At 53.5% G+C, this 142,566-nt stretch overlaps 1 protein-coding gene across 1 annotated transcript; it reads right to left on the reverse strand.

The window, feature by feature from the left end:
- Positions 1–4,580: 4,580 nt before the first annotated feature.
- CADM3 (cell adhesion molecule 3) lies at positions 4,581–117,456 on the reverse strand. The gene is made up of 11 exons (XM_065420443.1): positions 117,381–117,456; positions 68,252–68,476; positions 37,272–37,412; positions 36,507–36,659; positions 33,541–33,678; positions 32,247–32,417; positions 21,002–21,092; positions 20,503–20,672; positions 10,579–10,701; positions 7,631–7,756; positions 4,581–4,699 (listed from the first exon to the last, which is right to left on the reverse strand). Exons 1-11 carry the CDS (start codon positions 117,454–117,456, stop codon positions 4,581–4,583), a joined length of 1,533 nt encoding a protein of 510 aa, XP_065276515.1.
- Between the last annotated feature and the right edge of the window lie 25,110 nt (positions 117,457–142,566).

Below are 142,566 nucleotides of genomic sequence, written 5' to 3' on the forward strand. Positions count from 1 at the left end.
ATGGTGCTTGTTACATGGAATCACAAGCCCCAACTTGATGCAAAACCTCAAACCACAAATGACCGTTTAATGTCATGACAGCATGCTAGATTTTTAAAAACCTTAACCTGGCTGAACCCAGAACTCCCACCACTAATACACAGAACAGCTGTATCCAGTCACTCCCTCATATGCAAAACACGGTGTAGCCTGCCACTGCCACACACTGGACACATGGTATATGCTGTCACTATTACACTCTTGAGACATAGTATATCTCATCTCTGGTACACACTCGAGACACTGTAGCCCATCAGCCCTACATACTCAAAACACAGTGTATCCCATCACTCCTACACACTTGAAACATGGTGTATCCCACCATTCCTGCACGCTCAAGACACGGTGTATCCAGTCACTCCTACACACTCGAGACCCAGTGTATCCCACCACTCCTATACACTCGAGACACAAAACCAACAAGGAGTCTGGTGGCACCTTAAAGACTAACAGATTTATTTGGGCATAAGCTTTTGTGGGTAAAAAAACCACTTCTTCAGAGGCATGGAGTGACAATTACAGATGCAGGCATTTCATTCCATGCCTCTGAAGAAGTAGTTTTTTACCCACAAAAGCTTATGCCCAAATAAATCTGTTAGTCTTTAAGGTGCCACCGGACTCCTTGTTGGTTTTGTGGATACAGACTAATACGGCTACCCCTCTGATACTCGAGACACAGTGTATCCCACCACTCCTACACACACAAGACACGGTGTATCCCATCTGTCCTACACACTTGAGACATGGTGTATCCCATCAGTCCTACACACTCGAGACACAGTGTATCTCATCAGTCCTACACACTCAAGACATGGTGTATCCCATCAGCCCTACACACTCCGGACATGGTGTATCCCATCACTCCTACACACTCGAGACACGATGTATTCCATCAGTCCTACACCTTTATCCCATCACTCCCACATGCTAGAGATTGGATGTATCCTGGCACTCCCATACATACAAGACATGCTGAATCCTGTCACTTGCACTCCCTTGGGACATGGTTAACTCCCCCTGCAATGGTGATGTATCCTGGAGCTCCCACATACTCAAGAACTTGTGTGTCTCATCAGTCTCACAGCCACTAGAAGGCTGTATCTCCTGCCTCTCACACACCCAGCATGAGGGGAAGTTTAGATTTTCCCACTAGACATGTGGGCCCTCCCATTTCCTTGCCACACCCACAGCTGGGTCTCTACTTGGTCCCATGCCTCAGAGGCCTGGAAAATGCTAGTCCCATATTTACAAGGCATGGAATGTCCTATAACAGCCATGCACTGGAGGGGTGGGACCTGTATAAACCCTCTGGGCAGGAGAGGGGGATCATGCCTTATATCTGGGGATGCCTCATTTCACACACACCTCCTGGGAAGGACACTGCTTACACAGAGCCATGGCTGCCTGCTGCCAAGTGCCCTTTGTTACTTTCCCGAGGCCCATCTTAACCACATGGGAGCCCAGGGAGCCCAGGCCTGTTAGGGTCTCAGTGGAGCCCAGGCCCGTCAGGGCCCCAGGGGAGAACAGGGAACCCCACACATGGAGACTCAGTCACATTCCAAGCGCCTAGGGAGGCATTTAGCAAAGACCCTACCTGGCTACCGCAAGAGGGCCTAGAGATTCTTCAAGGCAGCTGGAGTGCTCGGCCTGTGCCATGCAGACTGGGTGGATGCATGCATGATGAGGCCTCGTGGGCCTGCGCCCCATGCAGAGGACAGATGCTGTTGGGGCCCACGGCAGAGGCCCATGGTTTGGGACCTGAGGGGCCAGGAGCCAAGGCCTAGCTCTGTAGGGTGGGGTGAGTTACACCATAATTGTGCCTGTTCCCAGCAGTGCATGGAGCTATCACAGCCTGAGGCCTGGCTCTGGGACTCAGCCCGGCTTGCGAGGCTGGCGTTGAGTCATGCCAAGGGGAGCAGCACACGGGGCACTGGCTCTGTGTGCGGCCTGGCTAGTGTCTGTCACAGGGAAGAGAAGCCTTTCGCTCATTTGTTGAAGCCTGTATGTTGGGTCCTGGGGTTGGGGTCCAGGTCTTAGTTCCCTGCTCCCCAGGGGTGAGACGGCTTCAGTCAGCACTTGTGTCCAGTCTCTGCTGACCAAACAGCCTCGCCCCTGGCCAGGCCCCTCTGCTAGCACTTGCTGTTGTGCCTCTGTTGGAAGGAGCAGCAGCCACCACCAGTCCCTGCAGGGTCCTTTCCCCCAGCCTCTCACCAGTGAGAATTACAGCAGCCCCCACAAACAGACAGATATAATGTCCCGGGTGGCTCTCTGATGGCCTGATCACCATCTCATGCACTCAGCTGGCAGATGCCATGCTGCTCCTGCCTATCGCAGGGGCCAAGACCCAGCCTCGCATGCTCAAAAGCAGTGAGTCAGGCTCCTCAACATCCTGAGACTGGCTGAAGAATTGTGAGATTTTCAAAAATTCTAAATTTGGTGGTGGGGGCAGGGGATTTGCCTACTCATATTGCAGCCTTTAGGCCACATTCCTGTCATGTTTTCCAGCTTTTCTCTCCAACCAGCAGGGCTAGAAATGTACTTTTTAAAAACGAAGGCTGAGAGGCTCAGATATTCACATGACTCCAGGAGCTGGGGCTTTGAGAAAAACACCAGATCTCAGGAGACTCTTGATAAAATCCTGGGCGTTGATAACAGTGAACACCCCAGAGGAGAATCAGAGGAACCCCCAGCATGGCTGTAATAGCTAAGCCCCCCCCAGTCTGGCGGCTCTAGCTGAGCCCCTCACCCACTTCCCAGGCTGTCTGGCTGAGCCCATCTCAAGGGCTAGGCTTGGGGCTCTTCAGAGGGGAATGATGTGTGCTCTTCGAAGGGGGCGACAGCAGGTGAGGGCCATGCGGGCTCCGGAGGGAGCAGGGCTATGGCTCTGGAGAGTGGGCGACAGGTAACAGCCCTGTGGCTTGAGACGCTGCTCTCAGGCTCTTGCCTGGGGAGGGGGCTCCCTGACTGAATTTACGGTTCCCAAAGCGGAGAGGTCTGATGAGCAAACTTCGCTCTGTCCCCGACCACGTGCAGCTCAGCCCCTGAGCACACTTCCCGGGCCGCTGAGCTGGATCCAGGGCAGTCTGCCACGAAGCTCATTCCCTCCCCTGGCCCTAGCTGAGGTTGCCAGCACCCTGTCTGGTGCAGCCGCTCAGGTTATGAGCTGTAATGGTTCAGATTCTGGGTGGTTGGTTTGTGGGAATGAGGTTGCTCAGCTATTTGTGGCCTAGAAGAAAGATGCCCCTTGGCCAAGTCACCTGTGATCATAGCAAGGTTTCTATCTCCAAATGCTCCCCAGGCCTTGGCGCTGGGGCAGGTCGACCGGTCAGAGAGCAGGAAAGGCATGACAGCAGCATGGAGGCCCAGGACACTCTCACCCCTGTCACCTAGCTTGCCAGGGCCTCGCTCTGCTCATCACTCCCTGGCACAGGGAAGATAAACAAGGATGGTTTCCTTGCACTGAGCATCTCACCAGATGGGTTATTGTCAAGGCTCCAATCTGACACTTTACAGCCTTTCTTGGAACCATGCACGAGCACTGCCAGTCACCTTGCAGCATTTGAATCTCTCTCCTTGGGTGTCAGTGGGGACTGGAGCCTATGAGCGGCTCCCACCCTGGCAGCTGGCTCCCCTTTGTACATGTATCACACAGGACAGTTCTCCTCCCAAATGAACATTGTCAGACACAACCTCCAAGGATAAAATCAGTGCAGGGCCCCAGCAGGCTGGGTGTGCCAGGCTCTCTGAGGCAGTGACACTGCCTCCCTCCCCATCTTGCTGTGGGGAGGGCACATCCCTCTGGAGAGGAGCCGGGCTGGGTGGCTCCCCCGTCTCCTCGCTCTCACTGGACATTCCCCTGGGCTCTCATGGCTTGTTTGCTGCTGTGGGGCAGAGAAAGATCCCACATCACCGCCTCCCATCCTCAGCCCAGGGTCATTCCCATGGGTCTGGCTCAGAGCACCATGCAGGAGCCAAGGACGGGGGAACACAATGGAATCGTGGCCCCGGTTCTTGGATGGGAAACATAAGCAACAGAAAGAGCATCCCAGGCTGCCCAGGCCCATGGCAGCAGGCAGCCACCACGAGGGCTGATTTTATCCTTGGACGTAAAAGGAACCAAAAATGGAGAGAAGCAACGGAAAGAGCGACATTGACCCCACCCCGACACTCCAACCCAAGGAACCAAAGCAAAGAGCATCCACAAAACCAAAGCAAAGGGGCCAAAGGAAAGAAGGAAAGTGTCACTCACTCACTGGCTTGTCTGTGTGTTTAGTGCGAGTGTCGGTCGCGGGTATGAAGGTACAAGCAAGCGAACGGGGGTGGGGCTTTCAATGTTTTTAGTAATAACGTTTTATACAAGTTCGAGAAGAAGCATCATGAGTCAAGCCGGTCACTCTCTGGTCTCTGTCCCGCCATCCCTCTGTTCGTCCATCCATCCAGGGCACGAGAGAAAATCTGTTGGGTTGAGTGGGGTTTGTGGTCCGGTTTCCATTTCCATCTGGGTTTGTTGGCTCCATTTCTCTTTTCTCCACTCTGCACCCCTAGATGAAATATTCCTTTTTGTCATCGCCGCTGGCCTGGCCTCCCTCCGCATTGATGATGGCAGTGTCAGCATCCGGGGCATCGTCTGATCCCTTGGCCTCATGAGTCAGGTAGGTACCTGGGCAGGGAGAGGGCTCTCATTCATCATGTGCCTAGTGGTTTAGGTGGCTCTTGGGCTCTCTCTGCACCACCCGGGAGAGGGACCGTGTGGCAGGCAGGGCTCAAAGGGGATTCCGGGCTGGAGCTCACAGCTGGAGCTGGCCGGAAAATGGAATTTCCATCCTGCTGAAAATGTTGAGGTTTCAGAAAATATTTCCCCTGGGTGTGAGCTGGGAAGCAGAAACCTTGACATTTTGCTTGGGCAGAAATGGAAACAATTCTGCTGTGGGAGAACCAAACCGGAGGTTTGCAGCTGGCCGGGAACTGCCTGGAACTGGCTCTTGTCAATCTCACCTGTCCTGCAGGTGGGTGGCCAGGTTGCTGGCATTTCAATTTTCCCACCCAAAACCTCAATTTTGCAAAGAGGGCATTGGAAAATCATTCCCGGCCAGCTGTACTCACGGTGCCTGTGCTGAGAGCACCGCGGCCAGGTGCAGCCTGGAGCCCCGGGGGCTAGGTCAAGAGGCAAGTCTGAGCCCGTGTAATGTCCACCAACTCCCAGCCCCTCAGTGGGCACCTTACTCCTGCCAGCACCCTCCAGGCTGAAGCAATCTTACTCATCAGCCACGAGTTGAGCAGGGTGTGGGACCTTCAGGGCAGGGACCATGGCTGCCTCTGGGTCTGTGCAGCACCCAGCCCATCACCGCCCCAGCTGCTTGGGGCTCTGGGAGCTACAGCCACACAAATAATGACAGCCAAGGGTGAGGTGACAGCCGGAGGGGCCAGGAGAGCACCTACCCAGAGGGTGTAGGACAGCGGAAAGCAAAGAAGCCTCCACCCCACATGAACTTCAAACACCTGGTTCCTCAGTATGTAAGTCGTACCAACTCCGACTCCCTTACATTAGCTGGGGGTGCACCTAGCTCCAAAGGAGCTGAGGGGGTGGCTGTTTCCAACTTACACATCATCTCTGAAGCTGGCCTGGTGTCATAAGCACATAACAGCCATACTGGGTCAGACCAGTCCAGCTAGCCCAGTATCCTGTCTTCCAACAGTGGCTGGTGCCAGAAGCTTCAGAGGGAATGAATAGATCAGGATAATTATTGAGTGACCCATCCCTGGTCATCCAGTCCTGGCTTCTGTCAGAGGCTCAGGGACACCCAGAGCAGGGGGTTGCATCCCTGTCCATCTTGGCTAAGAGCCAGCGATGGACCTATCCTCCATGAATGTATCTAGCTCTTTTTTGAACCCAGTTATACTTTTGGCCTTCACAACATCCCCTGGCAATGAGTTCCACAGGTTGACTGTGCATTGTGTGAAGAGGTACTTTCTTCTGTTTGTTTTAAACCTGCTGCCTATTAATTTCATTGGGTGACCCTAGTTCTTGTGTTATGTGAAGGGGTAAATAATACTTCCCTATTCACTTTCTCCACACCAGTCATTATTTATAGACCTCTATCATATCTCTCCTAAGATGAACAGTCCCAGTCTTTTTAATCTCTCCTAATACCCCTAAATCATTTTTGTTGATCTTTGTAATTTTTCCAATTCTCATTTTTTTTTGAGATAGGGTGACCAGAACTGCATGCAGTATTCAAGGTGTGGATTTAACAAGGATTTATATAGTGACATGCTATTTTATGTTTTATTAACTATCTCTTTCCTAATGGTTCCTAACAATATGTGAGCTTTTTTGGCTGCCGCTGCACATTGAGTGGATGTTTTCAGAAAACTATCCATAATGACGCCAAGATCTCTTTCTTGAGTGGTAACAGCTAATGTAGACCCCATCATTTTGTATGAATAATTTGAATTATGTTTTCCAATGTGCATTACTTCACACTTATCAACACTGAATGTCATCTGCCATTTTGTTGCCCAGTCACCCAGTTTAGTAAGTTCGCTTTGTAACTCTTTGATGTCAGCTTTGGACTTAACTATCTTGAGTAATTTTGTATCATCTGCAAATTTTGCCACCTCCCTGTTCACCTTCTTTTCCAGCTCATTTATGAATATGATGAACATCACAGGTTCCAGCACGACTGACCATCCCTCTGTGTTTTATACAGATATCTGCTGGACAGATGAAAAGTCAAGGGACGGGTGAATAGCCTGGTTGGGGCGGGGTGGATGGTAGATGGATGGTGTAGAGGTGGACAGATGGATGGATGGATGGAAAATATATGGCCAATGAAAAATCTCTGCAGATGGTCAGAGAGGGGAGGACGAGTGTCTAGGTGTCCAGGAATAGACTGAATGTGATGCAGGATATTTAGGTGGATGAGTGCTCGAGAAATGAACAGAAAACGATGACATGCTGATACTAGACAGACAGGGCGTGAGAGAGAGGTGATGGGAGAGTGACGAAGAAGGGAGGGATGCGATTTGGGAGCCTTCCCTATCCCGGGCTCAGGCAGGCTGAAGCTGATTGGTTACAAGAGTCTTGTGGGACTTGCTCCTGCTCTTGGGGGTCAGTGGGAGAAACGCTCAAGCTGCCAGCCCCAAGGGAGGGAGAATGACCCACCAGGGATCCCCATGCGGTGCTGTGCAGATTTAATTTGATCTGCTTTTAGCTGCTGAGGTTTCTCAGCACATCAGTCAGGTCTCCGCTCCCTGTGCCAGGTAATGCGCTACTCCTCTGAGTTCGGCAGGCAGGGGGTGCTGTGGGGCAATAGGAGATTCCTTCCCCCAGGGCTGGAACTCTAGCTCCGCATGCTCCATGCCCAGCATGCCCCTGCAGCACCCAGGCCATGAAAGCAAAACGCTTGTGCCTCGCATGGCCGTGCTAAGCCCCAGGAGGCTCTGGAAGAGCAGGGGACGGAGAGCAGTAAACAGGGAGCAATCAGGAATAGACCAAGGGCCATTGGCGAGAGAGACTTGGCTGCCTTCTCCCTCCTATCTCTGAGAGGCCAGCCTGTGAGCTGAGCTGTAGGCAGTGGCCAGGCCTTACCTTTGTGCCTGATTAGGTAGTGTGCCAGGACGATGAGCAGGCTGAGCAGCAGAAAGACGATGACTGCGACCACTCCACCAACCACAGCATGGTATGTGCCAGAGGAGGAAGACATCGGGCTAGCGTCTGTCCATGTGGCAGTGCGGGGGAGAGAGAGAGAGAGACAGAGGTGATTACAGGCCCTGCTGAAGTCCTGCGTGGTACAGAGACTCTCTCAGTGCCAGAACTGGGGGGTCGCAATGTGTGAGCCTGGCCTGGCTCCAGGTGCCCCTACGTGGAACCTCGAGGTGCTAAGGGCACATTCCAGCACAGCACAGCTTTCCCCATGGCCGTGTTCTTCCCACCAGCTACCAGGTCCTAAAAGCTGGGAGTGAAATATTACCAGTGGGAGAGAGAAGTGCAGAGGCAGAGAGAGGAGAAGTGCTGCCAGCAGAGATGGGAAATATGATGGAGGCAGAGAAGGGCTGCAGTGGAGATGGGAAATGCAATGGAGGCAGAGAAGGGCTGCGGTGGAGATGGGAAATGTGATGGAGGCAGAGAAGAGCTGCAGTGGAAATGGGAAATGTGATGGATGCAGAGAGGAGCTGCCAGGGGAGAAGGGAAATGCGATGGAGGCAGAGAGGGGCTACGGTGGAGATGGGAAATGCGATGGACACAGAGACGAGCTGCCAGCAGAGATGGGAAATGCGATGGATGCACAGTGGAGCTGCAATTGAGAAAGCTCTTGCCCCAGTGTGGTGGGGCTGGATGCAGACAGAAGAGGAGGAAACTGGGAGGGGAGGAGAGTGGAGAGAGAGAGGCCAGAGCGGGTCAAAGGGCCTGGAGAGCTGGGACTGGGCAAGAGGTGAAAGCCCACCCCAGTCCCTGTCCATTCCCTCCCTCCCCACCCCATCCTTGCCCTCTCCTCTCCTCTGCCCACCCATCCCCTCCTATCTCCATCCTGCCTCACCCCACCCCATCCCTACCCACCCTGTCCCCTCTCCTCTCCTTCCCCTGCCAACCCATGCCCTGGTCTCGAGTACAATGAGCACTCCTGAAAGCGAGTAACAACTAGCACTGGCCACAGAGTGAGCGACTCTCCCCCACATGCTCATGCCCCTCCCTCCTACCCTGCAGAGCCCCAGCTATTCCAGTCTTGGGCTCCTGCCCAGCTCTGTGATGCCCCCTCAATCCCAACCCGCAGCCCTGGCTCTGCCCGTGGCATGCACAGGGGCTCTATCCCCATTGCTACCACAGACCCTGCTCTGCCAGTCTCCTCTGCCTCTGAAACAGCACAGCCTGTGCAATTGGCTCCTCTGGCTGTCAGGAGTGCTTCGCCTTGGAAGCTGCCATGGCAGGTGGGTGACTACACTCGGAGCAGTTGACATTGGCCTAGTTCATTCTGGCCCCTCTGTTCAAACCATCCTGTCTCTTGTCAGCAAAGGCAGAACAGGGCTGAAGGGGACAGCAGCTTGGAGTGCAGGGTGCTCACGACTTAGAGGGAAACCTCAGGCATTGATTGGGGGGCAGTGCCCCTAGAGCACCTCCTGCCAGGCCCCACCTTGACCATTTGGCATAACAGAGCACCCTCCAGGCCCCTTGTCACAGTGCCCCAACCCCACACCAAGGTTACACATCCGCCTCACAAGGGCGGGGGAGGATGGTGTCTCATGTCCGTGCAAATGGGGTCTTGTGTCCATGCTGGGGATGATGGTGTCTCATGTACATGCTGGGGGGATGGTGTCTCGTATCTGTGCTTGGGGGGAGGAAGTGTCTCATGGCTGTGCTGGGGGTGATGGTGTCTTGTGTCCATGCTGGGGGGATGGGGACAATGCCTTGTGCCTGTGGATGACAGTGTTTCATGTGTCTGTGCTTGGGGTGGGGGGAGAACAGGGTCTCATGTCTGTGCCGGGGGTGATGGTGTTTCTCGTGTCTGCATCTGGAGAGGAGGAGGATGTCTGGTGTTCACATCTGGGAGCAGAGGCAGTGTCAGGAGTCTGTGCCTGTCAGGGGAACAGTGTCTGCAAGCTGCGCTGGGCGTGCAGGGGCAAATTTTCATTCAGTTTTAGTTGCTTTATCCCAAAAGTGTTGGCTCAGGAATTGGAAGGTCCAGGGAAGGGTCACAGAAATGCTTAGAGACGGAGGGGGCATCTGAAGGGGGAGAGTTTGGAATGGAGAAGAATAAAAGAGAGGACGGCAGAGGGATATAAATAGAGGAACGGGGCAGGGAGCCAGTAGAGCTCTGAGCCATCCAGCCCCTTAACACAAGAACAAGAGGCATTCAAAATGAAAAGGCATCACTTCAGACAGACAAAAGGCACTTTCTGCAATGTGTGATTAACCTATAGAACTTCCTGCCACAAGACCGCATTATAGCAAATAGCTTAGTACTGTTAGTACATTGATTACACGTCACTGCCTGAAAGCAATGGCACTCGCTACCATACACATGTTAAGGGCTCATGTGTTAGGGGAGAGATAGGTAGTTCCCCATCTGGGACCAGAAGGTGCATATGGGGGTTTTCCACAATCTCCGAAGCCTCTGGCAATGGTTCCAGCAGAGACAGTACCCAGAGCGAGAGACCAGTGGTGTGTGTTACCATGGGCAGGAGCAGTATTGGGCTAGAAGGGCCAACAGGGAGGTGGGCTGTCACACTAGATGGGCCACTGGCCTCTTCTGCTACCACAATCCTACTTGCCACAGTATGGGACCTTTTACTCCTATGGGTTCTGGCTTTGCAGTGTGAACTGGCAAGGCGGCTGCAGCACCTGGACATTCCAACGAAGAAGCCAGGTGCTAGGAACAATCCCGACTGTACTAGCCAGGGGCTGGCAGTAATTCCTCCACTGGAGCCACAGCCCTTGTCCCTCTGGGCTTGGCAGCCATTCTCTTCCTATGTCCTGCAGCGCTCCCCACTGGGCACGGGAGCAGGGAATCCATAAAGAAATAGAAAAGGAGCTTACAGTACCTTGGACAGCGACTGGAGTGAAGGATGAAGCAGTAGCCATGGTAACATGAGTGGTGAACTGGGAAGGGCCTGACGAAGGGGCTGGAGTGGAGTGAACATGTGGGGTGGGGAGCTGGGAAAAATCTGGGGAGGACAACAACAAAAAAAATGGAAACAAATCAACCCAGAGAGATGACAGCAATGGTGTGAGAGACTCCAAGATGGAAATGATGTCTGGAGGTCTCTGTCAACTCCCTCCTAATGCCCAGACCTCTGTACTCAGCTCTGCCAGTGCCCCCCAGTCCTGACCTGCAGCTCCCTGCTATCCCAGCCATGGGCCCTCCGCACACAGCTCTGCCAATGCCCCTCAATACTGGCCTGCAGCCCTCGGCTATCCCAGCCCTGAGTTCCCCCTTTCACAGCTCTGCCGGTGCCCCTCACTCCCAATCCACAGCCACAGCCCGATAGCCCAGCCCTGGGCTCCCATTCCCCCCAGCTCGGCTGGTGCCTCTCAATCCTGACCTGCAGCCCCCTGCTATCCCAGCCCCGGGCTCTCCCCACACAGCTCTGCTGATGCCTCTCAATCCCGACCTGCAGCCCCCGGCTATCCCAGGCCTGGGCTCCCATCCCCCACAGCCCTCTGCTATCCCAGCTCTGGCTCCCGCACTGCTCTGCCAGTGCCCCTCAATCCCAACCCACAGCCCCTGCTGTCACAGGTTCAGATTCAGATTGCGAGCTTTTCCCAACAGAGGGCCCTGATGCTGGGAGCTATACAATGTATAGCAGAGACCCAATATGGGGGTGTGTGTCAGTGACGCTTGGCCTTTGCTTAGCTCCACCCCTCCTTCCTTACAGGCTCCTCCCAGCCTCTTCTTATTTGACATCTTCTCCCTCTTGCCTTCCCAGGGGAGCCGAGGCAGCCCCTGCCATCTGCCGCTCTGTGGCTGTCACATTCACTGCCAATTCCACATCAAGACTCCTTACCCACCCTTGATCTCCTTTGCCATCCACATGGACTGGCCTTTTCCTCTTCACTGTGCCCCTCTACTTCCCCTCGCCACCAGGGGCCTTTTCCTCCTCCCCGTGCCTCTCCGCTTCCCCTTGCCGCCTGGGGCCTTTTCCTCTTCCCTTCACCACCGGGGCCTTTTCCTCTTCCCTGTGCCCCTCTGCTTCCTCTCACCGTCCGGGGCCTTTTCCTCTTCCCTGTGCCCCTCCACTTCCTCTCACTGCCCCAGCCGGCTCTGGCTATGACCATTGGAAAGTCGAGCTCCACGTCTGGATCCATGGCCTCCACCTGCCCCTCTAGTGCCCTTAATCAGCCTCAGATGACCTCCACATGCCCCTGCCCATAAGCCCCTCCTTGCCTCCCTCCATCCTGGCTCTGTGCCCTTCAGGCAGTATAGTCCGGTTAGCTCCTGCTTAGGAGCCCTGGGTGTTATGAGTTCTGGTAGCTCTCAGCATGTGTCTGTGATGAGTTCCTGCCTAGCAGCCCAATGCAGCATTTTCCAGGCATCTCTTTGGCATTTCACTGCAGCTTTCCACGCATGCCCTTGTCCGTCTCTCAGTGTAACGCAGGAGTGTCCCCTCAGGCAGGAGCTCAGGAAGTGGATGTGGGGTTGCCTCTGGATCGCTATGTGGCGTGGTGTTGTAACAACTGGGCCTACATATTGACCCAAATTGTGAGCTCAACTGTGAAATGGCTGTAGAAGTTCATAAGTTGTTACAATACCCTATAATGACTCATGCTGATGGGGAAAGATACAAGGGGAGACAGAATAGCTGAATTAGTCCAGACAAAAAGGCCAAGCTGATATAAGTCAAGGACTGTGTTGAAATTACACGGTTAAAAACAGGAGATGTGGAGCAGGAAGTGAATGAGCCAAAATTGGTATGTCAGAAATGACACCTAATTGGGGGACAAAATAATGAGGGGAGGAGCTATTCCACCCATCGCTCCCTTTTTCGGTCCTTATAAGAACGAGATTTTGTCGGGAAGAAAAGAACAAAAATAAGAACAGACAGGAAGGACAGAGGCTCCTGGAGTGAGCTTCACCATCATGGCTGTCATGCCCAGGGCTTCCTGGGACTCCAGGGCAGATCCTGATCCCAAGAGGTGTCCTGACCACACCGGGCTAGCACAAGGGACCCAGATGACATGGCCACCCCACCGGCTCCAGCTGAATCCCAGTCACCACCTGGGATGACCGTTACCGCCATCTTTGATACCACCTAAGTCAGTGGTTCTGAACTCTTTTGGGCTCCGGATCCGTTTGCAAATGTTTATGGCCTGCTGCAACCCCGTAAATAGTCTGGGGGCAGAGGCTTTGGTAGGGTTACCATATGTCTGGGTTTTCACGGACATGACCTCTGTTCTGGTCCGCCGACCTCCGTCTGGGCGGACTTTTGCAACACGAACAAATGTCTGTGATTTTTCCTTGCTCGTCCTTCTTCCTTGCCTTCTGGAGAGCAGCGGCTGCTGGCAGGGCAGAAGTAAGGGTGGGATGGGATGGTACTGCCATAGAAACTATACCTGCTCTTCAACTCCCCCTCCCCCTGGCAGTGTCCTCTATTTCGGAACTTGAAATATGGTAACCCTCGGCCATGGGGTGGTTTCAGTTGGATCCTGCCTCCCCTCCCAAGAGGGTTGGGTCCTGCCCGGCACTCACCCCACAGTGGTGGCTCCTGCAGCTCCTGTGCTGTGGGGCTGGCTGGGCTTGGCTCTCTGCTCTGGGCATTGCAACCTCTGGGGTTGCAGCGTCACTCAGGTTCGGCCCCGCCCCCCTGTCTAGACCAAATTTGCGTGAGTGAAGTTGTGACCTGGCTCTTGGGGTTGCAGTGCCTCTCACTCAAATTTGGCCTCCCCGGACTCCTGTCACTATGATGGCTGGGCCAAACCTGAGTGATGCTGAGACCCAGAGGTTGCAGTGCCTGGAGCAGGGAGGTGAGCCCAGCCAGCCCCAAGGGACACAAACGAGCTGCCACTCAACCCTTTGAAACATTCTGGCGACCCAGTTTTGGGTCCTGACCCACGGGCTGAGAAACCCTGGTCTAAGAGACTGTCAAACAACATGGGGGTGGGGGGTTGTTCATTCTAAAAACTGTCCAGCTGAAGGGAAAGAGATCTAGGGATGCTGTTACAATGCCAGCTTGACTTCACATTTTACATGGCAAAGGTTTCAACTGTTTCCCTTCTTTTCAGTATGTTAATAGAAGGCTAAAGGGATGTTTAATGGTGTATTTGCCCAGGGACAAAGCAGGCTGAGGTCTGTGGATACTAACCCCCAGGACCTTGTTTAGCAGTGTTGGTGTCAGACAGTGACTCAGTGATGTTAACATCTTTGGCTCATTCATTCTATCTAAATTAAATTAATGGAGATATCCTATCTCCTAGAACGGGAAGGAACCTTGGGTCATTGAGTCCAACCCCCTGCCTTCACTAGCAGGACCAAGTACTGATTTTGCACCAGATCCCTAAGTGGCCCCCTCAAGGATTGAACTCACAACCCTGGGTTTAGGGGGCCAAATACTCAAACCACTGAGCTATCCCTCCCCACAGTGAAGACACTAGGCAGTGCAAGGCCCTGGCAAATGTGTGTTTGGGATCTGAGTGCGGGGGCCAAAAAGGGAGATTGGAAGGGGCAAAACCAGAGCCTGTGAGTGCCCATTGTGAGTGGGACTCGCTGTGGTGTAAAGGAGGTACAGGGTGCTGGCAGCTGGGCCTGAACCAGGTCTGAAGTCCCTGTGATCTGCATTTCGATAACAACGAGGGAGGGGATTGCTCTGCTGAGCTGATGAGACTCAAACAGGGACAAGCTCCAGCACCCGGGGAACTCAAAACCATTGGGAGCTCTGCTCATGGGAGGCTACCTCTCCTGGTCTCTTCTGGGAGTGGATTCAGCCAGCCCAGCACCAGTCCACATTCCTAGGACTTGAATGACCTGGATATTGGAGAATCCATTGAAGGAATTGACTGAGACAGAATAAAAGGGAGGCCTGGGACCTGTAACCCTGGCCTGCCGGAACCCAGCATAAGGGGCTCACCACACGCCGCAAGGCAGGGGCATTCAGTGTGGAAATGCACATTTGGGGAATCCAGAAATCTAGCAAGCACAGTCCAGTGGAAGAGCACATCAGAGTGCACACAGAGTGGTGGTTACTGAGGAGCTCTCCGAGACTCCGATTCTTTGGAGAAGGAACAAGACATGGCCAGTAGGCTTCAGAGGGGGGAAGTCACTTGCTTTGGAAATGGAGGGAGTGGAAAGCAAGCAACCATCAAAAGCCACCAGAATCCAATAAGGCTCCTAGGGAGAAAAGAAGGGCGAGGGAGGAGCTAACTCTGCCAAGGGCGAAGGAGGGGCTTTTGCCACAAATGTCAGGGGAGAAAACAAAGAGAGCGGGTGCAGCAGGGACATGAGTCAGTACGAAAGGGAATGAAATCTGACCGAGACACTGAGCACTTGTCAGAAAGCTCTCTGCACCAAGCAACACACGGACGAGGAATGGGGACAAATGAGGTGAGGAAGCTTCTGATAGAAAACTAGCAAGAGAGTCCATGAAAAACGTGAAGACAGGCAAATGGGCGATGTATTAATATCAGGACAATGTGAGTCCCGGGGAGGCACAGGGATGAGCTAATGGACTTACATGCTGGCGCAGTAAAGAAAAGTTCTGGGGATTTAGGAAGGTTCCGGGGGGCTGGTGCCAGTTTTTTTAGAAAAGTTCAAGAGCAATCCTGGTGTTACTGTCAGTTCACTCTGACCTCTGCCCCTTGCAAAATGCTGGACTATTAAAGCGAAAGCTCCCTCAACCTGTGCATGGAGGATACCGAGGTGATGAGCAATAAGCAGCACTGGGAGCTGACTGAGAATGAAGGAGAAGAGACAAACTTGATTTTGGTTTTTTGGCTAGACTTCCACAGTCGGCAGCAGAAGAGATGGTACTGGAGCTGCCGTGTATCTGGAGTTTGGTTTCCTGTCACACGGAACCTCTGCTTACCTCAGTCACTCAGATTGACTCGGGAGTTGCTGAAAACTGGAGGAAGAACTGCCAAAATAATCCAGCCAATTCACAATAATGGACCATGAGATAGAACTGTGCTGGGAACTACAGGGATGGATGGATGGAAGTCACAGAAAGAAGCAGATTTCCAGAAGTAGTCAGCATACAGAATCGGGGCCACATTTCTAAAGAGCTAAGCGTGCTGAACGCATGTTGGGTGCTCAGCTCCTGAGAATCCAGCCCTGGCTGTCACAGTGGGATTGGCTTTGTACCAAGCACTTTCAAAGATGTGTCCCTGAGAGCTCTTGAAAGCCAGGCCCTGCTGGTCTGGGAGCAGGCTGCACAGCCATGAAATTCACCAACAACCCCCACTAGGAGGAGCTGCAAATACCAGTGGAGACACAGAAAGGCTCCCAAGGCAGCAGGAGATTAGAGTGATCAGAATCAGAACCCTGAACGGTACACGGCTCTGTTCCACGTGCAGAGCACACTGACTCATTAAACAGCGGCAGGGAATAGCAGCAGCGATGGCTTGGAAATGCAGCACGTGCAGCAGGTGAAAAAACCACAGCAGCCCGAATACCCACAGGAAGAGAATCCGGGGCAGCTGGCAGGACGTGGACAGCAGGTTAGACATGAGCTGCTAATGCCCTGGGGCAGGAACAGAGGGATCATACCCTAGAGCAGGGATCAGCAACCTTTCAGAAGTGGGGTGCCGAGTCTTCATTTATTCACTCTAATTTAAGGTTTCACGTGCCAGTAATACATTTTAACATTTTTAGAAGGTCTCTTTCTATAAGTCTATAATATATAACTAAACTATTGTTGTATGTAAAGTAAATAAGGTTTTTAAAACGTTTAAGAAGCTTCATTTAAAATTAAATTAAAATGCAGAGCCCCCCGGACCGGTGGCCAGGATCCGGGCAGTGTGAGTGCCACTGAAAATCAGCTCGTGTGCCGAAGGCGGCACACGTGCCATAGGTTGCCTACCCCTGCCCTAGAGGCTGTGCCAGGGCCACCGTTCAGCTCTGGACAGCTCAGAGAAATGTTCTGGGGCTGGGAAGGCTCAGTTAGGGGAAGAGAGGAAGAGCTGAAGTTCCCAAGTGCTCAGCAGCTCATTATTCTCCATGGGGCTGGGGGCTGAGCCTCCTTTGTTCTCAGTGGGAGCTGGGAGGAGTCAGGCTTTTTTGAACATCTGGCCCTAAACTGGCTTACAACAAGCAATGAAAAGGCAGTGGAAGACACACCTAAACCCCTCTGGACAAGGGTGACAGGATTAAGGCAACTCCCCTCGCCTCATTTGCATCAAGGATGGGACAGGGAGGCATCCCCATTAGCATACAGAATGGAGAACAGAGATTCCAAGGCAAGAACCGCACTGAACTCTGGGGGATCTCTGCTCCAGATGTTAACGAACCCACGCCTGTACACACCCAGCTCAGCAGTTATCAGACCAATTCTAGTAATAAATCCTTTATTGGTATCCAAAATACTGAAGCTGCCTAATTGCATTGTGAGCTCCTTCGAAGGAACACCGCCCATAGCCAGGAATGAGCAGTTCCTATTGTCTAGCCTGAACAAAACAACTTTGGTATACTCCCCTGAGCCATCAGTTTACCCACAAAAAATTCTAGTGTGCTCCCTTGAACCATTGTTGTTTCCCTACAAAAACTTCTACCCATGCTCAAGTAAGTGTTCTGATGCCTGGATCCAACATCTGCATCAGTTCCACTGGGACTTCATCTTCTCCTGACTGATTGTGCTGGGGGCTCTGCCTGTCTCCAGCACTCTGGACTCTCTGCTACCACCACCACGTGGTAACCCCGATCGATTCAAGCTTCACGGAGTGGTGAGAACTCATCTCTCTCTCTCTAGGTAAAGCCTTCTGACCCTGACTTTGTGATCACTTATAGTTTTCTAAACCTGACTTTTGTAATCAAATTTAAGTTAGATTTAATATTATAACTGTTTTGTTTGTTTGGCTCCCCTTGTATGGTTATTACCTGGCAATAAATAACTTTAATGGTTAAGCTGGTTGCTTCCCTCTCTCTCTCTCTCTCTCTGCAGCAACGCTCCTCATACCTAAGCTAAAGATCCCTGCAGCACCCAAAAATCCTGTGGGGTTTGCTCATCAAGTGGGTTACGACCAGAACAATTGTAACGTGAAAGTGGGGATAGGGACGTGCTGAACCTGGGACATATGAGTGTGGCAGCTTGGAAGTGCTGCTCGACCCAGTCTGCTGAGTCCAGGGGCATACAAGGGTGGCAGATTGAAAGTGCTGCTCGACCCAGCCTGCTCAGGCATGCTCTATTCCAGTGCAGTGTGCATGGCATATGAGAGTGACAGCTTGGAGGTGCTGTTCAACCCAGCCTGCTGAATCCAAGGGCCTATGAGGGTGACAACTTGGAAGTGCTGCTCGACCCAGCCTGCTGAGTCCAGGGACATATAAGGGGTCAGCTTGGGAGTGCTGATTGACCTGGTCCTCTCAGATGTGCTCTGTTAATGTGTGTGTGTGTGTGTTCGTCTGATTCTAGGGCTGGAAGAACCCGGCCCTGGAGAACCTAGGGCCTGCAGGAGAGCTCCTCTGGGAGGGAACTTGCAGAAGGGAGGAGTAGAGCTCCGTATGAGAACACAAGTGACACAAGCAGTACATGGATAGAAATACAGAACCCCACCCCCAGAAGAGTAACCCTAATAAATGAGCGTACCCCAAAGTAATGGGCAAAGCTGGCCCATCTGTTCTGGGAGGAGAGGGCGGGACACCGGGGAGTTCAGCCTGTCAACATGTGCAGGGTGTTAACAGATAATAAGGGAGAGGGCAGACTCAGTTCAGTATCCTGCACAGGGTGCAGCTCGGAGCAGTGGGCTGCCATCCCGGAAGGGGGATCTGAATGTCCAGGAAGCCCTTCTGAAAGTGTGCAGCTGGATCTGGCTGGAGGACGGGTGGGAGCCCTGTCCCATGGGACTGGACAAACACCTCCAAACTTCCTGCAGGGCCAGTCCTGCTCTGCCCTGGGGATGCTCTAGAAGGGACCAGCAGGGTGTTTCCAGCTATTGCAGTCCCTGATGTTCAGGGCCAGCATTTCCTCCCCATTGCTGGCAGGCCCTGGTGCCACACCTGGGCTCCAGCTCACCCCTGGTCCACAGGCACCCACGTGGCTGGCTGCTCTCTTCCCATATCACTATCCACAGGCGGGTAGCTGAGCAGCCCACCCCCCTCCCTGCCCCAGTTCAGCCTCATCTCTTGTCCTTACAGCAGCAGATAATGGCTGAACCGAGCCCAGGCTGCATGGCTCCCCTTCCAGCTCCCCACAAGCAGCGCTCTCCTCCTCCTGCGCATGGGCTCCCCGGCCAAGCAACACCCATCAGCTCCTGCAGGGCTCTGGAGAGACAATCTGCTCCCCTTCTGCTCTGCCATGGGGGGCCTGAGGAGCCAGTGGGGAGGGAGGGGAGCAAATGAACAGGAGAGAAGGAGGGAGGAGTGAGCATAGGAGCGCAGTGAGGAGTGACCCAGGGGGAGAGTGGGAGTAGGGAGGGCAGAGCAGCAGAGAAATACCAGAGAAGGAAGAAAAGAGGAACAGGTTGGAGGAGGCAGCAGCAGCTTCACGGAGCCCATGCCAAAGAAGCAGCTGCAGGAGCTCAGAGACAATCTCCCTGAGGCTCAGCATCTGCAGTTGGCTGGGTCCATGCTGGGGCAGGGCCCGTTCTGTGGGACACTCCAGTGTGCCTCCAAAGAGCATCACCCCTGGCAGGGGGCGTACCCAACATACGTTCCCAACACACACAGAGCTCCCCGGCAACGGGTGTTCCCAACACATCTGGGGCTCCCCGGCAGGGGGTGTTCCCAACATATCGGGGCTCCCTGGCAGGGGGTGTTCCCAACACATCTGGGGCTCCCCAGCAATGGGTGTTCCCAACACACTGGGGCTCCCCGGCAGGGGGCATTCCCAACACATCGGGGCTCCCCGGCAATGGGTGTTCCCAACACACTGGGGCTCCCCGGCATGGGGTGTTCCCAACGTGCCCGGTGCTCCTGGCAGGGGGTGTTCCCAACAAACTCTGGGCTCCCCAGTAGGGGCCGTTCCCAACACACCAGGAGCTCCCCGGCAGAGGGCGTTCCCAACACACCCAGGGCTCCCCAGCAACGGGTGTTCACAACACACACAGAGCTCCTCGGCACAGGGTGTTCCCAAGACACCTGGGGCTCCCCAGCAGGGGGTGTTCCCAAGACACCTGGGGCTCCCCAGCAGGGAGTGTTCCCAACACACCTGGGGCTCCCCGGCAGGGGGTGTTTCCAACACGACTGGAGCTCCCCGCAGAGGGTGTTTCTAACACACCTGGGGCTCCCTGGCAGGGGGTGTTCCCAACACAACTGGAGCTCCGCGGTAGGGGGTGTTCCCAACACACCCAGGGCTGCCCAGCAACGGGTGTTCCCAACACACACAGAACTCCCTGGCAAGGGGTGTTCCCAACACACCCGGGGTTCCTCGGCACGGGGTGTTCCCAACACACCTGGGGCTCCCCAGCAGGGGGTGTTCCCAAGACACCTGGGGCTCCCCGGCAGGGGGTGTTCCCAACACGACCGGAGCTCCCCGCAGAGGGTGTTTCTAACACACCTGGGGCTCCCTGGCAGGGGGTGTTCCCAACACAACTGGAGCTCCCTGGGAGGGGGTGTTCCCATCACAGCTGGAACTCCCCGGCAGGGGGTGATCCCAACACACCCAGAGCTCCCTGCAAGGGGTGTGCTGCACAAACCCAGGGGCACACATCAGATGGCTCCAGCAGTGGGGGGTGAGCCCCACAGAGGGACAACTCCACTGTATTTGGCAGTGTATCGCAGAGGCTCCGGGGAGCCAAGTGCAAGGAGAGGTTCTGGTGCGTGTCCCCAGAGAGGGGAGGAGACAGCAGGCAGGCGCTCCACGCCCTCTCTGGTGCCCAGTGCTTACCATTGATGTCCAGGTTGTACCTCACTACGACGCTGCCCATGGTGCTGGTGGCCATGCAGATGTAGGTGCCGCTGTCGCTCTTGTTGAGGAAGGGGAGGGTGAGGACTCGGTTGGTGTTTAGATTCAGGGGGACATCGCTGCCCTCCTTCGTCCACAGGAACTCCTGGGGGCTAAGAGGAGGGGGGTTAGTGAGAGGCAAGGGGCACTTCCCCGAGGGGCACACACTGGGCCGGCACCGCCCATGCAGCAGCAAGTGCTGGCTTCAGGGGTCAGCCCAGCTGGGAATTCATTACAGCAGCTTCAATTTCCCAGGGGCCCTTGCAGACTGTGACACAGGCCTGACTGCATCCCACTGAACTGGTAGGAGCTGCAGCGCCCCTGGGGCAGGCCCAAGCAGCAAGGCTGCAGCCCGGTGAAGAGAGCATTGAGGGGTGCAGGCAGCCCTGCAGGAGAGGACGGAAGCCAGAGGGGCTGGGGAGGGGTAGGCGCTGGCGCTTACATCGGATTGCCCTGGGCTTCACACTGCAGCCGCAGCTCCTCGCCCTCCCGGGGGTAGAGGGGGTCCGGCTCGATCGTTGCCGTTGGCTTAACTGGAGAGAGGGAAAAAAGAGAAAGGGAAAAATCAAAATCCTGGGGCAAATTCTGTGCTGCCCTCCTCCACACGGTGCCCCTCCCACCACAACTGCGGCATGTCCCTCACTACACCCTGAGCGTGCCCCTCCCTCCTTTCAGCCGCAGTGTGCCTCTGCCCCCAGACACTCACAGCGTGCCCTTCCCTCCATAAACCCGCAGCGTCCCCCTCCCTCCCTACACCCGCAGCGTGCCCTTCCCTCCATAAACCCACAACATCCCCTCCCTCCCTACACCCACAGCGTTCGTCTCCCTCCCCTAAACCTGTAGTGTGCCCCTCCCTCCCCTACACCCATAGCATTCGGCTCCCTCCCTACACCCACAGCGTTCAGCTCCCTCCCTACACCCACAGCGTTCGGCTCCCTCCCCTAAACCCGCAGTGTGCCCCTCCCTCCCCTACACCCATAGCATTCAGCTCCCTCCCTACACCCACAGCGTTCAGCTCCCTCCCTACACCCACAGCGTTCAGCTCCCTCCCCTAAACCCGCAGTGTGCCCCTCCCTCCCCTACACCCGTAGCATTCAGCTCCCTCCCTAGACCCACAGCATGCCCCTCCTTCCAAACATCAGCAGCGTGCCCTTCCCTCTAAACACCAACACTTGTCGCTCCCTCCACACAATCATATTATGTCCCTCCCTCCATTCACCTACAGCGTGTCCCTGCCTCCCTCCTTCCCTACACCTGCAGTGTGCCCCTCCCTTCCTACACCCGCAGCATGCCTCTGTCCACACAGAGGGAGTGTGGGGCACGCTGCAGGTGTGTGGAGAGAGGGGCACACTGCGGGTGTAGGGAAGGAGGGAGGCAGGGACACATTGTAGGTGAATGGAGGGAGGGACACAGTATTGGTATGCGGTGGGAGGGACAAGTGTTGGTGTTTAGAGGGAGGGGCCCGCTGCTGATGTTTGGAAGGAGGGGCACGCTGCGGGTGTAGGGAGGGAGCCGCACACTGTGGGTTTATGGAGGGAAGGGCACGCTGTGGGTGTGTGGAGAGAGGGTCACGCTGCGTGTGTGTGGACAGAGACGCATGCTGCGGGTGTACGGAGGGAAGGTCACACTGCGGGTGTAGGGAAGGAGGGAGGCAGAGACACACTGTGGGTGTACGGAGGGAAGGGCACGCTGCAGGTGAATGGCGGGAAGGGCACACTGCGGGTGTAGGGAAGGAGGGAGGCAGGGACATGCTGTAGGTGAATGGAGGGAGGGACATAATATGATTGTGTGGAGGGAGCGACAAGTGTTGGTGTTTAGAGGGAAGGGCACGCTGCTGATGTTTGGAAGGAGGGGCATGCTGTGGGTCTAGGGAGGGAGCTGAATGCTACGGGTGTAGGGGAGGGAGGGGCACACTGCGGGTTTAGGGGAGGGAGCCGAACGCTGTGGGTGTAGGGAGGGAGCTGAACCCTGTGGGTGTAGGGAGGGAGCCGAATGCTACGGGTGTTGGGGAGGGAGGGGCACACTGCGGGTTTAGGGGAGGGAGCCGAACGCTTATTACACCCGCAGCATGCGTCTCTGTCCACACACACGCAGCGTGACCCTCTCTCCACACACCCACAGCGTGCCCTTCCCTCCATAAACCCACAGTGTGCGGCTCCCTCCCTACACCCGCAGCGTGCCCCTCCTTCCAAACATCAGCAGCGGGCCCCTCCCTCTAAACACCAACACTTGTCCCTCCCACCGCACACCAATACTGTGTCCCTCCCTCCATTCACCTACAATGTGTCCCTGCCTCCCTCCTTCCCTACACCCGCAGTGTGCCCCTCACTCCACACACCTGCAGCGTGCCCCACCCTCCATACACATGCAGAGTGCCACTCCCCAAAGTACCCCAAGTTTACCCCTCCCCTCTCAACGTGCCCTTCCCTACACTCCTCTGAACCACACCTCCCTCACACCTGAACTGCCCCTCCCCCTCCCACACCTGACCCCTCCCTCCCCCATCACCTCAGGGTGCTGGCTGCCCTGGCACTGGGTGGATGTTCCCCATCCCCCTGGGAGTATTCCAGGAGCTGCCGAAGGGGAGAAATAAGGCAGGGCTTGCTCCCTGTGCAGCACACCTCAGCCATGCTCTGCTCTTAACTGCACAGGGGTCAGGCTGGGGAGGTTCTTCAAAGCTCCCTCCTTGCCAAATTCCTGCCAAGTTCCTGTCTCTGCCCCACCTCCTCAGGGGTTGGGGGTTGGGGACCCCTTTGGCCTACGCTCAGCTTTTCTGAAGGCAGGGGAACAGTACTGATCCCCCACACCTGTGGCAGCCCTTTGATCCCCACACAGCACGTCAAGATGAGCAGCAGCTCTGCACCCACCAGGCTCAGGTTCATTTGCATTTTCACAGACCAGAAGGCGGTCCCAGACTGGGGGGAGAATTTCCCCCTCCTTCCTGGCTCTAGGTACCTCCACCATCTCCAGGGCAGCTGCCATATGCGTAACTTGGGCGCTTCCCACCCTTGGGTGGGAGTCATAGTTTTGGCAGTGCCCGCAGCTGCCTCGGTGTCCCCATTTTTGGAGACATCACCATCCTCATGTTGAGTGCTGCCCTGGGTACCAGAGAGAGTATTTCCCTGGCCTGGCCTTCAGGACTCAGAGAACTTCCCTTCAGGCCAGTAGCAGAGTGCTCAGTCCAGGCATTGGAATGCACAGGAGGGAGGTCACTTGATCTCAGCAGTGTGCTGGGACACTGGCAGGGGGATACATTTGCATTTTGGCTAACACACCCCTGACGCAGCTCTGAGGTGAACTGAGGGGTCTGATTCACCCATAATATCTTTCCTCAATAACACCGCGACTGGAATATCTGCGAGGGCACCTATACCAGCTCCCCTGAGCCTGCCTGCGCCTGGATTCACATCTCTGCTATAGGTAGAGCGAAGGCTTTTACACCAGGGACTTTCCCCAGACGCCACACTCCAGGCACATCTGATGGGGTTTCACCACTTGGGCTTTAACTTTAGTTCCAGTATCTCACCATTTGACAAATGTCTCCCCATTAACTATCACCTTCCAGCATAGGCGGCGACTCCGCAGGTGGTCCGGGACTGGAGCACCCACAGGGAAAAATTAGTGGGTGCTCTGCACCCACCGGCAGCCAAGCTCCCCCCTCCTCGCCTCCTTCTCCCCCTCCCAGCACGCTGCATCCCCGCTCCTCCCACTCCTTCCCAGCGCTTCCAACTCCCCTGCCGCCTAACAGCTGTTTGGCGATGCTTAGGAATTTCCGGGAGAGAGGGGGAGGAGCCGGGGATGTGGAACGCTCAGGGGAGGAGGCAGAGAAGAGGCAGGGACTTGGGGGAAGGGGGTGGAATGGGGGCGGGAAGGGGGCAGGGCTGTGGTGGGAAAAGGTGGGGTGGGGACTTTGGTGAAGGGGTGGAGTGGGGGCGGGGCGAGGGCGGTGCAGGGGCAGGCCAGGGGCAGGTTGAGCACCCACCGGGCAGAGGGGAAGTTGGTGCCTATGCAGCTTCCAGGACCACTGGGGATCCGATGGCTCTGCACCCAGGAGGGTGCAGCACGAGGGCAGTGGTTTGGGATGTGACTGGCTCAGCATGAATGTGAGATGCCATCGGGGGCCTGGCTCCGTGACTCCCTCCTTCCAGAGATTCAGTCCCACAGTCTGTGAGGCTGGGGTGCAGCTGGTCTTCCCAGAACTGCACTGTGAGGAGCAGGCAAGTGAACCAGCTGGCAATAGACGGGCACTGCTTTTCCCCACCCGTCCCGGGGCTTGGGCACGATGGCTCATCCAGCTCAATGGCAGAGAGTCCAACAGGTGGGGAAATCTCAGGGACAGCTTCCTAGAGGGAAGCAAGGAAGAGGCTGACAGAAGTGACAACTGTGCTCCACCCAGACTTCAGCAGAGATCATGGGCAGATCTACAGGTAGACTTAGAAGCTGCAACTCGAGAGGGACAGATTGAGTCTAGAAGCTCAGCTGCTTGCAGACTGGGAGAAGCAGTGTCAGTGCGACGAGAGAGAGAAGGACAAAGATCAACATCAGTCTGAGATGGAGAGACTGTGTCAGCAAAACCCTCATAATTATTGTGGGCCCGGATGATCAGAGGACTATTCTGAACGATGTGCCAAGAATGGTCTTTTGGGACAATCCATGTGAAGTGGAATTCCTGGGAACATCTAGGAGGAGGTGAGGGGAAATGCCTTCCACCAGGTATGCAAAATCCCAGCCATTTAAAGCTACACCCTGAGGAAGGGGCCATCGTCCACTGCCAGACACCGACGGTCTGAAGATCAAAGGCCCAAGCTGCATAAAGAAAGAGGCGGATCTGCCCAGCCGGGTGCTTGTTCTGAGCTGAGGCTGTTATGAACTCGTAACCACAGAAAACCCCTGGGTGGGGGTTGGAGGACTGACTCCTCCCACAGCCCTTGTTGGAGCTGGGGTGACCTCTCTGGAGCTTATTAGCATGTAAGTAGTTTCTCTGATTGTTTTTAAGATGTTTTCTCTGTAGTGCTTTCACCTTAAGAATAATTGCGACGTATCACATTGGGCAATTACGCTGCTTATAGCCTCTGGAGAGACAGTGAAGTGCAGATGCTTTTAGGCAATCTGGCTTGCTGGGAATGACACTGTGTAAGTGGGAAGCTGCGCAGCCTGGAAAAACTCCGTTCAGGAGGGAGAGAGGTGCGGATCTCCGCTCAAGAGATGTGACCACGGCTGGGAAGCCGGGAGCCTGTGAGTGGGTGCCCTTGCTGGACCGCTGAGGGGAAATACCGGGGCAGGTTCCCAGGCCTGTGACTAGGATTATAAGGCTTACAGGCAACGTAAACACACTTTGTTCCAACGACTGACATTGCCCCCTGAAGCGTATAGGAGAAAGTTTGGGGGAATTCAGAAAAAAAGGGATATAACCCAAATTAGGGAATAGGTGTCAATACAGACGCCAGAGAAGGTGCTGGGATTCTGACTGTGGAATGTGGGAAGTGGTTTTTCTTGATGTGTTATTTTCTGTACTGATATAACAGGCTTGAGTCCAGAGGGCTCAGGTATAAACCCACCAGGGCCAAACTCAGTGGTCAAGGGGGCGAGCGCGCTGTCTGCCCTCACCCTGGGAGCAGGGAGACACTGGCACAGCTAGAAAGTGCTGAGGGTCAGAACTGTGCTCGGAGCCAGGAAGACTGTGGCACAGCTAGAAAGTGCTGTGATTCAAAACTGCATAGGGGAAGGGAAACTGAGGCACAGCCCGGAGATGATGTGACAGAGCTCCTGTGGAATGAGGGAGACTGAGGGTAGTAAAGAGTGCTGCCCGCCAGAGGGTGGGTAAAGCTCAAGTGGGGGTGTGACTCCCCCACTGGGGGGAGTGTAGAGGTTACAGAGGCGGGAAGGTGCCCCTTAATCTGTCACTTGAGGTGTAATTAAACCCCAGGGGAATGGGGGAAGGAAACACACCTCACTTCTCCCCACGGAGGTGTGAACATGGGAAGGACCTATAATGTGGTCACAAAATTGCATTTCAGTGTGACCATTGGAAGTGCTACTGACTGTATGAACTTCGGATTAAGCAGCAGCAACAGCAGATGCTCTGTCTAGCAGTGTGGGGCCAGAACACCTCTGGGGTACATGCAGGGTACTCCGGCTCGGTTCTTTTGGAAAGGGGAGCAATGTGGCGAATAGGGAGTCTTGTCTGTACCATTTGCGAAGGGTGGATGATTTTATGAAACTATACCAGGGAATGTCGGTGTCATGGAAAGCCGGGCTGTGCCATGCCTCTGCCAGGCCAGAGACACCGGTGAGTGATCTGAGCTCAAAGATCCTTTAGTCAAAGTTCAATGCCTTGGGACAATGGGTTTGCTCCTCCTCTGGTGAAGGGTGGCAGGGGGTTGGGGGGGGGGGGTAATGGCAACTGGCCAAAAGGTAGAACAAAGGAAGCAGGTGACCCCAGCAGGAGTCTCTAAATTGACTCAAGGGGAGAAGGGGAACTGGGGAGAGAGCCACCTTGCACCAGACTAGGGTGAGGGAGGCTGCTGCAGGGGCAGGCTAGGCAGTGGACTGGAGGATCCTGCCTGCCTGGCAGACAGAACCCAGCTGATCCTCCAAGGGAAGGGATATTGTGGTTACGGGGTTTTGTTGACCGGGGCTCTCCTGTGCTTTACATGATTAAATATAAAGAGCATAAAGTTGTTAGACTGAATAAAATGCATGTGTGTTGGGGGGGTGCTGACTGCTTCACAACGGCTGCCTGTCCCCGAGGTAGTTAAACTGCACCCCTGTCTACACTACAAACGTACGTCGATATCACTATGTCACTCGGGGTGTGGATTGAGCGACGCAGTTATACCAACCTAGCCCCTGCTGTAGACAGCCCTATGTTGCTGGGAGGGCTTCTCCCGTGACACGGCTACTGCCTCTCAGGGAGGTGGAGTGCCTACCCCGACGGGATACGCTCAGCAGCGCAGCAAGTGCAGACAAGCCCTGCAACCCGAAGCTTCCCACCTGTGGGGTGGAGATCTGGCAGAGGGTGGGTTTAACTGTGGGGGAGTTTGAAGGGTCAGTGCTGCACCCCAAGGGGCAGGGCAGCTGGACAGCGAGTTCCAGCACTCAGAGGGGGGTGCCAGAGAGATGGCACGCCTAGGGACCCTGAGATTGGGGCTGTGCCTGGACTCCGTTCAGATTCAGGGAGCTTGAAACACCCCTGGGAATGCAGAATGGAAGAGGCTTGGGTTCCCCACACAGCAGCCCCAGTGGGTGGCCAGGAAGGGGTGCTCCCTAGGAACTGTGCCACCCTCCCTGCACCCAACCACGAGGTGCCGCTTCTCTGACACTCACCTGAACCGTGCGCTCCCCCAGACACCCACAGCCTAACTCCTCCAGTGTTTGCCTCCCCACACACGCTCACAGCATGCACCTCAGACACCCACACAGTGTACAGCTCCCCCCTCAGGCACTGTGCCCCTCACCCAACACAAACACTGTACTTTCCACAGCTTCGCAAAGCTGCATTGCCCACCCCCGCCCGTGTGCATGGGAGGGTACATAGTGGTGGGTTGTATGTATGTGTAGGGGGATGGTTAGCTGGGGGCTGGGTGTGCGTGGGGGGGGGGTTAACAGTGGGCTGTGTCTGTGTAGGGGGGTAGCGGTGGGTTGGGTGTGCATGGGGGGGGGTAGAGGTGGGCTCCGTATGTGCGTATTCATGATTAGCGGTGGGCTATGTGCACATAGGTTGTGGTTAGTGGTGTGCTGTGTGTGTGCATAGGGGTGGTTAGCGGTGGGTTGTGTGCGTGTATGGGTGGATAGTGGTGGGATGTGTGTGCATAGGAAGTGGTTAGCGGTGGGCTGTGTGCATGGATGTTTAACAGTGGGCTGTGTGTGTGTGAGCATAGGGGTAGATAGCGGTGGGATGTGTGGGTGTGCATAGGGGTGGTTAGCGGTGGGCTGTATGTGTGCGTAGGAGTGGTTAGCGGTGGGTTGTGTGTGTGCATAAGGGTAGACAGTGGTGGGCTGTGTGTGTGCATAGGAAGTGGTTAGCAGCGGGCTGTGTGCATGGGGGGTAGCAGTGGAATGTGTGTGCATCGGGGGGGGGGGTGTTTAACAGTGGGCTGTGTGGGTGAGCATAGGAAGTGGTTAGCCGTGGGCTGTGTTTACGTAGGAGCTAGTTGGCGGTGGACTATGTGTGTGTCATGGGCTAGCCATGGGCTTTGTGTGCATGGGGATGTTATTGATGGGCTGTGTCTAGGTTGGGGGGTTAAACTGTGGGTTGCATCTATCTAGAGCGGTTAAGCTCTGGGTTGTGTGTGCATAGGGAGTGGTTAGTGGTGAGCTGTGTGCATGTAGCGGTGGTTAGCGGTGGGATGTGTGTGCATGTTGGTGGTTAACGGTGGGCTGTGTGTTTGTGCATGGGGAGTAGCGGTGGGCTGTAATTGTGATTAGTGATTAACAGTGGGCTGTGTGTGCGTAGGAGTGGAGAGCAGTCGGATGTGTGTGTGGGTAGGGGTGGATAGCGGTGGGCTGTGTGTGTGCATGTGCATAGGAAGTGGTTAGTGGTTAGCTGTGTATGTGTGAGGGGGTTGCGGTGGGCTGTGTGTGTACATAGGGGGTGGTTAGCAGTGGGCTCTGTGTGTGCATGGGGTAGTTAGCTGTGGGCTGTGTGCATGTGGGGCAGGGGGGTTAAGCTGTGGCTGCGTCTATGTAGAGGGGTTAAGCTCTGGACTGTGTGTGCATAGGGAGTGGTTAGTGGTGAGCTGTGTGTGTGTAGGGGTGGTTGGGGTGGGCTATGTGTGAATGTTGGTGGTTAATGGAGGGCTATCTGTGTGCACAGAGGGGGTTAGCGGCGAGCTGTGTGTGAGTATAGGGGGTGGTTAGCAGTGGGCTGTGTGTATGTGGGGGGGTTAGTGGTGGGCTGTGTGTACACAGGGGTGATTAGCAGTGGGCACTTTGTGCAGCAAGTTGGTAAGCAGTGGGCTATGTGTGCATGTGGAGGGTGGTTTGCAGTGGGATGTTTGTGCATAGGGGTGGCTAGCCATGGGATGTGTGTGCATCAGGGTGCTTAGTGGTGGGATTTGTGTGTGCATAGGGGTAGTTAGTGGTGGGCTGTGTGTGTGGACAGGGGTGCTTAGTGGTGGGATACGTGCATGTGAAGGGGTGTTTAGTGGTGGGCTGTGTGTGTGCGTATTAGTGATTAGCGGTAGACTCTTTGTGCATGGGGGTGGTTAGCAGTGGACTGTGTGCACATGCAGGCGGTGGTAGGCGGTCGGCTGTTTGTGCATCAAGTTGGTTAGCAGTGGGCTGTGTGTGCATCTAAAGGGTGGTTAGTGGTGGGCTGTGTGTGCATGTGGAGGGTGGTTTGCGGTGGGATGTTTGTGCATGGGGGGTTATGGTGGACCTTGTTTGTGTGCAGGGAACGGTTAGTGGTGGACTGCGTGTATGTGGGATGGTTAGCGGTGGGCTATGTGTGTGCATATTAGTGATTAGAGGTGGGTTGTGTGTACGTATGTAGCAGGGTGCTGGTGCAAAGGCACCTAATTAGCCCCTGCTCAGCCAGCCCCAATCAGGGGAAATAGATTGGGGCTGGGGAGAAGCCTGGTGCCTGGCCTTTAGAATTGGCTGCACCTGCGGGCCTGATGATTCAAGGGCTATAAAGGCTGGCTGGCAGCCAGAAGAAGGGGGAATGGCCAGGGGAAGGTCAGCCTCCAGGCTGAGGGCAGACTCTGTTTAAGAGAGGAGATTATCAGGCCTGCAAGCTCTGTATATAGCATAACACTGGTGGTGGGAGAACGTTGTGTAAATAAAGCCACGGGTGCTGCATAAGTAGAAGCCTCTCTGAGCTTTATTGGGGCAGCCAGTGGGCCCCAGGAAGAGGGGCGGGCAGAGGACTTGTCACAACGTAGTATTGGTTAGCAGTGGGTGCTTTGTGCGTGGGGATGGTTAGCAGTGGGCTGTGTGTGCATGCCGGGGGTGGTTGGCGGTGGGCTGTTTGTGCATGTAGAGGTTGCTTAGTGGTGGAAGGTTTGTGCATAGGGGTGGTTAGCGGTGGGCTGTGTGTGTGTGGATGGGTTAGCTGTAGGCTGTGTGAGTGTAGGGCATGGTTTGCGGTGGGCTCTGTTTGAGCGCAGGGTCTGGTTAGCGGTGGACTTGTGTATGGACAGGGGTGGTTAGCATTGGGCTGTGTGTGTGTGTGTGTAGGGGTGGTTAGAGGTGGGATGTGTGCACATAGGGGACGGTGAGTGGTGGACTGTGTGTGTGTGTGTGTAGGAGGGTTGTTAGTGGTGTGCTGTCTACATAGTAGTGGTTAGCGGCGGGCTGTGTGTGCGTGGGTGGGGTTAGCGGTGACCTGTGTCTATGTAGTGGGGCTTAGCGGTAGTCTGTGTGCATAGGGGATGGTTAGACATGGGCTGTGTGTACGTGGGGGCTTGCTAGCAGTGGGCTGTGTGTACGTGGGGGCTCGCTAGCGGTGGACTGTCTGGGTGCAGGGATGGTTAGCTGTGGGCTGTGTGGTGCATGGCGGGGGAGTTAGGAGTGAGCTGTGTGTGCATCAGGGACAGTAGCAGTGGGATGTGTGCACATAGGCATGATTAGCAGTGGGATGTGTGTGTGTGTGTGCATCAGGGTGGTTAGTGGTAGGATGTATATGTGCATTGAGTGGTTAGCTGTGGGCTGTGTGTTTGCATGGGAGGGTTAGCTGTGGACTGTGTGAGTGTAAGGCATGCCTAGCGGTGGGCTCTGTGTGTGCGTAGGGGGTGGTTAGTGGTGGGCTGTGTGTATGGACGGGGTGGTGAGCGGTGGGATGCATGCGTGTGAAGGGGTGTCTAGTGGTGGGCAGTGTGTGTGCATATTAGTGATTAGCGGTGGGCTCTTTGTGCATGGGGATGGTTAGCAGTGGACTGTGTGCACATGCCGGGGGTGGTTGGCGGTGGGCTGTTTGTGCATGTAGAGGTTGCTTAGTGGTGGAAGGTTTGTGCATAGGGGTGGTTAGCGGTGGGCTGTGTGTGGGGACAGGGGTGGTTAGCAGTGGGCTGTGTGCGTAGGGGTTGGTAGCGGTGGGTTGTGTGTGCACATAGGGTAAGGGCACCAGAATAATTGTACAAGTGGGGGGGGGGCACCAGAGCCAGACCTGGCCTCCCCACTTTTTAACATGGGTGTTGTTCGGTGGTGAGGGAGTGGCATTGGTTAGTGGCGGGCTGTGGTAGGCCATGGACTGTGTATGGGGGCTGGCAGCAGAGGGCTGTGTGGGGGCTGGCAGCAGAGGGCTGTGGTGGGGGGGTGTCAGGCTGTGGGAGTGTAGGCAATGGGCTCTGTGGGGGGGTGGCAGGAGGTGGGCTGTGTGGGGGGTGGTGGCAGGTGGCGGGCTGTGTGGAGGATGGTAGGCAGAGGGCTGTGTTGGAGGTAGTAAGCTGTGGGCCGTGTGTCGAGGGTGTCAGGCAGTGGGCTGTGTGGGGTGTGGTAGGCCGTGGGCTGTGTCTGTTGTGTGTGGAGTTTGTGGGCTGTGGGGGGTTGGGGTGGGCTGTGAGTGGGTGTGGGTGACATGTAGCTATAGGTGGGGTGTTCATGTGAGGCACGGGGTGTCTGCGGAGGGCGGGTCACTGGCTCATGCCTCTTTTCAGTCTCATCTGCACCTCGTCATGCTCCCGCAACACTCGGAGCATAGTCCCTGGATGCCTCCCCCTCCCTCGCTGTGGCTGGCCTGTACGTACAGTGGACCTGCAGTTTCTGGCTGGTGGATCTCTCTGAGTTCTGCAGGGACTCATGATCCACTGTGCAGGTCACCTCCACGTCGTTGTCTTCTTTGGTGACGGTGAACTCAACGTGGCTGGTGACAGTGAAGGTTTTCCCGTTGGAATCTTCCATCACCTCGGGGGCCCCACCTTTGGGGGGCAAAGGAACAGGTGCTATCAGCATGGGGCCTGCACAGTGTATGGGAGTGAGTCATCTCACCCACAGGCCCCATCTGTACCTCACCTGCTGCTTCAGAGCAAGGGACAGGTGCTGCTAGTGAGGGGAGAACCTCAGCTAGTGGTTAGCTGGTGCCCTGCAGGAGGGTGCACGGCACTTCCACCAGTTATCCTGGCCTGTCTGACTGGTCCTGAATCCTGGCTCTGGGGCCCGGGGCCCCTTAGGGCAGAGGATGGCACAGGCAGTGTACTGGGCATAGCGGTTACCAGTCTTCCTTTGCAGTGTCACTGAGCATCCCCTTGGTCGTGGTATGAGGAGGCATGGCTGGAGCCTGACCTGGTGTCTCAGGGCAGCTCGTTGTGTTGCCTCCCACCCTTGTCCTCAGATTCAAACAGCCCCACTGTACTGGCCCTGCTCTCCCTGGTGGGCCCCAACATTCCCCCATGTGGGGTCTGAGCAATGGCCAGGTCACCCGAGAGCTGCCTCCACATCTCCAATGTACTGAGTGCTGGCCCCTGACTTAGGGCCCAGCTCAGATCATTTCCCCCCCGGGCACAACACGTTGCCTTGGGCACCGAGTCCCTGCTGGCCCACAGGGGCAGGTCCCTCTAGGGTTCCTCACTCTTTCCCAGCCCTCATTATTACCAAACCGGGCTCTGTGCCACCTCCCTGCTCCCCCTTAGCAGACTCACAATGCACCCCAATGCTGCAGGACCCTCTGCCACCCACTGCTGCCCATGGCCATGCTGCAAAGGGACCGTGAGTTTTACTCTTTGTTTTCTGTCTCTGAGACGGGTGATGCTTACCCCTTTGCCCACCTCAGGCCCTGGGGGGCGGCTCCCTCTCTGCAGGCTCAGCCCCAGGGAAAGATCTTCGCTAAGGTGCCACCCGCCTGGAGTGGCTGATTATGCCCCGGGGACAGCAGTGCCCCAGCCTAAGGCTCTGGGCTGGGGCAGCCTCAGCTTTTTACTGAGCAGGGCCAGGTTCTCCCCTTCCGTTGCGGGCCAAGCTGCCAGGTTCAGGCCTTACCCTGCTTCACCAGAGCTGGGCTCTCAGTATGCCCTGGTGCCCTGCAGCCTAGCAGCCAGCACCTACCCTGCAGCTCCTTGTTGCCTTTCTTCCAGCGGAGCTGGGCAGCTGGCTTGCTGCCAGAGGATCTACACGTCAGCTGGGCCGTCTCTGTCTCTCGGATGGGCAGCTCGTAGCCAAAGATTTGAGGGTTCTGGGGGATTCCTGGGGGAGGGGGCAAGAAACAGAGAACGTCTCGTCCCTCCCTCTGAACTGCCCTCCTGATGGCTCCTGAGCACGCACAGGACAAGGGCAGGCACAGACACACAAGAAGACACACGGATACACAGGCACATGTATACACAACACTGGGGCACATACAGACACGTGCACAAACGGGCAGGGACAGACACACGGACACATACAGACACGCCCAGACACATGGATATCCTACAATCATAGAATATCAGGGTTGGAAGGGACCTCAGGAGGTCATCTAGTCCAACCCCCTGCTCAAAGCAGGACCAATCCCCAACTAAATCATCCCAGCCAGGGCTTTGTCAAGCCTGATCTTAAAGACTCCTAAGGAAGGAGATTCCACCACCTCCCTAGGTAACCCATTCCAGTGCTTCACCACCCTCCTAGTGAAATAGTTTTTCCTAATATCCAACCTAAACCTCCCCCATTGCAACTTGAGACCATTACTCCTTGTTCTGTCATCTAGTACCACTGAGAACAGTCTAGATCCATCCTCTTTGGAACCCCCTTTCAGGTAGTTGAAAGCAGCTATCAAATCCCCCCTCATTCTTCTCTTCTGCAGATTAAACAATCCCAGTTCCTGCAGCCTCTCCTCATAAATCATGTGCTCCAGCCCCCTAATCATTTTTGTTGCCCTCCGCTGGACTCTCTCCAATTTTTCCACATCCTCCTTGTAGTGTGGGGCCCAAAACTAAACACAGTACTCCAGATGATCTCACCAATGTCGAATAGAGGGGAACGATCACATCCCTCGATCTGCTGGCAATGCCCCTACTTATACAGCCCAAAATGCCGTTAGCCTTCTTGGCAACAAGGGCACACTGTTGACTCGTATCCAGCTTTTTGTCCACTGTAACCCCTAGGTCCTTTTCTGCAGAACTGCTGCCTAGCCACTTGGTCCCTAGTCTGTAACAGTGAATGGGATTCTTCCGTCCTAAGTGCAGGACTCTGCACTTGTCCTTGTTGAACCTCATCAGGTTTCTTTTGGCCCAATCCTCTAATTTGTCTAGGTCCCTCTGTATCCTATTCCTACCTTCCAGCGTATCTACCACTCTTCCCAGTTTAGTGTCATCTGCAAACTTGCTGAGAGTGCAGTCCACGCCATCCTCCAGATCATTAATGAAGATATTGAACAAAACCGGCCCCAGAACCGACCCTTGGGGCACTCCACTTGAAACCGGCTGCCAACTAGACATGGAGCCATTGATCACTACCCACTGAGCCCGACGATCTAGCCAGCTTTCTATCCACCTTATAGTCCATTCATCCAGCCCATACTTCTTTAACTTGCTGGCAAGAATACTGTGGGAGACCGTATCAAAAGCTTTGCTAAAGTCAAGGAATAACACATCCACTGCTTTCCCCTCATCCACAGACCCAGTTATCTCCTCATAGAAGGCAATTAGGTTAGTCAGGCATGACTTGCCCTTAGTGAATCCATGCTGACTGTTCCTGATCACTTTCCTCTCCTCTAAGTGCTTCGGAATAGATTCCTTGAGGACCTGGCTCCATGATTTTTCCAGGGACTGAGGTGAGGCTGACTGGCCTGTAGTTCCCCGGATCCTCCTCCTTCCTTTTTTGAAAGATGGGCACTACATTAGCCTTTTTCCAGTCATCCGGGACCTCTCCCGATCGCCATGAGTCTTCAAAGATAATGGCCAATGGCTCTACAATCACATCCGCCAACTCCTTTAGCACCCTCGGATGCAGCGCATCCGGCCCTGTGGACTTGTGCTTGTCCAGTTTTTCTAAATAGTCCCAAACCACTTCTTTCTCCAAAGAGGGCTGGTCACTTCCTCCACATACTGTGCTGCCCAGTGCAGCAGTCTGGGAGCTGACCTTGTTTGTGAAGACAGAGGCAAAAAAAGCATTGAGTACATTAGCTTTTTCCACATCCTGTCACTAGGTTGTCTCCCTCATTCAGTAAGGGGCCCACACTTTCCTTGACTTTCTTCTTGTTGCTAACATACCTGAAGAAACCCTTCTTGTTACTCTTAACATCTCTTTCTAGCTGCAACTCCAAGTGTGATTTGGCCTTCCTGATTTCACTCCTGCATGCCTGAGCAATATTTTTATACTCCTCCCTGGTCATTTGTCTAATCTTCCCCTTCTTGTAAGCTTCTTTTTTGCGTTTAAGATCAGCAAGGATTACACTGTTAAGTTAAGCTGGTTGTCTGCCATATTTACTATTGTTTCTACACAGCGGGATGGTTTGTTCCTGCAACCTCAATAAGGATTCTTTAAAATACAGCCAGCTCTCCTGGACTCCTTTGCCCCTCATGTTATTCTCCCATCTGCAGACACACATTCAGACACATGGATACACGCAGACACACATACACACGGGCACATGCAGACACACGGATATACCCAGACACATGGATATGCAGAGACATACCCAGCCACACGGACACACGCAGACACGCATACACATGGGCACATGCAGACACATGGACATGCCCAGACACGGAGCCCTGGCTGGGGGCTCTGCCACTGGCTGCGGAGTGGGAGTGGCTAGATGTGCTCAGATTGGGGCTGTGAGAAGAATCCAGGCCCTGTAGCTTGGAGGGGAGCCCAGGAGCATCCCCAAGGGCTGTGGCCAGGCATCTGGGGGCCGGGAACCCACCCCTCAGCGACAGCAGGGAGCCCAGTTCAGTAGCTGGCAGGGTGGGGGAGGGGATCGTGCGGGCTGCTGCCAGGCCAGGATCACACTCACTGGGCCCCGTGCGCGAGCAGGCTCTGTCACCCAGGGCGCTGAGCGGGTTCCCCAGGGGAAGGGAGTCACAAGCCCTCACCCAGCACGGTGACGAGGGCCTTGGCCGTCCGCACAGGCATGGTGAAGATAGAGCAGGTGTACTCGCCCTCGTCTGCCAGCACCACGTTGCTGATGCTGATGGCCAGCTCGTTGGGTGTGGACTTCACCAGCTGGATCCTGTTATCCCGGAGCGCTGGGGCCAGAGCGAGAGGGGTTAGCGATGCTGGCCGGCCAGCTGACCAGCAGGGGTGGGTACGACTGCCGGGGCCGAGAGCCAGCAGGAGCCGCCAGGTCACACTTCAACCCAGCAGCACATCCTCCTGCCTGAAGGGTACTGCTTCCCCTGCCCCCATGGGGCACTGCTTCCATTCATCCCGTCCCCATGGGGCACTGCTTCCCCTCCCCCCCATCCCCATGGGGGAATGTTTCCACTCCCGACATGGGACACTGCTTTCCCTCCCCCTGTGGGGCACTGCTTTCCCTTCCCCCCCAGGGCACTGCTTCCCTTCGTCTCATCCCCATGGGGCACTGCTTCCCCTCATCCTCGCAGGGTACTACTGCACCTCATCCATGCCCCCCTCCACTGCTTCCCCTCCGCCCCCTTTCCTTCCTTGAAGTACTGCTTTCCCTTTCCGCTGCCCCCCCCCTCCCTTGGGGCACCATTCCCTCTCACCCCACCCCTCATGCAGGGGGAAAGGCTGAGGAATGCTCTCTGCAGCCTGTTCCCCTCACAGCCAGTCTAGCCCGAGGCCCAAGGAGCGGCGAGCGGGGCCTTTCCAGGCCCAGCTAGGGCTGCTGACAGTACCTCGTTTCTCCCCAAAGTACAGCGTCTGCTGGGCTGGGTTGGACCACTGCAGTGAGGAGTCGTCGGGATCCTCCACCTTGCACTTCAGCACCACGGTGCCACCTGCCACCACCGTCTCATCGGATGTTGTGGGCTGGCTCTCTGGGGGCAAACGGGGAGACGTCAGCTTGGGCTGAGCCCCCTGCTCCAGGGCCCGCCCTGCGCTGGGCACCATCCCTCTCCCAGCAACCCGGGCTCCTGCCCTGTGTGCGCTGGGATGAAGGTGAAAGACCGTCTTTGGCCAGACGGAAGCATGACCCCTGCCGCTGGCTGACCTTGCTGCATGTCTGTGCCTGGGCCTTGGGAGGCACATTCCAGCCACCCCACTCCCTGGGGTCATGGCCCCGAGTTCTCATCCCGCCTCTGCTCCTTTGCCTGTCCGGAGCCAAAAGCCCTTGGCCAGTAGACCCAGCACACAGCACTGGCTGTAGGCGGCTCCACTCCCACTGGCTGTACAAAGAGGCCTTTCTCCTGTTGTGCCCAACTCACCCCTCCCCACCCCACCCCTAGATAGCAGCTGCTGGGTCTCTGCAAGGGCCCATGCCCACAGCAGGACAACACACTGGCCATGTGAGCTGGGGGCAGAGTCAGCACTAGGCCGGTCATTCACCCTGGGCTCACTGACATCACCCACATGGAGCAGATCCTGATTCCAGGCAGCACCTGGCACTGCTCTTTCCATAGGGACTGGTGTGGCCTTCTGCCTATGATGCATCCTGACCAGGATCTGCGCCTGAGCCCCCTGCACCCACCATGTATGTCAGAACCGCCAAGGGCAGTTGGGACTGTAACCCACTAGCCCACCAGGGACAGCCTGATGCAGTGCGAATAACTCGCCCAACAGGGACAGCCTGGCGCAGCGCAAATACCCTGCCCATCAGGGACAGCCTGGCACAGTGCGAATACCCTGCCCATCAGGGACAGCCTGGCGCAGCGCAAATCCCCTGCCCATCAGGGACAGCCTAGCACAGTGCGAATACCTTGCCCACCAGGGACAGCCTGGCACAGTGCAAATTCCATGCACATCAGGGACAACCCGGTGGTGTGAATACCTCGCCCATCGGGGACAGCCTGGTGCAGTGGGAATCCCCTGGCAATCAAGGACAGGCCGGCACAGTGCAAATACCCCACCCACTGGGACAGCCGGGCGCAGTGCGAATTCCCCACCCTTCAGGGACAGCCAGGCGCAGTGCGAATCCCCTGCCCATCAGGAACAGCCTGGCGCAGTGCGAATCCCCTGCTCATCAGGAACAGCCTGGCGCAGTGCGAATCCCCCGCCCATCGGGCAGAGGCTGGACCAGCAGGACTTGTCCCCCACTCCAAGAGGGACAGATGGATGCAATGAACAGAATAATGATAAATAATAATCAACTCAAGAGGTGGGCATGGCATGGCATGGAGGAAGTTGGGGAGGGGTGCCTCACAGAGTGGGGGAGGGCTGGCTTATGGGGGTTGGGGAGGCTGAGTCCTGGGGACGTTTTTGGCTACCCTGGAGCATCAGGGTGGATGGCCCCTTCTGTGGGGTGGGGAAGGGCAGGTCAGCCCAAAGTAAAGGGAAGGGAATGGGGGACCCCAGAGGCTCTCCCTCCCATGTTCTCTCTCCCCTTCAGTCCCAGATGGGGGACAGGATGCAGGTGTTGGGCTGAATATCTAGGGAATATCTTCCTGCTCCAGGCCTATGGCTCCCCTGCCCTCTCAGGGTGCCTGGGTCGCCTGGCTCCCCTGCCCGCCCCTGCCCAGAGCCCAGCTGGCTCCAGCATGCCCAGAGATTCTGGAGGCTGCTGCAGGGAGCAGAGCCAGCGGCCAGCTCAGCAGCAGGCTGGAGCAGACTCCAGGCTTGTGACAGTGCTGACCACGCAGCGGGTCCCCACGCGGCACGTGCAGCAGGAGAGGCCAGACCAGTCCCTCAGAGGTAATCTATGCTGGGCAGGGGGTCGGGCACAAAGCGCCCTGCTACCCTGAGTGCGGGCTGCAAGACTCACGGGGAGTGCCAGCTGTCCCCTCCGTCACGTGGAGCTGTTAGAGGGGTGGGTCTATGTCAGGAGTAGGCAAACTTTTGGGTCTGAGGGCCACATCATATGGAAATTGTATGGCGAGCCATGAATGCTCACAAAATTGGGGGTTGGGGTGCGGGAGGAAGTGAGGGCTCCGGCTAGGGGTGCGGGCTCTGGGGTGGGGCCAGAAATGAGGAGTTCAGTGTGCGGGAGAGGGCTCCGGTCTGTGGCAGGGAGTTGGGATGCGGGAGGGGATGAGGATTCTGGCTGGAGGTGCAGGATCTGGGGTTGGGCCAGGGATGAGGGCTTTGGGATGCACAAGGGGGCTGAGGGCTGGAGGTGGAACAGAGGGGTTCAGAGTATGGGAGGGGGCTCTGGGCAAGGTTGGGGTGTGGGAGGGGGTATGGGCTCTGGGCTGGGGTTGTGGGTTCCACAGTGGGGCCAGAAACAAGGGGTTCAGGGTGTGGGAGGGAGCTCTGGGTTGGGGCAAGGGGTTGGGGAGTGTGGGAAGGAGCTCTAGGCTGGGGCAGGGGGTTGGGGTGCTGGAGGGTGAGTACTCTGGCCAATGGGAGCTGCAGAACCGGCGCTTGGGACGGGGCAGCGTGCAAAGCCCCCTGGCTGCCCCTACGAGTAGGAGCTGGAGGGGGCCATGCCGCTGCTTCCAGGAGCCATGCGGAGCCACAGCACACATGGAGTGGGGCAAGCCCCCGACCCCACTCCCCGGCTGGAGCTCGGGGGCTGGATTAAAAGGTCTGATCAGCCGGACTCAGCCCGCGGGCTGTAGTTTGCCCCACCCCTGGTCTATGTGGAAGCATTTAACATGTGTGAGTGTAAGGGGTGTGTGTGTGTGCGCGCATGTGTGTGTACATGTAACGTGTGTATGTCTGCACATCTGTAAGTAAGTGTTTATGCACGTATCAGTGTTTTGCAGTTTGTGTGTGAATCCGAGTGTGTGTGTGCGTGTGTTTGTGTGTTTGTATCAGAGTGTCTGTTATGGGCTGGGTGAAAACTTGTTATGGATTGAGTTAAACCCCTTTGAGACGGGTGTGAATGAACCCTTCAATTAACTAACTGTCAGGATGAGTTAGTCAGAATCCCCAGCCCTAAAATAAAAGGGGACAGACAGGAGTTTGGACTGAGTGGGCAGAGGCCAGGGGTTTTGCTGAGTAGTGAGAGTGTATGTGTGTTTGTGTGTGCGTGTGTTGTGTGAAGGCAGAACACACAGAAACTGAGAATAGACAGAGAGGGGCTGAGGCAAAAAGCAAGGAAGCCAAGCAGTAGCCAGTGAACACAGTGGGTATCTCTCCACTGCAATTAAAACCTGCGGCTGGCCTGTGCCAGCTGACTTGGGCTCACAGCGCTTGGGCTAAGGGGCTGTTTAATTGCAGTGTAGACTTCCAGGCTCTGGCTGGAGCCTGGGCTCTAAGACCCTGCAAGGTGGGAGGGGCCCAGAGCTCAGGCTGCAGCCCAAGCCAGATCCTCCAGGCCACAGTTAAACAGGCCCTTAGCCTGAGCCTCACAAGCCCCAGTCAGCTGGCAGGGGCCAGCCAAGGGTGTCTAACTGTGGTGCAGACATACCCAGTGTGACCCTGGAAGAAGCTAGAGGGAGAACTTTGGGGTCTGTTGGCTAAAGAGGCTTGAAGCTCCTCCCTGCATTTCAATTCTTTGTGTTCAGAGTACAGGATTTTTTACATTCTTTGAAATAAACAAAACGGCATTACAGAAATAGCTATCACCAATTTCTACTCCCACCATCCCCACGACCCCAAACTTTGACTAGCCGCTCAGGTCAAAAAGGGGCAACAGCCGGTGTTGGAGCAAGTGTGTGTCAGTGCGTGTGTGTATCAGTGCATGTGGATGTGCACGTGCAAGCTAGGGAGTGTCTCAAAATGGTTTGACCCGGCCGGCCACTCTGGGATGACCCTGGCGAGGGGATGGGGCTGATTGGGCAGGGTGGGCTGGGGGTGATGTGTGTGGCCAGGGGACAAGAAGGGCCATGTGGAAAGCCCAGGCTAGGGATGTGTTGTGCAGCCCCAGGGTCTTTGGGTCCCTGTTTTACAGCTGGTGAAGAGGAAGAGTTTGAGGACATCTTCCAGGGAATAAGGAAGCTCTCAACAGAGTACAGGATAGAGGGGAAAGAGCCCAACCACCCACAATTCACATCATGAGGAAGGTCCCCTCAGCCAGGTGTAGTACAAGGGGGACAGACCTTGGACAGGGCAGTGCTGGGGAAGGGCAGGAGGAGCTGGGGAGCTCTGGCCAAGGAAAACCCCAGGCTGCAGGCCTTGTTACAAAGGGCCAAGCAGGTGCACAGGGCCGAAGGGGAAGCGGCCCAGGGACAATAGTCTGACAAGGGGAGAGAAGGAGGGCAGGGAGGCTGCTGCTAGAGGGTCCCTGGGTTGGGACCCAGAGTAGCGGGTGGGCCTGGGTCTCCCCCCTTCCCCCTTGTACTACACCTGGCTGAGGAGGAGCGTGGCCGGATACAGGCTGTGGCTGGCCCCTGTGACAAAGGGGCTAGACTTTGAGGCTGCAGCCGGCCACTAGAACAGGTGCAGACGGAGGACTGCTGATAACACCAGACCCCCGGAAGGGGCTGAGACCGGAGCAGCGGGCACTGCCAGCGGGCAGTGTCCTGAAGAGGACGCTGCCGAGCAAGGAGCAACCCGGGTCCCCAACGCAGCGGAGCAGATGAAGGGCAAGACACCACACGCAGAAGGTGCTCCATGACTGGACTGAGCTAATTCCCAGAGCATCCAGCGGGAAGTGCCAGCAGTGGTGAGTCGAACCCCATCACAGGGGGGATACCAAAAAATGCATCACAGTAGCATTTAACTTCAAAAAGGGGAAATACACAATCATGAAGAAGCTAGTTAAACAAAAATTAAAAGGAACAGTCCCAAGAGTGAAATGCCTGGGAGCTGCATGGAAACTTTTTAAAAACACCATAGTAGAGGTTCAAACCAAATATGATTTAAAAATAAAGTAAAGGGGACACAAAAAATGCCACCAAGGCTAAACAGAGGAGTAAAAGAGGCAGTTAGAGGCAAAAAGGCATCATTTAAAAACTGGAAGTCATATCCTAGAGAGGAAAATAGAAAGGAGAGTAAACTCTGGCAAGGCAAGTGGAAAAGTATAATTACAGGCCAAGAAAGAAATTGAAGTACAACTAGGAAAAGACACAAAAACTAACAGCAAAAAATGTTTTCAGTCCATCAGAAGCAGGAAGCCTGCTAAACAGCCAGTGGGGACACTGGATGATCGAGATGCTAAAGGAGCACTCAAGGAAGACCAGGCCATTGCACAGAAGCTAAATGAATCCTTGGCATCAGTCTTCAGTTCAGAGGATGTGGAGGAGATCACCACCCCAAGGCATTCTTTTTAGGTGCCAAATCTGAGGAACTGTCCCAGATTGAGGTGTCAATAGAGGAGGTTTTGGAACAAATTGACCCATTAAACAGTAATCAGTCACTAGGCCCAAATGATATCACCCAAGAGTTCTGAAGGAACTCAAATATGACACTGCAGAATTACTAACTGTGGTATGTAACCTATAATTGAAATCTGCTTCTGTACCAGATGACTGGAGGATAGCTAATGTGGCACCAATTTTTTAGAAAGGCTCCAGGTGTGATCCTGGCAATTATTGGCCACTAAGCCTAACTTCAGTACCACACAAATTGGTTGAAACTATAATAAAGAACAGAATTATCTGACACATAGATGAATATGATGTGTTGGGGAAGAGTCAACATGGCTTTTGTAATGGGAAATCATGCCTCACCAATCTATTAGAATTCTTTGAGAGGACCAACAAGCATGTGGCTAAGGGTGATCCAGTTGATATATTGCAGTGTTTTTCAACTTTTTTGATACCAAGGACTGACTTGCTGCCTTCCTAAACTGTGTCAGGGAGATCTCAGGGACCGGCACTGGGCCACGGACCGGTCATTGAGAAACACTGATATTGTGTACTTGGACTTCCAGAAAGCATCTGAGAAGGTCCCACAACAAAGTAAGCCATCAAGGGATAAGAGGGAAGGTCCTTTCATGGATCAGTAACTGATTAAAAGACAGTAAAGAAAAGTGTAGGAGTAAATGGTCAGTTTTCACAGGGGAAAGAGGTAAATAGTAGGATCTCACAAGGATCAGTACTGCAGTTTGTGCTATTCACAAATTATCTGGAAAAGGGGGTAAACAGTGAGGTGGCAAAATCTGCAGATGGTACAAAATTACTGAAGCTAGTTAAGTCTAAAGCTGACTGTGAGAAGTTACAAAGGGATATCACAAAACTGGGTGACTGGGCAACAAAATGGTAGATGAAATTCAGTGTTGATAACTGTATAGTAATGCCCATTGGCAAAAATAATCCCAGCTATACATACAAAATATGGGATCTAAATTAGCTGTTGCCACTCAAGAAAGAGATCTTAGAGTCATTGTGGATAATTCTCTGAAAACATCCACTCAATTTACAGCAGCAGCCAAAAAAACTAATAGAATGTTAGGAACCATTAGGAAAGGGATAGATGATAAGGCAGTAAAAATTATAATGCCACTATATAAATCCATGGTACGCCTACACCTGGAATACTGCATGCAGTTCTGGTCACCCCATCTCAAAAAAGATAGTAGAAATGGAAAAAGTACAGAGAAGGGCAACAAAAATGATTAGGGGGATGGAACAGCTTCCATATGAGGAGAGATTTAAAAGACTGGGACTGTTCATCTTAGAAAAGTGATGACTAAGGGGGGATATGATAGAGGTCTATAAAATCATGAATGGTGTGGAAGAAGTGCATAAGGAAGTGTTATTTACCCCTTCACATAACACACGAACCGGAGGTCACCCAATGAAATTAATAGGCATCAGAAAACAAACAAAAGGAAGTACTTCTTCACACAACATGCAGTCAACCTTTGGAACTTGTTACCAGGGGTTGCTGTGAAGGCCAAAAGCATAACCGGTCTATCTATGGCTATTAGCCAAGATGGTCAGGGATGTTACCTCTTGTCCCAGGTATCCCTAAACCTCGGATTGCCAGAAACTGGGACTGGATGACAGGGGATGGATCACTTAATAATTACCCTGTTCTGTTCATTCCCTCTAAAGCATCTGGCACCAGCCACTGTCAGATGACAGGATGATACTGGACTAGATGGACCATTGGCCTGAACCAGTATGGCCATTCTTATGTTCTTATGACATGGTCTCCTTGCAAATCAAGCACCACCCAGAGTGATCTCGGGTGATGTACTTAAGGTGGTGTGGTTGTATAGTCAGTTTATGTCCATCGCTGGCCGTCTTGTCACGTCACCAAAGCTTTTGATGCCCCATGATCATGGGCCACACAGCGGCATTCCTTGGTACGCACACTTTGTAATTCGTTGGTCTTCCATTCTAATAACATATCCTCACAACAGCATGGGCAAAACTGGAGTGGCCTATGTGTCACGGGCGCTAACCAAACCTGAGTGTCAAATCCACTCAAACAGAGGAGGCAGCTTTGCCCTTAGTCCATGGGTATAAAAGTTTTCATGACTTTATTTAGGAGAGGCCAGTGTTAGCTGAAACTGACCATAAACCACTAATTGCCATTTCCAGAAGGGGCCTGGTCACTCCAAGAATACAGAGGTGAATTTGTAAGTTACAAATGTATCATTTGCAAATTGGATAAAACCTGGGAGAGATTGGGTGGCTGCAGACATACTCTCTAGAGCAGTTGACAAAAGAGCAGTGGAGCAAAGTTCAGAGGTAGATTTTGTATGTCATTCTGATAAACAAAACCTGGACGAAATGTGGACTGTGATTGCCAGAGCAACTGCTCAGGATTACACGTTACAGAAAGTAATCAAGGCTATTAGCACCAGGTGGCTGGGACAGCATATTCCAGCCCCTATTAGCAATTCCAGGGGAGCTCTCAATACTAGAAGGGATTTTGCTTAAAGGCAGCATGATAGTGATTCCTAAGGTGTTACAGAAAAAATATACTACAAAGGATACATGAAAGTCAGGGCCAGCTCCAGGCACCAGCACAGCAAGCAGGTGCTTGGGGCGGCCAAGGGGAAGGGGCGGCACGTCCGGCTCTTCGGCGGCGGGTCCCTCGGTCCCTCTCGGAGTGAAGGACCTGCCGCCGAAGAAGAAAGCGGCGTGGTGGAGCTGCCGCCGAAGTGCCGCTGATCGCGATCGCGGCTTTTTTTTTTTTTTTTCCCCCCGCCGCTTGGAGCGGCAAAAACCCTGGAGCCGGCCCTGATGAAGGTCATTTAGAGCAGTGGTTCTCAACCTGTCCAGACTACTGTGACTCTTTCAGGAGTCTGATTTGTCTTGCATGCCCCAAGTTTCACCTCACTTAACAATTACTTGCTTACAAAATCAGATATAAAAACACAAAAGGGTCACAGCCCGCTGTTACTGAACAATTACTGACTTTCTCATTTTTACCATAGAATTATAAAATACATTGATTGGAATATGAATATTGTACTTATATTTCAGTGTGATACATGAGCCTGTTTTTCACTTGAGAGCCTTGGCTGAAGCCCAAACCCAGGCAGCGCGGCTGAAGCATGTAACTTAATTTTGCGGAGCCCCCTGTGGCGGAAAACCCTGAGCAATTGTTCTGCTTGCTACCCCCTAATGCCGGCCCTGCACTTCCAACCCCCCCCCCAAACCCATCCCTTGACACCCGCCCCCGGGGGCAGCAATCCCCATGTTGAGATCCACTATCTAGATCAGTTGAGTACCCCCGGGGAGACCTTTGAGTACCCCCAAGGGTACATGTACCCCTGGTTCAGAACCACTAATTTAGAGATTGAAAAATCTAAGAGAAAGGCCAGAGACATTTTAAACTGGCCTCAAATGAACAGCGACATCAAGAACATTGTTAAGGCTTGTTGTATATATCGAAAATAAAGGACAAGTCAGGAGAAAGAGCCCATGCTGGTGGGCTCCCCTGGAACAACATAGGCAGAGATTTGTTGACAGGAAACATTATGAGACAGCCGTACTAGAAGATGCTACCACTAATCAGGTGGCTGTGCACATCGCATCTGGTTTTACTCGTCATGGCATATCTTACACAGTAACCTATGTCAATGGGCTGCAGTTTAGTGGGCATAAGTTTAAGCAGTTTGCTTTTGGGTTTGGACATGTAACAGCTAGTCCCCATGATCCCCAATCCAACGAGCTAGTGGAAAATGGTGTCAAAATAATAAAGCACCTACTGAAAGAAGCGACGGAGTCAGACTTTGATCCACATTTAGCACTGTTAAATTACAGAATGGCACCAATGAAGCCTGGAGTTATCACCTGCTGACATTCTGTTCCACAGCAAATTGAAACCAGAATGCCTGCACTGTTAGAAACTGAGGTCAGAGTCGCTGGGGACTTGCAGACATATATAGAGACAGAGAAGGCCAAACAAAACCTCAGTATGATTTGGCGTCCCAGGAGCTGCCCCCCACTTCATGGAAATGAGGCTGTGTCTCTATGATGAGGAACAATGGCTGCAAACAGCAGTGGGGTCACAAAAGGGCATGCTGCGATTTTATGAGGCTGTCACCCCAGATGGACATGTACTGCAGAGGAGCAGGTAACACCTTCTCCAAATCCCAGGAGGGAGGGAGACAAAGGGTGCACAGTCGGCCATTTGCCTAAGAGGGTCTTAGACAGGAACAATCACAGCAGGGTCAGACAATGGAGACCCAGTATGTGACACAGCGAGAGCAAGGGGCCTTGCTGTCTCCTAGGGTGACCAGATGTCCCAATTTTATATTTCCTATTACCCCCCACCCCCTGTCCTGATTTTTCACACTTGCTGTCTGGTCACCCTACCGTCTCCTGACAGCAGTAGTGTGGATGTTCCAGGGGAGCCCCCAGGTCTAGGCAGCAGCACAGGGCACCTCTCAGACTCACTGAACATTGTTAGTTAGTTTAGTTCTCAGGCGGGTTATTGGTATTTGTAATTGTGTGTTGTATCTGTGACACTGGCAGGCCAGGTGCCAGCTCATGCCAAGTTCCCCAGGCCTCAAGAGAACCCTGAGGAATGCAGAGCTGGAACCCTTCCGTCTCTGCAAATGGACACTGAAGCTGGAGCCCCAGCCCACCCAGGCAGGTGCTGAGCTGGGATCAGTGTGGCAGATAGGCTAATAACTGAACACGCAGCGAGTCTGTGTTAACACAGCCTCCCCGCCTGCACCTCCTGTCCCAGCACCTAGTATGCTTGCAGTTTCGATGGTAAGCTCCATGAGGTGAGACTGTCATGTGCGCTATGTTTATGCAGTGCTCAGCTCAAAGGGGCCCCAGCCTGCCTGAGGCCTCTAGGGGCTACTGCAATGTAATGTTATAATTACACACAACAAATCTATGTTACAAGAATGTCACTTCAGCTGCAAGTCAGACACTCAGGAGTTAAGAAATGCCAGATCCACAGCTGCCGCTGTGCTGATCCTGTGCACTGAGGAGGCAGGGGCCTGTGGGAAAGAGTGCGTAATCTGGCTGGGTCATGATCCTACATACAATGGGCAGCAATAATGGGCACACGCAACCCTAAATCGGGTAGTTTTCTAACATCTGAGTGCTTGGATTGGTGACCTACTTTATACCAGTTAATGGCCTTTATTGCAAAATGGAATTTCCTAAGTTTATTTAAAAGGAAAGAAGGGAGAAAAACTCTATCATGTGCAACTGCAACAGCCCCCCAAGTCCTGCAACAACCTCCCCCATCATGCTATACCCCTCCCACAACAACCTTCCTGCAACAACCCCACCATCGTGTATCAGCGGCGGGGCTTAAACCAACTGCTGCCGTGTGGGGTATGCCTACACAGCATTTGGGAGTGAGCCTCAAGAGACTTGTGGAGGGTCAACAGACTTGGAGTAGTGGGGTGCATGCTAGTGCTCTAAAGACAGCACTTTGAAGTTGTAGCTCAGACTCTGAAGCCCACCCCTCTCCCTAGGCCATGTGCAGGTCTAGAGAGAGGTTGGAGCAGGCCCAGCCTGGTTCTCCCCCATTCTGTAGTCACTCCAACAGCAAACAGGCATTCCCAGCATAGTGTGTGTTGCAGCTGCTGCTTTGAATGCTCCTTAGAATGCTCATGTTCCATGCTTAGTTTGGCAATTGCCAGCATGTCCTTGAGGGATGCAAGAAACAGAAGAAACAACGAGGGGTCCTTGTGGCACCTTAGAGACTAACAAATGTATTTGGGCATACAGACTAACACAGCTACCACTTTAAAAGAAACAGAAGGTAAATGGTATTTTTAAACAGTAAAACCGGAATAGAATTGCATCTCAGAAAGAAAAGGCACTTCCCTAGTCTGAGGACTATGATATGTCCAATTTTATGGAACAATGGCTCCATAATGGGTTTCTGGAAAACAGATAACTTGATAACTATTTTTGATGAGATTACAAGTTTGGTTGATAAAGGTAATAGTGTTGATGTAATAGACTTAAACTTCTTTAAGGTGTTTGCCTTGGTACCACACAACACTTTGATTAAAAAAATGAGAACAATAGAAAGTTAACACTGCTCACATGAAATGGATTAAAAGCTGGCTAAATGATACGTCTCCAAATGTAATTTTAAACAGTGACCCATCATTGCGTGGGTGAGCTTCTCGCGAGGTCCCGCAGGGATCAGTTCTTGGCCCTGTGCTATTTTAACATTTCTTCCAGGTCATTGATAGCAAACATAAAATCATCACTGATAAAGCTTGCAGATGACAAAAAAATTGGGGAGTGGTAAATAATGAAAAGGACAGGTCACTGACCCAGCAATCCGGATCACTTGTTAAGCTGTGCACAAGCAAACAATATGCACTTTTTTTGTTGTTCCTAGATGTAAAAGTATACATCTAGGAACAACGAATGAAGGCCATACTTACATGGTGGGGGGCTCTATCCTAGGAAGCAGTGACTCTAAAAAAGATTTGGGGGTCACAGTGGATAATCAGCTGAACATGAGCTCCCACTGTGATGCTGTGGCCAAATGAAATTAATGAGATCCTGGGATGCATAAACAGGTAGACTCTCGAGTAGGAGTAGAGAGGTTATTTTACCTCTGTATTTGGCGCTTGTGTGACTGCTGCTGGAATCCTGTGTCCAGTTCTGGTGCCCACAATTCAATTAGGATGTTGATAAATTGGAGACGGTTCAGAAAAGAGCCACAAGAACAATTTAAGGATAAGAAGAGATACCTTATAGTGACAGACTCCAGGAGCTCAGTCTATTTAGCTTAACAAAGAGAAGGTGAAGGGGTGACTTGATCACAGTCTGTAAGTACCTACATGAGGAACAAACATTTGATAATGGGCTCTTCAGTCTAGCAGAGAAAGGTAAAACACAATCCAATGGCTGGATGTTGAAACTAGACAAATTGAGACTCGAAATAAGGTGTAAATTTTCTAGAATGAGAGTAATTAACAGCTCAGTTGGAACAACATACGAAGGATTGTGGTGGATTCTCTCTCCTGGGTAAGTTTTAAATCAAGAAGGGATGTTTCTCTAACAGATTTGCTCCAGGAATTATTTGGGGGCAGGTCTCTGGCCTGTGTTATGCAGGGGTCAGACTAGATGATCACAATGGTCCTTTCTGACCTGGAAATCAAGGAATTTCAAAGGCCCACTGCAAACAATGGAGGTTAGAAGCTAATCAAACAAGAGGTCCCAAGAAAGTGTTAGGCCACCTACATCTATCCAGGGGTCATGACCAGCTCCCTCACCCAGCTGGAGCAAGGCAGAGAGGGAGCTGCTCAACCCACAGCCAAGCAGTGACCACATGTCAAACAAAGGATCCCACACAAGTCCTCCTAGAATACTGTGGTCTGCAACCCCTGGGACAGGACCTGGGTTGCTCCCAAGTCTCCCAGGATGGGCATTAAGCCTGGCAGAGGACAGCCCGAGGTTTGACGAGAGCATCAAAACAACTGGGACTGGGAGGGTGCTACCTCCAGCCCTCCCAGGCACCCCCCTGGCTGGGCCTCATGCACAAGGGGAGCACGCACCATGGAGGCAGAGGGGCAGCTTGTGCATCGGAAGCCGGAGGCAGAGGCAGACTCTCAGCCCTGTCTGGAACACTGATCAAGCCAGGGCCCAGCCAGGGAGGCAGAGCTGGGCCTTGGCCAGGATCCAACTACAGATGAGGGAATTTATCAGCCACGGATCTAGTATGAGAGAACAAGAATGGCGGGCTGGGTCGACGCGCCTCAGACTGGGGGGCAATCACAATGTCGGCTTCTGGGCCAGAGCCCTGGGGGCACATCCCCAGGGCTCCCCCAGAGACCTGCCAAAGGATAGTCCCCGCCCCCCCAGACCTCTCCAAGCCTCCCACTGGTGCTAGGCAGGGGAGACCTCCTTGAGCTGTATCATTGGCAGTGATAGCCCCCAGCCCCTCCTGTTGCTGTGGGAGCCTGGCCTGCTGCATCATTCACACCCTGCAGTCCTGGCTGGGGGAGGGGAGCAGGGCCAGAGGGCTGGAAAACTCAGAACTTTTTCAGTCCAATAAATCCCAGCCCATCGGGACCCTCCAGGGTGCCAGGCCCCCAGGCTCAGCCCCAGGTCCCAAGTCACCATCCACACACAGCGCTGTGATCTGGTGCTGTGAGAGCCCCTGTTGACTGCAGTTAACCAGAGCTCTCATGGGCATCTGGCTGAGTAGGCAGCAAGTGCTCCGTGTTGAGTGTGTCTGGGGCGATGTCTCCCTTGCCGTCCACTCCTGACAGCTTTCAATAGTTCTCCTAATTAAGACAATAAACAGCTGGGCCCAGGAAGCCTCACGCTGGAGACTTGGGCATTGGTTGCAAAAAATACTGCTCAGGAAAGCAAGTGGTGGATCATGGCAGGCACTGTGGGCAGATAGCACGCTGCCCCCCCAGCTCAGCCGATAGCCCTCACGCCCAACACACAGCCCCCTACTATGCCAGCCCTGCCCCCCCAATCTGCCAATACCCCTTACGCCCAACACACAGCCCCCTACTATGCCAGCCCTGCCCCCCCCCAATCTGCCAATACCTCTCAGGCCCAACACACAGCTCCCTACTATCCCAGCCCTGGGCTCCCTCCGCCCCCAGCTCTGCCGATACCCCTCAGGCCCAACATACAGCTCCCTATTATCCCAGCCCTGGGCTCCTTCCGCCCCCAGCTCTGCCGATACCCCTCAGGCCCAACACACAGCCCCCTATTATCCCAGCCCTGGGCTCCCCCCAACCCCCAGCTCTGCTGATACCCTCAATTCTGACCCACAGCCCCCTGCTATCCCAGCCCTAAGCCCTCCCCACAGCTCTGCCAGTGCCCCTCACTCTCAGAATGCATCTCCCCTTGTTATCCCACCCCGTGCTCCTCCCCCCCACAGCTCTGCTCTTGCCCCTTAATCCTGACCTGCCGCGCCCCCTTGCTATACACACTCACTTCCAGCCCATGCCAGACTCCCAGCAGCACTTCCTTTTCCTGCCCTTTCACTTTTCTCTCATGCCTTAGAAACCCCCTGAAAGGATTCCTCCCCCTCTTCCTCCTGGTCCTTCCCACTCCTCATTTTGAACCTATCCCCAGGCTCCTGCCCTGATGCAGACCCTGACTGCCTGCTTGGAACCTCAACCCCCCTCCCCCATGGGCACCCCATGTGCCTGAGCTCACACTTGGGCTCTAGCTGGCAGGGATTGGACAGAGAGAAATGAGATGGTTCCCACTAAACCCCAAAGAACAGGATCCACACTCAGCCCAACCCCCAAGTGGAGCTGACAGCCTTGCCCAGCATCAAATGTTCTCTCTGCCCTGCAAGGGGAATCACAGAGATGCTGGGAGTTATGGATTGATTGACAGCACCCAGACTGCACCCCGCTCCGCACACGCTCAGGCTGAGAGCCTCAACTGAGCTACACATCCCCATGCATGCCCAGGCTGAGAGCGCCCACTGGGCTGCAGTCCCGTCCCCTCCCCCCTCCTGGCACATTGAGAGCACTCACTGGGCTGCACGCCCCCCAGGCTCACTCAGGCTGACAGCATCCACTGCGCTTCCCCCCGCCCCCCGGGCACACTGAGAGCACTCACTGAGCTGCACCCCCCAGGCTCGCTCAGGCTGAGAGCACCCACTGGGCTGCCTCCCCACCCCTTCAGGCACATCCAAGCCATGGGTTCCATGCTGGCCTGCATCTGTGCAGGGCTGGCTTCTAATGCCAGCCTGTACCACTCTGCCTGGCGCTGCTCAGGTAGCCAGAGCATTTAGTGCCTTCCTCATCACTGGGTGTCATAGAGACCATAGGCCAGTGGTCTCCAAACTTTTTTGATTGCGCACCCCATCAGTAAAAATTTTTTGAGCACGCACCCCCAATATATGTATATTTATTTATGTATAAATTATATTCATATACTGTACTAATATATTATGTACATTATAAAACATACACAAAAAATAGAAATTAAAAAAGGATGAGATAAAGATGAAAAACAATATTTTTAAAATAATTTTTTATTTTATTTTATTTAACGGTACAAAAAACCTTTTTGCTCTCACAAAAAAAATATTATTATTAATAATAATATTTTTAGTGAGAGTAATGTGATTGAATATGCTTCATTATTTCTGAAAATCTTGGTTTAACACTTTGTGATACAGCTATTCGAAGGTCTGGATTAGGGTTAGGGTGCGGGAGGGCGTTCGGGGGGGGTGCGGGGTCTGGGAGGGAGTTAGGGTGCGGGAGGGCGCTCAGGATGGGGTGCGGGGTCTGGGAGGGAGTTAGGGTGCGGGAGGGGGCTCAGGATGGGGGTGTGGGAGGAGGCTCAGGGCTTGGGCAGGCAGGAGGTGCAGAACACTGATCTGGGGCAGTTCCTGTTTGGTGAAGGGGGTGTGCAGGTGGCTCTGCGCAGCGCAGCGCAGCGCAGCGTAGCGCAGCACCGCCCCCATGGCTGTGATTCTGGGAGCCACGATTCTGGGAGCAGCCTCCCCCCCGCCCCCGGCAGGGGGGTTAGGGGCTGCTGGGCCCTGGGCTAAGGGGGCTCCAGGGCTGGCCTGCAGCTCTAAAGCCCCTTTCGGAATGCGGCCCTGAGTCCTCCGGCCCGTGGAGAAGCATGGACAGCCGCACAGCCAGTGGCCGAAAAGAAGCGGCGCTTTCCCCTTCAAAGCGCCGCTTCTCTCCAGCCAGCTTTGAAGGGGAAAGCGCCGCTTCTTTCTGGGGCGCCCTTAGCCCAGGGCCCTGCAGCCCCTAAAGCCCCTGCGTTCCGGGTGGCCTGCCTGCCCGGTGGGGGGGCAGCTTCCCCGCTCGCTCGCTCCCTCCTCAGGCTGCCCCCTTTTTTTTTTCTCCGGCAGCGCTCCTCCTGCCGCACCCCCCCAATGGATCATCTTACACACCCCACTTTGGAGAACATTGCCATAGGCAACTGTGCGAACCTGGCTCCTGCAGCATGTCACGCCCTGGAGATGCAGCTGGAGTCAGACTCTGCCCTGGCCTTGAACTCACCACCTACATGGAGCCCCTCCCCGTGCCGTGCCATCACCCCTGGAGAGGAGTCAGGGCCCAGGAGTGGAGGCTGACCTCTGCAAGGGCCAGGCAGCGGGCAAGGCCCATCCCAACTCATATGCTGCTCCCGCAACTCTTGGGCCTGGGCATGTGCAAGGCTGGAGAGTAGGGGAGGTGGGGCTGACCTTTTAGTGCCCTGCTGTGGGTAGCCAGGGCCCTGACTCTGGGCCCTCTGTGCCCACAGTGCTCCCCCCCCAGACCTCACAGGGGCAGAGGTGACTCACTCCCTGGGGCCTGCTGTGCCCTTTCTCCAGGGGCAAGTGCAACTCCTCTCCCTCCCCCAGTTGTGTGGTGGGGGAGCCATTTGTGATCCCATACCCAGGTTTTAAGGGAGGCATCTCTGGGTCAGGACCTCAACCTGGACTGGGCAGAGCCTTGCCCAGGCTCCCCAATACCAGGCCCTCAGGCTAGGTCTACACTGCAGCGGGGGTCCGACCTAAGATACGCAACTTCAGCTACGTGAATACCGTAGCTGAAGTTGCGTATTTTAGGTCGGCTTACCTGGCGGTGAGGATGCGGGAAAGTCGACCGCTGCCGCGCTGCCGCCGACTCCGCTGCCGCCTCTTGCCGAGGTGGATTTCCGGAGTCGACGGCAGAGCGATCAGGGATCGATTTTACCGCGTCTTCACTAGACGCGGTAAGTCGATCCCCAATAGACCGATTGCTACCCGCCGGATCGGCGGGTAGTGAAGACAAAGCCTCAGGGATGTCTCCCTCCCAGCATCTGAGAAACCCACCCCCACCACAGCCCTTTCCTGACCTTCCCCAGTCACTGCCCAGCCCTTCCCCAAGGATCCTGCCTTCTGGCTCCTAAACACATATTTCCCCAGCTCCCCACCCCAACAAGTACCCCAGCCAGCCATACCCCCCCACCCCAGCCACCATCTGCATGTAATGGATGTACGTTACTCCTGCCCCAGCTGCTCTGCAGGGGCAGTGGGAGGTTGGAGTGTGGAGGCCGTGCCAGGGTTAAGAGTATGCCGAGGCCATGGGGGCTGAGGAGTGGGTGGACACTCTCGCTGGGTGAGAGCATGAGGGATGGCGGGGGAGCAGGGAAATACCATTGTGAAGATTGAAGGTCTAGTCTATCTGGGGATGCAGAGAGACACCCTGGCATCCCTTCAGCCTGTGGAGACAGGCTGCGAGTGGCTTGATCTTACGGAAGAGGGATCTCAGCTATCCAGCTGGGGCCAGGCCTTGGGATAAGCTACCCTGCAGCAGAGAGGGGAATGCCTTGTGAGGTAAGCTAAGACTCTAGAAAGCATGCCATAAGTTTGCTTTGTCTGTAACCATCTGTTTCCAATATCTCCCTATTATCTAGATCTCTGTTCCTTGTTCTCTTTGTGTTCACTACGAACATAGGTCAGAGCTGTGTGCTACGTGGACCGGTGATCCTGACCTGAGCCTGGGGAGCTGTTGCGTGCTGGTCCTTTGGGAGCGGAGGAGCTGAGAGCTCTGTGAGTGCCCAGTGGAACCATGGCTGGGCGCTCCAAAGGGAGGCTCCGAGGACTTGCGGGCTGATGTGCACCTATCACTACCTGCACAGAGGTCTATTGCCCATTGTCAGGCCCCCCCACTCATGAGGCAGCACCAGGCCCCATGCGGAGAGGGAGCTGAGATGCACTGAGCGGAGTCATGCAGCTCACACTCAGCACATGGAGCAGTGGCTCAGCCCAGCTAGGGAGGAGAGATTCCGAGACTGGTGCTGGAGGGAAGGGTGGGCAAAAGGGGACAGCAACCGAGGGCAGCAGAGGAGAGGAATCGGTGGGGAATCAATTACCGAAAGGCGCAGCAAGGCTAACGGGGAAGAGCAAGTAAAAGAACGGCCCAGAGTCTGGGATTTCACATCACACCTCTGCTGCAAAACTCCAGCAAGTGGGACACTGGCAGATTCTCACAGGGCTCGCCTGGGGGTTGGTTCCCTTTTTTGATAGAAGATGTCTTTGTTCATCATTCTCCGCCCAGCTGGCAGCAGGGGCTGTGGTGTGGGCCATGCATGCAGTTGTTCCAAAGGGTTCCTCCCTTTGGAGACACCCCACTCCACACACTTTCTGCTCTGAAACCGCCCTAGGTGGCACTCGGTCACTCACACTCAGTGCTGTGAACATACTCACGCCACTATGCCAGCCCACGCATGGCGATTTAAACAGCTGTGGACCTCAGCCCTTGGTGAGGAGGAGTTTCCCCAGCTGTGGGCAGAATAGGGTTGCCACCTTTCTAATTGCCAGGCCCTGTATCCTGCCTGCTTCTACCCCAAGGCCTAAACCTTGCTCCTCCTCTTCACCCGAGGCCACGCCCCCTGCCCCATCTCATCTCTAAGGCCCTGCCCCTGCTTCACCTCTTCCCCCCAAGGCCCCACCTTGCTCCACTTCTTCCCTCAAGGCCCTGCCCCTTCTCTGCCTCTCCCCCAGGCCCCCCCCTTCTCCACTGCTTCCCTCCCCAAGGCCCCGTCCCACCTCTTCCCCCAAGGCCACGCCCCCGTCGCTGGCTCCTCTCTCCCTGACCCCTGCTGGATCTCTCAAGGAGCCTGCCAGCAGGTAGGAGGTAGCCCTGGCTGAGCAGGGACTGGCATGGGTTAATGACCCGGCGCCTCCCCCCTGCCCTGCAGTAACCAGAGTTTTGGTTTGGATGCCATTTAGGGTTGCCAGGTCCCCTTTTCAAAACCAGACATCTGGCAAGCCTAAATGGCACCTGGACACAGAAGCCAAAAACCGGACTGTCCAGGTAAAACCCAGATGGGTGGCAACACTAGGGTAGGATGCCACACACATTACCAGGCAGCAGCTAGAGCAATCTTGGGCCAGGTCTACACTAACCCCCCAATTCGAACTAAGGTACGCAACTTCAGCTACGTGAATAACGTAGCTGAAGTTCGAAGTACCTTAGTTCGAACTTACCTCGGTCCACACGCGGCAGGCAGGCTGCCCCGTCGACTCTGCGGTACTCCTCTCGCCAAGCAGGAGTACCGCAGGCACTTCCGGGTTCGACTTATCGCGTCCAGACAAGACGCGATAAGTCGAACCCAGAAGTTCGATCGCCAGCCGCCGAACTACCGGGTAAGTGTAGACCTACCCTTGGACACGTTAGTGCCCACGGGAGAGGCGCAGTCTCAGCTCAGGAGGCTCTGGGGTCCCCCTCACTGATGTCCAGAGCATTGTCAGAGCCACAGCCCCGGGGTAAAGGGATGGTGTCAGCCCCTCCCCTGCCTGTCAGATTACCCAAGATTTCTCTTGATGTGTGTCTGTAACCCACACACCTCCTGGGTGTGATGCTCTGTCCCATTTAGTGGCACCGAGCAGTGGTTCTCAAACTTTTGTACTGGTGATACCTTTCACACAGCAAGCCTCTGAGTGCGACCCCCCCTTACAAATTAAAAATACTTTTTTATATATTTAACACCATTATAAATGCAGGAGGCAAAGCGGGGTTTGGGGGTGGAGGCTGACAGCTCGTGACCTGCCATGTAATATCCTCACGACCCGCTGAGGAGGCCTGACCCCCAGTTTGAGAACCCCTGACTTAAAGAGAGAGAAAGAGATTAATGAGTTTGCTCTATAGCCTTAGCTAAGAGCCAGCTGGCTTTTAGCTCATGCGGTAGAGGCTCATTCACTAAGCTCCAGAGATCCCAGGTTTGATCCCGCCCACCGACGACGGGGGTCTGTCAGTGTTACATGTCTTCCCACAGATACTCGTGCACGACACGGGGGCAGGTGTGCATGTGACTGCTGTTGCTGACACAGTGTGCAACCATGGACACACATAGGCCATACTCTGGCCACTGCCCCACAAGTCCATGGCCAGGGGAAGCCTCCCACCTTTGCCCTCAGCTGGCTCTCCAGCTTTGGACAGGCCCCAGCCTTCAGGTTGTGCAGCCCCTGCCTCCCAGCAGTAACCCAGGTGCACAGCAGGAGAGATGCTGGTCCAGGCAGAGCAGACAGGGCTGTGCCTGAGAACACCGAAATCTCTGCTGGGGTGTGTCACATGGATCCCCAGAATGGGTGCTACACCCCCAGTTTTGGAACAGTCTCTTGGAGGAATTCCTTCAGCGTGCCAGGCCTCTACAGAGTCACACTCTCCCTTCAGGGTCGGCCATGCGAACGCAACACCTCCTGAGACTGAACCTCTGGGCTCCAGCACTCCTGCTTCAAGCCATCAGCTCTGCTCAGCAAGTCCAACTGAGCTGCATTCCTAGGAGAGACTTGTCCACTTTGCAAGGATTGGTGCACCCCAGCCAGTATTTGCAGTGATCCTCACACAGCATTTCCAAAACAGGACATGTGAGTGTCACCCTTGTTTGGGGGCTGGGATAGCTCAGTGGTTTGAACATTGGCCTGCTAAACCCAGGGTTGTGAGTTCAAAAATCTGTCTGGGGATTGGTCCTGCTTTGAGCAGGGGTTGGACTAGATGACCTCCTGAGGTCCCTTCCAACCCTGATATTCTAAACCCAGTTTCTATGAAACAGCCAGGTTTATCGGTCAGCTGGAACACAGCAGCGGGAGGCCGTAGGTTAGCACAGAGGCAGGAAGACATTCTGGTCAGCCCAGAGCCCAGACACACTGTAGTGAAGCCCATATTCAGGCTCTGCCTGACCTCCTCAGTCAGTTCCCAGGTGAGAGCTCTGACTTCTTCCAGCAGCCAATTCTTACCCCCACCCCACCTCACGCTTTCCCCATTCTTTCTTCTCCAGCTGGGGTCTTTGCTCTGCCTCCCTGCTGAGTAGGGTGACCAGATGAGAGGAACAAAATATCGGGACAGCGGGGGCGGCGCCGGTTGGGGGGGGGGGAAAAAGCCGAGTGCTGCCGGCGGAGCGAAATATCGGGACAAATTGCATCCCGACCAGAGATCGGTCGGGATACAGGACAAACACCGAAAAATTGGGACGGTCCTGATTTTATCGGGACGTCTGGTAACCCTACTGCTGAGAGTGGGGAAATCCTCCTGCCTGTGGATCCTTGGTTGCTAGGTGTCAATATCCTGGTGACTGAGTTTGCCATTGTCTTCTCAGATTCTCCACTGACATGGAGTCAGCCTCACCAGCCCTTTTTAATGGGTTATTCAGGCTCAGACAGGCAGGTGATATTGATACCTATGTCTCCCAGCCTGCCCTGAGAGCAAACAGTGCTTTCCCCCCACACTGGGTAGCCTTGAAAAACACAGTCAAAACTGAGGGGGGTCAGGTCATAACAATACTACAGAAAATTCCATTTGATCACAGGCTCCTTCCAGAGAACAGAGCACCTCAAGCACCCCTTTCCCCCCCATTCTCTGAGCTGCTCCAGCCAGGGAAACCCGCCTGGAAAGGGCGTGAGATGACACTGTGAGGTGCTTGGGGATTTTCTTGTTACTGACTCAGGGAGGGGCAGAGCCTGGACCTCACAGATGAGCAGATTTTCAAAAGAGCTCAGCAGCCTGAGCAGCACCATTGATCTCTGTGGGAGAGGGGAGGGGGCATTCTCCATTGTTCTCCATGGCGGGGAGGGGGATTCTCCCTTGTTGTCTGTGGGGGGGGGGGGGGGAATCTCCCTTGTTGGGGGGGGCAGAGGAGAGGGGAACTCTCCTTTGTTCTCTGTGAGGGGAGGGGGAATCTCCATTGCTCTCTATAGGGGGAGGGGAGGGAAATTCTCCATTGTTTTGTGCGAGGGGAAGAGAGGGGGACTCTCCCTTGTTCTCTGTGGGAGGGGGGGAGAGGAGAGGGGGACTCTCCCTTGTTCTCTGTGGGAGGGGAGGCAGTATGACGGGATGTGCCAGGCCCTTTGAGGCCCCCTGCTGGAAGCCTCACGCTCCTACCACACCTTGACCCAGACAAGGAGCCATAAAGGTGGGTCCTCCAGGCCTGCCTAGAGAGGCTGCAGCGAAGCACCCAATCAGGAGCTTCAGGGGAGGCATGAGCAGTTCAGTTGCTGGCTGGCACCAGTGGAGCCCCTGCTCCTTGCTGGCTGCTGGAGCTCCAGTGAGAGCTTCAGCCCTGAGGGACAGGTGAAGCAGAAGGGGCTGTGTGGGAAGTGGCCCAGGGAAAAGCAGCAGCAACTGTTACAGGAAGTAGCATGTGGCTGCTATTTATAGGGTCCCTGGGTTGGGATCTGGAGCAGTGGGTGGGCCTGGGTTCTGGGTCCCCCACCCCCGCAGAGTGGCCAGAGCCCCAAGAAGGCCCAAGGGAAGCACAGGATGCAGAGTCTCCAGGGAGAAGGCCCTTGGGGCACTGCTCTATACCAGACCAGGGACAGACTGAAACTAGCCCAGAAGGGGCTGAGAACTGAGCCTGGAGACAGGGCTAAAGACATTATCCAGGGCACTGTGACAGGCCCTGTTGGACCTTTTGCCCTGCAAGGGGTTTGTTTGTTTGTGGGCTCAGACGTATAGACTATGTGTGGCTTAGCCGAGGGCTGAGCCCCTGAAGACCCGACGGGGCACTGCAAGCAGAGAGAAAGCAGGTTTGCATGCACTTGCTGGAGGCGCTCACGAGAGGTGAGTCGGCCCCGGCACGGGGATTCTCCATTGTTCTGGGGTGGGGGGGTGAGCAGAGTGGGATTCTCCATGACAGTGGGAGCTGCTGGGTGCTGCGCTCATTTGAAAATCTGGCCCATAAGAAGCAGAGTGTTTGTAGAACACGTTGAGAAAGGTGCCTGCTCACAACACCACTCTGCACACACACAGACATCCCTCTGCCCCCCCAAACACAGACACACACACTGGCCCCTCACAATAAACTGCCCATCTCTCCTGGGACACCCACAGCCGCCCACTTCCAAATTGCTCCTGCCTCCACACAGGTGCAAGGCAGGCTGAGCAGCGGGTCGCCCGAGCCAGCCGTGCCCTTGCTCGGGGCATGGAGCTGGCACTACATACCCGCAGCAGCCATGCAACAAGAGCAACAGGCAGAAGGAGCCTCCCAGGCCCCAAGCAAAGCCATGTCCCAGGGGGCATCTGGGACCTGAGTTCACTGCACAGCAGCTGCCTTTGAAAGGAAACTTAGTGTGAACGCAACATGCCACGCATTGGGAGAGGGCCTGGAGCCGTGCCAAACGCAGCCCCTGAGGCTGCTCAGGATCCTGGTGCCTGCAGGTGATTGGAGAGGGAGCAGATGTGAGGATGAGTTGACCAAGGGGCATCCAGCTAGACAGCTGAGAATGGTGGGGGCGGCTGCAGGGCACCTGGGAGAAGGTATCCTGCTCCATTCTGCAGTACCCCCGGGCAGTGCCATCTGGAGAGGTGGTGGCAGGTTTAAATGGTGCTGAGCAGAGAGACAAGCCCATTGACAATGTCGAGGCCGCCCCGTGCGCATTGCCATCCGAATGCTGGCAGAACCAGCTCTGTGGGTTACAGATCCCGTGCTGATGGGACTGAGTCTCTCTGACACCACGGGCCCATCTACCCAGGGGCCCCACTCGGACCACAGTCTACCCAGGGGCCCAGGACCACACAAGTGGGCTCTTAGTTCCCCACCACAGCTCCATGACCCGGGGAAGAGCAGCACAGGGGAACCCCAGCCCCAGGCATTGCCATCACCTGGCTGTTTTACTCAGCACCGGAGGGGGAAGAGCTAGAGAGAGACCCGGGGCACAGACAAACTCTGGGGAAGGGCCAGGGAGGCAGGGTGGAAGAGTGGAGACAGCAGGAGAGACCTGGCCAGGGAGGCCCTAAGGGCAGGCCTGGGCGCATATCTCCCCAGTGCTGATGCCATTTGACATTGGCCTCCTCTTCCATTCCCGCGTCTCACAGACCAAGCCCCTGGCTACAGGACACTTTGTAAGCCCTGCTCACTGCACAGCAACCCTAAGCTCCCAAGGCCCCATCACTAGCACCTGCCTTCAGCTTCCTCCGCAGGCCGGGGCCCAGTGCCCTATGGCCTGGTTCCCCCAGCACACCCCTGGCTGAGTGTCCAGTCCGCCAACTCCTTGGGCCATGCTGACAGCGTCTGGGCAGCCTTCATGTTTCAGTGGATCCCAGGGGAGCTCCTGGTGCAGGGCCTATGGGCAAACGTCCCTCAAGAAGCATCTGCAGCACCTTGCCCTGCCTGGGAGTGGGGGCAGCCGGCTCCTCTCAGAGCCAAGCCAACCACCTCTCCCGGCCCCCGACTGATTTCTCCACTGCCCATGTGTCTGGCCGTCACCCAGTGCTGCAGGCCGGGAGCCCAGCTCAGGCTGGGATCAATGGCCCAAAAGCGGAGCCAGGAGGGAACAGGTCCCCGGTAGGGAAGCAGCTAAATTCAACAAGGAGGCAGGCGCAGCGCAGTGGCTCTAGCAAGGTCTGGCCAGGGGGAAGTCAATAGCCTGGGGTCAGACCCTGACCTCCAGTGAGTGGGTAACCCAGCCACCCAGGACAGCTGGGAGATTGTGCCAGCCCGTGGGAGCTGCTGCAGCTGGGAGGAGGTGAGGCAGGCATGTGGACCCCATTGCTGGGGCTGACAGAGAAGCACGGAGGCAGAAGAAATTGGAGCTAGCTGAGTGGAAGAGGCAGGGATCAGGAAGGGGGAGTGATGGTGGGCTGGGATCAAGGAGTGGGTCTGTGGGATGGGATGGAAAGGGGGAGTGATGGGGTCTGTGGATTGGGATCAGGGAGGGAGAGTGATAGGGTCCATGGGGTGGGACAGGGATGGGAGAGCAATTGGTTCTGTGGGGTTCAATCAGGGAGGGGGAATGATGGGGTCCCTGGGGTGGGGAGGGCAGTCTGGGACATGCTGTGATGCTGCCAGTCACTTTCATGGGAAGCATCTCCCTGGCCTGGGAGGGTCTCACCTGCTTTGACCTAGGGGCTCTTTAGAGCTGAGCTAAGCTAGGGATGGTCCTTCGGGGACGCACTGCCCAGGAGGGTCCCTGATCCTGCAAGACGCCTAGAGAAATATTTCTCATCAGCAGGAGCAGAAAGACAGGAAGCTGGCACAGCATCCTGGCCCCCGGCTGGGGAGGGACGGAGGCCTAGCGCAGATGGGCCCTGGCTAGCTCTGTGAGAGGCACTAGGGAACTGAACACTGGTCATGCAGGGCCCTGTTGTGGGGAAAGTCAGTACCATGGCCAGGGCCCAGGGATGGGGAGCCATGGATGGTGGTTATGATGTGAGAATTTTCTGAAATATTTTTATGAATCCTTTGTGTGCCTCAGTTTCCCCTATATTTTGCATGGCTGCCCTGAGCGGGGGAGTGGGGGTAGGACTAAGCCCTGGTCTATAATAGAAAATTAGGTTGACTTAACTATGGGCAAGTCTACACTACAAAATTAAGTCTACCTAAGTTACGTCAATCGGTTTTACATGCCCACACTACGCTCCTTGTGTCAGTGGTGCGCGTTCTCACCAGAAGCGCTTGTAACTGCCAGTGTGGGACATTGTGGGATAGCTTCTGAAGACAGCAACAGTCGAAGTAAGTAACGCAGTGTCTACACTGACTCTGCCTCACCCTAACTACATCGACATAAACGCTACGCCTCTCGTGGAGGTGCAGTTATTAAATAGGTGTAGTGTGCAATTACATCAGTGGGAGCTACATTTTAGTGCAGGCGCTTACAGAGTGAGGTCGACATAAGCTGCCTATGTGAAAAACCTAAAACTCTGAGTGGCACAGTTAAGCCAACCTAACCAGCCATGTAGACAGCACTAGGTTGATGGAAGAATTCTTCAGTCAACCTAGGCACAGCCTCTAGGTTTGCTCTCCAAGCAGACTGACACATGGGGGGTGGGGTGGGGGGATGTTGTGGCATCGCCTAGCTGTCTGAGCATTATTAAATGCTCATCAAAAATGATTAGCTGAGGCCAACCCCCTATCAAAGGAGAATCCCAGAGAATCCAGTCACCAGGATGTTGACATTTAGCAACCATACCCCAGAGGGAGAGGGATTTCTCCACCTCTCAGCAGGGAAGCTGAGCAAAAAGCCCAGCTGGAGAACAAAGGACGGGGAGGTGGGGGAGAAGTGCTTGCTCCTGGAGGAAGCTGGGAGCTCTCTCACCCGGGAACTAAGGAGGTCAGACAGAGACCAACAGAGCCTGGACCTGGGCTCACTACAGATCATCTGGGCTCTGGGCTGACCAGAACGGTCTATGCTTTAACTTTCCTGTCTCTGTGCTAACCTACGGACTGTCAATGCTGTGTTCCAGCTGACTGATCAGTCAGACTGTTTTGGAAACGCTCTGTGAGTGTCCCTGTAAACACTGGCTGGGTGCATCAAACCCTGCAAAGTGGACAAGTCTCTCCCAGGAGTCTGGCTTAATTGGACTCGCTGAGAAGAGCTCACCGTGTGAGGCAGAAGCAGGGCCGGCTCCAGGCACCAGCGCAGCAAACTGGTGCTTGGGGCGGCCCATGGAAGGGGGTGGCACGTCCGGGTCTTTGGCGGCAATTTGGCGGCAGGTCCCTCAGTCCCTCTCGGAGGGAAGGATCCGCCGCCGAATTGCCGCCGAAGAATGAAGCAGCGCGGTAGAGCTGCCGCCGAAGTGCCGCCAATCGCAGCTTTTTTTTTTTTTCCGCCACTTGAGGCAGCAAAAAAGCTGGCGCCGGCCCTGGGCAGAAGTGCTAGAGCCCAGAGGTTCAATCCCAGGAGACAGCAAGGCCATGTGGCCAACCCTGAAGGAAGAGGTTCCTGCCAGACACTGTTCCAAAGCTGGGGGTGCAGCACGGATCTGTGACAACGGTACACCCCCAGAAGCAGTGGGGAGCAGTGGATGGTGTACACCCACTAGCAGTACCAGACCACAGGGGACAGAAAGCAGTAGACAGTACTCAGCCAGCAGCAGTACCAGGGTGCTGGGGATGGGGAGAAGTAGACAGTACCCACCCAGCAGCAGTGCCAGGGCCAAAGCACAGGTTTGGGGAGCTGTGGATGGTAAACACCCAGCAGCACTAGCAGAGTGTCCCGGATCCACAGGACTAGTGCTGTGCCCCCTCCCTCTTCCTTCAGAGTCAGCCATGCGGCCTCGCCACCTCCTGAACCTTTGGGCTCCAGTACTCCTGCTCCACACCGTGAGCTCTGCTCAGTGAGTCCAACTGAGACAGACTCCTGGGAGAGACTTGTCCACTCTGCAGGGACTAATGTTCCCCTGCCAGTATTTAGAGTGATCCTCAGAGAGCGCTGTCGGGTTTATTAGTCAGCCAAAACGGAGCACTGGCAGTCCGAAGGTTAGAACAGAGTCAGGAAGGTTAAAGCATGGACCGTTCTGGTCAGCCCAGAGCCCTGTAGTGAATCCCATGTTCAGTCTCTGTCTGACCTCCTTAGTTAGTTCCCAGGTGAGAGTCCCCGATTCCTTCCAGCAGCCAACTCTTACCCCCCACCTCCCACCTTCCCCATCCTTTGTTGTCAAGCTGGGCTTTTTGCTCAGTTTCCCTGCTGACAGGTGGGGAAATCTCTCTCCCTGTAGGTCCTTAGTTACTAAGTGTCCATGTCCTGATGATTGGCTTCACCATTGTCTTCTCCAATTCTCCTTTACTTTGGGGGTGGCCTCACCCAGTCCTTTTTAATGGCCCATCCCAGCTCAGACAGCTAGGCAACGTTCAAACTGATGTTTCTTAGCCTGCCCTGAGAACACTGCTGCACCAGCATCAACTTCCTAGACATCACAATCAGCTTCAACAATAGAACCCAACAGAAAACCACATACAAGAAACACAGATCCAGTAACCACCCCAAACACACCAAGAAATCCTTTATCTACAGCCAGGCCCTCGGATACTGAGGAATATGCTCGAAGGAGGAAGCCTAGGACACACACCTTAACTCATGTAAAACTGCCTTCACCAAACAAGGACACTCCACCAGAGAAGTAGATCACAGCCTGGAATGGGCCACCAAAATACCACAAGAGAACCTGCCTCAATATAGGGAACAAAACCTTCAGAGCGCACATCCCTAGTTGTCACCTATCATCACACACTGGAACCCAGACGAGGTATTATTAAACAATTACAACCCATACTCAATGGCAAAGTTCCCACTAAGTTTTTTTTACATCCATGTGCAGAATGAATTTTGTTATGTGCACCAATATGGAGGTGATGTGTGGTGGGGGTGGGGCCGAGGGATTCGGAGTATGGGAGGGGGCTCAGGGCTAGGGCAGAGAGTTGGGATGTGGGGGGTGAGGGCTCTGGGGTGGGGCCAGGGATGAGGGGTTTGGGGTGCAGGAGGGGGCTCAGGGCTAGGGCAGAGGGTTGGGACGTGGGGGGGTATGGGCTCTGGAGTGGGGCAGGGGATGAGGGGTTCAAAGTGTGGGAGGGGGCTCAGGGCTGGGGCAGAGGGTTGAGGTGCAGGGGGGTGAGGGTTCTGGCTGGGGATGCGGGCTCTGGGGGGGCAGGGATGAGGGGTTTGGGGTGCAGGCTGTCCCAGGGCTGCGGTGGGGAGAGAGGACTCCCCCCACCCCTCTCTTGCTGCAGCAGCCCAGGACTGGGGGAGAGCGCCTCTGCCCGCTGTGCAGCCCTTAATAGCCTGCTGCATGGCCGCGCAGCTTAGAGGGAACTTAGCTCAATGGGGATGTTACGGGTCATGGCTCCTCTCCTACCTTCTTCCCTGCAGAAACTGCACAGACTCTAGTTCTTGTTCCTTCACCAGACCCTTTTATTTTAAGTTCCCTCCACCATTTCTACAGCAATCCCTGTGCAACAGTCTATTTACAGTACCAACAGCCCCTTTGGCCCTCTCCCCAGGACCTGTGGGGTACAAATGTCTCCCTCCCTTGAGAACCTCGGTGTAACTGGTTTCAACTAGCCCTGGTCCCCTCTCTTTTCCCCGCCCCTGTGGGACTTCCTTCCTGCCTCCTTGTCAGCCCAGCCGGAAGATCTAATTATCTCCCTCAGCTTTCTCAAGGGGAACTAATGAACATCAGAGTGATCAAAGGACAGGCTCACCTGTGTGCACCCTGCACTCTGTCACGCACCTCCACCCTTGCCTACCGCTGACATTCCTTCTGCCTCTGGCCCGCCCTTCTCTAGAGGAGGTGCCAGGTACCTCTTTCCTGTGCTCACCCCCAGGGTGATTATCCCCCCTCCACCTACAGAAGCCACATTTTGTGGGTGGGGGACACCCCCATGATTTTGTTTTGACCCACTGGTCTTCACACCAAGGGCAACTTGAGGGTTTAACTCCTCCCTGTCACTCTCTTTGCTTTGGAGTGGGGTCTGTCCTGTCCCCTCCCCATGTTGTTCCTCTGTGCGCTCTTGCTCTCCTAGTCCTACCCACTTATCTCGGGGCTCCTCTTCTCGAGGCCCTGGTAGCGAACCTTCCGAGAACAGCCCATCCCACTCTGGTATGTCCTGCCTTCCCTTTTCTCCTAATGCCCACTCGGCTAATTCCTCCTTTTTTCCGCTTTCCGCTTGGGAACGTTTGTTTCCCTTTGCCATCCTCGGCTTATATCACGTTGTCTAGGGTTCTCCTGCTCCTCTACTTCACACCCTTTCTCCATCTTTGACCAGTTCCTTTCTGCCATGGACCCCAACTAGCTGCTTTCCTCTTAAAGGGGAAGGGGCTCCAGTCCATCCCTACCACCACCGGATGTGGCAACCTATCCACAACCCCAACCCATTTCCACCTGAACTCTCCCCAGACCTTCAGGGGAATCTCGGCCAATGGGCAGAGCTTTCTCTCCCCATGATGCACTCCAAACTCAGCCTGTCTCTGAGAAGGATCCAGTGTGGCTTTACCACATCTTTCCTAGCCAGCGAACATCCTGATATAGTGTCCACTAGGCCCTTCTCCCATCCCCTCCCCACCTTCATCGAGACGGTTGGCATTTTCCTCTGTTGCAGGTCCCAGTCCAACCACAACATTATGCCAGTTCCCAGTCCATAGATGGTCAGTCTCTTTTTATAGGCCCTGTCTCCCACATTGGTAACAGGTAATTTCCAGCCTCCCTGGAGTGGGTTCTCTGTAGGCTTCATCCCTACCACTTCTCCAACCCTCTTTCCTAGCTCGAGCCTGTTAAACAAATGCGCACCCTTGTGGGGAAAATCTGCTTCCTCAAACTCTTCCGTGAGTTTGACCGCTGTCTCCAGGATTGTGGGTTGGTGCCTCCTCACCAAGACACGGGTGTTCTCTGGAATGCTTTGTAGAAATTGCTCCAGGATATGGAGTCCATGATTTCACCCACAGTCTGCGTGCCTGGCTTCAACCAGAAGGTAGCCCAATCAGTTAACCTTTGGGCACATTTCCTGGCCCGTACATCTCCAGACTATCTAACAGCCCGAAACATCTGCCAATATTTCTCTGTAGACAATCCCACTCGGACGAGCATGGCTGCCTTAATGACATCAAAGTCCTTAGTCTGTTTGTCACCCGAGACCATGCAGGCCACTTGAGCTCCCCCGCCAAATTGGGTGCTAACGGGGGGGCACATTCCTCTGTCCCAGCCAGCTCCCATTGCTACCCTCTCAAATGTCATTAAAAAAGCATTGGGGTCAGCGGCAGGTCCCATTTTACACAGGCCGACCCCCAGGCTCCGGTTACCGTTCCCCGTACCAGGACTCACCAGTGTCTGAAGCAACTGCTGCTGCACTTGTGCTTGCTCCCTGATAAATTTCTGCAAGCTCGTCTGTTGCTTTGCTTGCCAGGCCAGCAGGGATTGTCTCTCCAGCTGGTGTGCCTGTTGGAAAGATTGCATGCTCTGTTGCAGCTTCTTCTGCTGGTCCACCAACCACTGCAGAGTCTGCTCCATTGTACGGGTGCCAGATATTTGCAGCAGCCTCCCCCGTGTCTCTCAATCGCCACAACGGGGGGAGTCAAGATCCCGGACAAGCCCCCATGTGTCACGGGGCATGGCTCCTCTCCCACCTTCTTCCCCGCAGAAACTGCATGGACTCCAGTGGCCACCAAACCCTTTTATTTTAAGTTTGCTCCACCGTTTCTACAGCAATCCCTGTGCAACAGTCCATTTACAGCACCAACAGCACTTCTGGTCCTGAAGGGAACAAGGTCTCCCGCCCCTGTGGTCTCAGTGTAACTGGGCTCAACTAGCTCTTGTCTGGTCTGGTCCCGTCCCATCCTGTCTCCCTCTCCTCCCCCCATGGGACTTCCTTCTTGGCTTCCCATCCCATCCATCCAGCCAGTCCGATTCTCTAATTACCTCCCTAAGCTTTCTCAAGGAGAACTAATTTACATCGGGTGATCCGAGTGCAGGCTCACCTGTTCTCACCCTGCACTGTCACAGGGGACCACAGCCTGAAGAAATCTTTCCTAAACCCCCTCTTCTGGCCTTCAAACAACCCACCTGCCTCACCAACTCATCATCAGAAGCAAGCTCCCCACAGACCAGGACCCACCAGCGGCATCAGACCCTGCCAGAACAACAGATACAAAATTTGCAGACATATCATCACTGCTATGATGATCAATAGCTCCCGCAACATACCTTTCAAGATCCACAGATCCTAGAAGAGCTATCCCAACACGTGTTGTACCTCATCTAGTGCACTAAATGCTCCAATAACAATTCTGAGGGTGAAATGAGACAATCACTGTGCTCTCAAATGAACTCACACTGAAAAACGCTAAAAGACAAAAACACCATAGCACCTGTGGGCAAATGCTTCGAAAAGCGATCACTCTAACCTGGCCTCTCAGTTCTCATCCTCAAAGGAAACCTGCACAACACCTTCAAAAGATGAGCCTAGGAGCTTAAATTCATAAGCTTGCTAGACACTAAAAATCATGGACTTAATAAAGACACTGGATTTATGGCTTATTACAACAATCTTTAACCCACACACACCCTTTTTTGTCCTATGACTGCAGTGGTGTTAATGAGCCACTTTACCTTGAATGGTCGCTTAGAATAGGTGTTAAATCCTTATGCTAAATAATCGGTTCCAATTTGTACTTAGCTGTGCCACTCTGAGAAGTTTTCCCAGATCTGAAGAAGAGCTCTGTGTTAGCTCAAAAGCTGGTCTCTCTCACCAACTGAAGGTGGTCCAATAAAAGATGTTACCTCACCCACCTTGTCTCTCTGAGAGCAAACAGTCCTTTCTCCCCGCACTCGGTAATCGTGTGAAAGACGGGGAAACTGATGCACACATAGGAGTTATACAACTACAGACAATTCCCACTTTGTCACGCAGAGCCAGGGCACTGGGGACAGGGAGCAGTAGACAGACAGGACCCCATACAGCAGAAGTATCTGGGCCAGGGTGCTGTGCATGGGGAGCAGTGGACAGTACACACCCAGCAGCTGTACCAGGTGAGGGGGCAGGGAGCTGCTGATGGTTTCTTCCCCCTCTCAATAGCCCAGAGACATGGGAATCACCGTCCCAGACTGGATGAGACCCCACCCATCCAACCCTGGCTCCCAATGTGAGATGAGCCATGGCTGCTTTGGAGGAATGTGCAAGTCACAGGTGCCAATCTATGGGTGCTCCGAGGCTGGAGCACCCATGGGAAAAAAATGGTGGATGCTTAGCACCCACCGGCAGCCCCCATCAATGCCTCTCCCTCCCCCCAGTGCCTCCTGCCCGCTGGTGGGCCCCACCAATCAGCACCTACCCCTCCCTCCCTGCGCCCACCGCCTGCTGCGGATCAGCTGGGGTGGAGGGGGCGGAACTGAGCAGAGAAAAGGCGGGACGCAAAGAGGCGGGGCAGAGTGGGGGTGGGAAGAAGCAGGGTGGGGGTGGGGCATTGGGGGAAGGGGTAGAGTGGGGTCGGGGCCCGAGCAGAGCCGGGGGGGAGCACCCCCCAGCAGATTAGAAATTCGGCACCTATGATGCAAGTTCCACACAGTGAGCAGCACTGGGCTTGCATGCCCCAGGTAGAATGGTCATGGCAAACCCACAGAGTAGTTAACTACATACATTAAATACTCCTGCTGGAAAGTTGCAATATAACACTGCTTTAGTACTTACAGTTAATTTAGATCCCAGGGAGGTGTATGAGCAATTCAAACATTGCCCTCTGACGTCCATTACTTTGCATTTATCAATACTGAACTTCCCCTGCCACCAGGTGGCCTGTTCACATGGCTTGGTTAGGTCCTTGTGAAGTTCCTCACACTCTGCTCTGGACAGTGAATGGGCAGCACAATGGCAGATGGGAGCAATAAGGGAATCGGGTAACCAGCTTACTGCACCAATGGCAGTAATTTCAGGAAAGTCACAGAGACCAGGGCAAATATCGTGGACAACCGGAGGGAAGCAAATGCATTGTAGTACTGATCTTCACAGAAGGAAGCAAGAGTCTATCCTGGAAATTAACACCTGAAAGTCTCACTCTTCCATCACCCCATATAAAATAATGGACGGAACACTGACAAGCATCACTAAACATCTAGAGGAGAATGGAATCATGAGCAGTAAGTTACTTTGGGGAATAAATCTTGACACACACATAGCTGATTGTTTTTGTTGACATGCATTTTACAAAGGGAAAGGATGAAGACAAAGCAGAAGACATCAGCTATGGATTTTAGCAAAGAATTTGACACGGTGTCTCCTAAACCCTGTGCTTATAATTAATTCAAATTGGCTGGGGAATGAAAACTGCAGCCAAGACAGAAAACTAGCTGCAGGGCCATAAACAAAGAGCAGTGCTAACCTCCCCAGTATCGCTGGGCACTGCCACGACCATTGCTAGACCTGGTCTCTTCCTAGGGTTGCCAATTTGGTGGTTTGGATGTATTCCTGGAGCTTACACCATGTGACATGATCTTTAATTAAAGATTAATCTTTAATTCCTGGAGACTCCAAGTCAGTCCTGGAGGGTTGGCAACCCTATCTCTTCCTGGATCTTCACCAAGGCTCTGGGTGGATAATATGCAACACAGTTGATACTAAACTGGGAGGAACTGCTGGCACCTGAAGGACAGAGACATAATCCTAGAGATCTGCAGAAGCTGGACATATGGGAAGGACAAACTGGGATTCTGCTTGGGAAATACCAGGTCTGACGTCTGGGAAATATCCCAGACCCAGATAGTCAGTGGGAGGAAGACAACTGGGCAGCAGGAAAGGGTAGAAGAGCCTGAGTAGGGAGGGTGAATAGCAGCTCCCAGCATCACAGGGCTGCAAAGAGGGTACTGTGAGTTTGGTCTGTATCCCCAGAGCAGGGAGGGGATGGGCCCTCTCTAGAGCGCTCCAGGATATTGTGTCCATCCTGGACACCTCATTGCAAAGATATTGACCAGCAGGATGGAGTTCAGAGAAGAGTAGCAAAGATGCTAGAAGGATTCCTTTATAAGAAAATACTAAGGAGCTAAACCTGATTATTTGGTGAAATGGTAATTAAGGATGTGTGTGTGCATGCACACTAGTAAGGATGTGTGTGCTCATCTGTACATGTGCTAGTGTTTGGGCATGTATGTTACAGTGTGTGCATGAGTACGCATGTGTGTGAGATTACAGCTGACAGGCCTGTAGTGCACAAAAGGGAGCATGATTTAGGGGGTGTAAGTAGGAGCAATGGGATGAAATGAACAAAAGGAACGGTGAGCTTCATCTCCAGGAAAGCTCTGTGGTAGAGAGATGGATTAGGGCTGGGGAACTGTCTCCCAGGGAAGAGGGGAGTGAGCAAAGCCCTGGAAACATCCTGCATGGAAGGCTGCTGCCCTGGTCCCTGAGCTAATCTCTGGCTCTGATTCACTGGGGCTCTATACCTTCCAGATGGGACGGCAGAGAGCCCAAGCACAGAAGGAAATATCCCTCATCCATCAGAATCATGCCCCCAGGGAATACCAGAGCTTTATGTTCTGTTCTCCCTGCAGAGGAGAGAGAGTCCAACCCCCAGGAAGCTGTCGCTGGAGGACGGAGTGTGATTGCTGGCTGGTATGCCCATAGCTCAAGGCACTCTAGGGACAAGGGGTTGGCATGCAGGATGGAGGGTAGGGTGACCAGATGTCCCGATTTTATAGGGACAGTCCCGATTTTGGGGGCTTTTTCTTATATAGGCTCCTATTACCCCCCACCCCCGTCCCGATTTTTCACACTTGCTATCTGGTCACCCTAATGGAGGGGCAGGCAGGCACTTAACTCCTTTGCAGCTGGGGGCAGCAATTCAGGAGAATGACTGCACGCTCAAACCTTATGGGATAAAACCCTTGATCATCTGGCCAGTGCAAACGAAAAGTGTGGAACCAGAAATCAGTGAACCAGAATTGCTTTGTCAGAAATTAGGCCTAAATGGTGACTAAAATAACAAAGAGCTGGGCTATTCCACCGGTAAGGTCTGAGGCCTTCCTTCTGCAGCCACATTAGGGCAGCAGCCATGAGTTAAAAAGCAGAAAGTCACATCCTCACATTCCATCTAAATTACATTAAACCAATGAAATATCAAGCTGTTAAGGAGGCACTCCTATATTAATAGCACCCACCATAACCAGATAAAGAAACAGATCTTAAGATGGTTAAAGAAAACTTTGTTTGACAGCATTCTGTCTGGCAAGGAATCACTTATCAACAGTTGTAACTGTGAAATCTATACTTCTTCATTGTTTTTGCCTTTATGGTCCTCACTTCTCTACTGTTTATCTGTATGTCTCTGTCTGGTTCTTTGATTGTTTCTGTCTGTTGCATAACTAATTTTGCAAGATTTAAATCAGCTAAGGTGGTGGGGTATGATTGGGTAAAGAATTGTTTTGCAATATGTTAGGATTGGTCAAAGAATTATTTTGTAGCACTTTGTTTAAAATGATTGGTTAAGGTACAGCTAAGTAGGACTCAAGTTTAACTATATAAACTGGGGTACATACAAAAGGGAGTTCTTTGGAACCTAACTCCAGGACACAGGCCAAGATCAGAGCTGCCAGACCTCAACACCCTGCCGACCCTACTGTGCAGAAGCTAGAGGAGCTGCGCTGGCCAGCAGGAAAAGTTCGTCTGCCTTATTGGGAGTGGTGAGCATTCTATGCTTAGTGTGAGTATTCTGTTTTGGTAACTGTTAATAAATAGAGGGTAATAATATTACTATATTACTGTGTAAGGCTCTTTCACTGGTAAGAGGCCCCACAAACCCGCAGAAGATTATGCCCTGAGCCCTAGGAACTGGGTATGGGTAGATGCCTTTCACCCGGAGCCCTAGGAACTAGTTACAACCTGAGCCCTAGGAAATGGATATGGGTGGCCCTGAGCCCTAGGAACTGGGTAAGGGTGGGGGTGCCTAAATTAACGAGGTTATGCCTTGAGCCCATGGAAAGGTAAAGGCGGGGTGCCCTAGAATGTGCAGGTAACACCACCCATCACTCCCTTTCAAAAAAAAAACTCTTTGGGGGAAAGTTGGCTACTCTGACACAACTGACTGAAATACAAGAATGGAGAAAGCTTCACCATCATGGCTGCCATCTCCACCATCTCCTGGAACCCCAAACCGTCATCATCCTAATCCTGAGAGGTGTCCTGACCAGACCAGGCTGGAGAGAGGGACCCAGATAATATCACCATCTCTACCAGGTCTGGTTAAATCCCAAACTCAACCTGGGATATGAGATTTTGTCTCCCCTTTTCTTCCCTCCTCCCCCACCCCCCATGTGTCCTTCTCCTTCTCTACCTTATTTCTTCCCTTTCCTAGCTTTCTCCTTTTACCTTCTGGCTAATGAGAGTGGCTTAGATTGCCAAGACTGTACATTTTGCAACAATGCTGTAAGTCTTTGACCAGAAAAGTAGTTCAAAGCAATGCCCTGAAAAGCCCGATGCTGGTACAAGTTTGCCAGGTCTTGTAGCAGCTGATGAGACCTCTGCTGGGCCTGTGGGCAGGTCTACACTTACTTCCTGGTCCTGCCGTAAGCAATCGATCTTCTGGGATCGATTTATTGCGTCTTGTCTAGACACGACAAATCGATCCCGGATCAATCCCGGAAGTGCTCGCTGTCGACGCCGGTACTCCAGCTCGGCGAGAGGAGTACGCGGCATCGACGGGGGAGCCTGCCTGCCGTGTCTGGACCCGCGGTAAGTTCGAACTAAGGTACTTCGAATTCAGCTACGTTATTAACCTTAGTCCGAAGTGGGGGGGTAGTGTGGACCAGGCTTGTGTTTCTGCAGCAGTAAGATTGCAAGTGAGAATCAGCACCAGAGACAGAAGCTGCATTTTCTCTTTGCTGATCTTTTCTCTCCTCTCTTGTGTCTGTCTGTCTTGTTCTAGGAAATGAGACTGGACTTCAACAACAACAGCAACAATATGAGCTCCAGCCCACTCTTTTCCCCAAAAGAACAGTTATTACCGTATTTAGTGCCATCTAAGAGACTGTCAGACAAGCGGCTTTTCCCACTGAACAGAAAGGGAACAAGGGATACTGATACAATGAAAGCCTGACTTCACACTTTACAATGCAAAGGCTTTCACTGTTTTGCCTTCTTTTCTGTATCTTTAATAAAAGGTAAAAAGGATGTTTAATGGTTTGCTTGCCCTGGGACTTGTTTAACACTGTTTAATATTTAATGCAGAGCTGCTCAGGGAGAACAGGAGGTTTAAATGCCAGCTCCTAAGCGACCAGAAGAGCTAGCAAAGTGTGAGATACAGAAAAGAAGGCAAAACAGTGAAAGCCTTTGCATTGTAAAGTATGGAGCCAGTTATTACCGTCTTTAGCACCATCTAAGAGACTGTCAGGCAAGGGGCTCTTCCTTTCAGAGACTTCCCCCAGCTGAAGGCAAAGGGAACAAGGGATGCTGATACAATGAAAGCCTGACTTCATTGACTTTCAACACCCATTTGTTCCTTGTTATTGCACTCCAAGCATGGGAAGAGTGCTAAACGACCCCAAAGGGGGTGGGGGGGGGGGTCATGAAGCAGTAAGTATAGTGTTTGGCAGCTCTTGGGGTCACGTCAGAAATACCTCTTGGCTGGAGGTTGTAGCTGCAACATCGAAACCTGTGAAGAGGGCCCTGGGCGGCAAGATCAGAATCTTTTGGCGTTTCCTCAGGGGCTCATAAGGTCTCTGAGGGTAGAATTGGGGGGACCTACAGCGTTGGGTGGGCAGTGGAATTTGTGCTTCGGGACGGGTGTATATGCCAAGAGTGGCTCTGGAATCCTTGAGGATATGCAGCGATTCAGCTGTCTTTTGGTTCAAACGATGGGATTCATTGAAAGGGAGGTCTTCAATAGTGCTCTGTACCTCCCTGAGGAAACCAGAGGAATGGAGCCAAGACTCCCTAAGCATAACTATGGCTGTAGCCATGGCCCTGGGGGAGATATCTGCTGCATCTACCACTGACTGGAGGGCTGTTCTGGCTAGCAGCTTCCCTTTCTCAATAAGCATCTGAAAATGAGCCCGATTGTGTTGTTGCAGGCTATCAGTAAATTCCTTGAATTTACTGTAATTCAGGAAGTCCTACGTGGCTAGTAATGTGTGATAATTCATGATCCTGACTTGAAGGCTAGATGAGGAAAAAATCCACACTTGCCCTCCTTATCAGCTGGTGTATATCAAGGGTGCTGTTGTTTGGCTCATTCAGTCGCCACCTGGGCAGCTAGGGAGTTTGGAGGAGGGTGAGAACAAAGGAACTCATACCCCTTGGCAGGAACATAGTCACATTTTTCAGCCCCTTTGGGGCTAGCCATACATGTGGCAGGGGTGTGCCATGCTGTCTTGGCAGGCTCCAGAATAGTGTCATTAATTAGCAGTGCAATTCTGGCAAGGCTCAAAGTGTGGAGGATATCAAGCAACTTATGCTGAGTGTCCCGGATTTCTTCCAGGGGAATTTGGAGTTTTCCCCATGATTCTCCACAACAGTTCCTGAAATTGCCCAAAGTCATCCAGAGGAGAAGGGGATGCTGCAGTCACTGCTTCGTCCAGAGATGAAGAGGGAAATCTCGCCTGTTCCAGTGGCACCACCAGGACCAGACTAAGGGGTTCCTCCTCTACCAGCAGGTCCGAGCACCTGCTAGAAGCATCCCATGGGAGGAGGCAGGTGAAGGTTCCTCTCCCACTTCTGATTCATCGGAGGAGAAGGTGGACTCCAGTTTAAATGACAGCACTGTTAGAACCAGTGGAAGAGTGTAGATTACTGGAGCGGACGGCAAGGGATCCCATACCGGCGCATATCCCATGGTGGAGGAATAATCTCTCTAGAGGCGGAGAGGCCTGATGGATGGGGTGACTCTGGGTCTGGCAAGGCAAACACATGCTAGGGATTGGCTACGGTTCCGGATCTTCCCAGTGTCAGAGGCTCCCTCTCTTTGCCTGCTATTGGTGCCAGCGCCATGGACTTTCCCAGAATGGGAGGATCCCACATCTTGTGGGGGTGCCACTGATGATGGTACCTGTGGACCAGTGCTCGAAACTGCTGGCTCCATTGTTTGTGGGATTTCTTCTCGTGCCTATGGGACTTAGCGCAAGCTCTGTCCCCATGGCTCGGACTTTTAGAAGGAGCTTCCACTATCTTTGATTTTGAGGAATACTTAGTCCTAAGCTTATGGGTATGCTTCCTTACCTCCCAACTAGGCCCCGCCATGAAGTCCGTGGGGGTAGTTCCACCCACACAGGATTCGGATGTAGTACTCCTTGCTGATTCAGGCCGATGTATCGGGGCGGGAGTGTTCCCTGGCCTGGATCCGAATGAGGCCTCATGGCAAGCTCCATGAGGTGCTTCTGGAGACAGAGAGCCCAGCCTTCTTCAGTGTGGCTGGGGAAAGATTGGCAAATACTGCACCTGGACGCGATGTGAGCTTTCCCCCAAGCAGTAGAAGCAGTGTTGGTGTTTGTCATTGTCCAAAAAGGAGCACGGGCAGGAGATGCAGAGTTTGAAGCCCGTAGTCCTGGGCACAGTCTGAAACCCACGCATGGGTGGGGGGGGGAGAGGTTCTGGTGAAAAAAACAAGCCCCTCCGCCATCACTAAACTACAATAATACTACAAGAAACTGGTAAAACTACTAAAAAACTTAAAACTATGTACAATTATCTTATTTAAAAGTGTGTTAGAGACGAGGACATTGAAAGTTCCGACCCAGACCATGTGACGGTGAGGAGGCACTGGAGACGTGGTCAGCCTGCCCTGCCCTTTATCACCTTGGACGGAAGCAGAGGCTAGCCAGGGCTCATGAGCAGACCAATGGACACTACTTTCAAATTCTCTGACTTCGGGCGTATGGTGCGCATGCGTAACCCTCAATGGAATACAATAGGGATTATCATTTTAAGAAGAATGTAATTAAATTCAACATCTTTGTGCGTGGAGGGCGAATACAAAAGAAGCCCACCACAGTAGCATTTAACTTCAAAAAGGGGAGCTACACAAATATCAGAAAGCTAGTTAAATGGAAATTAAAAGGAGCTGCCACAAGAGTGAAATGCCTGCAAGCTGCATGGAAACTTTCTAATAAAACCATAATGGAGACTCACATTAAATGTATACCCCAAATAAAAAATAAATAAATGCCACCATGGCTAAACAACAGAGTAAAAGAGTCGGTTAGAGGCAAAACAGCATTCTTTAAAAATTGGAAGTCAAATCCTACTGAGGAAAATGGAAAGGAGCATAAACTCTGGCAAGTCAAGTGGAAAACAATCACTAGGCAGGCCAAGAAAGAATTTGAAGAGCAACTAGCAAAAGACACAAAATCTAACAGAATTTTTTTTTAAGTACATCAGAAGCAGGAAGCCCGCTGAACAATCAGTGGGGTCACTGAACAATCGAGGTGCTAAAGGAGCACTCAAGGAACACAAGCCCATTGCAGAGAAACTAAATTAATTCTTTGCATCAGTCTTCACTGCAGAGGATGTGAAGGAGATTCCCACACTGGAGGCATTCTTTTTAGGTGACAAATCTGAGGAACTGACCCAGATTGAGGTGTTGATAGAGGAAGTTTTGGAACAAATTGATAAATTAAACAGTAATAAGTCACCAGGACCAGATCACTTCAGTCACTTCAGACCCAAGAGTTCTGAAGGAACTGAAATATGAAATTGCAGAACTACTAACTGTAGTATGAAACCTATCCCTTAAATCAGCCTCTGTATTAGATGACTGGAGGATAGCTAATGCAATGCTGATTTTTAAACAAGTCTCCAGAGGTGAACCTGGCAATTCTAAGCCGGGAAGCCTAACATCAGTACCAGGAAAATTGGTTGAAACTACAGTAGAGAACAGAATTATCAGACACACAGATGAACACTCTTTGTTGGGGAAGAGTCAATACAGTTTTTGTAAAGGAATATCATGCCTCAGCAATCTATTAGAATTCTTTGAGGGTATCAACAAACATGTGGACAAGGGTAATCCAGTGGATAGTGTGCTTGGACTTTCAGCAAGCCTTTGACAAATTCCCTCACCAAAGGCTCTTAAGCAAAGTAAGCAGTCATGTGTTAAGAGGGAAGGTCCTCTCATGGTTCAGTAACTGATTAAAAGACAGGAAACAAAGGGCAGAAATAATAGTCAGTGTTCACAGAGAGAGTGATCTGTACTGGGACCAGTGCTGTTCAACATATTCATAAATGATCTGGAAAAAGGGGTAAACAATGAGGTGGCAAAGTTTACAGATGATACTAAGGGCAGGTCTACACTTAAAATGCTGCATCGGTGCAGCGGCGCTGCTGTAGCACTTAAGTAAAGATGCTCCTATTCCGATGGGAGAGCTTCTCCTGTCGGTGTAGTTATTCCACGTCTCCAAGAGGCAGTAGCTATGTTGACAGGAGAAGCCCTCCCATTGACAGTGCTGTCTGCACAGGGCATTAGGTCAGTATAACTGCGTTGCTCAGGGGCGGTGGATTTTTCATACCCCTGAGCAATGTGGTTATACCAATATAGGTCTGTAATGTAGACCTGGCCTACATTAAGAGAGACAATGCAGATGAGGTAACATCTTTTATTGGACCAACTTCTATTGGTGAGAGAGACAAGCTTTTGAACTACACAGAACTCTTCTTCTGTAAGGTCTCCCATCTAGCCGTTCTATGCCGACAGGGGCGGGAGGGGGAATCTCCCATCGGCATAATTAAACCACCCCCAACGAGCAGCAGTAGCTATGTCAGCAGGAGAAGCTCTCCTTCCAATATAGCGCTGTCCATACCAGCAATATGTGCCAGGTTAATTTTCTATTTTCTATTTTTGTAATGAAAATGTTGTGCAGTACCAAGTCAAACGCCTTACAGAAGTGTCAGTATGTTTCGTCAATGCTGTTACCTTTATCAACCAACTTGTATTCTCAAGTTAGTTGTGTGTGATCCCCCCGGGTTGGGTGTGAGGGCTGTGTCAGTGTGTGTGATCCTGTTGTTGGTGTTGTGTGTGCGTGCACGCGTGTGTGGTGAGTGTAATTCCCTGATTTGGGTTGTAGGCCTGCGTGGGCATGTTTGTATGAATTCTGAGCATATGGTCCCTGGTTGGAGGTGTGTTGTGTGTGCCCCTGGTTGTGTGTGTTGGGGATCCTGCTGCATTGGGTCACCAGTAGGCCGTTGGGGGGGGGGGGGCGCTCTGCATTCTTATGAGGCGTCACTTCCCCTGCACTGGTCCCAGTGGGTCGGCCTGGCTGAGAATGCGCCTGCGGCCCATAACGGCCAGTTCAATGTTTCCATAGTGATGGGCTCCAGTGGTCGCTTGTGCCACAGAGATTAGCTCAGGCTCCAAGGAGAGAAAGGGCAGGCAGGCACCACCCTGCTGGGGAGGAGCTCCTGACACCTCCACCAGCCACTAGGGGCAGTCGGAGGGACTGGAACACCCTCGCACACCCACGCATGCTCACAGCTCTCAGCCCCACATGCTCACAACCTCCACCCAATTCCCTGCACTGTCACTGGGCAAGTCTCTTCCCCTCTGGGCCTCAGTTTTCGCATCTGTACAACCACCTGAATGAGGCTTCCTTACAGCACGGGGAGGTCAGAAGGGGCCATCGCTGGCTCTCTGTGAAGTGCACTGAGAGCCTCCTGTTGCAGGGGAGAAGGGCTCTGCGTCAGAGCCCCTCCTCTAGGAACCAGGCAGAGATAGAGGCTCTGTGCTGCCTCCCTGTGTGAGTGCCGTTGTAACCACCCTTCTGGCAAAGCGCAGCCTCCTTGATTGCCGGCCTTGGGCTGCCTGGGGGCTTTGCTTTCCCCTGCCCTTAAGGCCTCTGCGTTCCCCAGCCCGGCCCAGCATTGGGCAGGCTTTGTCCCTGCTCTGCGCTCAGCATGGCTTTTGGGCATTGTCTGTGGCTGCAGTGGCTCTGGGAGGAGTCACTCCCAATTAGAAGCTCAAAGGTAGTTGTGCTAAGATCTCGGCTGCCTGTGTGGGTCCTCCCGCCCCTCCTGTCTTAACCTGCCATTCATTGACTCACAGACTCCCCCACAAAATAAGCTGCTCTCAGAAGCTCTCATTTAGGGATCAATCAAACGGGGTCCTGATGAGCCATTCAGTCAGTGAACGCTCAGTGCCGGGGCCATCTCAGCCAAACCACAGAGCACAAGAGCATCAGAAACCAACTCCACAGCAAGCCCCCCTACCTCCACTCCCACAGCTCCCCCCTCAGGAGCTGGCCTCTCCTGGCCAGCAGAAATGTGATCCCCAACTGCTCAGGGTGCCAGCCCAGCACCTCCCCAGCATATGAGTCACTCTCACCCCCTATCACAGCCAGCCCCAGGCCTGCAGCACCCTGCCCAGCGATGCCTCTCACAGCCCTGCACTGCAGGGATGTGTGCCCAGCTAAGGCCGACTCTCACCAGTTAGTGCCAGGGACACCAGTGAGAGCTGGGAACAGGGCGCCACAGAACACAGGCCAAACCTCGAGAGGAGCCACTGGGAAGAGGCGACGGGGTGAGATGCCCGAGCCTAAGGCAGCACGATCCCCTCTCACCACCGCGAATGTCAGCAAAACGCACCAAGGAGAGTCGGGGGGAGGGGCAGAGATGGCTTCACCCCATGGAGCAGCCCCCAGGGCAGCTCACCCCCTCACAAATGGACCGCAGGGGCTGGCCCCGTTGTTCTCTGGGACATGTGTGGAGCGTGTTGGGCCAGGGAGCTGCTGTGGAACATTGAACCCTGGGCAGCTCCTTCCCCAGCACGCCTTGCAGCCTCTGCCTGTCCCCATATCCCTCTGCAGGCCCCTGGTGCAGTGAGCTGGATCCCAGGGCAGGGCCAGATCCTGGCCTCGAGTCCTCCCCCAGCCACACCCCACACTCATCTCCCACATGGCCTTCCCGCGAGCCAACAGGAAATGAGACTAACTATGACATCACAGACAACTATCCTATCAAATGCAGCCGTTACTACCAGCCCCAGCCAAGCCACTGGGTAGGCCCCTTCTCGAGATGCTGATCCAGGCTCCTGCCCTGCTAAGCAACGATGGGCACCCCACACTACCCCAGCTCTGAGATGGGCATGGGGCAATGACAGCTGGCACTGGGATATGGCCCATGAGCAGGGAGGGTCCCAGAGCCCGGGCTCCAGCCTGAGCCCGCACGTCTACACGGCAGTTTTACAGACCCACAGCCTGAGCCCCGTGAGCTGAGTCAGCTGCCCCAGGCCAGTCCCAGTGTGGGTGTTTAATTGCAGTGCAGACATACCCAAAGGGGCCAAGCTCCAGTTTGGCTTTGAGGCTGAGCTCTCAGCCCATGTGCAGGCCCCCCCACGCCCTTCATAGCCCTGCACTGTGGGGAGATAGCTAGGATCTCTTGGGCAGGTGTGGGGGGGATTCACCCCGAGGCGGAGGCAGTGAGACGGGGGAACTAGACAAAGGCAGTGGCTGTACCAGCCTCGGCAGATCGGGTCTGGAGCGTGATCCCAGCATCCCTACAGGAGATGAGGGCCAGAGTCCCCGCTACTCTGCCAGGGGACGAGGGTCTGAGTGCATGTCCAGGAAAGATGCTGAGCACGTGAGCCTGCCCAGCACTGCTGGGGGACGTCCTCCCACTCACCTGCTTGCTGCCCCCTCCCATCCGGCCCCTCCATGCTGCCCCTTCGCATTGTCCCCTCCATGCTATGAGCTTGCGGGTCTGGCTGCTCTGAGGCAGGAGCCCTCACCCCAATACTGCCCCTACCAGACATGCACCCTGTTTCCATCACAATCCACCTGCACCTCCCCCAGCCCCAGCGTCTGTCTTGTTGCCAACCTTGTGTAAAGGGTCGTCGGCTGCAGCTCCCAACATGTGCTAGCAGCAGGGCTTAGAGGGAGCCCTGTGCCAATCCCCCCAGCTCCCCAACCTGCAGCTGGAGAGGTGGGGCCCTCAAGGCAGGAGCTAGGGCCTCTTGGCCACAGAAACCCTGTACTAGGAAATGTGACCCCCCCCACACACACGCCTTCTGTCTGCTGCTCCCTCCCCACCAGGGGGCACCAGCTTTCCAATGCGCCCTCCTGCTGGGTGCTAGGCCTCATCCCCAAGGGAGCTTCCCATACTGGCTGCACTGATCAGGGTCCTGCTGAGTTCCTGCCGCTCTTCTCAAGGCAACATACAATAAAGTGCTCCCCTGAGCCTTTGAACCTCCCCCCACCAAGTACTTAGCCCCCCCAGCCTCTCCCACCTGCTGCTGCCTGCTCCCCCCACCCCCTGCTTTCCTCCTGCCCATTGAGGGAGGGCCCTGGCTCAGGTGCTCCCAGGGACAGCATGACACCCAGCTGCTTTGCTCACTCTGCAGCTCTCACTGCTGCATGTAGCAGGAGCTCGGCTGCAGCCTGTCATGCCCAGAGAGCACAGGGCTCGGCAGGCTGTGCCAAGGGAATGGCTGCCTCTGTCATCTCAAGGGTGGTCAGGCCCATCCTTGGAGCCCACTGACTGCAGCAAGGAGCGCAGTGGGGTAGCTGGCGGAGTGCAATGAACTACAGTAGCCACAAAGGCTAATGCCGGTCTGGGCTGCAATCACAGAGGTGGTGTGACCCAGAGCCAGTTCTCTGTACAGCAGGGTGGTGGGCGCCAATTTCCAGAGGGCAGCACTCAGCCCAGCCCTGAAAAGTGAGTGGGTGGGGAGAAGGGATAGTGGGCAGGGGGAAGGGGAAGCGTCAGCAGTTGGGGCTGAGGGAGAGGCAGGGTGGGATGGGAGGGAAAGGCAGAGGAAGGAGCAGCAGGAGGGGAGGGGGGTTGTGAGCGAGAGTCTCCATTCCATGCAAGCCAGCAGCGAGGATCCGACTGCTAATACACAGATGGGGAGAGGGATAGCTCAGTGGTTTGAGCATTGGTCTGCTAAACCCAGGGTTGTGAGCTCAATCCTTGAGGGGGCCATTTAGGGAACTGGGGTAAAAATCTGTCTGGGGATTGGTCCTGCTTTGAGCAGGGAGTTGGACTAGACGACCTCCTGAGGTCCCTTCCAACCCTGATATTCTATGAGCAGAAGGGACTGGTCCTGCTTTGATTGGCAGCTGTCTTTAATACTGAACCCCAAAGGGAATTTCTGGCCTGGCTGTGCCCTGTGAGTCTCCCAGGGCGCAGCTCTGGGGCTGAGGAGGCTCTCCGCGCCCTCCCCTCACACCTACTGGGGAGGCCTGGGCATGTCCTATGGATACTGGTGTGATAAAGTGAGGGGGGTTTTGTATTTTTGAAGCCTATGTGTGCCTCAGTTTCCCTTATATTGTGCATTGCTCCCCAGTGGGGGGGGGGGGAGAATAGGACAGTTTGCTCTGAGGGCAGGCTAAAGTACGCAGCGGGAGGGGTGGCTAGCTTTCTGACCCGGGATGAATCATTACAAAAGGACTGGCAGAGGCTGACCCCATGTCAGTGGAGAATGGAGAAGACAATGGAAAAGCCAAGCACCAGGACACTGACACCAGGCAGAGGCAGGAGGATTTTCCCTCTCAGCAGGGAAGCAGAGCAGACACCCCAGCTGGAGAACAAAGGACTGGAAGGTGGGAGAGAAGTGCTGGCTTCTGGAGGAAGCTGGGAACTCTCTCACCTGGGAACTGACTTAGGCCAAGTCTACACTACAGACTTGTATTGGTATATGTGAAATCCACAGTTATACCGACCTAACCCACCGTGTAGACAGCGCTATGGTGGCAGGAGAGCTTCTCCCGTTGACCTAGCGACCACCTCTCCCAGAGGTAGATTAACTACGCCCATGGGTGAAGCTCTCCCGGCAGCTTAGGAGTGTCTTCATTTAAGCACTACAGCAGTGCAGCTGCGCCAATACAGCGTTTTAAGTGTAGACCTGCTCTAAGGAGGTCAGACAGAGACAGCCTGAACATGGGCTTCACTACAGCATGGCTGGGCTCTGGACTGACCAGAATGGCTTCCTGTCTCTGTGCTGACCTACGGCCTCCCGCTGCTGTGTTCCAGCTGCCTGATAAACCCGGCTGTTTTGGAGATGGTGTGTGAGCGTCACTGGGATTGCTGGGTGAGGTGCATTAATCCCTGCAGAGTGGGCAAGTCTCTCCCAGGAGTATGGCTCAGTTGGACTCGTGGAGCAGAGCTCACAGCGCGAAGCAGGAGTCGTGGAGCCCAGAGGTTCAGTCTCAGGAGGCAGCAAGGCCGCATAGGCGACCCTGAAGGACGAGTGAGAGCCCGTGGGGGTCTGGCCCATCAAAGGGGCACCTCCCAGAGACTGTTCCAAAGCAGGGGACGTAGCACCGATCCCATGGATCTACGACAATGGGTCTCTCAGACACGGCAGGAGCCTGGAATACCAGAACCAGGCTAGGTGCGCAGGGCTTGAAAAGAGACAGGAACCAGGTCTGCATCTGGGGGAAAGATCTGGGAGCAGACAGCCAAGGCTGACAGCCGTTGATGTGGGACAGGCCCCCCACTCCCTACGACACAGCCAATGACTGCTCCCCCATGGCTGAAGGCTCCCCCAGGAGTCCCTTCCCTACTGCCTGCATGCACTGGGGGACATTTCCAGCCAGAACTCTCCCAGCCAACACCCCCCAGCTGGCCCTCGCCCCTCCAAAGGGGCTCCCCAGGGGCAGTTCACTGCACAAAGGGGTCTGGCCTGACAGGTCATTGCAGGTGGTGCCTGGTGTCCCCCTGACTGAGGGGCTGCTCATGGACACTGGCAGTGCTGGGAGCGCTCTCCCTGGCAGGGAGTCCCAGCCCCAGCCCAGCCTCCTGAGGCAGGGTGGGGCGCGCAGCCTGTGCTGCCGGAGCAGGATGTGGCCCAGCAGCTGGTCCAGCTCCCTTCCTCTCTGACTGCAGTCAGCTCTAATTGCAGTGCATGCGCTGCCGGCCTCCAGCCTGACCTACATACGCTGCTCATAGCCACGACTTACATGGCCGACAGCTTTAAACGACAGATGGGCATGGCTAGGATGCTGCGCCTGGGCCAGCTTGATTTAATTAAAAACTGCCAGGGCTGGGCCCTGCTGGCCCTTGCCAGACTTGGCCCAGCAGGCACCAGGGACATGGAACAGCATTGTCCTGGAGAGCCAGCTGCTGCCTGCTGAGCTCCCTGGGGAAGGAGCAGTGATTGTTAACAGCTTGAGAAGACCTACTGGAGCAGTCAGCCCCAGCACTCCCTATGGACAGTTCCTAGGGCTGCATTGCTCACTCTGAAGGCCCATGTGATGGATGGGCCTTTCCTGGAGCAGGCTCCCAGCCACAGCCACTTCCCTGGCCGGAGGCTTTTCCTGAGATTCAGCCCGATTCTTCCCTTCACCCGCTCCTCCTAGCCAGGCTGGGGTTTCACTCCCCCCCCTCCGGGGCTGGCTCTGTCTTCGGTAGCAGTTACTTGGTCAAGCTAGGCCACTTCAGCTCTCTCATCTCTTCCATCACACCCTGACCATTGGGGTTGCTGGTCTCCCATCTCCCGCCAGTGTCAGTTGTGCACTTGTGAAGTGGGAAACCAAGGCACTGACTGCTGGGACACACACAGCTCAGAGCTCTGGCTCTTTGCTGAGCAAGGGTGGGACCTTTGAGCTAAAGGTCACATTCCCCAAGAGACATGGTCCCGAGCCAGGAACCCATCCTTCCTCTGAGTACTGAGAGCTGCAGCACCAGCAGCCGGGGAAATCAGGACCGGACAATCCTAGCAATGCTGACAGACACTGGGCAGCCCAGGGTGGGGGATACCCAGGATCTCCAATAATTAGGGAGTGAGAACAGCCTCCCCTCTGCCCCTTCCCACTACGAGACCTTCACCTCCACAGCAGGGTTTGGCTCCTGCCGTGCTACCTGCTGACAGAGCCCAGCACTCCGGGGCACTTCACGGGAAGGTATCTGGGTTCAGGATCTGGACTTCCTTCTTTAGAGGCCAGCTGGGGTTGAGAGGAGGCAGAGACACTGGAATCGGGCCCGAGAGCCCCGCAGAGCTAGATGGAACCTTTCTATAAACAGGAGGGGGGTTATTCGGTCACAAAATGAAGCTGATTCACTTGTTTGCTAGGGAGCAGGCCAGGGGCCATGGAAGCACAAGGGAGGGTTAGGGGAGCCAAGTGCTGACTCAGTGAGAGCTGGTTGCAGAAATAACTGAGCCTAAGCTCCTGCACAGCGAGCAGAAGGGCAGGAACTGGGACCCGCGCTACGAGGGGCTGAGTTCCCAGCCAGCTGCTGGAGCGGCTCATGGCCAGTCCACATTCTGGAGGATGCTGGACTCTGGGAAGGAGTTGTGGGGAGGAAGATGAAGACTCTACAGCTGGATTCTACCCATACTGTCAATAAGTCACTGCCCTGCTCTTGTCACTTGGTTCTTCCCACTTCTCTGCAGCAAATACCAACCCCTGTAAACTTGTAACTGATCTCGGACTCCTTTGTGAATGAAAGAGCCACTCTCTCCCTCCCTCCCTCAGCCCAGATCAACTTGCTCCTTCCCCTGCCTCCCTTCAGTGTCCACTGCTTCCTTTGTACCTTCTGTCACACCATCCCCAGGCTTGAAACAGACTCACAGTGAACATTCCCCAGCCTCCTCCCTCACCTTCAAATCCCTTCTCCTGCACAAGGCCTCCCAGAGAGGACACCCAGACCAGGCTCTGTCTGTTAGCCGGCTCCTAAGGGGCACTGGGCTCCATGCAGCATGCAGGGAAGGACCATACACAGACGCGCCAAGACGATGCTGATGGGGCTACATACATATCGAGACAGAGAGTGAGAGTGCTAAATACATAACACTGGCTGCAATAGCCCAGAGTGCCAGAGGGCACTCTGCCCAACCTGGGTAATTAACATTGGGCCATTAAATGGCTGCCACATTCCACCCCAGAGATGGCTGCATTTTAAGGGTAATTGCTCCTTTTCCCATAAAATATTTATTACATACAAGCTACAACTGAAGAATATTAAGGTTGCAAAGTCAAGTACTTTAAAGTTAGGAAATGTCAAAATTGAGGCTGTCTGTGCAACCTTAACTCTGACCCCTTGTGCATGCGCGTTAGGGGACAGTCTCTATTTACATGATCACCTGCCATTTCCCCCACACCGGACCCTGCCTCATTCAGTCTACAAATTCTGTTACATGAAAGTGTAGCTCCACTGCATCCTCAGCCGGTTTGGGATCCTGGACCTTCAGCTCCAACCTTTAACTAAAGGGCTAACTACAGTAGCTGGCAGCAGCAGTAGTAGGCTGTTTTTCCCTGAGGAACACGTGTAACATGCTGAAATAGTGGTTGCATGTGCATGAGCAGCTCCATTTTAAAGCCTCACAGCCAAGCACAAAAGCTGGGTGGATTCCTTCCGAGAGGCAATGGGCTAAGTTGCTGAGGCTGGGTCTGCCATATTAGAGATGCAGATTCTAGTTCTGGCTTCTGTAGCCTCTAAGCGGAGCATTAGAGCTAGTTGCTTAATGAGGGATGTGAATGGCATGGAATTATTAACCCCTTCAAGTAGAAGAGGGGAGTCTAAAACTCATGGTCTCCTGCTCCCAGGCTAGTGCATGTCTGCTAACCCTACACCCATTTTGATAGTGAAAAGCAGCAGCAGAGGGAAGGGAAGGATCCATTTTGTCTGTGCCCCATCCCGAGGGCCCATTCTGAATGACATCGCCAAGCAAGATCCTAAGAAGCACGCTCAGTGCAGAAGGAAGCTTGTGTGATTTTAGCAATAAGTCTGCAGCAAGCCCCATGCAGGCTGCAAATGGTGATTTTTGGAATCGTATAACTCCAAACACTCCAAATAGATTCACATAGGAGCAGCACAGAGCACCTCCATGAGCCCAGGGCTACCCCCTTCTCCAACCACAGAGTCCTGCTGCAAAGCAGCGAGCTGCTTTAAAAATAAAAATAATACATTAAAAAAAATCAGAATGTTTTTAGTGGGAAGCATTAGGCATTCTTAATACGGGGCGCATAACTGCTCCCCCTGTGCATCTGTAACATGCTTTGGGATGAACTACAAGCTACTGTTCAGGGGAAGGAAAGAGGCTCTTATCCATTTGCTGAGGGCCACAGCAGAGGCAGAGAGTTCTTGACAACCCAGCTCCCCTGGGAGCACACTGCTTGGGAAAGCAGATTGTAATGCAGCCTTTCAGGGCTCCTTGCCATCCCCATCAGAACAGCCCCCTGGGAGCTCCAAGCACACGTGCACCCTGTGCCAGCAACTGCTGTCAGCTCTGAGGGACCCCTTTCCTTCACCCTGGATAGAGTGGGGTGCCCAGCTGCCACCCGTAGCCAGGGGCTGCTCCTGCCAACCACAGCAGAAACAATTACAGGTAACCCCCCTTCCCTGGTAGGTAGGAAGGAAACTTGTGTCCCCCACAGCCAAGTGGGGCAAGGAAAGACAGAGCAGAGAGGGAAACGGCCTGATTAGCTCCTCAGCCAGCAGCCTAGGGCTGGCTCCGGGAGGTGACACGCGCTTCCCAGTGACTTGGAGATGGAAGGAAGGCAGGAGAGAGGCAGGGCTGGGGCCTTCCTTTCCAGGCAGGTGGCCGGCTGCTGCTCAGCACCAGGGACAGCTCTTTCCACAGGGCTGGCTCCAGCAAATGCTGCTTCATAGCCTCTGACTTGCAGGGGAACAAAGGAGCGTTGCGCTGCCTCTCCCTCCCGCCCGGCCTGGAGGGGGGGAGGGAAGAGTTCTCCGCTCCACCGACCCTGGAGCCAGCTGCCGGGAGCTGAAGAGAGCAGCTAGGCAGAGCTCCTTGCCAGGGCTGGGCGGTGCTGGAGAGGCGGCTGCTGGCAGCAGGGACATTCACATCATGATGTCAGTCTGGTGCTCGTTGTTCCCTCTGTGAGGACACAGACCTGCACGCGAGAGGCTGCAGCACAACTGGCCCAGGGCGCTGGGAACTGGAGCTAGGAGCCAAGCATGAGAAATGGGCAGCCAACGAGCCGGCAAAGCGCTGGGGGTAGAGCCACAAAAGCAAACAGCCGACTGCTGGCCGCACAGCCCCGGTTCTCAGTGCTGGAATCTTCCTGCATGTAAACTACTTACAGCCAGTAAGCCCTAGGCCCAGCGTCTGCTGCATTCCCAGAGCTGTCAGCGACTGGGAGAGCTTCTCCCACCTGCTCATGCCTGCTCTAGAGCCTCCCGTTCCAGCACCCACCCAGCTTTTGGCCTCTCTGCAGCAGGGCCACCCAGAGGGGGGGACAAGTGGGGCAATTTGCCCCAGGCCCCGGGCCCTGCAGGGGCCCCGCAAGCCCTGGCCTGGCGGTGGTCCGGGTCTTCGGTGGCCCCGCAGGGGCCCCGCGAGCTCTGGCCCGGTGGCGGTCTGGGTCTTCGGCGGCATTTCGGCGGCGGGGGGCCTTCAGTCGCTCCGGGTCTTCGGCAGCGGGTCCTTAAGTGCTGCCGAAGACGCGGAGCGACTGAAGGGCCCCCCACTGCCGAAATGCCGCCGAAGACACAGACCGCCGCCGGGTGAGTACTAGCGCCGCAGCTCCCCCGCTTTGCCCCAGGCCCCCTGAATCCTCTGGGCAGCCCTGCTCTGCAGAGACACAGCAAAGAGGGGCCCTACTGCCTCCATCTGCTTCTAGAGGGTCAGTGAGCTGGGGACTTTTCTTCTGCTAGACCTGCAGCAATTTCTCTCTACCGCTGTGCTCCCAAAGGTCATCTGAAGGCTCGGCTCCTGCCGGGGGCTCTGCCTCACTTTCCCCTGCTGCCCCCCAGAAGCTCCAATGGGTGCCAACTGCAGCAGCCACCCCCACCCTTGGGCTCATGCACAGCACCTGCCTCCTGCTGAGCACAACTCAAAGTCTGGACTTCAAAGCCCTGGCCAGGCTGGTGTGGGACTCAGCTGAGGGGGAGGGAGAGCTCAGTGGTTTGAGCATTGGCCTGCTAAACCCAGGGTTGTGAGTTCAATCCTTGAGGGGGCCACTTGGGGATCTGGGGCAAAATCAGTACTTGGTCCTGCTAGTGAAGGCAGGGAGCTGGACTCAATGACCTTTTGGGGTCCTTTCCAGTTCTATGAGATAGGTATATCCCCATGAATTTTTTTTTTTTTTAAACTTAAGAGACACCCCTCACTCAGCCCTGACCATGACCACCCACAGGAGCCCCCAGCTGAAGAGAAACACCATGCCCTGGGGGCAGGGCTGCCGGCTGCAGATTCACTCCCCCTGGTGATACCAGTGCCTCAGCTCCCAGGCCCAGGGGAAAAGGCGGGTTTTGCTTTGCTGGATTTGGGCAGTTTCTTTCCCGTTCCATTTCATTCGTGCCCGCGGGCCGCTGGGTTTCAATTGCACCCTGAGGGGGTGGATCTAAATATAATGGATTGTTTTGTAGCGTGTGCCGCAAATAAGCACTGAGGCACACTGCCAGCAGGAGCTCTACCCATGGGGGAATAACACCAGCAGAGCCAGACAACCCGACTGGTGCAGGACAGCCTGTCTCAGCAGGAGCTGGACTCAGCCCCACCAACTCCTTCACACATGGCACAGCAAAAGTACCTCCCTCCCCTGAGGCAGCCACTGCCCGAGAGCTGCAATCCCCAAGCTTCCAAGAGGGGTACCCTCTCATTCACTGCATTCTGGCTCTGCCTGCTGGTATTTCTCTGACCAGCCCCAGCCCCTCGCTGCCTGCAGCACTGCCTGGGCCTGGCCTGCCTCCTTGGTATGTTGCTAACACTGGGAATCTGCACTTCCGTAGCACCAGAAACGGCTCATCCCCTAAGATGCTGCTGCTATGGCAAGGTTTTAGCCAGTCCTCTTGCAGTTGGGTTATTGCTGCGGACGGTGTCAGAGCCCCATTGCCACAGGCAGACTAGAGCAGTAACACACTCAACAGAACTCAATATTTTCTGAATTAAACCTTGGCTCTTTTTCAGGGGCCTGCATGAATATTTATGAAGAGGAAAGCGTTGACATGGTGATGCATGGCAGTCCAGTGCCTGCAAGTACCACAGCCAGGTGCTCAAACACAACTGCAGCTTCTGCACCGTGCCACAGCTCCTAGCACCCCCCGCCCCGAGGCATGCCTGCGTCCCCTGCACTACAGCCCAGCTATACCAGGGGTCCCTCCAGCCCCAGCAGGGGGCTGTGTCCCCTCGCTATGTCCTAGCACCTTGGGCCTCTGGCTCCTGCACTGACACATGCCTGCATCCCCTCTGCTAGGTTCCAGCCCTGGGAACTTCTGCATGGAGAAAAGCTGCATCTTCTCTCCAGCCTCGTGGCTCTCAGGAACCTCCCACACTGAGACCCTTGGCATCTCTCCTATCTTCATGGAGCACTTTCCTGCAGGGAGTCCTCTGGGGAAGCCAAGCCTTGGAACATGCTTGTACTGCCTCCTGCAAAGAGTTTGATAGCCAAGCATCTTCCAAGCCACATTTGCGGAACTAACTTGTGTCAGCTCCACTTTAGAACAGCAGAGCATCCTGTAACCCAGGGCACTCAGACACAGCTGGGTTATAGAACAGCATCCAGGAACCTGCACAGCCCGCTCACACGTGCAATATCCACAGGATTACAAACAGCCTCCTGGCGTTTACGATTCTCCAACATGACTCACTGGCATCATCCCAGTCCTAGTGTCTAGGGAGCTGCAGCTCTCATCTGTTCAGAGTATTGGCCCTGGCCAGCAGGGCATGCGGCAGCTGGATAAGGAGCCAGATTAAACACAGGACTGTGCTGGGGTTTCAGGGTTTGTGCGTAGCCCTACCACTGCCCCCAGCAGACACACCGGCCACGGTCCCTGAAACAGCAAAAAGCAGAGCCAGCTGACGAGTTCCCTTCCCTGGATCCAGACAGAACCCTCTCCTCTGAACCCCACTCAACGCAGCTGCATTGGATTCTTCCTCCCCACTGGCTGACTTGTTGGGATCTTCCCCTAGGGCCATCAGTGTGGTGTGAACCCCTACCAAGGAGCAACCTATGGCCTAAACATACAGCATAGAGAATGATTGTACCGGTTCAGACGTCAGAGCAGGCCCCTAAGCCTGAGCCCTCTGCAGCCGGGGCAGAGTGCACGTGCAGCATCCTGACAGCCACTGTAGTGGGACACTGCCAAAGCCACATGACACCACTAAATCCTCCATCGCTGTTGGGCTATTGCAGACAGCGCTCTAAGCTTGGTGTAATTGCAGCAGAGGCAGGGAGCTCTTGCAGAAATGCCCAGCGTCAGCTGTGGTGCACGCTGTGTGTGCCAGCAGAGTTTTCTGATCAAATCATTTAACTCATAGGGGGCAGGGATATTCAGCAGCCAAGCCTGAGGAGACAGACCTCCTGCCCCTTCTGCCACCCCCGCCCCCATCTCACTCATTCACACACACACACACACACACACACACACACACACACACACACACACACACCTGGGCATTCTGGGGTTTCCCTCCCATCCCCCACTTTCATCCCCCCTCCCCCCACTGCCCCTCATCCCCATACACCATTCTCACTATTTCCCCTGCCCTCCATGGCTTCAGGGAAAGAACCTGATCCTTTAACTAAGACCTCTGTTTCCTCCTCAGTGCCAGCCCCATGGTGCTGGCCACACCCATTCCATAGGCTGCTGGCTGTCACCTTGGAGAGGCTCCTCAATCTCCCAGCTTTTCCTGAAACCAGTGGGGGTGGGAGGGGAGTCTCCTCTACAGGCATAATCAGGGGGTAGAAATGGGGCAGGAGCCCCTGGGCTCTGAAAGGGGATGGCTATCACTGTTATTCCAGCAGCATGTACAGACCCCAGCTGGTGCTACACCCAGAGACTGAGCCAGCTCCTGCCCCACAGAGCTCACTCTAAAAGCCAGCACAGTTTCATGGATTATGGAGAAACAAAGTCCAGCTTTTATGTCCAAAGTGCTAAATGAGAGAGAGACGGGTGGGGTGGGGTCAGGACACAGAGGCAGGGAACTGGGGAAAGAGATGCACAGAGATAGGGTGAGGTGGGCGGAGTAGTGGTTCTGAGGATAGATGTTGAGCTAAGTCTGCCAGGGAACTTGCTGCATTGAGCTGCCGTAGCTGGTGAAAGGGGAAGACAGTGGCAGGAAAGAAGTTCCTAACAGAGGCCGTTTGTGCCCCATGGGGCTTCCCCCCCAACAGTGGCCCATTGCCCACCTGGGAGCCTTGTGGGGGCTCTGTCCCCAGCTGGCTACAGCAGGAAGCCTCAGTGATAGTGGGTAAGGACCAAGTTACTTCCCAGTAACTTGCGGCGCCCTTGGGCTCACGCTCCCCTCACCCGGCACCCCAGATCTCCCTGGGGTGCCGACACTTTGCCCTGGCCAGGCCGAGAACAGGGCAGCGCTAGAGTCACATGCAGGCAGCAGGCTCCATCCCAGCAAGCCATGAGTGGAGAAGCATCACGCTGCCTGTGAGATACAGTCACCATCAGGGGCAGAGTGGTCCCATCTCCCACCAGAGAACAGGGATGAGATTCCAGGTCCCCTACTTGGAGCTTTGCCAGGTGCTGCCAGGTGAAACTAACAAGATCGATCCATTTCTGCCCTGGTTCAGAACCTCTGAGCCACAGAGAAATTGACAACAGACCTGGGAGTTTCACTCTGCTGCTGGGGAAGCTAGAAGTGGGGCAGCAGTGTTTCCAACCCAACAGCAGAGCTGAGGGCAGGCTGGCGCAGAGGAGACCTCCCTCCTCCCAGAAGCCATGAGGCTGAGGGGATCTTTCCCAGGGAACCCAAGGATGCAAAAGATAGCAAGCAGCCCCCACTCCTAACAGGAGCAGGGCTGAGACAATGGCCTCCCTGCCAGACAGTCTGCTGTGGCACTGCAAATCTGAGCACAGCATCCAGAGACCACAGTGACAGGCTCTTAGAACAGCCTCCTCAGGCACCAGGCAGGAGGCCTCTGAGGGGAGGAGAGGGACAGCCCCTTTTGGATGATGGGGCAGACACATGCCCAGCAGGGACCAACTGGAAGAAAACTCAGCCTCTTTCCAGCACCTGGGGCCACATTTAGCATCAGGGTATTGCCCCCCAGCCGCACTCTCCACCATACTACCCTGCCTCGTAGGCTTTGGCCACTGGGCTAGTGCGTGTCAGGTAAATGGTTCAACCCCAGGAGAGGAGACAAAGGCCATGGAACCATAAAATGGCAGCACCTGCGTGGGAGCCGCACAGCCTTAGCGAAGGGCCAGGGTGGGCAGGGGAAATGTTTAGCAGTCTGAAGGGGAGTCACAGAGACAAGCTAGAGGGGCCCTGGCTGAGGGGATCACAGCTAGGAAGTGTGCAATGAGGAGTGAAGGCCCCTCCTCCAAGCCAGAACCCAGGGGCACAGGCCACGATTACAGGGCAGTAAGCTCAGCCCAATGAGAGGAAATGCTCCTGTATACGATGGAAATTCAGGATTGGCGAACACATGGGCTGAGTCTAACACAGCAGCTGCAGTTTGCTGGATCATTCTGGGGCCATTCTGCAGCTATGCAAGCAAACATAATAAGGTTAATCAGACCCCAGGCTCCAGTGCATAAGACAGTCTCCAGCAGAAAAAATCCTTTACTCCATGGGTCAGTTTGTAATGTTTATTATGTTTAACCACCAGGGGAAAGAGGTCACAGTGGCATTCTACACAGCTGCAGACCGATAAGGACAGGCAGGCTGCAGCCTCCAGAGAGAAAAGCGGACCACAAGGAATTCCTTTTTCAAAGTGATACCAGATCCTCAACATCAGGGCCGGCTCCAGGCACCAGCTTACCAAGCAGGTGCTTGGGGCGGCCACTTCGGAGAGGGGCGGCACATCCAGCTGTTCGGCGGCAATTCGGCGGACGGTCCCTCACTCCTGCTTGGAGCGAAGGACCTCCCGCCGAATTGCTGCCGCAGATCGCGATCGCGGCTTGTTTTTGTTTTTGTTTGGCTGCTTGGGGCGGCCAAAACCCTGGAGCCGGCCCTGCTCAACATGGAAACTATGGAAGACACCACTCAAGATCCAGCAAATTCAAGGGAATGGCAGATGTACAGAACACATGTGGATGGCAGCTTGGCCCAACCTGAAAGAAAATCAAGTTTATCTGCAAAGTTTTCTCCAACCGTCCAAGGAAGACGGACAATCCTTGTGGGACAGTGAATACTCAGAAGATTCACAAGAACATTCTGCAAGGGCCAAGTGGACAACAGGACAGCATGAGGCCTCCCTGGAGCCAAGACACAAGATGCTATTCCAGGACTGGATAGGTTTCTGACATTGACGGGCAAGGATCATTGATGCTGAAGCACTATGACATTGCATCATGGGATATCTGGCAGGTAACAGATGACTTCAGGGAACTCTGAAAAATGCTGAAGACGACTGTCCCACAAGCAAAGGAAAGCAGAAGACAGAAGATTCTGGAAGTAAACCACTGGCTAGGTAAGTGGTGTTGGATGGAGGATTTTGGTTTTGTGGAACACTGGTCCACCTCTGTGAGGAGAGGGGACTGTACAGTTTGGATAGGTTCCACCTCAGTAGAAGGGGAACCAACCTCCCTGGGGACAGGCTGGCGATAGTGGTCCAGAGATGGTTAAACAAATAGGCAAAAGGGGAGGGTGTAAAGGAGGGAAGATATAAGCACTCAGCACAAAATCAGGATGTTGAGCACAAAATTAATCAAGGACCAAACAACATGAAAAGAAGAGATTCTTGAATTGCCTGTATACCAATTCTTGAATTGCCTATAGCCTAGGTAACAAACAAGAGGAATTGGGATTGCTCATTTATGAGCATAAATTTGAGCTAGTTGGTATTACTGAAACCTGGCAGGATAATTCGCACAATTGAAATGTTAAAATCAATGGTTATAAGCTATTTAGGAAGGATTGAGTGGGCAAAAGGGGAGGGGGAGTGGCACTCTATTTTAAATTGGCATTACCTTTTTGAGTCACTGACAATTCAGAAGAAAATGATCCTGAATGCTTATGGATCAATGTCCTGACAGATAAAGCACAAGAAGCTAGTGTCTGCTACAGACCACCAAATCACAATAGGGAACAGGATGACTGCCCCCTTAAGCGCCTATCCCTAATGTGTAGGGGGGAAAAAGATTGTGTGATCATGGGGAACTTCCATTTGAGTGATGTATGCCAGAGGTCTCATGCTGCCAGACTGTGGCCCCACCCCAAGACCTCACCCCCACTCAGCATTCTCCCCCAAAGTGCCCCCCACCTGCTCCTCTCTGCCCCCTCCCCTGAGGCAGAGAGGGAGAGTGGCAGGTGGAGGGGGGGGGGACATCTTGGAGGAAGAGGTGGAGCGGGGTCAGGAAGAGGCGCAGCATGGGCGGAACCACAGGGGAAGAAGCCGAGCAGGGGCAGAGGGCGCCTTGGGGGAGGGGGAGGGCCATGGCCTGGGCACCGATGCCCCCCGACACTTCTCAGGAGCTTCCGGTGGCGGTGCTCCAAAGGCAGTGGGCCAGCACGCCTCCAAAGGGTGGTGCACCACGTTCGGCATTTCTTGTCCTGTTTGGGGAGGCTCAGCCTTCCCGAGCCTCTTATACCCACCGCCCATAATAAAGAGGAAGTGATCACAGAACTAAAAATTAATGGTAGCTTAGGTACAAGTGATCATGACTTGATCACACTTCTAACGTGCAAGTAAAATAAAATCCAGAGAAGTAATATCTATGTATTTGGTGTTTTAATAGGGTCAATTTCTCAAAGCTTAAAACAATTATGAGCCAAATCAGCTAGGAGGAAGAATTTAGCGAGAAAAATTGGGAATCCCTTAAGAACACCTTACTAGATGTCCCCAAAGAAGGAGTTTTTAAAATATATTGGGAACAAAAAGAATCCTGACAATGGTAATGGTCTATTGCTAGATGGAAATAGTAGAACTATCAATAATTACGTAGAAAAGACAGATGTGTTCAATAAATATTTCTGTTCTGCATTTTGGGGGAAAACAGATAATATAAGTCTCATCATATGGTGACAACACTCTTCCCATCCCACTAGTATCTCTGGAGGATATAAAACAGAAGCTATTAAAATTAGACATTTTTTAATCAGCAGGTCCAGATAATTTGCACCCAAGAGTTTTAAAGAGCTGGCTGAGGAACTCACTAGACAGTTAATGTTGATTTTCATTAAGTTTTTGAGTATTGAGGAAGTTCCAGAAGACTAGAAGAAAGCTAATGTTTTGCCAGTTTTTAAAAGAGCTAAACCGGATGACTCAGGTAATTATAGGCCTGTCAATCTGACGTTGATCCCAGGCAAGATAATGGAGCAGTTGATATGAACCGGGTTAACAAAGAATTAAAGGAGGATAATTAATTAACACAAATGGAAAATAGATCCTGTCTAACTAACTTGATTTTTTTGGTGAGATTACAAGTTTGGCTGATAACGGTAATATTGTTGACAAAATATACTTAGACTTCTGTAAGAAGTTTGACTTGGTACAGCACGACACTTTGATTACAAAATTAGGACAATATAAAATTAACATAGCACACACTAAATGGATTAAAAACTGGCTAAGTGACAGGTCTCAAAATGGAATTGTGGGTATCAAGCAGGTATGTTTCCAGTGGGGTCCTGCAGGGATCGGTTCTTGGCCCTACGCTAATTAACATCTATATCAGTGGTCTGAAAAAAACCAAAATCACTGCTAAAGTTTGCAGGTGACACAAATTGAGGGAGTGGTGAATAATGAAGAGGACAGGTCACTGACAGAGCATGCTGGATTGCTTGGTAACAGGGCGCAAGCAAACAATGTGCATTTTAATACAGCTAAATGTAAGTGTATACATCTAAGAAGGCTGTAGTTACATGAAGGAGGCAACTCTACCCTGGAAAGCAGTGACTCTGGAAAAGATCTGGAGTCATGGTGGATAATCAGCTGAACATGAGATCCCAGTGTGATGCTCTGGCCAAAAGGGATAATGTGATTCTGGGATGAGTAAACAGGGGAATCTCAAGTAGAGGTTTTACGTCTCCATTTGGCACTGATGTGTCCAGTCCTGGAGCCCAAAATTCAAGAAGGATGTTGATAAATTGGAGATGGTTCAGAGAAGAGCCAAGAGAATGATTACAGGATTAGAAAATATGCCTAATAGTGAGAAACTCAAGCAGCTCAGCCTATTTAGTTAAACAAAGAGAAGGTTAAGGGGTGACTTGATTACAGTCTATGAATACCTACTGTGGGAACAAATATTTAATAGTGGACTTTTCAATCTAGCAGGGAAAGTTAAAACACAATCCAATGGTTGGGAGTTGAAGCTAGACATATTCAGACTGGAAATACAGCATACTTTTTTAACTACGAGAGTAATTAACCATTGGAACAATTCACCCAAGTTAATGGTGGATTGACTCTAATTGGGACAGGATCGGGTGCTAGCCACTCTAGAGGCCTACTCTACCGGCAAGCTGCCCTGTGATATTTGGTCACTCTAGGTGTGTGCGCACACACTCCCAGCCCAGTCCCTCTAGTTTAGGATTGGGTTATTTACTGTAACGTGTTTACATGTTTCCATTAATTCCATGGAAGGCCACTGCGCTGAGACCATGAAAGCTGCAGAGTTGGCACTGAAGTGCCAGGAACTGCCCAAGGTAAGGTTGCACATGACCCCTTAACTCTGCCCCCCCCCACACACACACAATTATGATACAGCCTCTGACTACACCATTGCACAGTATCTCTCAGGTCATACAACAGAATAGCAGATCATTTTATTCTCCTTAAACACATAAATGGAGCTGCTTGTCACGTCCTTCATCAGCAAAAGGATCCAGTTTATCTTTATTGACACAGGTTTTTTTCTATGGCAAGTTCTCTTCTCTCTATGGATTGCATTTTAATAATTCAGGCAGCAACCCTGGACTATAAAGCTACTGTTCAACCCACAGCACAGCTTTCATGAATTGCAAGTCTGGGGTGAGGCAGTTAACTTAGCTGGAGATGGGAGTCTTGGAATTCAATTAGCTTGGATCAGGCCCTTTTGAGGAGCTAAGCAAACGAACAAATCTGCTGTACAAGCTTGGTTGACTTGTGGTTTCCCAACACTTAGTGCCATGGGCACAGGGGTACAAACCCCCTTCTCTTCAGCAGGCCTTGTTCTCTGGTTCAACCCCAGGCAGTTTGCTCCAGAGCCCAGAAGACTAGGAAGGCTATAGCACCATTCACTCGCCTGCTCAGATGCCCCATTCTTGCTCACCCCCACGCCCTCACACACACAAACTCCCCCCCTTGGCATAGCCTCCAATTGAAGCAGTTCAGCCCCAAAGGCAAAGTTTTCTGGAGGCGGCAGGTTTGGATGAAGACCATTTTGCAGCTCCAGGGGGCCCAGCCGCTGGTTGTGCTCGGTCTCTCAGCCCAGCCCCTCCTCCTCTTTTATCTCTGGTAAAAATCTTTCCCTCCCTCCATCCCATTGCTTGTAGAGCGGGGGTGCTGAGAGCCATTGAACCAAACTAACCCTGTCTATGATGGAAACCACTTCAAGCCGGGGGTATGGCATCACCCCCAGTTCCAACACCTATGGTTGGCAGCTGTAGGAGCCTCCTGCAGAGCTAGAGCCAGACCCAGGCCTCTCCCCTGGCTCCCATGCAGAGCCAGAGACCTTCTCTTCTCTCTCTTACAGACCAGGGAAGAGGAACTGCTGTGGGCAGGGCCGGCTCTAGGCACCAGCAAAACAAGCTGGTGCTTGGGGCAGCACATTTTTGGGGGCGGCATGTCCGGCGCCAGAATGCCGCCCCTAAAAATGTGCCCCGGCCGCCCTATCTCACCTCCGCTGCTGCTGCCACGGCACGCGAAACAGCTGATTCGCACGCCGCTACTCGCCCTCCCTCCCAGGCTCTCAAACCTGGGAGGGAGGGGGAGATCCCGAGCGGCCGCGGGGCGCGAAACAGCTGTTTTGCGCACCGCTGCTCCCCCTCCCTCCCAGACTTGAGAGCCTGGGAGGGAGGGGGAGAAGCGGCGCCCGCGCCACAGCCACTCGGAGTCTCCCCCTCCCTCCCAGGCTCTCAAACCTGGGAGGGAGGGGGAGACTCCGAGTGGCCGTGGCATGGGCGCCGCTTCTCCCCCTCCCTCCCTCCTAGGCTTGAGAGCCTGGGGGGAGGAGGCAGGGCTGGGGATTTGGGGAAGGGGCAGAGTTGAGGCGGGGCCGGGGGTGGGGTAATTAAAGAACGGGGGGCGCGGCCAAAATTGTTTTTGCTTTGGGCGGCAAAAATCCTAGAGCCGGCCCTGGCTGTGGGACTGGAGATCCTTCTTCCCCACCACACCTCATGGAGACGCAGCGGGGGATGGGTAGAGAAGTGCCCTAAGAGGGGGTGCAGCTGCGGGTGGTGGAGCAGGAGCAGGCAGCACGTGGGGCAGAAGGGAAAGCACAGGCAGCTGGAGGGTCAACTTGGGCAGTGGCAGATTATCCAATGGGCCCATGGCCCCAGAAAAATGGGTGCCCCAGCAGAAATCCACTGTGGGGCAGCGGAAGCCCGGAGCCCTGGCCAAAGCCGTGTGACAGCCAGGGGAAACCCCAGCACCCCGACCCTGGTCCCCGACAGAAGTGCCAGGCGGGGGAAGCCCCAACACCTGGCAGAAGCCACAGCGCCCCAACCCTGGCTGCCACCCTGGGACTGGAGGCGCTCTTGCTCTGCACTGTGGCCCCGTTGCCATGGTGGGGGGACGGAAGCTTTTCCAGTCTTGGAGCCCCGGGGGGGGGGGAGGGCGCCAGAAAGGAGCAAATGGGGGGCGGGGCTGCAGTGTGGGGGTTGAATGAGTAGGACTGTGGGCGAAATGGGGGCAGGGCTGCAGGGAAAAGGGGTAAAACCGGGTCGGGCCATAGGTGCAACAGGGCAGGGCCGTGGGGGAAGAGGCAGAAGGGGGCGGAGCGGTGAGTGGGGCCACAGGAGGAAGAGGTGGAACAGGGCCACGGTTCCAGTGCTGAAGCCCCCACAGTTGCTCTGGCCCAGGGTCCTAGAAGACCTTAATCCACCTCTGAGGGTGGGGAATGGAGATGAGCTGCTGTGGAAGAGAGGGGCAGCTGTATGGCAAGGACATGAACACAGGACCATGCAGCCAGCCTGCACTGAAGCATTCCTCTTTGCACCAGGGGCTGGGGCCAGGGAGCGGCTCTTGCTCTCCACAGCCCAGGGCCGGCTCCAGGCACCAGCTTGCCAAGCAGGTGCTTGGGGCGGCCACTCTGGAGAGGGGCGGCAGGTCCGGCTATTCGGCGGACGGTCCCTCACTCCCACTTGGAGCGAAGGACCTTCCGCCGAATTGCCGCCGCAGATCGCGATAGCGGCTTTTTTTTTTTTTTCCCCTTCCCCCGCTTGGGGCAGCAAAAACCCTGGAGCCGGCCCTGCCACAGCCCCAGGAAGGGGCCAGTTGCCTGCTGTGGCATGGTGATTCGTAGTGGGATGGGCTCTAATGGTTTCAGCAGTCTCTTGTTATCAGTCACGAGGGCATTGATATTGGACTCCCGAGTGTGGAGGTGGGGAGCAGGTACCAGCTGGTTCTAGGCAATCCCTCTCATTCACCCCCCAGCGTGTAGGGTGGATTTTGTGGGCAGAGCAGCAGCTGTATTTCGAGTTCTCCCATTCATGCTGTGTAGCACACACCGGGTCAAGCCCCAGGAATGCTGTGACCCTGGCTCCTAGCACAGACTGGACTGTTGCTGAGCACAGAGACCTGCCACATCTCTCTCCTGGCCACCTCCCAGGTAAGGGGCTCAGCTCTGGCTGTGCGGAGAATGGCTGCAGTCTGCATCTGGAAGCCTTTTGGGAGTAGACAGGTGAGTGGTGGGGAGACCTGAGGCAGGCAGCCCTGGACCACTGGAGTGTTGGCTAGTTTTCTGGTTCAGTGATATTTAGATCGTGCACTGCCACCAGCGATTGTTGCTTGGATTCCTTAATCAGCACTCACAGCTGGGAGGCAGACAGCGCAGGAGGGCGTGTGCCAGGCAATGGCAGGTGCCTACCCTTGTAAGGAGCAGGTGAAGGGGTAGGCATGGTGATGGAAGTGCAGCATGGAGCAGGCTGGAGTCAGGAGGTGCTGAGTCATGATTCACAGATGGAGGGGATCCAGCCAGCAATGCGAAGGGCTGTGCCTCTGACCGACAGAGCAAGGGAGCGGGTTAGAGCATGGCCCCGCAGTCCTCAGCCTGGAATCACCCACCATGCTCATGGTGGCCTTTTAAATGCAGCTTCTAGCCCTTGTGGGCCAGATTTCAAAACAGTTCAGCCTCCTGCAGCTCCGCTGAGGATAATGAAGGGTGGAATCCCTGTTGGTCTCACTGTGGGAGGGAAGGATTCCACAGGGGCTGCTGGATTCTGAACATTTCTGAAAGTCTGGTCTGGTGATTGTGAAGATAACCTGGAAAACATGAATTGAGTAACCAATCCAGTGGTGTCTGCCTGAGTCTGCAGGACACAAATAAATAAATTAAATTAATGGAGATATCCTATCTCCTAGAACTGGAAGGGACCTTGAAAGGTCATCAAGTCCAGCCCCCTGCCTTCACTAGCAGGACCAAGTACTGATTTTGCCCCAGATCCCTCTAAGTGGCCCCCTCAAGGATTGAACTCACAACCCTGGGTTTAGCAGGCCAATGCTCAAACCACTGAGCTATCCCTCTCCCCCTAATAGTTCTGCAATAGATAAGAACTGTCCCATTCATCTCAAAAGGGTATTCACTCTCAAATTTAAATTGCCATCTTTGGCTGTTCTACTGTTACAGTGCCACACCGATCAGCCTATGAGTACATTGCTCAATCTTTCACTGCTGATCATTTTAGCAGAAGCAGCCAGCTGTTGTGTTTATTCCACAATCTCAAACTGCCTCTCCAGTTGCCAAATGCCCCAATCACCCTTTCCATGTTGCCACCTCCCCCCCACAGCTTCTTCCATGCCAGTTTGGACAATACAGTTATGGCTCCTTCAGTACAAACATCTTGGGTAGCTCGAAAGCAGAAGATGAGGGAACAGCACAAAGTAATGAAATTAATCTCAAGGCCAGTGATACAGGGACCCACGCTGAGCAGATCACTCATTTCAACTACAGAAAAGCAAAACTGATACACTAGAGTCACCTAGAACCCAGGACCTTGCTGTACTGGAGCTCTAGAACCCAGAGCCTATGTATTTTCCAGCCTGCTGCACTACAGTGCTCTAGAACCCAGGGCCTTGAGGTGGATTCTCCACCCTGCCGCACTACAGTGCTCTAGAACCCAGTGCTTTGCCACATGATTTGGGCCCAGCTTTCACAAGCACTTGGGGCCTTGGATATAACTGGCGCTGGCACGAGAGTGATTGCAGGTTGCTGGGATGTGATGACATCATCTCCCCAAATGGAACCCACCTCCCCCCCCATACCTGCACACTCAGCTGCTGGGCCCTTGCCACAGGATGCTGCATTCTAGGAGTTTGATCAAGTTATCAGCTGCCTACTGCACTTAAGGAGAGCTGAAGGACTGGAACATGGCTGGTCATTAGCACAATAGGCAGTTAATAGGAGCCCTGAGGCAGGGTGTGCTGGAAAGGAGCGAGCCCAGGAGAACCTGCTGAGGAGGATGGGCCATGGGGCAGTCTTTAACCTGTTTTGGCTGGTTGTTTCTAGACAAGGGCGCAATTAGAGCCCCCCTCCCATATGCACAGGTCCCAGCCCAAGAGCCCTATGATCATCACACACACACACACACACACACTGTACTAGGAGCTGGAAAGCAGCCCCCTCTCCAGCCCATAACAGGACTTGGGGAAGGGAGTACAGCTTTGGGCAATGGACTGTACTTCCCTCCTCCTCCCCCCCCCCCGGTGCTGCCCCTAATACTCCGGCGGCGGCTTGCCCACGCATTCCTGAGGTGTGATATGGGCGAGCACTGGCAGCACGCGGGGAGGAGCAGCCGCTCTGATGGCAGCAGCAGCTCCTGCCTGTGGCTCTGGCAGCCAGCCGCACAGACACAGGCTGCTGCTGGCTGTGCTTCCCAGTGGTGTTTACACTTTCACACAGGGGTGGTGGCCAATTAGCTCAGCAAAATGCGGCAACATTGTAAGGGAATCTCAGTGCAGGGCACAGCCACTGCCTGTGCATCCAGCACTGCGTCCTCTCCCTCCACAACCCCCGAGGGAGGGGAAAGGAGGCTGGTCCCAGTTCTCTCTGAAACTGCCTGTCTCAGGAATCTCATCCTCACCCCAGATCTCAACAGCCACAGAACCTTTCCAAGTCCCTCCAGGGCATGTATTTGCAGAGAGCAGAGTCCAGCCAGGAAGGGGTTGCACATCCCTGAAATGACAGGGATTTGCAGGGAATGCTGGTAGCAAGAGCATGCGATGCAGAATCCTGCTCATCAGCACTCTGTGGCACATGGAGCCGAGGGATGGATGGTGCCAGCTCAGGAGTCAGCACTATTCCAAGCACATGTCACCAGGGCAGAGCCTAAAGCAGAGGCATTCACAGTGAGCCCTGGACCAGCTGGACAGAGGCAGTGGGGCACACAGGGCTCTCCTGCCCCTTCCATGTCCTGATCTCTGCATTTGATGGGCCACATGTGACCAGCTAGCTTTGCGCCCTGCTGGAGAGACTGTGCTGCAGTCTCTGTGGGGACAAGTCTGTGCAGGAATCACTGCCCACCCCGTGGGCCAGCAGCATGAACGTATAAGTAGACCATGAGCAGTGAGACGCCTACCAAACATGGCACCATGGACCAGGCTTTCAGATGCTCTGCACAGATAGACATCTAAACTAGCAGTGTCATTTTCATGTGGGGTGCAGAGCTCTTTTGAAAGACCGGACCACACGCTCCGGATCATAGCTCAGGAACATGGAACGGTTATTCTCATTTATCAGCAGATCACGAGATTGGACTGAGAAGCCCTTGTCCCACACCGATTTAGACCAGTAGAAACCTATTGAAACCCACAGTTCCTTCTGATTTACCTCAGCATACATACGAGGAGAATCATGCCCACCCCTCTGCGTTACTTGCACAGTAACGGTCGTACAAACACTGTGCACAACAAAAGGAGTTTTTACACAGTAAGACAATAGGGTGCCCCTGCTGTCTGCAGCATTTCTGATTTCTTGCTTGGGCTGTTAAAAGTCTCTGATAACATGCAGCCAGCTGGTGAGGTGGCACTGCTCCGAGAGCCTGCAGGTCTCCTCTCATGAGTTCGTGGCTTTTATACGCTTGCCTTTTCCATTGATGTTTCTCGGCGTGGTGGTATGACACGGCTCTGGGGTGTGAGAGCCAGAACAGCCTCTGGGCAACAGGACGGGGTCTGAGCCCCTTTGAAGGCTGTGAGATCTCTGCATGGTGACGCCATAGTTCCTTCTGGGCCAATCGCTGACGTGCTTGTTGCCAATGAAGCAGATGGTTTGGTTTGATATTCTCTGGTGCCTGGGGCCATCCTGCCCCAGTGAGGGTCTCAGAGTGGGGTCCTAGGGCTGCTCTTTGCTTTACAGGGATCTGTGTGTGTTCAGTGAAATTGTCATGTAGAACCCTAGCAGCCAATGTCTTTCAAAGGAAAAATGGAAAATAAGAATTGTTTATTTTTCCCTTGAGAGCTACAAGAAAATATTAATGAGAAACCCTAGAAATGAGAACTGGAAACCCCTTGGAGCCCTCACCCTCTCCTCTGCCCAGGGCATGTTTCCTAGTGATTTGTCACAGCTAAATCCTTTAGAAGTCCCATGAAAAGGGGCAGGAGCCCCATTACCTGGAGACTGTCTCCTGCAGGCTCATTCAATAGGGCATGAATCTTAGAAAGTCTGTTGACCTGGCACCAAACAGCCAAGTCTCCTACTGGCTCCCAGGCAAATGGGAGGAGAAGCAATTTTAGAACCAAAAAAACCCCCTGGCCATGGAGGGTCATTCCCAGTGAATCCCAGCCACTGGAGATGGATGCAGCTGGTTCCAATAATGAAAGTCACCATCTAGCAGGTGTGGCGAAATCAGGTTAACCTGAAGGACAGTTCTCTCCAGCAGCATTGAGTGGTGCCTTGGACCATTCGATCCTGTGCATGGAGCAGTCCCTGTCAGAGGAGAGGGTCAGAGCCCAACATGGAGCACTACAGTGTGACTGGGAGGACTGCAAACAGTATGCAAAGCTGCCAAGTTTAGGAGAGGTGAAGAGCAGAGTCCACCAGGGACAGCTCTATGCAAATATTCATTACTGCGCTTAGAGAGACAACGTGGGGGAGGGAATATCTGGACTAACTTCTGTTGGGGAGAGAGACAAGCTTCCAAGCAACACAGAGCTCTTCTTCAGGTTGTCTTCTTTACTGTGCTTGGTGTTCAGCTACTTTGCTGAAATACCAGAGAATGGACAAGTTCCTAAGGCCAGGCTAATGCCAAAGATGGGTGACAGATCACCACAGTTTGGGTGCCGTGAGCACAGCTCCATTAGCAGCTGAATGTGCAAATACCCTTTTATATGAATAGACAGGGGCCTGACATCTCAGCTGCTAGCAGCTTCCACCCATCTATCTCAGAACTTGGCAAGGCAGCAGTATACAGATTTACAGACTCTGCTACCAGAAGGGCTACCACTGCCATTTCTTTAACAAGAAACTTCAGCTTAGAAAGTGATGGCTATAATCAGAGAGTTGGGAAGAACTTCGAACTGTCAGGAGCCTGTGTCATGGAGTGGCCCTACGGTGAAGTCGGAAAGAGTGCTCTTTCCTGTGAAAGGAGCTCTCTCCAGGGGTATGGCTGGCCTAGGGGAGACGGAAATGAGTCCATGGTGCATGGGAATTCCACAGCATTATTGTTTCTGGAGATGATCAGGTTTTTAGTTTGCACCCAGCTTTTACCCTCAAAAACCAGCATACGGGACAAGAAGGACTTGACATGCAGACATGAAAACACATGGAGAGCAGGAGCAACAGCAAATTCCATTTCAAAAGTTAAGGCCCAAGCCAGTCAATAAGAGTTTTGTCACTGACAACAAAGGGAACGGGTCCATCCCATGAGTGTTCAGCAAGCTGACAGCTGGCACGAGAGACCAAAGCATTCATGGTGTCACAAGTCCTGACCCCTGGGTATATACTCGGACAGCTAGCCCAAGCCACTACCCATGCTGTCATGACATTGCTATTTTTTGGCACCAGTTCAAGGAGCGCTAGCAAGTATACATCTACCTGAGCAGGGAATCACACCTCCCAGCTGCTGTGTAGATGTATGCAGAGTGGCACCACTGTCATTTCAAACCAATTCCATTAAGCTGGTGCCCAGCCTCATCAGCCAGGGCGCTCTCAATTTAGCCTAAACCTGGCTTCTAGCGGCTCCTTAGCAAATTAAGCTAAATGGATAAGCCCGGTTTAAATGGAATTAATAATGTCCACACGGGGCATGGCATCAGTTTAATTAACTGGTTTGGAAAGCAACCTCATCAGCAGAGTGAAAGGGTGTTGGCTGGAGAAGGATCCATCATGCTGAAAGGGGACACTGCCCAAAGAGAGGAGCAAGGGGAGGAGGCACTGACACCTGGGTGGGCAGCAGCCAGAGTTCACTCCTCTCCCTGGTGAGTATTACTGTCCAGCCTCTCACTTTGGTCTCTGCTTCTGCTACACACCAAGGCCACGTGCAGTTGGGTTGTGCCTATCTGCTGGTCACGCTGGAGAAGCGAGGAGGATTTCAGGAAACATAGCTCAGAAGTTTACGAGGTGGCTGAGGATTGCTGAACAGTCACAGCTGCGACACCTCTTACTGAACTGGACAGATGCTGACTTTCTGCTCCAGGACCCAGCTGTTGCCTCCTCTCCTCAAGCAAGTCTTTGGCCATTTGTAATATTTTGCAAATCCCCGCAAAGAGGACTCTGAGGGCCCAGAAGTGATGCTGTGCAGTGAGCAGTTCACAGAGTGACAGACTTGCCACAAGCACAAGACACGGTAGTAACAGAATAATGCAGCCACCGAGAACACCACCATGCCACAGCAAATGCCATTGTGCTACTGCCAGAGGCCACCGCCGCACTGCTGCAGAAACAAGATGCCTGGGATCCCACTGAGCTTCCAGAGTTCAGGCCACTTCACTAAGAATAGTCTCCTTTGTGTATTCAGTCACCCTTCTGTCATGAAAAGCAGCTGCTCAGTACACACTAGCCAACCTGATCTCAGACAAGGAGTGAGCTGGCGTGGCTGGTTTTATACACAGGTCCCAGTGCCCCTCACCCTGAGGGGCCATGTTGCTGATAGAGCTACATTTTGTGCCTCAGCCTCCCCATCCCTTGTTACTCTATGGTTATTTGTGTTCCCATAGTACATAGGAACCAGGAGCCCAGGTGCAAGGCGCTGTACGAACACAGAACAGAAAGGTGTCTCTGTTTGGTTCCTCTCCCTTGTTACCTTCATCTCAAACTACACTGCGTGCCCTTCAGGACAAACAGTGCCTGTATCTCCTTACACGTTTGTGCAGCACCAGGCACCCATGGGGCCCCAATCCTAACCGGGGCTTCTGGGGATTCCTAAAATATTAATAAATAATTGATAATGGAGTGGAAGCAGGAGTTGAAGCGAGCGCCCAGAGCTCTTTGAAACACGGGATGGGGAGAAGCAGCAGCCATCTCTCCTGCTCCCCCTCCCAGCAGGAGAGACAGGGCAGAGGGGAGCAGAGAGATGGTTCTGCATTCCAAACACAGGGATGGTCATGTTGGAATAGAGCCCACCCCGGTGAGGGTGAGTCATGTCCACCTTTGGCCTCTTGCCAGTTTGGGTCTTCCTGGGGAGCAACTGAGATGTGCAGAAAGCGAGCCCTACACCCCAGTGTCATTGTGTGACTCCCTCACAACCTCACTAGGACTCTGTTGGTTTGTGGACTCCCAGATCAGGGCACAGAAATTAGCAATGGACCAACTGGTTCTAGTTTTGCTGGCCAAAATGATTTAGAGAAGGAACCAATCATCATCTCAAGATTTGCTCAGATGGATCAGTTCTTCCATCAAGAGCATTGCCACAGTAGTGAGAATTGGTTCCTTTCTCAAGCCCTTGTGTCAGAGGAGCTCTCTCCACTCCTGTGTGTACGTAGGAGGAGGGGGACCAGGGACAGTTATCTTTGCAATGGGTGCAATTCTTTAAGCAAGAGATGTGAGTGAGAGCCACTGAACTAAGACGGCCCTGGACAGAGAGGTGGGTTCCGTGGGGAAGCAGCATTGCTTTGGAGAAGGGGGCTGTCTGAAGACGAGAGGAGACTGTAGCTGGTGACCAGGAATTGCTCAGAGATGCAGAAAGAGCCCTGGCCAATGGTGGAGCTAAGGGCTGTCTGCCTTCATCTCGGTGGAGAGTGATAAAATGAGGGCAGAGACACGTTCCACTTGGGCCAGTTTGGCGCATGGGCACCAGGGCTGAGAGACAAGGAGGGAGTTGCCTTTCCCATGCATTCTGTGTCTAGACAGCAGCCCAGCATTATCTCTCCTCAAACCTTCTGACTGGAAGGAGACTGGAAAGGCACAAGGGCCTGGCAGGGACTCAGTCGTCGTCGTCGCTGGCAATTGCAGTTCCCCAGCTTGTTTTAGTTCTTCCTCCGGCTCATTGCAGACATGCCCTCCACATTCCCCAGCACACGCCCAGCACAGCCTCTGAGTCAGTAACACAGGTTATTCCCAAACCTGAGGATAGTCAGAGTGGAAGCAAAGTTTCAGTCCTGCCTTTGCAGCGCCAGCACTTCCCCTCACTGTCTGAGTACGTGGCTGGGAGACTCTGTGTACCCTGATCTCTGTTATTGTTTTCAATCCAGTGTGTCTCATTGATCCTAATGCCTTTTGCCAGATAGCTGAGTTGTCGGTTTCAGCAATCCTGGTTCGCAGCTTGCTCTGCCTGCCATTTAGTAGACAGCTTCCCTGTTCTGTTGCACTTGTTATTCTCAGAGTCTAATAATGCAAAAAAGCAACCACAGCTGCATTTCCTCTTGGCTAGGCTTCCTGCAACAGAATGGCTCCCTGAGGGGAATGGGCCTATCTGAAACTATCAGAGTGGTTTTAATTTTGTTTCAAGAGATTCACAAAGGTTGCACTTCACTTTCCTCCTCCTTTCTCATGCCTGTGGTGGAATTAGTTCACCAGGGCTGCCACAACTTCCCCAGCCAACTTCCCCCATGTGACATGGGACTGAAACAAGGTTTGTAGCAGATGCTAAACCTTAATGATAGCTGTGAAGTCAGTAGTTGCTTTAGCACAAGTATGTGGACGTGCCTCTACCCAAGCCTAAGTAGTATTTACAAAAGGCACAATGTGCATCCTAATGTAGGGTTACCATTCGTCCGGATTCCCCCGGACATGTCCGGCTTTTAGAGTTAAAAATAGCGTCTGGGGGGAATTTGTAAATGTCCGGACTTCCCCCCCCTGCAGAGCGCGCGCGGCTGACAGGGCAGCCGGACGGATGGTGCCACTTACATGGGGCTCCGACAGCCAGAGAGAGCCCCTCCTCCACATCCCCCTCCTCTCCCCTGCAGCTGAGAGCACTCCCTCCCTCCCTGCATTCGCAGATCACCAGCCGGCCGTTCGCACCAGCAGTCTGGAGCTCCTCCCCCTGCTCCTCCTCCCCGGCACGCTGGTCTGAGCGGCAGAGTAAGGGGGCCAGGGGGTCGGAGAAGGGGCAGGGAGGTTCTGGAGGGAGCAGTCAAGAGACGGGGGGGGTCGGGCGTTCGGGGGGGGCTTTCTGGGGGTGGGGGTGTGGATAAGGGTTGGGGCAGTCAGGGGGCAGGTAGGGGGTAGGGTCCTAGGGGGCAAGTTAGGATGGGGGGAGGGTCTCAGGAGGGGGCAGTCAGGGAACAAGGAGCAGGGAGGCTTAGGTAGGGGGTGGAGTCCTGGGGGGCAGTTAGGGGCAGGGGTCCCAGGAGGGGGCAGTCAGGGGACAAGGAGCAGGGGGAGGGTTGGGAGTGGAAGGGGCAGGGGCGGGAGTGGAAGGGGCAGGGGCGGGGCTAGGGCAGGACTGGGGCGGGGCTCCTCCCGTCCTCTTTTTTGCTTGCTGAAATATGGTAACCCTATCCTAATGCGACTGCAACTGAGGACAAGGAGCTCACAGTCTGGCAAGGAGGGGCTAAGAAATGACTATGGGACTGAGGGACTACACTTAGCACCCCCAGCCCCGTGAGAGCTGCCTCACTATGGTACAAATGTGTCCTATTAAAGAAAAATAGCTATTGCAAGGCTCTCGCCATCATTTGCATTGGACAGTTACAGTGCATCAGGTCCAAGCACACAGATAGAACATGGACTGAGCCAGCAGATGGTGGCAAACCCATCTGTCCAGCTGATCAGAGTATTACTGAGCATGCCACTACAGATTTCCTTAGGTGGGGCTCAAGGGTTTATATTAACATTAATGTATGCAACTTCCCAGTGAGACAAGTCATTATTATTATCTTCGTTTCAGAGGTGGAGAAATTAAAAGACAGAGAGGCTGCTGACTAGACCAAGGTCACTCAATACACCTCTGGCACAGCCAATGGAGCCCATAGCTCCTGACTCCCAGGGCTGCGCTCTAACCATTAGACACTGCTCCCTCCCAGAAGCACTAATACCCATTTGGGCATCCTGTGAGGGGATGGTCTCATTCACTGGGTGTTAGCCGGAAACAGATGGCACTCACCAAAGACAGGGAAATCTCCTCCCATCACAGTGCTTCTGCTCAGCATGAAGTGCTCTTAGGGGAAGCCTGGGAATTCGCATGAGGGTCAGGTACTTGGTGAATCCACCCGTCTCTAGATCAACGGACCTTGGGGCACACAACTAGGAGAGGGTAGGAGGAAGTGCATGGGGGAGAACATTTTCTACTGTGCTGAGAAAGGAATGATGGCCCAGTGGTTGGGAAACTAGCCTAGGACTTGGGAGATCTCATTTCAAGTCCCTGCTCTGCCACAGACTGCCTGTGACACCTTGGGCCAGTCACTTAGCCTTTTTGACCATCAGTCCTCCATCTGTACAATGGGGATAACAGCACCCAGAGCTACTAAAGATTGTGAGGTGCTACAGTAATAGGTGATATACAAGTACCTTCGGTAGATGAGGTCCTCAGCAGACCAGGGCCTGGAGCTTTAGTGTTCAGGGGGTTTCCCCATGTAGCTAGTGTACACGATTTTCAAATAAATAAAAGGTTTTGCTCCTGAACTAATCCTCTCTCTCTCTCTTACTGGTGGGGTTCTTGTAGGCACAGAATCATCCTCTCCCCAACCTCACACACTCCCAGCCCAAAGACACCAAAATCTGCACAGCACATCAGCTGTCCAAGTGCACACAGACAAAGCTACTATGGTGAAGTACCAAGACTTTTCCCAGAGTCTAACAGTTCTGCTCCCTGGGCAACAGAACCCTTTGTGGAACCCCACCTCCTGTCTCATTACAATGGTCAAGGAGCTGTGGGATACAATGTAGCTAATTCCCAAGGGGAGGAAACAGGTGGGGAATTTTATACTTGCAGCACCTTACCTCTCCCCTCTGAGGGGGTACCACATTCCTCAGTAACACTGCCAGAAGGGCCTTACTGGTGAGAAAGCTGTGCCAGGGACACATTCAGAGATTGAGGGGTGCATGGGAGGGGGGTTTTAGGCAGGGCCGGCTCCAGGGTTTTTGCCGCCCCAAGCGAAGGAAAAAAAAAAAAAAAAGCCGCAATCGCGATCTGCGGCGGCAATTCGGCGGAAGGTCCTTCGCTCCAAGTGGGAGTGAGGGACCGTCCGCCGAATTGCCGCCGAATAGCTGGACGTGCTGCCCCTCTCCAGAGTGGCCGCCCCAAGCACCTGCTTGGCAAGCTGGTGCCTGGAGCCGGCCCTGGTTTTAGGACAATCAATGGTGAAGGACATTTTCCTGAGCCCATGTCATTGACTGGTGAACAGCACGACACTACAGAATGTCTTCCTGCGGGGGCAGTATTTCTCAGCCAATGCTTTTCTGAATTCATAGTGGGAGTAGACAGTGCTCCAGGTTGGTGCTCACAGATTTTTTGGTTTTATGTTTTTCAGCCAGCATCGCCCTTGCTGATCTCTCAGCAAAGGGCCAGAGAACAAAGGAAACACTGACACTTCTTACCGTTCTTCCTGAGGGAAGCTTGCCATGTCATTTTCCATGCTGTACTCTGCCTGGGGGCTACACAGAGAACTTCAACCTACCACTCTCAACCAATACCACGTGCATTTTTGTGAGCACTTGGGATTCAGTCAAAAGTGTGTCCATGCACATGGACACCCAGTCAATTCACTGAACACAATCAGGCTTAAAAAACACTGAGGGTTATTAGCCATTGGGACACTTTAAAAACAAAACTAAAAACTCAGCCCTTGGTAAAGACCTGCTCTAGGAATTATTTCGGGGATGTTCTGTGGCCTTTGCTATATAGGAGGTAAGACTACATGATCACAGTGATCTCTCCTGGCCTTGGAATCTATGGTATTCAGTGGCATTTAGCATGGCCTTTTTAACAAACAATCAAGAGTGACATGGTGCCAGCCATACCCAGGTGGCTCCTCTTTGGGACTTCATGACGCCGAAGGCATGACAGCCCCATGCTCATAAGAACATAAGAATGGCCATACTGGGTCAGACCAAGGGTCCATCCAGCCCAGTATCCTGCTGTCTGACAGTGGCCAATGCCAGGTGCCCCAGAGTGAGTGAACCTAACAAGCAATGATCAAGTGATCTCTCTCCTGCCATCCATCTTCACCCTCTGACAAACAGAGGCTAGGGACACCATTCCTTACCCATCCTGGCTAATAACCATTAACTGACTTAACTAGATAAATTCATGGAGGTTCTCTTTTAAACCCTGTTATAGTCCTAGCCTTCACAACCTCCTCAGGCAAGGAGTTCCACAGGTTTACTGTGCGCTGTGTGAAGAAGAACTTCCTTTTATTTGTTTTAAACCATTTGGTGGCCCCTAGTTCTTATATTATGGGAACAAGTAAATAACTTTTCCTTATATCATAATCACCAAGACCACCACCACCTAGAATGCATGGAGTGTGCCTGCCTCTGGGGCTTTTGAATGGGTGTGATCACATGACACCCTGCTTCCAGTAACAGTCTTCTCCTCTAGTGTGGGGTGGGGAAGAGGATAGAAATTCTCCCGCTGTGAAGGGCTAGCAGAGCTTCTCCCATAGCTCAACAGGAGAGCTCCTACTTTGGGATCCAAGCACCTCCAGTTCATGCCCTAACCAGGATGTTTCCTGGTTCCAGTTTCTCATCCTTCCCACACGCTGCAATACTTCATCCAGCCTTTGGTTCCAGGCTATTTTACCCCAGTAAGCATTTTCAGTTTTAATTCCTGCACCATGAAATCAGGCAATGAGGAAGTGTAAGGAGAGCAGTCCCGCACCCCTCCATCATTAGCACCTGCAATGCACACTGAGGAAAAGCTCATTCAAGAACTAACTGGTGAAATACATGGCCACAGTTGCAGAGATAGTCTGAGAATCCTGCCTGCACTGAACATGGCATTTCTAGATGCATGGGGGGGAGGGAGGGGGAAGGAGGAAACGGATGAATGGTCCTCTCATTAGCATGTGAGTACACACAACGCTCTTCTACTTCACACCTCTAATTCACCTCATGCTCTAATTCCACCACAAGTTGCTGGGCTAGATGCAGGAATTACTGGGAGAAATCTCCAGCCTCTGTTAAGTAGGAGGTTAGAGTAGATAATAAGAGTCGTTTCTGGTTTTGAAATCTGCGAAACCCTTGTCTTAGCACTGCTGGTCCCTCACCGCCCACCTCTGAATTATTTCCTGCTTCTGATGAGTCTCAGTACGTGTACAGCACCACATAGGTGCGTATATAATACTTTAAAGACAAATATAAAGAGAGGGTGTCACTGACATGACATCAGTGATCTCATGGTCATTTCAGGCCACAAGCCCCAAGCCTGGCTATTGAGGTTCAGCCAGCATTTCATTTTGCAGCAAAACAGTTATGAAAAGCAATGTATTACCTTTACAAATCCTTATCAAAATGATGTTTGCTTTGTGGTACTTCATTAAAGGTTGTTTTGGCATGCATCGCTCTGCCTATTGTTGTTATACATAATGGGTAAACACCCTTTGTCTCAAGGGTTATGGGGCTACAGAGCCGCTCCATGCTTTCTGCGTAATAAACAATCTGTATACAGAGTGCCAGGGGGATTTGAGAGATACTTGAACAATAAGACACATACAAATATGAACAGGTTTCTCTGGGAGGAACTGGTGGAATTGGTCTGTCTTCTCCAAACCCTGCTGCAGCCTTCTGCTATCTTCCGAGCACTTTAAACCCAGCTAATTGCAGCACTGTATGTTCTAGCTTAATGGGAGAGGCAGATGGACTAACAGAGATACAAATGGAAAGCTGGCTAGGAAGGTAAATAGGCAGAGATGGGAAGACAGGCAGCAAGCCTGATAATGTTAAATAAATCTCTCCAAAGTGCTCCTGGAACTAAAAGCCAATCTCAGCCTCAACTCTAGCACTGAAGCCCTGCCTCGAAATGCAGCATGCCACAGCCCTGGCAGGACTGCGGTCACCTTTGGCACTTGGCTACCCTTAGCTGCAAGAACACAGGCCTGCTGAGATGGTGACACGGCCAATCTGGGGTGCAGTGACTGAGGCCCTGGCTCCCTACTCTGCACCCCAAACCCCCTCCCGCAGCATAGTCACCCAGTGGGAGCCATGGAGAGACACTTTATGGAGAGACACATCATGGGAAGACTCCTGATCCTCACGGCAGGAGGGGCAGGGGTGCCAGCCTCTCTGGAACATTCCAGGGATGAGGAGGTGTGGAGCCAGCCATACCTGTTTGCTGAAAAGGTGGCAAAGGGACAGCCTGGGGAGGGGGTGACCTTGATACCAGCTGCCCCAGGCTGGAGGACCCCGTTGGAAGGGCTCGGGGGAGACCCGGGGTGGCCCCTCCTGCTCCCTAGCCCAGAGCCGCACGGCCAGCTCCGCTAACTCCATCCCTCCGAGGCAGGGGCCCTGCCCCTCCCTTTCTCACCGCGCCCAGCTGCGTCGCAGGCTGCAGGGCCGCTGGCTGGACGCACCGAACCGCCGCTACACGGCTATGCCCTGGGGACCCTCCCCAGGGACGATGGCCCGGCCAGTCCGGTCCCCGAGCCCGAGGACCCCCCCTCCCCCCTTTCGGGACAGCGACTGCAGCCAGCACCGAGCAGGGCTGGGAGCCGAGCCAATCTGCAGGACGAGGACGGGTCTCCGGAGCCGAGCCCGACACCGACCCCGAGGAGGGCTGGGCAGGCGGCGGGGATACCTGTCACCCGGGGAACCTGGCTGACCTACATAGCGGCACCGCCCGCCAGCGGCAGGCAGCGCCCAGCGACCCCCGCCCCGCTGTGCCCGGGCTCCCAGCCCCCGCGCTGAGCGCCGCAGAACAGGGAACCCTCGCCCACACCTGGCTGCGCCCTAGGGGCGCGGCGCCCCCGGCCCAGCCCCAGCGGGCCCGAGGCTGAGCCCGGCCGAACCGAGGCAACGCAGAAGGGCGGGCAGGCGAGACGCGCTACCCCAGCTGCCGGGCAGGAGGCGGCGGCTCCCGGCCCCTCTTCTAGAGGCTCGGGTTACGGCGCTGTCTGCGGTCCGCTCCCTGGGCTGCGCATGGCGCGACCGGCCTCCGCGAAACGGCGTTTGCAAACAGGAGAGCGGCTGGACCCCCCGCCCGCTGCCCGGGCTGACACCCCACGGCCCCCCACTCACCATCCTGCGAGAGGGTCCCGCTGCCCGCCGCCAGGCAGCCGAGGAGCAGCAGCAGGGTCAGCGCCGGCGGCAGCATGGTTGTTCTAGGGCTGCGGGGATCCTCCAAGGCTCAGCCCCGCGGGAAGCGAGCGTCCGGCCCGCCCGCACCCACAGCCACGCGCGACCACCGCGGCAGCTGCTATTGACTGAAGCCAGCGCGGCGGCTGCAGCAGGGGATTAAATAGAGCACGCGGAACGGACCATTAGGGCTGCGAGCGTAGGGGGACGGGAACATCTTTCCGAACGTTTCCCCCCCCCCTGTCCTGTTGAAACACGCTTGCTCGGCTCCCCCCGCGCGCACTGCCCCCCGCAGAAGACTTGGTGCGGTCCGCACGCTCCGGTCCCCGCGGAGCGCGCTGCTGCTGCTCGCGGGGCGGAGGCTGGAGTGGCCGCGGGGGGCCCGGGAGCCGGGCCGGGGTCCGAACCAGCAGCGTTGGGCTCGGACGGTGCAATGCAGCCTTTGGGCGCGGGCGGGTCACTGGCACCTGCCGGCACTGCCTCCGGTGACTGCTCCGAAGCAGCGGGACCAGCCCTCCCCCCGGCGGGCACACACGCACGCACAGCCCGCGTCCCTACAGACCGTGGGAGGCTGCGTCTCCCCGACGCTTTGTATCGCGGCTGGGAAAACACGGCAGCTGCCAGCCCCAAACCAAAACAAGCCACACCCGCTTCCAGAACACACCCAGCCGCGCCTCCGAGATCCGGGCCACCGCGGCGTGATTGTCCCTGCCCCAGGCTCATTCCCCAGGCTCGGGCTAGCCCGGCGTGGCAGGACGGTTCAAGTCATGGTGGGGAAAGGACGTGATAAAACCATTTCCCCACTGGGACTGTCACTGATGTCTGGGGAGCTGGGGTCTATGTGGGGCAGGCTGTATCAGCGGTGTATTGGTGAGGAGGGGTCTCTGGGCAAGCTGTATCAGTGGAGTATTGGTGAGGAGGGGTCTCTGGGCAAGCTGTATCAGTGGAGTATTGGTGAGGAGGGGTCTCTGGGCAAGCTGTATCAGTGGAGTATTGGTGAGGAGGGGTCTCTGGGCAAGCTGTATCAGTGGAGTATTGGTGAGGAGGGGTCTCTGGGCAAGCTGTATCAGTGGAGTATTGGTGAGGAGAGGTCTGTGTGGGGCAGGTTGTATTAGCGGTGTATTGACGAGGAGGGGTCTGTGTGGAGCAGGCTGTCTCAGCGTTGTTTGGATGAGGAGGGGTCTCTGTGGGGCAGGTTGTTTCAGCGGTGTATTGATGAGGAGGAGTCTGTGTGGGGCAGGCTGTATTAGTGGTGATTTGGTGAGGAGAGGTCTCTGTTGGGCTGGCTGTATCAGGGGTGTATAGGTGAAGTGGGGTCCCTGTGAGGCAGGCTCTATCAGTAGTGATGGTGATGAGTAGTTTGTGTCGGGTAGGCTGTATCAGTAGTGTATTGGTGAGGCAGGGTCTCTGTGAGGCAGGCTGTATCAGCCATGTAGTATTGGCGAGGAAGGGTCTGTGTGGAGCAGGCTGGCTCAGTGGTGTTTTGGTGAGGAGGGGTCTGTGGAGCAGGCTGTTTCAGCGGTGTATTGGTGTGTAGGGGTCTCTGAGGAGCACGCTGTATCAGCGGTGTATTGGCGAGGAGGGGTCTGTGTGGGGCAGGCTATATCAGCACTGGTATTGGTGAGGACACTCCTTGTGGGTCAGGTTTTATCAGTGGTGTATTGGTGAGAAGGTGTCACATTGGGGCAGCCTCTATCAGTGACAGGATCTCTGGAGACAGGGTCCATAGCAACTTTCCTGTAATCAGGATCCTTTGTTGAGGAGCTAGTTCTTTGTAAAAAGGGGGTGCTGCTGTGTAAATACAGCTCCAGTGGAGTAGTTATTGTGGAAGAAGTGGTTGTCCCATAGCCCTGAGGGAGGCCAGTGGAACCATCTTTCATCACCCCCCCCCCCTTTTTTAATCCCTGGAAACACCCCTGGCTTGCACTGGTGTCCCTGTCTTTCCATACTACACTAATTGGGGCTGGCTAATGATTGGTGGCTCGTCCTGGTTGAGAACCAGTTGAAAATGTGCAAAGCAATAGCATGGTCTCAAGTTGCAGTGGGGGAGGTTTAGGTTGGATATTAGGAAAAACTTTTTCACTAGGAGGGTGTTGAAGCACTGGAACGGGTTACCTAGGGAGGTGGTGGAATCTCCTTCCTTAGAGGTTTTTAAAGTCAGGCTTGACAAAGCCCTGGCTGGGATGATTTAGTTGGGAATTGGTCCTGCTTTGAGCAGGAGGTTGGACTAGATGACCTCCTGAGGTCCCTTCCAACCCTGATATTCTATGATTCTATGATTAGGGAAGGCTGGGGCATTTCCCACGTGGATACTGTGGGAAACATGGGCAATGTGCAGAGGGGAGATGGAGAGAGCTAGTAGCTCTGCTCCTGAAGCCCCATTGTTGACAGCGCAGTTCTCTCCATTTTTTCAGGCAGCTCCAACCACTTTGGCACACAAATGAGTGAGGCTGGAATGAGACTCGGTCCTTCTTGGGCCCCAAACAACCAGTCTGTCTGGGATGTCAGCACCATGGAGAACCAAATGAAACACTGGGGTGTGTAGCTGCCAGGTGCATTTCCATCAGCTGTAGAGGAACAAATGTAACTGAGCATAATCAACTGATGTAGCGTAGCCCAGAAGGCCTGGGACGATGGGTCTCAGACTCTCAGTAGATCAAAGTATCATTCTAGAGTGGGGATTGCTGTGAATTGGGACATCTCTGTGAGGCAAGATCTGTCCGGGCCAGGGGGTCTCTGTGAGGCAGGGTGTTTCTGGGGTTGGGGTGTCTTGGTGGGTGAGGGTATCTCTGTAAGGCTGATTCTCTGGGGATCAGGGTGTTTCTGTGAGCTGAGGTCTCTGGGGGTCGGAGCCTTTGTGGGATAGGGCACTTCCAAGAGTCAGGGTTTCTATGTGATGGGGTGTCTCTGTGAGATGGGGGGTCTGTGAGTCGGGGCATCTCCAGGAGGTGGGATGTCTCTGAAGGTCTGGGTCTATGAGGCGGGTGTCTGAAAAGCAGCTATGTCTATGGATCAGGGTCTCAGTTGGGGAGTCTCCAGGAGGTGGGATGTCTTTGTTGATCAGGGTTGCAGCGGGATGGAGGGGTTTCTGGGAGTCTGGGTATCAGTGAGTTGGGGTGTCCATGAAGCAGGATTCTCTGTGCATCTCTGGTAGTAGGGGTGTCTCCAGTAGATAGGATGTCTCTATTGGTCAGGTTGCCCATGGGATGGGTGTCTGTGAGGCAAGTGTCCCTGTGGGTTGAAATGTCTCCATGGTTTGGAGTTTTTCTCCAGTGGGAGAGACTTCTCTGTTGGTGGGATGAGGCGTCTGTGAGATGGACATCTGTGTGTTGGGGTGGGTCTGTGGGAGATGGGGGTCTCTGGGTGAGGGTGTCTCTTAGAAGGGAATGGGAGGGAGGTCTCTGGGAGGGCGTGTCTCATACCAAGGGTATAGGGCCTGGGGTGACTGAGAGTAGGTGTTTTTCATAGAGGGGGATGGGAGGTGAGGTTTGCTCTAATAATTGGGCCTACAAATTTACCTTAATTTTGAGCTCAGCTGTAAAAAGTGGATACAAGTTCCTAAAGTGTCCCAATAACCTGGAATAGTAGCAGTTCATAGAATATCAGGGTGGGAAGGGACCTCAGGAAGTCATCTAATCCAACCCCAAAGCAGGACCAATCCCCAGACAGATATTTGCCCTAGATCCTTAAATGGCCCCCTCAAGGATTGAACTTACAACGCTAGGTTTAGCAGGCTAGTGTTCAAGCCACTGAGCTATACCTCCCCCCTGGTTGATGGAAAAGGTGCAAACGTGAGACAGAAGGACTGAATTAGTTCAAACAAAAAGTCCTACAGACACCATTCCAGGACTGTATTAAGATCGCACCTGATAAACAAGAGGAGTAGAGGACTGGAAATCAAAGGACCAAAATTGGTGTGTTGGAAGTGAGGCCTGTTGGTGGACAAAATAACCACAGGATGGACTGTTCCACCAAACACTTCCTTTAGGAATTTTTAGAAAGAAAAGACTTTTGGGAAACAGCCACTGCAGTGAGTTTTATTATCATGGCTGCCACCCCCACCATCTTCTCTGACCCCAGTCCTTCATCATCCTGCTCTCGAGAGGTGTCTTGACCAGAAAGGCCAGATAATATTGCCACCTCTACCAGCTCTGGCTGAATCCCAAATACCACCTGGAATGTGAGACTTTGTCTCCCCTCTCTGCAGTATGTCCTTTCCCCTCCCCACTTTATTTATTTTCTTTCCCATCTCTCTCCTTTTTCCTTCTGTCAAATGAGAGTCTGGCTTAACTGGTCAGGACTGTATATGTCATAGCACAGCTGTAAGCCTGTGACTTGAAAGAAGCAGCTAAAAGCAATGCCCTAAATGGGCTGATGCTGTTAGGAGTTCTGCAGATCTTCAAGTGGCTGATGAGACCATGTGCTGGGCCAGTGTTTCTCCAGCAGTGAGGTTGCAAGTGAGAGTCAGCACCAGAGACAGAAGCTGCATTTTCTATTTGTTGTTTTTTTTCTCTCCCCTTTTTGTGTGTTTGTGTTGCTTTGTCTTCTAGGAAACGGGATCGGACTTTAACAACGACGACACATCTCCAGGCCATCTCAACTAACTTCTCTTTGCCACATAGATTCATTCATAGATTCATAGATTCTAGGACTGGAAGGGACCTCGAGAGGTCATCGAGTCCAGTCCCCTGCCCGCATGGCAGGACCAAATACTGTCTAGACCATCCCTGACAGACATTTATCTAACCTACTCATAAATATCTCCAGAGATGGAGATTCCACAACCTCCCTAGGCAATTTATTCCAGTGTTTAACCACCCTGACAGTTAGGAACTTTTTCCTAATGTCCAACCTAGACCTCCCTTGCTGCAGTTTAAGCCCATTGCTTCTTGTTCTATCCTCAGAGGCTAAGGTGAACAAGTTTTCTCCCTCCTCCTTATGACACTCTTTTAGATACCTGAAAACTGCTATCATGTCCCCTCTCAGTCTTCTCTTTTCCAAACTAAACAAACCCAATTCTTTCAGCCTTCCTTCATAGGTCATGTTCTCAAGACCTTTAATCATTCTTGTTGCTCTTCTCTGGACCCTTTCCAATTTCTCCACATCTTTCTTGAAATGCGGTGCCCAGAACTGGACACAATACTCCAGCTGAGGCCTAACCAGAGCAGAGTAGAGCGGAAGAATGACTTCTCGTGTCTTGCTCACAACACACCTGTTAATACATCCCAGAATCATGTTTGCTTTTTTTGCAACAGCATCACACTGTTGACTCATATTTAGCTTGTGGTCCACTATAACCCCTAGATCCCTTTCTGCCGTACTCCTTCCTAGACAGTCTCTTCCCATTCTCTATGTGTGAAACTGATTTTTTCTTCCTAAGTGGAGCACTTTGCATTTGTCTTTGTTAAACTTCATCCTGTTTAACTCAGACCATTTCTCCAATTTGTCCAGATCATTTTGAATTATGACCCTGTCCTCCAAAGCAGTTGCAATCCCTCCCAGTTTGGTATCATCCGCAAACTTAATAAGCGTACTTTCTATGCCAATATCTAAGTCGTTAATGAAGATATTGAACAGAGCCGGTCCCAAAACAGACCCCTGCGGAACCCCACTCGTTATGCCTTTCCAGCAGGATTGGGAACCATTAATAACAACTCTCTGAGTACGGTTATCCAGCCAGTTATGCACCCACCTTATAGTAGCCCCATCTAAATTGTATTTGCCTAGTTTGTCGATAAGAATATCATGCGAGACCGTATCAAATGCCTTACTAAAGTCTAGGTATACCACATCCACAGCTTCTCCCTTATCCACAAGACTCGTTATCCTATCAAAGAAAGCTATCAGATTGGTTTGACATGATTTGTTCTTTACAAATCCATGCTGGCTGTTCCCTATCACCTTACCACCTTCCAAGTGTTTGCAGATGATTTCCTTAATTACTTGCTCCATTATCTTCCCTGGCACAGAAGTTAAACTAACTGGTCTGTAGTTTCCTGGGTTGTTTTTATTTCCCTTTTTATAGATGGGCACTATATTTGCCCTTTTCCAGTCTTCTGGAATCTCTCCCGTCTCCCATGATTTTCCAAAGATAATAGCTAGAGGCTCAGATACCTCCTCTATTAGCTCCTTGAGTATTCTAGGATGCATTTCATCAGGCCCTGGTGACTTGCAGGCATCTAACTTTTCTAAGTGATTTTTAACTTGTTCTTTTTTTATTTTATCTGCTAAACCTACCCCCTTCCCATTAGCATTCACTATGTTAGGCATTCCTTCAGACTTCTCGGTGAAGACCGAAACAAAGAAGTCATTAAGCATCTCTGCCATTTCCAAGTTTCCTGTTACTGTTCCTCCCTCTTCACTAAGCAGTGGGCCTACCCTGTCTTTGGTCTTCCTCTTGCTTCTAATGTATTGATAAAAAGTCTTCTTGTTCCCCTTTATTCCCGTAGCTAGTTTGAGCTCATTTTGTGCCTTTGCCTTTCTAATCTTGCCCCTGCATTCCTGTGTTGTTTGCCTATATTCATCCTTTGTAATCTGTCCTAGTTTCCATTTTTTATATGACTCCTTTTTATTTTTTAGATCATGCAAGATCTCGTGGTTAAGCCAAGGTGGTCTTTTGCCACATGTTCTATCTTTCCTAACCAGCGGAATAGCTTGCTTTTGGGCCCTTAATAGTGTCCCTTTGAAAAACTGCCAACTCTCCTCAGTTGTTTTTCCCCTCAGTCTTGATTCCCATGGGACCTTACCTATCAGCTCTCTGAGCTTACCAAAATCCGCCTTCCTGAAATCCATTGTCTCTATTTTGCTGTTCTCCCTTCTACCCTTCCTTAGAATTGCAAACTCTATGATTTCATGATCACTTTCACCCAAGCTGCCTTCTACTTTCAAATTCTCAACGAGTTCCTCCCTATTTGTTAAAATCAAGTCTAGAACAGCTTCCCCCCAGTAGCTTTTTCAACCTTCTGAAATAAAAAGTTGTCTGCAATGCAGTCCAAGAATTTGTTGGATAGTCTGTGCCCCGCTGTGTTATTTTCCCAACATATATCCGGATAGTTGAAGTCCCCCATCACCACCAAATCTTGGGCTTTGGATGATTTTGTTAGTTGTTTAAAAAAAGCCTCATCCACCTCTTCCACCTGGTTAGGTGGCCTGTAGTAGACTCCTAGCGTGACATCACCCTTGTTTTTTACCCCTTTTAGCCTAACCCAGAGACTCTCAACACTTCCATCTCCTATGTCCATCTCTACCTCAGTCCAAGTGTGTACATCTTTAATTCCATCTAAGCAACTGTCAAACAAAGGGTGTTTTCCTTATAAAACCTCTCTCCAGCTGATGGGAAAGGGAATGCTGTTACAATAAAAGCCTGACTTAATACTCTAACATTGAAAAGGCTTTAACTGTTTTTCCTTCTTTTCTGAATCTTTAATAAAAGGTTAAAAGGATGGTTAATGGTGCGCTTGCCCTGGGGCTAAGCAGGCTGAGGTCTCTGGATATGAAACCACAAACTTTGTTTAACACTGTTTAATGTTGGACAGTGACTGGATCATGTTAACACCTTTGGCCCCTATATTCCATCTAAATTAATACATCACGTCGACGTGAGGGGGTTTCTCTCTCCCAGGGGCGGTGCCAGCCTCTTCCCAGGGCGGGATCTGAGGTGGGCTAGACAGAAAATTGGGGGCGGGGGTGGTGCTATACCTCTTGTGGGCACACATATGGGAGCACTGAGGCTCCGCTGCCCACCCACCGTGTGTATCATGAGGGTTCTGGCCCCTTGCTGCCTCTTCACGGGTAGGGTCCCGGAGCCGCCCTGGGCTCCAGACCTGTGGCTCAAGGTCAGCCCTGCACACCTCACACTGCCCACCACCCCGTGGCACAGCTTATCTCAGTGCCTGGCAAGTCTGCCGCTAGCAGTCCTTGGACAGCATTAGTGGCAGGACCAGATCCCTCATGATATGCGCTGGCCCCTGCCCACCCCGCTCACAGCAGCAGTGTCCCCTGTGCTACCAACTTGGCCATGGTTCCCCATCCCTGTGCCACCCCCATGGTGTGCAGTCCCCCACACTGGGCTGCACATTACTGCTCTGCCATGTGCCAGTCCCTCCTGGCATGGTGCCTGCCCATCTGGGACTCCTACCTCACCCACACTCCCTCTGTTTGGGGCTCTGCCTCTTGTCCCATTCCCCTAACCATGCCCCTTTCCCCTGTCAGTGATTCCCCCTCCCCTATGCATGCTCCCCCTCTCCTCTGTGATTCCCCCTCCCCTATGCATGCTCCCCCTATTTGTGACCCTCTGCCCCATGCATGCTCCCCGTCCCCCACTGGTGATCTCCCTCCCCTAGTGATGCTCTCCTTCCCCGTCTGTGATTCCCCCTCCCTTATGCATGCTCCTCTCCCTCTCTCTCCCTGCATGTTCCCTCCCCTCTGTTGTTATTTCCATGCTCCCACCCCTCCCCCATGCTCTGTATGCTACCCTTACTTCCAGGGCCGGCTCCAGCTTTTTTGCAGCCCCAAGAGGCGAAGAGGGGGAAAAAAAAAAGATAAAGCCGCGATTGGCAGCACTTCGGCGGCTGCTCTACCCGCGCCGCTTCATTCTTCGGCGGCAATTCGGCGGCCGGTCCTTCCCTCCGAGAGGGACTGAGGGACTTGCCGCCAAAGACCCGGACGTGCTGCCCCAAGCACCTGCTTCCTGTGCTGGTGCCTGGAGCCGGCCCTGCTTACTTCTGTGCCGCTGCTGGTGACAGTGCTGCCTTGAGAGCTGGGTGGCCAGAGAGAGGCAGCTGCGGGCTGGGCACCCAGCTCTGAAGGAGGCGCCCCACCAGCAGCAGCGCAGAAGTAAGGATGTCAATGCCATACCCTGCCAGCCTTAATTCTGTGTAACGGTTGACCTTTCCACTGGGAAGTGTTACCTGCACAAAATTCTCTGTTACTCACACACTCTAGGGGCGCCCATCCTTACACTGTTCCTAGGGCTCAGGCGTAACCCTTTAAATTTATTTACCCCTCCGTGGGCTCCGGGCTGTACTCCGCTGGGCTCCAGGCTAACATCCATTCCTTCCAGGCTCCAGGCAAATACCCATTCCCTCTGGACTCAGAGCAAACACCCATCCCCTCTGTAATCTTTTGTGGGTTTACAGGGTCTTTTATCAGGAAAGAGCCTTATGCAGTAATATCCTACTTAACCTCTATTTATTAATAATCACTAAAACAGACTGCACACGCTACACATACAATGCTCACCACTCCCAATAAGACGCATGAACTTTTCCCTGCTGGCCAGTCAGGATCAGGTCCATCTGGGGGACTCCAGTTTCTGCACGGTGTTATTGCCAGAGTGTTGAGGTCCGGCAGCTCTGAGCTTGGGGCTGTGTCCTGGAGTTGGTTCCCAAAGAACTTCCTTTTGGACCCCAGTTTATATAGTGAAACTTGAGTCCTGCCTAGCTGTACCTTAACCAATAATTTTACTAAAATTTTACAACCCAATCCTAAAATATTGTAACATAATTCTCTAACCAATCATACCCCCACCTTAATTAATTTACACATAGAAAAATTAATTATGTAACAGACAGAAACAATCAAAGAAGCAGACAGAGATCATACAGATAAACAGTAGGGAAGTGGGGACCATAAAGATAAAACAATAAAGAAATGAGGATTTCACAACCACAACTATTGATAAGTGATTTCTTGCCAGACAGAATGCTATCAAACTAAATTTTCTTTAACCATCTTAAGATCTGTTTCTTTATCTGGTGATAGTGGGTGCTATTAGGACAGGATCTCCTTCTTAACAGCCTGATATTACAGTGTTTTAATGTAATTTAGATGGAATATGAGGATGTGACTTCCTGCTTCTTAGCTAATGGCTGCTGCTTTCTTAATATGACTGCAGACAAAGGCCTTATCCGTACAGAGGGGTGGCTACCGGGGTGGGGGGCAAGGCTAAGGCAAATTTTGAGGTGGCTGTAGCCCCCAGAAGCCCCCCCACACACACTTCCCCCGCTCTGTCCTAGGGAGGTGGGGTCTCTGTGAAGAGGTGTTTCTCTCACAGTGGGGTCTCTCTGTGGTGGGCTGTGTGAAGTTATGTCTCTGATAGATGGGGACAGAAGACATGGCTTTATGTGAGGGACTCCATGCAAAGGATTTTCTCTTTGGGTTATTTGATATTTTGGAACATTTAACCCCAGCTCAGCCCAACTGTGTCTCTCAGCCCACCCTCAGCCAGGCCAGTTTCCCTGCCATCCCTGCAGACTCCTGAGGAGGCTGCTTAGCTCCATTTCCCTGCCCACTGTGAGTGTTTCCCCTTAGCCTTGCAGGGAATCTTTCAAGCCACGAAAAAGGCTCTCCCACATGCCACTTCCCATGGCAATGCTGTGTGCATACCTGTGGAAGCAGCGCCCCCTGTCAGTCACTTGGGAGAGGTGGCTTTCAGTCACTTGGGAGAGGTGGCTTTCAGGCACTGACTCAGCCTGCAAGGGACAGCTTGTCTCTGGAGGCAGCAGGTAGGGAGAGATCTTTAGAACCCAGCAGGTGCTGAGGCAGAGCTCACCACAACAAACCCGTGTGATTCAGCCTGAAAGCATCTGCCATTGCTGGGGGAAGAACATAACAAACAACAATAAATAGCTCAGGAGCCTCCAGCACACAGCCTCCACAGCACAGAAATCATGCTGTCCCTACCGCAGGCGAACCACCAGCACTGATGCAGCAATTTTTAAATTAATGGAGATATCCTATCTCCTAGAACTGGAAGGGACCTTGAAAGGTCATCGAGTCCAGCCCCCTGCCTTCACTAGCAGGGCCAAGTACTGATTTTGCCCCAGATCCCTAAGTGGCCCCCTCAAGGATTGAACTCACAACCCTGGGTTTAGTAGGCCAATGCTCAAACCACTGAGCTATCCCCGCTCCCCAATACACTCTTACACCAGTGGCTGAGAAAAGATTGAACTTCTGGGCTTCCCTGAGCTAAGCAAAGCCAGCCAAGCGGGAGCGAAGTCACCATAGGAAGCTGCTTTATTCTGCTCTCTCCAAGCCTTGCTTCCCACAAGCTACAAAGGGTCAGATTGTTGTGCCATGAGGGTCAGTGGCCTCTGCCCTGCACTCTAGGGCCAGCACTCTCCATGGGTCTGCACCTTGTGTCATCATTTACAAAAGGGATTCTGACAGGACTGTGGTTTATATCCCTTTCCACTGGTGTGAATGAGTGCACAGGGTGCTGTGCAGTGGAGAATCAGGGCCTCTCAACTCAGCTACATGATTTAGGCTGCAACAGCCCCAAAATAAAGACTGCAAGTCTGATTCTTCTGCTTACACTAGCTTTGCACATGTGTATCCCCATCACTTTAAGAACATAGGTTTTGCCAGACTGGGTCAGACTTGAGGGCCATCTCGCCAGTGTCCCATCTCTGACAGTGGTCAGTACCAGATGCTACAGGGGAAGGTGTAAGGCTCCTACAGTAGGCAGCTGAGGGGTAATCTGCCCCCACATTAGGTCTCATTCTGGGCTGTAAGGGTGTATATACACTGCAAAACAAAAGCTGCGACAGCGAGTCTCCGAGTCCAGCTCATGGAACTTGAGCGATGGCTTTAAAAATAGCAGTGTAGATGTTCCTGCTCAGGCACTGAAACCTGGCAAGGGGGGTGGGTCTCAGATAGGGTTGTCAACTTTTTGAAAACTGGACCCCCTGCCCCGCCTCTTCCCTCAAGGCCCCACATCCTCATCCCCATCCCCCTGTTCCTCGCTGCTCTCCCTCTCCCCCTTCCTCTGCTCTGGGAGCTGCAGCCCCTGCCATGAAGCCTGCCTGCCCACCAGATGCAGGTAGGAGGCAGCCCTGGCTGAGCAGGGGCTGGTACGAGTTCATGATTCCCCCCCCCCAGCCCACGGTAACTGGACTTTTGGTGTCCTGTCAGTACATCTGACCAGACACTGCCAGGTCCCCTTTTCAACCAGACTTTCCAGTCAAAAAACGGACACCTGGCAACCCTAGCCTCAGAGCTTGAGCTCCAGCCTGAGCGCAAACTTCTACACTGTAATTTTTAGAGCTGCAGCATGAGCCCCACAGGCCCAAGTCTGTAGACCCAGGCTGTAAGACTTACTGCTGCAGGGGTTTTGTGCAGTGTAGATGTACAAGGTACACTGGTATAAGGGATATATGGAACAGATGATGCCTTGAATGTTTAATAACTAATGATTCCTTGTGGTTCTCAAAAATTAGAAAAGCTATCCACCTTTGTTTATTCCAAAATGGGACCCACCTATGAAGACAATCAGAAAATGGTTCATATCATGTGAGATACTTCTTCTAAGACCCACAGATCAGCCAAGGTTGGGCATTCCCCTCCCCAACTATAGAAACTAAAATGGCTAAATGAGAGTATTGTTAATCACCTGGGCAAGAATTGCTCATAATTTGCATATGTATAACCCTTTTTCTCCCACCCAACCTAGCTAAAAAGAACTCCAAGAAATCCAAGCCACATGTTTTCACCCCAAATTATAAACTGTATATTGTTTCCTTGTAAATCAAATATACTGTGAATTATCTGTCTGTCACCCCAAATTAGAATCTGCACGTTTGTTTGCCTTGTGAGTCTGATCTACATCCTTTTATGTGTGGAAAATGTCTCTTGGTCTGTTCTAAGTCCTAAATAATGTGAAATGTTTATGTATGATCAAAGAATATGGAGTATATCCTCCAAATTTAGATTATAAGGATTTTGTTAGTTTTCATTGTAAATAATTGTTGCACTCTAGACGTAATAGGAATTGTCTTGCACAAGGAAGGAGAAATGTTAAAGAATATAAACCAGGGTATAACTTTGGGATTTTAAGAGAAATTGCTTTAAAAGGTGGGGGGATCCCTACAGGTAGTAGGGCCTAATCACGAAATACAATCCTTGAAATGAATCAGGCTTAAAAAGCCTCCAATAAGAAAAAGATTAAATAAATTCATTATACCCCTGAGCCATCCACTGGATACCAATGGAAGCAGCAGAGAAACTAAGAGTGGAAATCTGAGCACTCACTTGGCATTTGTCCAATGGGACTCAGAGGATGGCTTCCTCCAAGGAGCCCCGAAACTAGCGTATATACAACTGAGGTCAGCAGATGCTCATGAGAGTTGACTGAACTGAACACAAGAAGCTGGAGAATCCTAAGTGCCACCGAAGCCTGGATCAGCCATGTGGAAAGGACTCTCCCCCGTCCCAGGGCTAAGTGGATAAGAAGAAGTGAGATTTAATTTCAAAGATTAAATTCCCCTTCTATTCTTTAATATCAATAACTGTAGGTTATCTTGCTGAGTCTACACTCCCTAATGAGACCTCAAGTAACTATATTTTAGATTTTAACTCCTTTATAAGTTCAAGCAAATTGGCTTCAGAGAGACTGAAAAGAATTGTTTTAAGCAATTACTTTTAAGACTCTAAATGTGTCCCTTTTGGACCAATCTAGTCAAAGAGAAGGAACCACACCCTTCGAAGTGCACACTTGGAAGTGTGATAAATGTATTAGGTACTAAAGAATTGAGAATTGTTGATCATAAGTAAATGTAATAATAAATCTTGGTAATTTGCATTGTTCCTTGCTATAACTGCTGACCCCCTCCTCCAGTCTAAGATAATTGCTTGCAAGACTTTCTAGTGTGTGTAGTACACACAATTGGTATTGGAGTGGTGAATTGTTCATTATATATTAATGTGGTTCTGGATGAATTAATAAATTGTTGGTTGGTTGGTTGGTTGGTTAAGAATAAGCAAGTGTCCTGATTTGAGAAATACTGTTCAAGTTAAAAGTTGACCTGAACAAAACCCAGCATTAAAACTAGCAAGCTAACGCTCCCTTGACTCAATAAAAGGGGTTATCCTATTGGATTTTCTTATATATTGGCAAATCTAGCTTGTTAGACTTCAGCTTTAAAATCTAACTGGCACCCGGGCAAATTCATAATTTGACCCCCTTTCATACTTACACCAGGTCCACAGACTGGTGGCCGCAGGGCTCATGTTAGCGGGCTAAAAATAGCAATGTAGACATTGTGACTTGGGCTAAAGTTCAGGCTTTCAAGACCCCTCCAGTGCCCCGTCCCGCAGCTTGAGAGCTGGTGCTCCAACCCGAGCCACAAAATCTATACGGCTATTTTAGCATGCTAGCACAAGCCCCACTAACACAAGTCTGTCAACCCGGGCTGGGAGGCTGTAGATATACTCTAATCGTCAGAGATCGGCTTGAGCCCCGAAGCAGAAGGGTTAATATCCTTTTACCCTGTTAGTAATAGCAATGGTAACTGCATATGTCTCTTATCCATAGACATGTCCAATCTCTTTTTGAATCTTGTTATGTTCTTGGCCTCAAGGATTTCCTGTGACAATGAGTTCCACAGTTTAATCACATATTGTATGAATTTGCCACCTTTGATGTCATTGAATGTCCCTTGTTCTTGCGTTATGAGATTGGGGGCTTCTGTTCTCCCTATCTCCTTTCTCTAGACCAGCCAGTTTTCTGTATTCTTTTCTCATGTTCCCTCTTGTTCATCTCCTCTTTAAGGCAACAATTCCAACCTGTTCAATCTTTCTTCATATGAGACTTTTTCCAGATCCCTGATCATTCACGTCACTCTTATCTGAACCCCCTCAGATATTACAAAGCCCTCTTTAGGTGGGTGGCCAGCATTGCACATTATTCTAGATGAGGCTGCACCATTGATTAGCATATTGCCATTACAATATTTTATGTACCATTCTCTATCCCATTCCTTATGCATCCGAACATTTTGTTTACTTTTTTGGCCAAAGCTGCACATTGAGCACAGGTTTTCATTGAGCTGTTGACATCCAGGTCCCTTTCCTCAGTTGATAGAGTTAATTTAGAACCCTATGAGGTGTAAGAGGAGTTTAAATTTTTCCCTCCAATGGGCATTAATTTGCATTTACTGACATTGAACTTCATTTACCATCCTATTGCCTATTCACCCAGCTTAATTATGTCATTCTGAAATTCTCATGGTCCTTTCTAGTCTTGACTAACCTACATGACTTTGTATCATCTGCAGATTTTGCCTCTTCACTATTTAACCCCCTTTCCAAATCATTAATAAATATATTAAACAACACGAGGACTAGTATGGACCTTCAGACTTATAGGCTTTAAGGTTAGCAGGGACCATCGTGATCATCTAGTCTGACCTCCTGCACTTCTCAGGCCACAGAACCTCGCCCACCCACTCCTGCAATAGATCCATAACCTCTGGCTGAGTTACTGACGTCCTCAAATCATGATTTAAAAACTTCAGGTTACAGAGAATCCACCACTTACACTAGTTTAAACCTGCAAGTGACCCGTGTCCCACGCTGCAGAGGAAGGTGAAAACCCCCCAGGGTTTCTGCTAATCTGACGGGGGGGGGGGGATTCCTTTCCGACCCCGAATATGGTGATTGGTTAGACCCTGAGCATGTGGACAAGACCCATCAGACAGACACTTGGGAAACAATTCTCTGTAGTAACTCAGAGCCCTCCCCAACTAGTGTCCCATCACCAGCCACTGGAGCTATTTGCTGCTAGCAGTTGCAGATCAGCTACATGCCACCGTAGGCAGTCTCCTCTCCTCTCCATATACTTATCAAGCTCAATCTTGAAGTCAGTTAGGTTTTTTGCCCCCACTGCTCCCCTTGGGAGGCTGTTCCAGAACTTCACCCTTGAGGCCCCTGCTGTTGACCTATCACCAAAGTGAAAACTGACCATTTAACCCTAGCTTCTATCTTCAAGCAAGTTTGTGATCCATGACAATACTTTACCTCTCAGCCCATAACTATTTGGTTTCTTTAGTAGCCTGTTACAAGGAACCCTGTCAAAGGCCTTTTGAAAGTCTGAATAAATTATGTCAATCAGTTCTCTTTTTTCCATTATTTTATGTCACACTCAGAAAATTTAAGAGATTAGTGAGAGACAATTTTCCTTTGCAGAAGCTGTGCTGGTTAGGCCCTATCATATTATGACCTTCCAAGTGTTTTATTATTTAATTTCTTATGATCATTTCAATCAAATTGCAGGTACATATGTAAGACTTCCTCGTCTGTAATTCCCCAAATCACCCCAGAGACTTTTATAAATATAGGTACAACATGCGCTAGCCTCCAATCATAGAATCATAGAATATTAGGGTTGCAATAGATCTCAGGAGGTCATCTAGTCCAACCCCCTGCTCAGAGCAGGACCAACACCCACTAAATCATCCCAGCCAGGGCTTTGTCAAGCCGGGCCTTAAAAAACTCTAAGGATGGAGATTCCACCGCCGCCCTAGGTAACCCATTCCAGTGCTTCACCACCCTCCTATTGAAATAGTGTTTCCCAATATCCAACCTAGATCTCCCCCACTGCAACTTGAGACCATTGCTCCTTGTTCTGTCATCTGCCACCACTGAGAACAGCCGAGCTCCATCCTCTTTGGAACCTCCCTTCAGGTAGTTGAAGGCTGCTATCAAATCCCCCCTCACTCTTCTCTTCTGCAGACTAAATAAGCCCAGTTCCCTCAGTTTCTCCTCATAAGTCATTTGTCCCAGTCCCCTAATCATTTTTGTTGCCCTCCGCTGGACTCTTTCCAATTTGTCCACATCCATTCTGTAGTGGGGGGACCAAAACTGGATGCAGTACTCCAGGTGTGGCCTCACCAGTGTTGAATAGAGGGGAATAATCACTTCTCTCGATCTGCTGGCAACGCTCCTACTAATACAGCCCAATATGCCGTTGACCTTCTTGGCAACGAGGGCACACTGCTGACTCATATCCAGCTTCTCGTCCACTGTAATCCCCAGGTCCTTTTCTGCAGAACTGCCGCTTAGCAAGTCAGTCCCCAGCCTGTAGCGGTGCATGGGAATCTTTCTTCCTAAGTGCAGGACTCTGCACTTGTCCTTGTTGAACCTCATCAGATTTCTTTTGGCCCAATCCTCCAATTTGTCTAGGTCACTCTGGACCCTATACCTACCCTCCTGTATATCTACCTCTCCCCCCCAGCTTAGTGTCATCTGCGAATTTGCTGAGCGTGCAATTAAACCCATCATCCAGATCATTAATAAAGATGTTGAACAAAACCGGTCCCAGGACTGACCACTGGGGCACTCCGCTTGATACCGGCTGCCAGCTAGACATCGAACTGTTGATCACTACTCATTGAGCCCGACAATCTAGACAATCCTCTGGCACAGTTGCCATTTTTAAAGAGATTGAAAACTTTTCTTAGCAGCTGAGCTACTTCATACCTAAGCTCCTTCAGAACTCTTGGATGGAACATCTGGGTCTGGTGACATATTGCATTTTAAATAGTCAATTTGTTCCAGCACCTTTTCTTCTGTCATCTCAATCTCTGATAGCACTTCTCTTTATTACCAGAAAAGAACTGGGCTGGAGTAGATATTTCCCCCAAAACCTCTGTGGTGAACACTGATGTAAAGAAATCATTTAGCGTCTCACTGATGTCCTTATCTTCCTAAATTGCTCCCTTTAACACCTGTTTCTTTTACAGACTTCCTGTTTCTGATATACTTAATCTCTTTTTTTATTTTAAACCTTTAGCTATTTACTCTTCAAAATCCATTTGGACCTTTTAATTTCCCTCTTGCATATTAGCTGCTGTAATTTATGCTCCTGTTATCGGCTTCACCAGGGTCAGAATTGAACCTGTCATTTAGTCATAGTGGTTTAATCTGTGCTTTCCTGGTTCTCTTTGTGAGCATCATGTCACACATATCTTCTGAGATTCTTGCCATTATAGTGAAGGTCCAGCTCTGCTACAGTTAAGGTTTAGAATTGTTTTTTTTAAGTAGTGTCCATTCCACCTCTCAGGATTTTACTTCCTTTAATTCAAGCTACAGGGTCTTTTTGACTTGTTGCTTCATTTTATTTAAGCCTCCCTTTCTAATGTTTAGTGGCAATGTGGCACTCTTTGGTACCTTATCTCCTCCTAGGATGTTGAATTTAACTGTATTGTGATTGCTAGCAAGGTGTCCAGACCAGCTGGGGATCCCCTTCGCACCAGCTCGTCTTTGATCTCGTCTTCCAGGCTGAGCTGTTAGTGATGTGGCATAATTAGCAAGTCGTTGGTGTCCCTGCCACCGGGTCTGGAGTGCGGCCTTGGCTGTGTGCATATGGATTGGGTCATCAAAAATTACTGCCATGGCTTGAACAAAGTCCTGAAACTGGTTCAAGAGAGGGCTAGACTTTTCCAGGAGCGTGGAGGCCCAAATCAATCCCTTCCTGGTCAGCAGGCTAATGATAAGTCCCACCTAAGACTGCATGGTGGGGAAGGACTGTGGGTGCAGCAGGTATAGGGGTCAGCACTGCTTCATAAAACCACACAACTGGCTGTGGTCACAGCCAAACTTGTCCAGCAGGGGAATTTGATGTTCCTGAGGGGGAGGAGTCACGGGAGACATGGCCTGTCTGCAGCGTAGCATTCTGTGCCTGCAGGCATCTGCCTGGCTCTGTATGGCATCCACTATCTCCAACAGGGAGATGCTGACCTTATTCATTCCAGTAACCAACTCATTCCTACTCACCTCCTTTACCTCCTGTTTTGTTGGGCTGCTCCAACTGTCACAGACTGGGACATGTGCAGTCAGGCTAGTGGTCGAGTCAAAATCCATTAGTCAGATCCAACGGTCAGGGCTGGGGTCAGGAACCAGGAGTCAGAAACTGAGCAGGGGAGCAGGGCAGGAACAAGACTGGAAACAAGGCAGGCACAGAAGCAATGTTAGCTGTGGGTGAAAACGCTGAGCAGCCACTGGTCAAGTGCTAGTGCCAGGCCTAGGAGCAGTCCTGGCAAAGCCAGTCAGCCAATCAGGCGATCTAGCCAATTAGGGGCTTCAGCTGCAGTATCGGAATAATCCCAGCCCAGCTGCAGACCCCCATTCCGGACAAGACGAGGTATAGAAAGGGAAACAGAGGACCAGAGAGATGAATGCCTTGTCCAGTCACCTAGTTGGTCAGTGGCAGAGCTGGGAACAGGCATAGGAATAGAACCAATGCTAAAGCCTTATCTATCAGACCACCATATCCAACCACTATAAGGCCATTTCAGTGCTTCCAGCCAAGGAGTTCTTCTATGACAAGGTGTCATCCTTTGCCAGACCAAGTTCCCAGGGAAGGCAGATGAGATTTATTGGCTCAAAGGTGTTGATTTCAATGGCAGTTAGGAAGCTGAGTACCTTTGAGGCTCTGGGCTATCGCCCTGGTTTGCTATGCAGAGCCAGGCTGCCAGGATTCCATGAGCGGATCAGTGCTGCATTTGGAGATTTAGGCTGGAGACAGTTACAGAGAAAATGTTGACTGTGGTGACTGTGAGCCAAGGGTTTTGTGCTACTAAGGCAGGGGCCGGCAAACGTTTTGGCCTGAGGGCCGCATCGGGTTTCGTAAATTGTATGGAGGGCCGGTTAGGGGAGGGGGTCGTGGCCCAGCCCCCACCTCCTATCTTCCCCCCCTTCCCCTCCGGGACTCCTGCCCCATCCAACCCCCCTGTTCCCTGACGGCCCCCCCGGGACCCCTGCCCCATCCACACACCCCTGCTCTGTGTCCCCTGGCCACCCCCGGACCCCCGCCGCCCCATCCAACCCCTCCTCTCATTCCTGACGGCCCCCTCCCCGGACCCCTGCCCCATCCAACCACCCCTTCTCCCTGTCCCCTGACTGCCCCCAGAACCCCTGCTCCCGACTGCCCCCTGCCAGCCCATCCAACCCCCCCTCCTTCCTGACTGCCCCCCCGGAACCTCTGCCCCATTCAACCCCCCATTCCTCCCCCCGACCACCCCGACCCCTATCCACACCCCCACCCCCTGACCACCACCCCAAACTCCCCTGCCCTCTAGCCAACACCCCCTGCTCCATGCCCCTTACTGTGCTGCCTGGAGCACCGGTGGCTGGAACGGGGCCACGCCGCTGCCGCCACCACGCAGCTCAGAGCACCAGGTCAGGCCGGGCTCTGCAGCTGCGCTGCCCCAGGAGCTCACAGCCCCACCGCCCAAAGCATTGCGCCAGCAGCGGAGCGAGTGAGCTGAGGGCGAGGGGAAACAGTGGGGATGGGGATGGGGGTGAGCATCCCGGGCCAGGAGCTCGGGGGCCGGGCAGGACGGTCCCATGGGCCAGATGTGGCCCACGGGCCATAGTTTGCCTACCTCTGTCCTAAGGGCTCTGCATGCAGTGCCGGTGCAACCACTTAGGCAAACTAGGTGGCCGCCTAGGGCGCCTAGTGGTTGAGGGCGCCTAAAAGCCCACTCAGGTGAGGAGGTGGAGTGGAGGTGAGCTGGGGGGGGGGGGCGAGGGGAGGGCCGCCTGCAGTAACAGGGGGGGCGCACAGGGGAACCGCTCCCTGCCCCAGATCACCTCCACTCAGACTCCTCTGCTGAGCACACAGCCCCCGCTCTAAGTCTCCTCCAATCGGCGCCGCAAGCCTGGGAGAGGAAGAGAGCCGGGGCGTGCTCAGCAGAAGAGAGCTGGGGCGGGCTCCCCGGGTGGGGTTAGCTGCCGCGGAGGGGGGCGGGGTTAGCTGCTGCGGGGGGGGGGGCTCCCCGGGCGGGGTTAGCTGCCGCGGAGGGGGACGGGGTTAGCTTCCGTGGAGGGGGGGGAGGGGCTCCCTGGGCGGGGTTAGCTGCTGCGGAGGGGGGCGGGGTTAGCTTCCGCGGGGGGGCTCCCCGGGCGGGGTTAGCTGCTGTGGAGAGGGGCAGGGTTAGCTTCCGCGGGGGGGCTCCCCGGGCAGTGTTAGCTGCCACGGAGGGGGAGGTGTTAGCTGCTGCGGAGGGGGGGCGGGATTAGCTTCCGCGGGGGGGCTCCCCGGGCGGGGTTAGCTGCCGTGGAGGGGGACGGGGTTAGCTTCCGTGGCGGGGGGCGCCCCGAGCGGTGTTAGCTGCCACGGAGGGGGAGGTATTAGCTGCCGTGGAGGGGGGCGGGATTAGCTTCTGTGGGAGGGGGGGCTCCCCGGGCCGGGTTAGCTGCTGTGGAGGGGGGGCTTGCAAGGGGGGGTAGCTGCTGCGAGGGGGGACTCCCCGGGTGGGGGGGGTTAGCTGCCGCGGGGGGGGGGCTCCTCGGGTGGGAGGGGCGGGTGGGCGTGGTTAGCTGCCACGGGGGGGGCGGTGGGTGGGGTTAGCTGCCACGGGTGGGGGGGCACAAGGTGGACATTTCGCCTAGGGCGCGAAACTTCCTTGCACCGGCCCTGTCTGCATGCCACACACTCGACCTATATCCTCCTTAGTGTCTAATATGCTAGTGAAGAAAATGGGCAGTCCAGTCAGTACCGTAGGAAATCAGCATCTATGCACTGAAAACTGTGTAGGTCTGGAGACATCTAATGGCCCTTACAGAAACTTAGCAGCTAAAGGGCTCGTGCTACTCACCTGCAGATGTGTTTCAGCATCTAACTCATAGAATCATAGAATCATAGAATATCAGGGTTGGAAGGGACCTCAGGAGGTCATCTAGTCCAACCCCCTGCTCATAGCAGGACCAATCTCCAACTAAATCATCCCAGCCAGGGCTTTGTCAAGCCTGACCTTAAAAACCTCTAGGGAAGGAGCTTCCACCACCTCCCTAGGTAATCCATTCCAGTGCTTCACCACCCTCCTAGTGAAAAAGTTTTTCCTAATATCCAAACAAAACTTCCCCCACTGCAACTTGAGACCATTACTCCTAGTTCTGTCATCTAGTACCACTGAGAACAGTCTAGATCCATCCTCTTTGGAACCTCCTTTCAGGTAGTTGAAAGCAGCTATCAAATCCCCCCTCATTCTTCTCTTCTGCAGACTAAACAATCCCAGTTCCCTCAGCCTCTCCTCATAAGTCATGTGCTCCAGCCCCCTAATCATTTTTGTTGTCCTCTGCTGGACTCTTTCCAATTTTTCCACATCCTTCTTGTAGTGTGGGGCCCAAAACTGGACACAGTACTCCAGATGAGGCCTCATCAATGCCAAATAGAGAGGAATGATCACGTCCCTTGATCTGCTGGGAATGCCCCTACTTATACAGCCCAAAATACCATTAGCCTTCTTGGCAACAAGGGCACACTGTTGACTCATATCCAGCTTCTCGTCCACTGTAACCCCTAGGTCCTTTTCTGCAGAACTACTGCCTAGTCATTCAGTCCCTAGTCTGTAGCAGTGCATGGGATTCTTCCGTCCTAAGTGCAGGACTCTGCACTTGTCCTTGTTGAACCTCATCAGGTTTCTTTTGGCCCAATCCTCTAATTTGTCTAGGTCCCTCTGTATCCTATCCCTGCCCTCCAGCGTATCTACCACTCCTCCCAGTTTAGCGTCATCTGCAAACTTGCTGAGGGTGCAGTCCACGCCATCCTCCAGATCATTAATGAAGATACTGAACAAAACCAGCCCCAGGACTGACCCTTGGGGCACTCCGCTTGAAACCGGCTGCCAACTAGACATGAAGCCATTGATCACTACCCGTTGAGCCTGACGATCTAGCCAGCTTTCTATCCACCTATAGTCCATTCATCCAGCCCATACGTCTTTAACTTGGCGGCAAGAATACTGTGGGAGACTGTATCAAAAGCTTTGCTAAAGTCAAGGAATAACACATCCACTGCTTTCCCCTCATCCACAGAGCCAGTTATCTCATCATAGAAGGCAATTAGGTTAGTCAGGCACGACTTCCCCTTGGTGAATCCATGCTGACTGTTCCTGATCACTTTCCTCTCCTCTAAGTGTTTCATAATTGATTCCTTGAGGACCTGTTCCATGATTTTTCCAGGGACTGAGGTGAGGCTGACTGGCCTGTAGTTCCCCGGATCCTCCTTCTTCCCTTTTTAAAAGATGGGCACTACATTAGCCTGTTTCCCCCGATTGCCATGAGTTTTCAAAGATAATGGCCAATGGCTCTGCAAGCACATCCGCCAACTCCTTTAGCACCCTCGGATGCAGCGCATCCGGCCCCATGGACTTTTGCTCGTCCAGCTTTTCTAAATAGTCCCGAACCACTTGTTTCTCCACAGAGGGCTGGTCACCTCCTCCCCATGCTGTGCTGCCAAGTGCAGTAGTCTGGGAGCTGACCTTGTTCCTGAAGACAGATGCAAAAAAAGCATTGAGTACATTAGCTTTTTCCACATCCTCTGTCATTAGGTTGCCTCCCTCATTCAGTAAGGGGCCCACACTTTCCTTGACTTTCTTCTTGTTGCTAACATACCTGAAGAAACCCTTCTTGTTACTCTTAACATCTCTTGCTAGCTGCAACTCCAAATGTGCTTTGGCCTTCCTGATTTCACTCCTGCATGCCTGAGCAATATTTTTATACTCCTCCCTGGTCATTTGTCCAAGCTTCCACTTCTTGTAAGCTTCTTTTCTGTGTTTAAGATCAGCAAGGATCTGTTAAGCCAAGCTGGTCGCCGCATCCTGCTTCTCCCCCCTCCCTCCCAGCGCTTGCGCCCAGGGCCGGCTCCAGGCACCAGGCAACCAAGCTGGTGCTTGGGGCGGCACCTGGAGGGGGGCGGCGCGGTGCTCTGGCCGCCGGGGGGAGAGCCGAGCCCCCGCCGGGGCTCGCCGCCCTGCTCCCGGCGCTCTGGCCGCGGGGGGCGGGGGGGAGAGCCGAGCCCCCGCCGGGGCTCGCCGCCCTCCTCCCAGGGCTCCGGCCGCCCTCCCCTCCGGCGCCCTCCCCCCGGCCGCCGGGGGGAGAGCGGAGCCCCCGCCGGGGCTCGCCGCCCTGCGCTCTGGCCGCCGGGGGGAGAGCCGAGCCCCCACCGGGGCTCGCCGCCCTGCTCCCGGCGCTCTGGCCGCGGGGGGCGGGGGGGAGAGCCGAGCCCGCGCCGGGGCTCGCCGCCCTCCTCCCAGGGCTCCGGCCGCCCTCCCCTCCGGCGCCCTCCCCCCGGCCGCCGGGGGGAGAGCGGAGCCCCCGCCGGGGCTCGCCGCCCCCCCCCCGGGCGGGGCGGGGGGGGGCGGCCGGAGGCTTTTTTGCCTGGGGCGGCAAAAAAGCCAGAGCCGGCCCTGACAGCTGATTCGCGGGGCAGGGAGGGAGGGGGGAGGAGGGAGAACGTGGCGTGCTGGGGGAAGAGGCGGGGCCGGGGCAGGGATTTGGGGAAGGGATCCAATAGGGGCAGGGAGGGGGCAGAGTTAGGGAGGGGACTTTGGGGATGGGGTTGGAATGGGGGCGGGGACAGGGGCGGGGGGGCGCAGGCACCCACCGGTGCCGGAGAAAGTTGGCACCTATGCTGCCCGTAGTTGGTTCCTCCAGCACTTGCACCAGGAAATTGTCCCCTACACTTTCCAAAAACTTCCTGCATTGTCTGTGCACTGCTGTACTGCTCTCCCAGCAGATATCGAAGTGATTGAAGTCCCCCATGAGAACCAGGACCTGTGGTCTAGTAACTTCTGTTAGGGTATGTCTACACTACGAGAGTACTTCGATTTTAGTTAATTCGACTATGTGGAATCGATATTACAAAGTCGAACGTGTGTGTCCACACTAAGGACAGTAATTCGACTTTGTGAGACTTTGTGAGTCCACACTAACGGGGCAAGCGTCGACATTGGAAGCGGTGCACTGTGGGCAGCTATCCCACAGTTCCCGCAGTCCCCGCTGCCCATTGGAATTCTGGGTCGAGCCCCAAATGCCTTCTGGGTAAAAAAATGTGTCGAGGGTGCTTTTGGGTGCCTGTCGTCATCCGTCCGTCACTCCCGCCCTCCCTCCCTCCCTGAAAGCGCCGGCGGGAAATCAGTTCGCGCACTTTTCTGATTACTGACAGCGCGGACGCCACAGCAGTGCGAGCATGGATCCCGCTGCGACCATCGCTGCAGTTGTGGCAGTTCTCAACGCCTCGCAGCTTCTCATCCACCTTTACCAGAGGCAGCTGCAGATAAATCAGGAGAGGAGGCTACGGCACCACCGTGACGGCATGAAGTCGGACACTAGCTCCGACCTCTCAGAAAACATGAGACCCAGCGCCCAGGACATCTCGGTGTCACTGGGTCTTGTGGATACTGTGGAACGGCGATTCTGGGCCCGGGAAACAAGCACGGACTGGTGGGACCGCATAGTGCTGCAGGTCTGGGATGAATCCCAGTGGCTGCGAAACGTTCGCATGCGGAAGGGGACTTTCCTCGAACTGTGTGAGTTGCTGTCCCCTGCCCTGAAGCGCAATGACACC

The sequence above is a fragment of the Emys orbicularis genome, chromosome 20 (genome assembly GCF_028017835.1).
Source record: "Emys orbicularis isolate rEmyOrb1 chromosome 20, rEmyOrb1.hap1, whole genome shotgun sequence".
Lineage (NCBI taxonomy): Eukaryota > Metazoa > Chordata > Testudines > Emydidae > Emys > Emys orbicularis.

Bases quoted from the DNA above. Each gene is read 5' to 3' on its own strand.
- CADM3 (XM_065420443.1), bottom strand. From the start codon at position 117,456: ATGCTGCCGCCGGCGCTGACCCTGCTGCTGCTCCTCGGCTGCCTGGCG. The intron at 37,413-68,251 runs GTGAGTCCTGGT...GTTTGCCCCCAG, and splicing joins AGCAGTTGCTTCAGACACTG to AGAGCCAGCCCACAACATCC. The intron at 32,418-33,540 runs GTAGGTGCTGGC...TGCCCCCCAAAG, and splicing joins AGGCAACAAGGAGCTGCAGG to GTGGGGCCCCCGAGGTGATG.